Genomic DNA, 135,333 nt, shown 5'->3' on the forward strand with positions numbered 1-135,333 from the left:
TAAGATAATTTTAGAGAGATAGAAGAGAAGAATAAATAATAAAAAGAATATAAGAGATATATATAAAATAATTAAACTATATAGTCTTATACTACTTCCCTAGTTAAAACTACTAAATATATTAAATCTAGAATTTCTAATAATATATTAATCTAGAAGAGGTAAAAGATTATAATAAACTAACTCTATTAATAATATAGCTAATTATTTTACTAAATATAAATAGGGAGTCTCTTATATACTTAGGTATAGCTTTAATCCTTAGGTAAAACTAATAATTACTAAATAGATCTAATAAATATTAATTTAAATACTATTATTATATCTCCTAATTACCTCTAAAAAGAAATATATAAATAGAAGGCTTAGTATTAAACTAACTAAGCTTATCTTAATTATAGATAAAAAAACTATAATATTTAAGCTTATATGGCTCTAAACTAGTTAAAATTTAATAATAAGAAGTAGTTAGGAAATATAAAGGACTATTAAATAAGGAAGTACTAGTTAATTAATTATTAAAGGCTTCTACTATTAAGGAGTATAAAGTATTTAATAATCTTAAATCTCTAAAGAATTATAATAATTCTAATAATAATAGTAATAAAGAGAACTAACTACTATAAAAAAGACTATTTAATAGTATAGAAAACTTAGAACTAAAAGATTATAATTATATTAATACTTATTTAAATACTCTTAGATCTAATATTCTTTACTTCTTTATTATATTTAAAGCCTCTTAGATACTAGTCTATCTCTATATATTATTAATTATAGTTCTAATTATATATTTATATTAAAATATCTAGCTAATTTACTACCTCCTTTATAATTTTAATTTTAAAAAATATCTAAGTAATTATAGATTTATCTATTAAATAGTAGATTTATATATATATTATATTAAGTTTAAATCTTATTTAGGCTAGATAAATAGTACTATATTATTACTCTATAAATTCTTAAAATAGTAGAATATAATATTATCCTAGATTAAGATTAGCTAAAATACTTTAATCCTAATATTAATTAGGTTATAGGATAGATAGTTATAAAAGAGTATAGAATAAAATATACTACTATCTATTCTACTAACCTTAAGAACTAGATTAGGCTAGATTTAGAAGAATCTAATCTAGGAGTATTTATTAATTTTATATCTACTAAATAGCTTTAGTATACTCTTTAAAAAGATTAATAAGAAGCCTAGCTATTTATTTAAGAATTAAAAGAAAGTATAGAGATACTAATAGATCTATAATAGCTAAGTCCCTTACTTATCTAGTATAAAGATATTTAGGGAAGAGCTATACCTAGAAATACTACTAGAATAATTAATATAGGAGATTCTCTACTAATAAATATAAACTCTTATTTATAGTTATCTAAGAAGTTTTTAAAATAAAAATATAATTAAAGAACTTTAAAGAAAGTAGTTATTTATTCTTTAACTAATATATAAGGCTTTTTTCTATTATTATTATCCTAAAGTTAAATAGAAAATAGTAAATATATATTAACTATTACTTACTTAATAAGGTAACTATTAAGAATACCTATCTGCTACTATAAATTTAAGAACTTTTAGTTCAAGTTAAGCTAAATATCTTTTAAAGCTTAATCTCCTCTCTAGATACTAGTAGTATACCTTAATAATATTTTAATCTTTTTAGACTTGGATAAGGAATATTTGAAATATATTTAATAGATACTTAACTAACTCTAGGAATACTAATTATACATATTTATTAAGAGAGAACTAGAATTTTATAATTATATTATTAGTAATAAGTTTATATAACTAATATCTATAAAAATTAAGGATATAAAAATATAATTAAATTAATAAATATTTATAAAGTTTATTAATTCCTAGGACTAGCTATATACTACTAATAATTTATATATAAGTTTATAAAAATTATAGCTCCTCTTTATAAACTTTTAAAGAAATTAAATATTTTACTTTATAAAAAGAAGTTTTAATTTATAGTCTAGAATACTTAATATTAGTAAGTATTTATAATACTTAAGAATATAATAATTTATATACCTATTCTTAAGATTACTAATCCTATATTATTATATTAAATTAAGACTAATACCTCTAAATAGGCTCTTAGTATAGTATTATTATAATAAGATAAGAAAGGATAGTAGTATTCTATAATATTTAATAGATAAAAGCTTAATAATACTAAAAAGAACTATCTTATATATAAAAAAAAACTTCTTATAATTAAGGAAGTACTTTAATAATAGAACTATTATAATAATAATAATAAATCTATAATAATAAGAGTCTTTAATATCTTACTAATATAAAGATATATTTAAAATATCTTATATATTAGATTAAGGAATTTTAAATATATAATCTAGTTATATAATATTATAAGAGAACTAAAGTAATTATCTCTAATATAATAAGTTATTAATCTAACTTTATTAAGGAATGTCTAGTAAATAAAGTATATATACCTATCTTTAGTCTATCTATAATATAATTATAATAGATAACTAGCAAAGAATACCTTTATACTCTACTTAACCTCTCTAAATTAGAATAATATCTATTAATTATTTTATTCTTAAAGKGTAAAAATCTAAATATATTAGATAATATTAAAATAAAAATTAAGATATTAGTACTAAGCTTTTAACTTAAAAGAAAGTATATTAATTATTAGCCTACTAATAGACTATGCTATCTTAATAATTCTATTAAAATATTATACCTTATATTTCTCTTTTAAAAAGACCTTATATCTTAACTATATAATTAATTTAGTTATTTTAGCTATCTAGCTTTACTTAGAGTAATTTATATCTATATCTAGTAGCTAATAATATAGAAAGATATTTAGAATATTATTAAAAACTATCTAAATTATTAAATTATAAAATCTTTAAATTTAAATCTTAAATACAAAGCTATATAATACTTAGTAAAGAAAGGTATCTATTTATTTAAATAATAAAAAATTAATCTTATTAGATATCTTTTAATAACTCTAAATAAGAATTAATAGATGCTTATAGCTATTAACTATATAACTAGTTAGATAATAGCTAAAGTAGTATCTAATACTAAAGATAAAATATTAGTCTATTTTTCTATAAAGATATCTTTATTAATTATAGAGTATTTAAAAAACTACTCTTAAATAATAGTACTAACTTTCTATCTTAAGTTATAGTAATCTATATTAAGATTCTTAAAGTAAAGTATTAAATAGTAACTCTAAATTATTCTAAAACTAATAGTAAAAATAAAAATATAAATAATTTATTAGGAAAGATATTAATAAAATATCTTATAAGTAAACTAATATATTTATAAAATGAATACCTATCTCTAGCTATTTTTATAGTATAAGTATATATCTATATATAGATAAAATTATTACTATTCTACCTTGTTTATAGTATATATCTATTATTATCTAGTTATCTATAACTTAATAGACTAATAGCCTAAGATATTAAAATATAATTATAATATATTAACTATATATAATCTCTAGCTAATAAGAAGTTATTAATATATATAATTAAATAAAATTTAATTTAAAATAGTAATATTAATAAAAGAAGCTCTATTTATATCTAGCTAATAGATCTTTATTTAAAATAAATCCTCTTAGAAGTTCTAAAGTAAATAGTTTAGTCTATATTAAATTAAATAATTATGTCTATTTAGTATATATGCTATTATAGAATCTAATAAATATATAATAAAGAATCTTATTAATAACTAATAATTAGTAGAAGCTAATATTAATAAATAATAAACTAGAGGAATTATAGATATTAGCTATACTAACTTAATAATTATAGAAGATAGAATTATTAATCTATATATCTATTAAATATATAAAGTATTTAAAAAGGTTAATAACCCCTTATTCTTATATAATAAACTTTAAAAGATAAAAGGATTAGGAATCTACTAAATATTTAAGAGTATATTTAAAGTAGATAGAGAAGGATATCTTAATAAATAAGATTTTAAAAATATATTAATAATATACTAATAGAAATTAGCTAATCTATATATTATTAAAAGAAGTTAACTCTAAGAAGTAACTAGGGTAAATTAACTTAACTTCTTTAAATAATAAGCTAAGTAAGGGAATAATATATAATTTATTAAAAAATAATTAAACTTAAAGAGATACTAATAGGAAAGATATAAACTTTAATAAAATTTTTATAGTAGTAATTCTAGCTTATTAAAAGTAATTAAAAAATAATAAATTATCTAATATTAAAAGAATAAGATAGAGAAAAATTATTATCTATTTAGATTAAACTAAAATATTTAAAAATAATTAAATATATAAAGAAACTAGCTAAAGAATATTATAAATAACTTTAGAGAAATACTAGAGCTTACTTAGACTTTTTTAATTCTATTAGTATATATTCTTTATAGTTAACTTATTTAATAAATAGTAATTAATATATATCTACTACTTTACTCCTAGTTTTGGAATAATAATAATAGGAAATTCTTATTTATTTAAAGAGGATTAAACTACTTCCTTCTATAAGAGTTTAATAACTTATTATTATATCTTTTTAAACTTCTCTAGGGACTATAGATAAGTATTAATATTAACTAGTTTTATATTATTTATATTAATCTTATATATAATCTCTCTTTTAGATAGTAGTCCTAGGGAAAGCTCTTTATAAAAGATACTAATAAACTTATTAATTATAGCTTATAATTAAGGATTTATTATATATAAAATATTCCTTCTTATCTATATTAATTTCTTATAAAAAGAATAGCTATACTAGCTACTTCTTCTTTTAGAGTTTATAAATACCTTACTTTATAAATATAAGAAATACTAATACTTCCTTATTAATCTTAATCTTAGATTAGAGGTTGATAGGAAAGACTTTATATTATTAATTCTCATTTTTTAGTATTATTTAATCTATTTACTAGTTAATTAATAGGTTAAACTATTATAATTAATCTCTTTTAAGAATAATATTATACTTATGGGCATTAAGGACCTATAGATAAAATAATATAGGTCTAATTACTAATCTATAAGAGGATTTATATTTAATTATAAATAGCTATATCTTTTAATATAGAGATATAGGCTTATACTACTTATCTTTTTTAGGTAATTTATTTATATTTATTCTAATATTTATTATTTATATTATATTCTCTAAAGTTCTTAATAATCTATACACTAAAAGATATAAGATTATTAATAATTAAGATAGGGTTATATTATACTTATATCTAGTTAGTCTTCTAATACTTATAAGCTTATCTATTAGCTTCTATAAAATAATTATAAGCTTTTTAGCTTCTAAGGGGTCTTACTATATAATAAAAGTAATATTATAGAAGTATTCTCTAATCTTTTTAAGCTACTTATAGGCTATATCTCTAATATATATATTATTATATTCTAGAATTAGTATAATATCTGAAACCTTAAATATTAGCTTAAATATATTTAGTTTAGTAGATAATTATAGTTCTAGTTTATAATTTATAAGAAGTAGTATATTTTTTTATTATTACTAGAGATAATTAGATATTATTTAAATAGCTATTACTTAGGTAAAACTAAGCTTAGATCTATTAATGGAGTAAATCTACCTTAGTAGTAGAAGTCTAATCTATTATAGTAGTATATAGCTATTAGAATATTATTTATTATATAGCTTTCTAAGATAATCCTAGGATTAGAATAGGAGGTTTACTTATTAGTATATTATTATTAGATATAGATTAAGGCTTTATATTACTTTCTAAGATAGTAGATATAGAGATTATATAAATTAGCTAAGAGTAAGATTTATAAAATTCTTAAGAGTCCTTAAATAGGAAAAGATAATTATAAAGAATATAAGTAATATTTTATTTACTATTTTACTCTTAGCTTAATACTTATAATAGATTCTTACTATAGTACTAGATTACTTATTACTTTCTTATCTTTTATTATATAAGAGTTCTATAAGGAGGTGCTATTAATTAGAGAAGAGCTATATAGCCCTCTTATAATATATATAAGATAATCTCTCTAGATAAAAGCTTATAGAAGAACTCTTAAACCTAATATACTACTAGATATTATTTACTTCTTTTAGGATAGTAGTAGGAGCCTTTTATAAGCTAGAGGAGATAGAGAATAGTTATATACTATAACCTACCTTCTTTATAAGCTAGAGCTCTACTCACTACTTATAGATCTATACTATAAATTATTATATATTCTAGATAGTAAGGGATGAATACAAGATATAAATAAGAGGGTAAGGAGGTAGGGAAGTAATGAAGGGATGTAATATATTCCTGCTAGTAGGGAGGAGTCCTTATAACTACTAGCAGGATCACATACTAAATAGTAGATTTATATATATTTTATATTTAGTCTAATCCTATTTAAGCTAGATAAATAGTACTATATTATTACTCTCTAGATTCTTAAAATAATAAAATATAATATTATTTCTAGATTAAGATTAGCTAAAATACTTTAATCCTAATACTAATTAAATTATAAGATAGATAGTTATAAAAAATATAGAATAAAGTATACTATTATCTATTTTATTAATTTTAAAAATTAGATTAAGCTAAGGTTAAAGAATCTAATCTAGAAATATTTATTAATTTTATCTTTATTAAATAGCTTTAGTATACTCTCTAAAAAAAATTAATAAAAAGCCTAGCTATTTATTATTTAAGAATTAAAGAAAACTACTAAATATTAATAAATCTAAAATAATTAAGTTCTTTACTTACCTAGTATAGAGATATATTTAGAGAGGAGTTATACCTAGAAATATCGCTAGAATAATTAATATAATATTATATTAATATAGGAGATTCTTTATTAATAAATATAAATTCTTATCTATAACTAGTTACCTAAGAAGTTTTATAAGATAAAAATATAAGTTAAAGAGTTATTAAAGAAAATAGTATTTATTCTTTAGCTAGTACTTTGGGCTTTTCTATTATAATTATTCTAAAGTTAAATAGAAAATAATAAATATATATTAACTACTATTTACTTAACAAGGTAACTAAAAATAATTATCTATTATTATAAATTTAAGAACTCTTAGATTAAGTAGATTAAGCTAAATATTTATTAAAATTTAATATTCTTTCTAGATATTAGTAGCTATAAATAAATAATTAATTCTAAAGATATCTTTTAATATATTATCTAATAAGTTTAAATTCTTAGTAATACTTTTTAGACTTTATAATATATCTATAATATTCTAAATAATAATAAATAGTATTACATAAGATTTTAACTTTATAGTAGTATATAATAATATCTTAATCTTTTTAGACTTAAATAAAGAATATTAGAAGTATATTTAATAAGTACTTAACTAACTCTAAGAATATTAGTTATATATAAAACTAAGTATATATTTACTAAAAGAGAACTAGAATTTTATAATTATATTATTAGTAATAGATTTATTTAGCTAATATCTATAAAAGTTAGGGTTATAAATATATAACTAAAATTAATAAATATTTATAAAGTTTAATAATTCTTAAGATTAGCTATATATTATTAATGATTTATATATAAGATTATAAGAATTATAACTTCTCTTTATAAACTTTTTAAAGAAATTAGATACTTTACTTTAAAAAAGGAAGTTTTAATTTATAGTCTAGAATACTTAATATAAGTATTTATATTACTTAAGAATATAATAGTTTATATATTTATTTTTAAAATTACTAATCCTTTACTACTATATTAAAATTGACTAAAATATCTAAATAGGCTCTTAGTATAGTATTATTATAATAAGATAAAAAAATAATAAGATCTAATAGTATTTAATAGATAAAAGCTTAATAACACTAAAAAGAACTATCCTACATATAAGAAGGAACTTTTTATAATTAAAGAAGTACTTTAATAATAGTAAATCTATTATAATTATAATAGACTATAAAAGCCTTTAATATCTAATATAAAGATATATTTAGAATATGTTATATATTAGACTAAAGAATTTTTAAATATATAATCTAATTATCTAATATTATAAGAGAACTAAAGTAGTTATTTCTAATATAATAAGTTATTAATCTAATTTTATGAAAGAAGGTCTAGTAAATATAGGAAATATATATATATTAAGTTTATCTCTAATATAATTATAATAGATAATTAGTAAAGAATACCTTTATACTCTATAGACTTAACCTCTCTAAATTAGAATAATATCTATTAATTATTTTATTCTTAAAGGGCAAAAATCTAAATATATTAGATAATACTAAAGTAAAAATTAAGATATTAGTACTAAGCTTTTAAATAAAGTATATTAATTATTAGCCTACTAATAGACTATACTATCTTAATTATTTTACTAAAATATTATATTCTTAAAATTCCTATTTAAAATAACTTTATATCTTAATTTTATAATTAATTTAGTTACTTTAGCTACCCAGCTTTACTTAGAGTAATTTATACTTATACTTAGTAGCTAATAATGATATAAAAAGATATTTAAGATATTACTAAGAACTATCTAAACTATTAAACTATAAAGCCTTTAAGACTACATCTTAAATATATAGCTATATAGTACTTAGTAAAGAGAGATATATATATATTTAAACAATAAAAATTTAATCTTATTAGATATCTTCTAATAAATCCTAACAGTAATTAATAGATTATTATTATTAATTATAACTAGTTAGATAGTAGCTAAGTAGTACCTAATATAAAAAATAAAATATTAGTCTATTTTTTCTATAAAGATTTCTTTATTAATTATAAAGTATTTAAAGAATTACTCTTAGATAATAGTACTAACTAAATACTAGGTATATAATCAATAATAACTACTAGATATTATTACATCTCTTATAGATATTAGTAAAATGATATATATCTATTAATATTATATCCTTCTCTATCTAGATTGAACTTTACCTACAGAGTTCTCAGTAAGTACCTATAGGACTTAGTTAGTATCTATAATAAGATCCTAGATTTAACTACTGCTAAGATATATTAAATTACCTAATCTAGTATTAGACATTATTATTTCTTTATTAACTATCTATAGAAATAACTAAATTATTCCTTACTTTTATTTTAAAATTAGAATAGTGGTAGCTTAGTATATTCTTTATTTTATATATAAGAGGTATAATTAGATTAATTTACTTAATAATATTAATAAGTAAGTTACCTAAGTAATTAATAAATATTAAATAGTATATAAAGAATTATAATAAATATTACTATTTATAATATATATAAATAAATAAATTAATAAAGATAGAAGTAATTAATAAATATAGATAGATAAATAAACCTTTATTACTAGTATTTATTTCTTAGATATAAATATCCCTGACTTTTCTTATTTCATATATAAGAGCTTTATAGATAAGCCTTAATAGAATATTCCCTATCTTATTTATTATTTATTTAGATTAAGTAATTACTATAATCTCTTCTCTTTATAAATTATATTTATCTTATTTAGCTTTTAGGGTATTATTATACTAATTTATTTAATTCTGTTATAATAAATACTATAGATAGATTAGATATAATCTATACTATAAAGATTAAAATTAGTTAATCTCTTATTTATATATAGTAATTTTATATAATTCTTCTAGATCCTATCTATCCTCTTAATTAGTCTATATAGAATGGAGAAGAGATAAAGAAATTAATTAAAACTACTAGTAATTAAGATACTATTAGTCTTTGATAATCTTATAATACGAAAAGTAATCTCTATACCCAATATAAAGATAGCTAAACATATATTTTATCTACTAAGTATACTAATAAATAATAAAGTTATAAATATTATATACTAGTATATATATAAACTATATATTGTATAGAAAGGATTTATAATATAGTTTTTACCTTAGTAAGATAAATAAATAAGGTAGTAAACTAGAAATATATCTCTCTCTTTTTAGTCTTCTAATAGTTACTAATCTATATAGTTTAGTACTATAGTATAGTAGTCTTTAGGCTATTAAAAGTAGAAAATCTATTTATAACTAGCTAATTTCTATTAGTTAAGGTCCTTCTAAGTCTCTTATAATATCTTTAATAACTCTAATAAAAGAGAATAATCTTACTACTAATAAAGTTACTTTATCTAGCCTAAATACTAATTTAAAGTATTAGACTAGAGTAAATTACTAAAATGATTTTGAGAATTTTACTCTAGCTTCTAGTTCCTATTATTAATATTCTACTATTAAAAGGTATAGATAAAAGAAGCTATAATTAATAAATTACTTCTACTATAAAAAAAATTAGAATGCCTCCTATATACTCTATTATTTCTTATTATAAGAGTACTATTACTATAAATAGAAATTATATATCTTTTCCTACCTTTCTTTTCTAATAATTACTAACTATTCTAGTTACTTTAAATAGTAAGCTTATAAATACTAACTATAGTATACTATATCTAATAGATAGTATTTAGGACCCTAATTAGTCTACTAATTTAAAAAATAAACTAGAGGAAAAGTTATTGACTACTTAGAGTTAGAGCTTTATATATTTTCTATAGTACTAAGGTATAATTATTAAGTAGCTATATATATTTTATAAAAAATACCTAAACTTTTTTTAGTCTTATATTATTACTCTATTATATAATAGTTAAACCTTATATAAAGGCTCTTATATAAATTATATATAGATAATGTTAAGGGCTACAGCGGACCATAAAGCCACCATATGCAGCCAACACAGATAGTGCGGATTACTTGACCACATGATCCACTGTAGATATCTCCGCAGGTTGCTGATTATTCCGCAACTCAACGATTAGTTCTCCTGGCTTAGGCAATATACGGTTATCTTGCTCCCTTCACACTGATCTTACCAGTTGACCTCAGACCTTGATGGCCGACCTTACAGATAAATTATAATATAAAGTATTTCTTATATTTTATAGAAGCTACTAGCTAGAATTTAGAGCTTAATAAATAAGTCTTATTAATTAATTATTTATCTTAATCTTTCTAATTATTATAGTATACTGTATTATCTATATTAATAATCTTAGCTTTTTAATAGATTATATCTAGTATTTATATAATCTCTCTAATATCTATAAGAATATTTCTTTTATAAAGGACCTCTTACTTTTCTTTATTTATTTTATATACTTTACTACTACTACTAGAAGTAATATCTCTTTTATATTAATAAAAGTGTTTTACTTTATTCCTCTTAGGTTAACCCTTATAAAGATAACTCTCGGCTCTTTTTATAAAAGTAAAAATAAAGAAGCTATCTATAAAATAGACTTAAGTCTCTTAATATTTACATGTAAGTATTACTATCTTATCTCTTATATACTAACCCTAAGTAAGTAAGTTTATTATATTCTTAATAGAAAGAAGCTATTCTAGCTAGTTGATTATAAATAATATACTAATCTTAATTATCTTAAGACTATTTATAATAACTTTAAAAAGTTTCTTATTATAATTAATATATATCTCTTAGAGCTTAACCCTATTAAAGTTTTTAATAATAACTCTAAAGTTAACTTCTAGAATATATAGCTAGCTATAAAGATAGTAAAGATTATTAATAATAATAAAGATAATAGTAAGGATAAAGTTATAGTCTTTAATAAGGATAATACTAACCCTTATACTATCTTTAAAGATTCTAAATAGATAGTAATAATTTACTATTATTAATATAGATTAATATAGATATTAGTTTTAATCTAATAGTATCTTACTACTCTTAGCTAGTCTTAGCTATTAATAAATAATATAATATATTTACTAGTAGGAATAATTCTAATATAGCTTTTATAATATTTCTAGTAAGTTTATAAATTTAGTTAGTATTATTCTATTACTAAGTAGCTACTTATATATTAATTAATATTTTAAATTACTATTATACTTAAATTCTAAATTATTATATTAAGTTGCTCTTATTAAGCTTCTATAAATATTAGATTTAGATTACTATTAGGCCTTATTATTATAGTTAAAGAGTTAAATATTATAATAGACTTCTATATCCTATATCTTCTAAATTAATATACTACTAGATACTATTATTTGTTATCTTATAGCTAAATAAAGATACTAGTAATTATAGTCTTTAAAATATTAGGCTTAATATAGCTTTTTCTTCCTAGATTAAAATAGTATAGTATAAACATAAAGATAAATTACTATTTTAGCTTTTTAAATATCTCTTTTAGCTTTTTTAGTAAGGAATTTTTCTTCCCTCTTTAGAGATTATTAAGTATATTATTTATTATTTTTAGTAGTATATTCCTTAATTAGATTAGTTAGAGAAGAAATAAATTTTAGAGTAATACTTAGATAAATCTCTAGTAAAAGTTTATAAAGTTAAGAAACTATATTAATAATACTTTATAATATATTCTAAGGTTCTAGTTATTCTATTTCTATTATAATATTAATATATTTTAGTCCTATTTTAATACCTTCTATATTAATATTAAAATATAGGAAATTAATATATACTATATTTAGTATAAAGTCTATATCTATAAAGCCTAGCTAGGACTTTCTAGACTTACTAAATATAGTCTTTCTTAATATTAGAATAAATAATAATATTATTAAGATAAACTATATAATAAATATTTGATTAATGACTTCTAGCCTTTACCTAATTTATATATAATTAGAATATAGCTAGGGTATTTACTAAGCTAAATAATATAATAGTATATTTAAAATATCTATATTTAATATAGAAAATAGTTTTCTAATTATTTATTTTTTTATATTTAGATTTAGGAATAAGTATCTTACAGATCTAGCCTTATATAAATCTTAGCTCTAAATAATTAATCCATTAGCTTACTTATAAGTAGTAGTAGATAATAATTTTTATTATAATTTTATTTATACTATAATAATTAATATAGAATTAAAAGATTATTATTCTTCTTAAAAATAAATAATAGTAAAGTATTTATAGAATTTTTAAATAGCTTTATTTATCTTCTCTATATATATTTTTTAATATAATTCTAAAGGATAAAAAGTTCCTTCTATAATAATAAATTGATATAATAGCTTATAAGGTAGCCAAGTTCCCTCTTTAAGATCTATTATATAATTATATATAGTATTCTTTAGTAAGATACTAGTCTATTATTTACTAAAGATATTTATAAATTCTTTATTCTCTAGAAATAGTATAGAATATATTTAAAAGCTATTTACTATAGCTTATAATTTAATAGTATTTTTTATCTTTATTGATATAGAAACTATATAAAATAATATTATATAAGCCTATAGTTCTTCTATAGCTATAATAATAGATAGATATAAACTTAATATTTAATTCATTTCCTCTATTATAGAACTCTATAGAGTGGTATTAAAAAGTCTTTTCTAGTTAATATCTAATTAATAGCTTATATTTAGTCTATATCTAGAATAAGATTATATTTAACTATATTAACTACTTCTATAGTTAGTAGATTTAAATAATTTTTATAGAAGTAGTAATTTAAGTTCTAGATTTCTTTATCTATATAATACTATTTAATAACTATTAATAGCTTATATTAACTATAGTAAATTTTCTATATTGGTGGGATTCATTCATCATAGTAGGGAACAGAGCTTTCAAATCATGTGAAGGTAGGGGGTAGGCCAGCAGCCACCCTGTATACCTTATTAGTATTAAGGGGTTCCCGTCCCTTAGTAGCTATCTTACATCTTACTAAAGATAATATCAGTCTTATCAGATATTAAGGACAGATAGTTATATTTTAATTTATCCAGGGGTAGGTATATAAATAATATACATAGTAGTATGTAAGTTAGTAACATGTGACACTACCAGCTATGATTGTATATAGTAGTGCTATGATCCACTATAGCCACTAATAGCTCTAGAGGTAGGCACTAGGTAGTATAAATCATGAAAGGACTTATTATAGCCAGTGAGGTAGTACTGTAGTAATACTGCCTGCAATTTACCTTAATCTATATTATGCAGTAACAGAGCCCTTTGCTATATTAGCAACCTACACTCCTACATCTATACAGCAGGTATTTCACTGCTACACTTAATCAGAAAAATCGGAAAAATTATCCAGATAGAATATTTGGATAATGACATAATTTTGCAAACACCATTCTCAAAGGACATAGAATTGAACGACACCACCAGCCAATAAAGACATGATGCCGCGACAAAAGTTCTTTTTCCATTCTAACTCATAAAAAAAGAATCCAGGCATACAGGTAGGTACAAATCAATGTGCCAACAACCAGCATACTGGTGATTCAGACCACTTAAACAGTTTCGAGGACCTGCTCCTTGAACTCTCTCTCGACCTTGTGGCCCTTGTCGTCGGTGGTAGATTCACCGTGCAGATTCAGCAGTGCACCCAGATCGAACTTGGGAGCCTTAAGAAGCTTGACCTTGCGAATGTGGACCTAGATTGCGGTTAGTATCCATCCCGAGTAAGAATAGCAGGGACCACAAACATTCTGCAAAGGATAGATTCCCTGGGTCGCCTTCTCAATCTCACGACCAATGACCTCGGGAATGAGCTTGTGAGTGAGCTGAGCGAGAGAACAGCTGGCTGCCTCCCTCTGCATAATTTCGATCATCTTCTTGCGAATGGCGCGAATTTGAGAAGAACGAGCATATGTGGTCTTCTTGATCTGGTTCGGGCGTCTCTTGGTGAAGGCGATAGCGAAAAGCCGGAGGAGATAATCATCGGTCGTCTTCACGGTGACATTGGCCTCGATCAGCGACTGCCACTTGCGCACGAGGGATCGCAGTTTGTCGGTTGTGAAATCGAGGCCGTGGAAGTTGGTCAAACAGTTCTTGCCCTGAACCTCGTCCACACGAAGCTTAACCTTGCGGAAAGCATGGTCTTCATCGTTCTGCAGGTCAGCGAGCGAGACCTCGAAAATCCGACCCTTCAGGGAGTCATTGGCGTTCTTGAGACCACTGGTGCGGTTGACCAGAGTCTTTCCAACACTATAATCCAGTCAGTATGATTCCCCGTACCATTATATATCGCGGTTTATCCTGCGCCTCGATATCATATGTGCGTAACATACTCTCTGATCTGGAAAGTGGAAGGCGCCTAATACAGATTAGCTGCGGTCGAATTACACCGTCCAAGTCGACATACCTTGACAGAGTATTCGTCCTTCCTGGAGAAAGGATCAACGGTCCTCTTCTTCACGCCCTTCTTGCCCTTGGACAAGCGCTTGTTCCTGTCCCCAGATCAGTACCCGTAAACCACAGTATCCAGACACATGCTAAAAGTGTGCGTAACAATAATAAAAGTGAATTGGCATACTTTCCAACCGCCATAACTGCGACTCAAGTCTATCTTGCGAGTATCAAAGACAGACAGGTATATCACACCACGGGCTCTGGTGGAGGGAGTCGAGTCGAGTAACCGCTTTGTTGCTGGTCGGCGGAATAATAAGTTGAAATTGCAATCCCACAGAAAAGTCCGCTAAGCGAGACGTCGGCCCTACCGATCAGATTACATAATCCGCTCCTGCCCACAACATCATGTGATATTTTCTCTCATTACCTTGTGATCATCTGGAGTGTCTTACATTAGTTAGTTAGTTAACTTAATGGATGCGGATATGTCATCTTACATCCCGTCCACACTGATTTATGTTTAAGAACTTCTTATTTCAACCAGTCCTTTCACTATACTGGCACTGCATAGTTCGCTGTCATGTAAATTTTGCACACACTGGCCTTCTGAACTCAATGAGTCTATGCCTACAACTCTATTATCAACAATATACATATAAGTAATACATTTTTGAAGTGTATATTAACAATATCTGCAGTAATTTTACTCTTTGCCACCCGGAGGATGTAGTCATAAGTCGGTAATTAGATGTAGTCCATCATAAGCCTAGTAATGAGGTCAGTGGGAGAGCGCAAAGCCCATATGTCACCCATATAGAGGTAGTAAAAGTAAGTACCCCGGAGAGCGAGTCCATGCCCCAGTACGGAGTACAGCATGCTCTGGGTACATATCTAGGTATTATTTCACATTCCATAGTCCTCACAATCTAAGCAGATTAGGTAGAGAGTATGTCCCCTAAAATGCAAGAGTAGCCCCACTACGTGTTTCCATATCTCCAGCGGCATACCGCAGAGCGGATGGTCATATGACAAGCTCTCTTGAGTATGAAAATGGAAAGTATAATTATTGCTACCTGCTGGTCAATCACTTCTACATACGTACCGTACCTACTTTCGAGCACATCTTGTTTTCAACACTTCACCGTCTCCTAAGGCTTATAGCCTTCTTCAAAAAGCTGGCTAGAGTGACCAAAAACTACACGGTGCCCCAGTAGCTACATCTAATTGACCACCATTTTCCACATGAGAACAACTCGCGACCTGAATAGGACCTGATAATAAAGCATGGTTGGTGTCGAAAGCTTAGACCTTTGAGCTATTACAACCGGATATTGACTGAAATCAACAGGGGAAACGCAAAAAGTCCAGCCGACAGCCACAGCAACCAAAAAAGGTGATCGCTTTTGACGTGCCCTTCAACACTGACACTGATACTTGAAATAGAAAGAACCACTGCCAACTATATTCGCCTGCTTGTTCTGCAATCATGAAAACTCCGTCATTGTCAAATTAGACAAAAAGCTAGGCCTTGGAAATTTATCCTGTAAAGTATGTGGACAAAGGTTCCAAACAGGAATTAACTGTAAGTATAGTCACACCTAATGCACCGGAGATTTCTATTCACTATTCTACTTACTAGACCTCTCAGCTGCTGTTGATGTATATTCGGATTGGGTGGATGCTTGTGACGCAGTCGCGAAGGATACAGCTAGTAAATACGATGGTGATGATGATATACTTGCTGTCCATTCTCAGGAGCGCTCATTCCCTACTACCAATCGTGATGTCGGAAACAGTGATATATAATGACTGGATAGGTATTTATCTGTTCTCATGATCGACATTGCAGCAGAGGACTTACAAAGTTTATGGAACAGTTATACGAGACCACTTTCAATGACAAGAATAGTCGAGATTCAACGATTTCTTTAGTCGGCCGAGCAGTCGAGACCACTTTGAATTTTCAAAGCACATCTGCAAACTACAACTCTATGTAAGAGCCATGCCGCTGCATGTTCGGACATCCGATTCCGGCTAAGCCACATGGCTACATGGTATAATACCGATCACCAAAATCACCTAAACCTGGGATGATATACCTGTCGGATCGATAAGTTAGTGTTCTATCCATGGGGGGAGAATTCAACCTACTTCTTTTCGTTCAAGCCTTGATCAATGAACGCGGTTACTACTCTAAGTTTTGGAAAGCGTTCTGCGAAATCTGCAACTCCAGAGGGACTCGCAATGAGGTTGAGAAATAGTATTCGATCTTCGGGCACACCCTTGGCCTTCAGGATTTCGACAGCAAGCGTCGCAGAGCCTCCTACGAGTCATCAACATGGGTAATTTCAACCACACCGGAAATTCAGGACATGACGCACCAGTCGCGAACATCGGATCAAGGAGTAGCACCCAACGGTTGGCGATATCAAGGGGGAGCTTTTCGTAGAAGAGTTTCGGCTTGCAGGTTTCTTCATCTCTTTGAATCAAAATTTTCCCAATTCGAACCGACCGACAACAATCCCTAAGACCCTGTTCCATTGCTTCCCCGGCCCTCATTATTGAAACTCCGCATATTTTCCCTTCAAATCTGACCCCGAGGTATTCACGACCCACAGGAGTTGTAACGGATCGCTCGACGACTGGTAGATGATTCAATCCCTCTTCCACCAAGAGTCGGATAATTCTGTTGGAGTAAAAGATGAAATCGGCACGGCTTGTATTTTTATCCCTGATCATACTGCAATTGGTCAGAAGGTACGCTTCTCCATATGGTTGAGTTCAATGCTCATCAATATCAGTTAGGGCACAGCGTCTGTATTGAGTATCCCTCTTACGTCAGAAGCGCAATTAGTTGTGGAGTTTGTGGCAGCACATGGACATTCTCATAAGATATGTCTTTGGACACTGTTGCTGTAGGCTTCTCGCCTTCAGGCCTATAAATTGGGCCAACACCTTGTGCAGGCGAAGGCGCAGCATTCATTCCAGTGCTTGTCATGGTTTTGTCCTCGACGTAGTTAGACAGCTGGACAGAGTTTTGAGAAATAGGGGAGGGCTCGGGTGATTTGACAACTCGTCAATTAGAATAATGATAAAAGTACAGAACAGACTGCCTTACGAGTACCCTCTCTAGAGAGGTAAGGTACTAATAGTGTTTTGAAGCAGCAAAGGCGGAGCACTGTGTAAATTGGTACTAAGAAAGATGAGGGGAAAGAGAAAAGCTTAGTGCCACATACCTGTACCACAAGGTACCTTACAAATACCTTAGGTTACAACCCAATCCACTTTAGTCTAGGTAGATCGGGCCCAGTTCTGTTATTTCTATTTCAGTCATGATTGGAATTCCCCTCTATTTATACTACTTTTAAGGCATCAGCAACAGAATTCGTAAGTATTACAATAAGGAAAATACCTAATAATAAGGTACATTAGCAATACCATCGGCTCATACACAACTCTGCCTACAAAGGCCTCATGTTACTACGTTAATTTACCTTGCCACCCAACGGATACCTAACTACTACCTAGGTAAGGTAGGCAATAAGGTAACTGTAAGGTACGCTACCTTTACTAAGTACCTTACCGTAGTAGCCAACCTTTTAAGTTCTTAGGTATCTAATTATTCCACCATCATCACTCAACTGTAAGTATAGAAATACTTACCCTTTGACGGTCACTTTATAGCCTACCTGTCCTTCGCACCTTCTTCTCCAGTATCCTCTCCGGGTTCTTCTCTCATTCAACATGAAGGAAGACATTGAACGGCGTACCGACATTGTCAGATTTGCCACAGCCAGACATAGAAAGGGTAATCATGCGACGCCGAAAGTTCAAAATGAGTGTAATGAATCGCCAAAATCTTCAAACTCTACGAGTGAAGCATCAGAGATGCAGTCTCCAGGAACAAAACACGAGCATTTCCCATCTAAGGATGACCCCCCTGTTCTTGACCCGGTTGATAAGATGCTACGTCGCTTCCAAGGCCAGAGTGGGAAAGGACACCGTTCTCCTCAAAACAAACGCAGGAAGCTTGACGTTCCTCTGAAAACACAACAAGGTCGGGACCAAGATGTTTCGCATCAGCTGCATAATCCTGTTTCTCGGATGGCACCAAGAGACAAGAGAGATCGTAGCGCAGTCACAGACTTGGGTTACGCCGACGGAAAAGGCTTTGTCCATCAGAATGAACTCAAGCTACAAATTGGTGGCCAGGATCTTCAGCAAGCGACATCTGACGGTAGTTCGGGGAGAAACGAAGTATCTACCACAGTGCCTTATCTGCAGTCAATCCGTATGAAGCGGACGATATCTAAGAACAAAACACACTCAATCGCCACAGAGTTTGCTACCTCAAGCTCTCAATACCAATCTAATTCGAAGCCAGAGACCAGAACCCAAACAACCGCACGAAGGCGATTAGTGGATTCACTTGGTCCCCTGGAGCCGACAGTCGAGGATGCGGTGCGAGCATCCGGAGCCAACGATGACACAGAAGTCGACCTGCTTCCCCGTCACAGCCCTTGTAGAGACTCTTTATTAAACTCTCGGCCCAAACCGAGTTCTCGACCCGTTAAGATGGCGACTGAAAGCCCGATCAAGGGAACTGCTGAAACATCTGGCCCAGTCTCATCCAGAGTGGGAGGCTGTAGGGTCACTTACGCGCGCCAGCGGTCTTTCTTGGATGACACGTCTATCGTTGACAATCGCCGTTCTTCCGAAATCCCTGCGTCAACAACGAGCGGCCTTGTTCAAGGGCACCGAAAATATGGACCCGAGATTCTCTCCAGTCATTCGTCGCATCTTGCTGACGGAGAATCAAGCGATAGCGGTCCTGTTCGTGGGATTCACGAGCTTAGGCAAGCTGGAGACAACTCCCGCTTTCGAAACGCGATTGAACTGATATTCGAAGACATTGAGGATGCATACAATACCACTTCGGGTAGATGCAGTAGTTTTGTCCAGCTATGTGAAAAGCTACTTGACCGTCAGTTTGTCCGACGCTTTCTTGAACATGGCTTTCACGAGCGACTCGTTGGCTGCATAGATCATCGCCTTGATGTGGTATCTGCATCGTTCGCCCTCTGCGCATGTGGATTGATCAATTCATGCGACACGTTATCTCACATCTCTTTAGTCAGCCACTGGTCAAATGTGCTGGTTCTATCTCCTGTGCTACTGCCCGTAGGACGTGATCTTTTGTCTCTATCGCAACTACCAACTGCTGGGTTATCAAGATCGGTACAAATGTCCATCAAGCACATCTTACCTCGTTTATCTTCAACCATCAGTGGAGACGAGCCGACTTTCAGAATATCGCCTCAATTCGTGGCTCTTAGTAGCATCCAGTCTTGCCTAGTAAGTTTGAACAATAAGGGCGGCAGCATTGAACCTATTTCGGCGACTCTGTCAGATCAACTTGTCAAATTGTTAATGCCAGAAAGAGACGAGACTATCAAATTTCCTGTATCGCGGGAAAGGTTCAGGACACTGGCTTTGATTTTCTCGATACTGGAGTCTTACGCGATCGTCAACGCAGCAGACCACGATCAAAACTATCCGTCTCTGAGTTCACTTTCTCGGCTCCACGAAATTCTCAATCTGAGCCAGTGCAACCAGGGTAGACTACTTCGCATGTACTATATTCGAGCAATATTGAACCTCACCAATAACGACCCGGATCTTTGTAACGAATATGCAACGCCAGAGCTGGTGAAGGGATTGGTCAACATCGTTATGTCAGAGATTGGCGACGCATCCGACGATGTTTCTACAGGGGAGGACAACTCCTTGAACACATTAGTATTAGTCTTGGGGGTCCTTATCAATATGACAGAGAAAAGCGAGTCGGCGAGGGCTCTTTTCCTTCGCCTGACTCTTGATTCGACACCTTTAATCCAATCGCTTTTGGAACGATTTTACGAAAGGGTGAATTCGGTCAGTGAGGTAGGAAAAAGAAGCAAACAGCATGTCGCTTTCAAATTTGTTCTTCTGATAACAATATTCATAGGCACATACAGCTCCTACAGTTCATCGCCAAGTTGCTGTCGGATATCTATCTATCCTACTGCTCACGCTTTGTTTCAGCGACGAGGCAATCGCCCAGGTGAGGAGGTCACTCGACAACAGAGGACTTACCGTAGTTTTATCAACCGCAGGTGAGTTTTTGCAATACTATCGGAAGATTGATTCGGATTTAAATCCATCCGAGTTACGAAAAAGCCGAAACTCTGGACTCGTGGCGAGATTAGAACATATCATACAGCAGATTCAGCTGCGTGAAAGCACTCTCTTGTAAGTTGTGGATAGGCGCAATGGATGGAAATAGCCACATCTTTTTGGGATTCGCATCTGTACGATAGCTATTAGAGCGCGAATATTATGCTGAATGTAAACATCGTTTCCCTGCCAGCACAGATGATCATGTAATGATGGAGGGAAAGGACGCTGCAAACGGGGCTCTAAGCTGATGTAGGTTTGATCGGTGATCCGTGATCGGATGTCGTTTGATATGTTTGTATGTTCCGCGGTCTCTGAGCGACCTTGGTATGCATCTACGTAGTTGAGGATGCTTGAAGGTGATTTGCCACCTGGGAACATGCACCTTATATAACTAGGTAGACCCGGAGAAAACAGCAGACTTCTTGGTGTCTCGATTATTGTAATTTAATTACTACACTTTCTTTCAGATTGTTCATGTTCTCAGGGCACAGTGCTTATTTCCCCCAGTCTGGCTAGTCAGCGTGATCATTAGACCCAACTTTGCAAAGCTGGGGCACTTTTCCTTGCTCATTCCCAGGTGATTCCAATCAAAGCGACGGAGGGGAGGTCAAGAAAACCACAAAAGGCAGGAAAATATGCCTGCTGCGCCGAAACAGAGGAAGATTGCCATTGTTGGTAGTCGGTCCGTGGGTACGACTCCGTATACGAGCATGCCACCTGCTTTCCTGTCGTCCTGCTCAGGGATCTCTCATTTTGATCGTATTTCCCGAACTAATTTATCGCGCAGGCAAATCATCTCTTACGGTCCGATTTGTTGAACATCATTTTGTCGAGAGCTATTATCCTACCATTGAGAATACGTTTAGTCGCATCATCAAGTACAACGGTCAGGATTTCGCCACAGAGATCGTTGATACAGCTGGTCAAGTGAGCATACAGGCATGAGCGACTTCAATTAGGCTAACAACTTCATCCCAGGATGAGTACAGCATACTTAATTCTAAGCACTTTATCGGAATACACGGGTATATCATTGTGTACTCTGTAGCGTCCCGCCAGTCCTTTGACATGGTGAGGGTTATACGCGACAAAATTCTGAATCATCTTGTAAGCTTTCTGCAGATTGCCAGCATGTTTCTCTGCTAATCGAAGACCAGGGAGCGGATCACGTTCCTCTCGTGGTTGTTGGAAACAAGAGCGATCTCAAATCGGAACAGCGTCAAGTTTCGCTGGACGAGGGTAGGCAATTGGGCGAAGAGTTTCATTGTGCCTTCACTGAGGCTAGTGCTCGTCTCGACTACAACGTCACAAAAGCCTTTGATTTGATGATTGGCGAGATTGAGAAGTCCCAAAATCCGTCCCAACCAGCAGGCGGCAGCAAGTGCGTACTAATGTAGCGCAACTTGAGGTTTCCTGCATTCCAGTCCATTCTTCATACGGGTCTGCGTCTCAATGAGTGGAAATGTAATGAAATCTTGAGGTTGTGATTCAACCTCAATCCTGATGTCTGCTCGCTCTATGGCCTATCTGTTATATAATCTCACTCTTGTACAAAGGGGGTGGGAAGGCGATGGTCGGACACTGCTGGAGAGAAAGAAGTATGATGACATTCGATGGAGCGGCCCAAAGGCTGAATGAGTTGGACTGTGGAGCTTTTCCAGAATGAGCTCAGACAGGAAGTGCATTCTGATCTAGGAGATACAGTGGCCCTTTCTTTCTATAGTATACAGGTTGTAATCCAATGAGCGATTTACGCCGCTAGCGATTCGTAACATACAGCTTGAGCTCGATACCTAGGGGCTTTGCAGACACCCCATATTCCAAGTTGGGGGAAAGCTGGTGGCAGCCACGGAGTATTTCAATAATTACCACAGGCGAAGGCTCCTGGTTTGTGCCTTGCGGCCCATAGGAACGTAACTTAAGAACGTTAAGTACCTAAAGGGTACCTATGCAGTAGTAGTAACGTAACTTTAGAAAACCTGAACTTACCTAGGTAGCAATCTGATAAATTAGGTAAATACAGGTACATAATAATATGACTCAATGCTCCTAATTACATAATTATCCACAATACCTTACCTTATTTTATTGACTTTCCCCCCTCCTTATGCACGGATGACTACTCAATACCTCAAGCGAAACGATCCCCTCAATTTCTCAATCTCAACCCCTCCAAACCTAATTACATGACACACGGTTCGACTGTGTCAAAGCCTTCCCACATTTGTCTTTCATCTGTCTTTTGAATTTCTTCATATATTAAGTCCTTCTGGTGGATTATTCTTCTTAGCCCTCCTTCATAGAATTACGATGCTTGACCTTGCCGATTTTGTCACCGACCGCGGTGGAAATCCGAATAAGATCAAGGAGAGCCAGCGGAAGCGCTTCGCACCAGAAAATGTGGTCGATGAAGTGATTACTCTCTATGAGGAAGCTCGTCGAGGTATACATGTTTCCCCAGAGTGCGCTGCCCAATAGTAGAACGAATTTGTTCTGACTCATAGCAGCGCGTTACGAAGTCATGCAAATAGGATCAGAGCTCAATGCGCTCCAAAAAGAAATCGGAAAGCGAAAGAAGGTCTGTTGCTAAGCAGTTTGAGGCAACCTTACTGTCTATACTGCCCCTCAAACCTACTCCATACGTTTGCTTAATTATCTTCTGTCAATTATTCGTTTCTAACGCTTAGAGCGGGGTAGAATAAAGAGGATGCGGGTGACTTGATGGAACAGAAGGCCACTCTGGAAAAACGGAAAAGGGAGGCTGAAGAGCATGCCTCTGAACTGGAAAGCAGGAGAGATCGTAAGATTCGGACAATTGGGAACTACGTTCATGAGTCAGTGCCTGTGAGCAATAATGAGGTGGGTTACTCTTCAACGTCTTGATACTAGTGTCGGAAACTCATATACGAAGGATGACAATGTGGTGGTCAGGACGTGGGCCCCGGAAAACATGGTGGTAGAGAAGCGCAATTGTCTTTCTCATCACGAAGTCCTTACCCGCCTTGATGGGTACGATTCGGAGCGTGGTGTGAAAATTGTTGGCCACCGTGGATATTGCTTGACAGGCTATGGCCTGTTCCTAAACCTGGCTCTTATCAACTATGGTCTTGAATTTCTTTGGCGGAAAGGGTACAAACCGAACCAGCCTCCTCAATTCATGCTCAAAGACTTGATGGCGAAGACTGCGCAACTCGAACAGTTTGATGAAGAGCTGTACAAGGTGACTGAGAGCGATGACAAGTCTACTGATAAGTATCTCATAGCCACCTCTGAACAACCGCTGTCTGCCCTGCACGACGGAGAATGGATCCAGGACAAAGATCTTCCAATCAAGTGAGCAACTCAGCGTTTGACACTGTGTTCATTGCTAAGTATGACAAAGATATGCCGGGTACAGTACATGCTACCGAAAGGAGGCCGGTGCTCATGGAAAAGATGCCTGGGGTATTTTCCGCGTCCATCAGTTTGAGAAGGTAACTTCTGACAAGCCTGTCATCGTTCGTCTGGTTGCTTGCTCATACGTCCCTAGGTTGAACAATTCGTTCTTACCAAGCCTGAAAACTCATGGCAAGTTTTTGAAGAGATGATGGCTACGTCAGAAGAGTTTTATCAGTCGCTTGGCCTTCCTTATCAGGTCGTCGCTATCGTTTCAGGCGCCTTGAACAATGCCGCGTCGAAGAAATACGACCTCGAGGCCTGGTTCCCGTTCCAGGGCGAATACAAGGAATTAGTTTCTTGTTCCAACTGCACCGATTACCAAGCGCGAGCTCTGGAAATACGCTACGGCACAAAGAAAGCCACTGATGTCAAGAAATCCTATGTCCACGCGCTCAATGCTACGCTATGTGCTACAGAGCGTACGCTTTGTTGCATCCTGGAGAACTATCAAACCGATGATGTATGTGCCAAAACGAACTATCTCATGTAGCATTGATTCGCTAACGAAGTATAGGGATTCAATGTGCCCGAGCCTCTGAGAAAATATATCCCCGGCGCTCCCGAATTCTTGCCGTACACCAAGGATCTTCCTAAAGATACGACATCCCATAAATCCAAAAGCAGACAGGACGCTAAAACTGCAGCTGGCACCGGGGAAGCTACCAAGAAGCTAGAGGACCTTCGGGTCTAAATGGGTGCGATTGAGTGATACTTTCTTCCTGTGGAACCAACTCTGCTGATGTGTGATTGCTCCCTGACCTCAGGCATTCATCCATCGGGAAACGAATATTCCCCATTTTAACCCCAAGAATTACCGTGTCATCCGGTACTTATCTTAGATACATTACTATCCAATATATGGACTCTAAAATAAATTGGCGGTGCCATGAAGTATCCTGCATATTTACATGTTAGTTAGGGCTTGTTATCCCTGAGAAAGTGGTGCGTTATCGTAGGCAAGCCGAAGTGGAGCTTCCAGAGCCTCCCACATGTCTCCGATAGGAGGGTTAAGCACGAGAGCCCCGCCGACCTCAATGACTCAGATCGCTGAGATGTCGTGATTTACAATCGGTGTCCGATTCCGGCGACCCTGTTATTATATCGTTCCTGATATTTTTCAAACATTGAATTCACTGTGAAATCTTCCCTCTCTAGCTTCAATTGCTTAATACAGATCTATCTTCACTATATTGCTTGCTTTTCCACTGCTTTCGCTCGGTTATTCTGAAAATGACGACATCTGCTCGAGACATAAATATACGCCGAGACCTCAATGTCTCTCAGAATGCGAACCTTTCCACCTCCCCAACGGCGTCCTTTCAGTCTGCACCATCGAGTCACGGAGGGTCTGCATTTGCAGGCCGCACGATTCCTTTACCCAATGCAAAGCATTTGAAACCTTTCGCTACAGAGGACATCAAGGTTTTACTCTTGGAGAACGTGAATCAAACTGGCCGCGATATCCTTACAGGACAAGGCTATCAAGTCGAGTTCCTCAAATCCTCACTCCCGGAGGATCAATTAATAGAGAAGATACGGTTGGTTTGGAGGAATCTTTGTGGCTTGCTCTGAGCTGACTGTCTATACCCCCTGGAATCAGTGACGTGCATGTGATTGGCATCCGGTCGAAGACAAAGCTCACATCCCGCGTCCTCAAGGAAGCTCGCAATCTAATTGTCATTGGGTGTTTCTGTATTGGGACTAACCAGGTTGACCTTCAATACGCGGCCGAGCATGGCATTGCAGTGTTCAACTCTCCCTTCAGCAACTCTCGAAGTGTAGCCGAATTGGTCATAGCTGAGATTATTGCTCTTGCCCGTCAGCTAGGTGACCGCTCCATGGAGATGCATGGCGGTACTTGGAATAAAGTAAGCGCTAAATGCTGGGAAATTCGTGGGAAGACCTTGGGTAGGCCTGTGCTGTTTGAAGTTTGGAGTCGAGACTTATTCTCTTGGTAGGAATCATCGGCTATGGTCATATTGGTGCCCAATTGTCTGTTTTGGCCGAGGCAATGGGCATGTCGGTCATCTTCTACGACGTCTTGAATTTGATGGCGCTGGGAACTGCCCAGCAAGTGCCAACGCTGGAAGCCCTTTTGTCCAAATCTGACTTTGTTACGTGCCATGTCCCTGAACTACCAGAAACGAAGGACATGATAAGTTCACAACAATTCGAACAAATGAAGCTTGGGGCTTATTTGATTAATGCTTCCAGAGGGAGTGTTGTGGATATTCCCGCCCTCATTCACGCAATGCGTTCTGGTAAGATTGCGGGAGCTGCCCTCGATGTCTACCCGAACGAGCCTGCCGGAAATGGTGACTATTTCAACGATGATCTTAACACTTGGGCCTCGGATCTCCGTGGTCTCAAGAACGTGATCTTGACCCCACACATCGGAGGTAGCACCGAGGAAGCGCAGAGTGCCATAGGCGTCGAGGTAGGACAAGCATTAGTACGATACGTCAACGAAGGAACAACTCTCGGTGCCGTCAATCTCCCTGAAGTTACTCTTCGTTCACTTACAATGGACGAACCCAACCATGCCCGGGTAGGTTGAAGCATAATTTCAGTTACAACATGGTTCGCAGCTGCTGAATTGTCATTAGGTCATCTACATTCATCACAACGTCCCTGGAGTTCTGCGCAAAGGTTTGACTCGATCAACTGTTTTCTGAGGTATTTGACGTTCTAATGTTTGACATAGTGAACGAGATTCTCGGGGACCATAATGTTGATAAACAAATGACTGATAGTAGAGGCGATGTATGTGACGATACCTCAATCGGCAGTTCAAATATTGCAATGCTAAATTTGTCCAGGTGGCCTATCTTATGGCCGATATCAGTAACGTTGACAATGCCACGATCAAGGAATTATATGAAAGACTAGAAAGCTTGTCTTGTATGTGTGACCCTCTGAGAATTTAAGGGATACGTGGCTGACATCTGTGCTTAATCTAGCCCGGATCATGACCAGAATATTGTACTAGGCTCTTGCACAGCCCAAAAAATATTCACCCAACTTCGGAATCCTGCAGGACTCCAAGTCCAGACTATGTGTATTGAGGAGGATACATTCCATGGTTGAACAGTGCCAGTCTTGTGTGCTCAAGAGGACAAAACAGTAAATAGAGAGGGAAATAGAGAGGGAAAAATGGGGAGAATTTGAACATCGCTGGAATCAACGAATATAGTCTAGTTTAAATTCTTTTGTTGGCATTTCGTCTACAGTTGGCCTGCCCTAACGTGACCATGCATTCATTCCACCCCAAGTTCACACGTACGCTGGTGTGCGAATAGAGCAAATCTTGTTCCAGAAGACCTCAATGCATTACTCACCTTCTGCAGTTGTATTTGTACGTTCTGGCTCTCCTCAGATATCATGCGAAGAAGGTATATATACCATACCTTCCATGAGCCGACAAATGCATTCCTTGCCGGTACTGGTAAGGCACAAACTTAGTACCAAAGGAGACCCGCCAATTGGAACCGCAGCTGCCTGGATTTTATTAAGTCATAGACGCAGGAGAAGTATAAACGTTGAATCATCCGGTCACCAAGAGCCTCACAAAGTTCAATTGGCAAAGCGTTTCTGCATCTGTTTCTCACAAGGACGAGCTTATCATCGTCGGTATAATGCTCGATCTTCTGCTCGAGCCGCTCGAAAGTCAGGACTCCGGCTTCGTCTTCTTGAAGCATATCGGTCCCAAGAATGACCCTGTTTATGCCCCTCATTAGACTGTTCGAGTTCCAGATCACGCCGATCGACAGTGGAACTCGAGTTATTGCCTTTCCTTTCTCGAGAATGTTCACTAGTGTCACTGTAAGTCGGGACGTACGAATCCAGTTTCCCGTCAGGCCGTCCTCCAAAGTGACTGCGTTGACCTCTCTCACGTGTCACCCTATTTGAACGACCCATGGTCCATGATTGACGAGCAGACGCAGGAGGCTTAGGAGGCAAGCCGCCATCTTTTGAACCCAACAAGAAGCCTGGAACCGACTCCCCCGCGTTTAAAGACCCTTGCGATACAGCATTCCGGCTTTCAAAAGGGCGCTTTGTAGGATGGTTTTGATTCCCATGTGCTGGGAGCCGGCCAACGCGAGCAGCACCAGGAATACGACTATTTCTGTTGTCTGTTGCTGGTCTGGTCCCGGAATTAGTTGCCCAGCCACTGTTTGGACCCATACCCACAGAGCCCCCTGCAGGTGCCGGGGGAATGGCGCCTCGTTGCCCACGGAAGCGTCTCCTATCAAATTCATGTGAGTCTTCAAAACTAGGGAGCTCACCAGGGCGGGCAGGGAATGGCGGGCTGGAAAAGTAGGGATGGTTTAATGCATCAATAGCATTGATTCTTTTCCGCCAGTCAAGCTTAAGAAGCTCTTCGAGCAGGGATATGGCCATAGGACTCTGACTGTGATCCGAATCAGATGGCTTTTCATTTAACGTTCAGGACATGTGCTGTTGGATTCTAAGTTCATAGGAAGGCAAGGCCATACTCTTTGAATACCTCACGTAGACTGCCTGGTTTATACCCAAAGCTTTTCACGCCTTCGCAGCCAGGTAGAGTACTCCAACCGGGCATGTTTTCTTCAGTTGGTGTTCCAACAAGATTGAATATCAGCTGGGCTTGGTTGAGATCACTGCTTCCAGCAAGAATCGGTTTCCCCTTGAACATTTCGCCGAAAACGCAACTACAATGGTTAGTAAGAACAAGAGGCGGGAGCAAGAGAACAGAAGATTTACCCAACACCCCACATATCGATAGCTGTTGTGTAACGTCGAAGTTGAAGAAGAAGTTCCGGGGGGCGGTACCACCGTGTAACAACTAACGTGGTATAGTCTCTTTTAGCTTCCCCTCCACCCTTTCCGGGCTGAGGTGGAGGCTCATCATATGGCCGAGCTAAGCCGAAATCTGCAATCTGAAGTACGCCGTTGTTGCTTATCAACAAGTTGGCAGCTATAATGGGTCAGCACAGGAATTGCCGTTCTCTGCGTCTTGCATGGGTTTTGATTGACCTTTCATATCGCGATGTAGGATGCGGTTCTGTAGCTCATAAATTAGAAAGCTCTCCGGGAATACGGTAAAGGGGAAGGAATACACCGTGTAGGTATTTAAGTCCTTCAAGAAGCTGAAGCATATAGCATTTTATTTGAGGTTCGGTGAAATTCACTGCTGGGTTCTCCAACAGCCCCGAAAGATCATGCTCCATATAAGGAGTCACCATGTACATGCTTGGTTTTTTGCGTCCATCCCCTGTACCAAATTAGTTTCTCTCCTTTCTTGGAAAAATCAATGGCAAAACCTTTGCTTCGTTCCACAGCCATCTCCTTCAACTGTAGGATGTTGCGGTGCGATAACATCTTCAGCAGTTTAATTTCACGAAGGGCCGTGATAGGAAACTGGTATAGATTCTATCAGCCTCTGGTAATGTTGTCCATGATCGAATGACCTGACACCATCCTTCTCATTGTGCATGAGGATCTTCTTTAGTGCAACTATAGACCCATCTTTCTTCGAACGTGCCTTGTAAACCTCCCTATTAGCAATCAGTATTTTGACAAGAGTATTGCAAATCATGCATTACGATACTGACCCAAAGGTACCTTCTCCCAGCTTGCCCAAGAACTCAAAATCACGGATGCTGGTACAACCCCGGAATCTCGGATTGCCATGGCCATCCCTTTCGAGAGATGCGATAGCCATTTTCATTAAGAATCTGGCTCTTCAAGTGAAGAATAACCTGCGCGATAGAAATTACACGAGGCTGAATGTCCGTGCTCCAATGGTGACCCACTAACACTGTAAGCCATTGGGATATTGTTTGGAGGGAATGGGAAGAGTACCTACCTTGGGAACCTTGGGACAGACGAGCCAGTCATATGATGTAGGGAAGTATCATACTATTTTCGACTGGTTGAAGAGATAAGGAGGTGCAGCTGAGAAGCTAAGGTACGTATCAGCCTAAGACAGTCGATCTTTAATGATTTCAATGTTTTGATACATACGAAGTATTAATAAATCTTTCAGAATTTCAAGTTTAAGGCTTTACTATTAGCCCCATAAATAATATGCATGTACCATACACTATCGCTTAGGAAACCAATGTTACAGTCACAAGCACGTTAAATAGAGCGATGCCCACCTTTGCATAAATTAGTTGGTCGAGGTCACGTGGATTCAACGTGACCCTGGAATCTGGACTTGCCCTTGACCATCTCTGAACAGTTCTCATGTCTTTGCACTTATATTGCTTTCGCAAGTCTTGAAAGAAGCTTCTGGACGTGTCTGTTTGAGCAAGTATTTTCACTGGCCTAGACTTCAGATAATATTCTAATTGAACTTGCTAGCACCAAGATGGCTGCGAACCATCCTATCCACATTCATCCGGCGCGGCCGCTTTATCGCTTCACAGCAACTGCCTTAGGTGCCAGCATGTGGTTCTTTGTACGAGCTTTCTAACTCCTATTTCTATATGAAGGAGCATGCTGACTTAATGGTTTCACCACCTCTCAGCTCATGTACCGTGCGAAGAAGGATGGCCCCGCTTTGTTGGGTTGGAAGCATCCTTGGGACCATTGATGACCGTTAAATATGAGAATCAACACTATGTTCGCCATGTACAACCCATTTCAAGCATTTTTCGAGCGGGGAATGAGCGGCGAGGTTGAGGATCTTCACACACAGTGCCGTCAAATCGCTCCATAGCATTACCGTTAATATCCAATGCTATGTATGTATCCACAACCAAGGCTCATGTTTGCATTTCATCGAGCAGCACTTTATATTGACGGCGCTGCTTACGGTTTCCCGGGCGTAGCCGTGTTTTCAAATGACCAATTGCCCGGGAGAGTATGGGGAAGAACTTGCGTTCGGTGACCAACGAAAGTAGAAATGTGCTGATAGCGAGTGCAAAAAGCCAAAATGCGAAACCTCTGGATATAGATGTCAGCTGCATAGTTTCGATGATCCACTCCGGTGGATCGAAGAGCATGTAGCTTGACACGATTAAGTCAACGACAATTGTAACGATCAGGGGTTCTGTTGATTTAGTCAGTTCTAATCCGAACACTTAAGGATCTAACACTCACTGTTCGCACTCATTGGCATCCGAAATGGTGGTCCCACGCTCAGAACGATGCTCGTGAATATATATTGGAAGATTGAGATCAAAAATAGAGCCGTATTTTCGGAGTTCTCTATATTGCTATTGTCCAAGTCTATTTTTGGAGGCTGAAACCTGTGAATGGTTAAAAATGAGGCTTCCGGTGGAGATTCATATGCATGCTAACATACCATGGTTGCGATTGGATAGTCTTGAACGCCATGTATTGAGTAAAGATGCATATGGATATCTGACCAAGCAGGGGAGTTAACACTTTCCGTGACACAAGGTTTGCAGTTGGTCGCTTGCGGGAAAGCACAGGATATGGGCCAGTCCAGCCCACTTCAACCGTTAGCTTTGGAATCGACATAGTATTGAAGATGGGTTAGAATGCTTACTAAAAATTGCAATCGGCAAAATGAGCGCCAGGTCAATGAACAGAAACTGGAACTATTAGCGAGATTGGCCTGAGAAGTATCTACTATACTCACCTGAAAATCGCCAAGATTMGACGCTGACGTGTATAGAAAGCTGACGCTCGAGAATTGAATTGCGGAGTACAAACTCATGTACTTAAAGCAACAGAAGCTGGTAACCAAAGCAGCGCGGCCTTCCCTGTTGCTGGCTTAGCAGATGATCTACTCCAAATGAGAAATGGGTAGGCACTGACTTGATCAGTTGTGGAACGCAGGATATATCAAACTGACGACTGGTAAAAGGCGCAGCAACGGATGCTTCGGCATCAGAGAGGGATATACCGACATCTGCGGCTTTCAATGCACCACAGTCATTAGCACCGTCCCCGCAGAATCCACAACAATAATCCAGGGACTGTAGTCTTTCGACAAGCTCATGCTTCTCATCAGGCGACATCCTGGCGAACACGTTTCCTCGAACTAGCATCTGCGGCAGTGTTAGATGGAAAACGGCAAAAGGGAAGCAGAGAAGACTATGAATCTCGGTTGAATGCTCACTCTTTTCAAAACAACATCGCTGCCAAAATCCACGACCCATCTGAAGACGTCTCCACTGATTGCAAGTGTATACTTATTAATGTTGCACGCGATTGCGGGCACGGAAAGATCCACATTTGTCGGAGTCAACGATGGCTAAATTCCATCAGCGTACGATCAATTCAAGAGCAGGCGAAGTCAAATACCAATAGAGTGCTCGGGTCAAGCTTCAGCGCCGGATCATCAACACATTCCCAGACCAGAGATGCTCCAATATCGTTATGACGACCTATTCTGGTCAACAATTTGCTACAAACTAACTGCGGTAGACTCACCTTCCGCAAATCTTGGTATGAAACACTGTTCGTCCGCTCGGATCATGCCACACTCTCGGGCCACACTGACAGCCGTAAGTATATTATCGCCCGTGCACATGACATTTCGTATGCCTGCATTACTGAGCTCTGCTATTGTCCCAGTAGTGTTGGACTTTAGTTTATTTTCAAATATAATGAATCCGATGAATTCGAGGTCGCGTTCAACGAGTTCGCGAGTCAATTTCTGGGCTCTCATCCAGCTGAGTTTTGGTTCGTATCTCGCGGCGCACGCAATGACACGGTAACCTTTGTGCGTGTAGTAGCTCAACAATTCATCGAAATCGGGTGGCACTGCACAACGTCGTCAGTTCCTTCAGCTCGATGTAAACATTTCATATGGTGGTCGACTCACAACTATCAGGGACGCAAATTGTCTTCAGACTTTCAGGTGCGCCTTTGACGAAAAAGCTTGCTCCGCCATCTCCAAACTGTCTTACGACGACACTCGCACGGCGTAGTTCCGAGACGAACTCAAAATTCCTAAGAACTCCGAGTTCTATTGGTACCTAAAGCGTGCCATTGTTTGAATCAGTGATGTGCTGCGCGTCCTAATAGGATTTTCCATGGAGGAAGCACGCTTACAGTTTGACTGGCCCCTATTTGACCACTCAAATCGGTTATCTGATTAGGTGGCCTCGCAATGGGTGGCATGATTGTTTCGTACTTAGGACCGTGGGGTTCTATAGATTCGCTTCCGTTCTCCTGGTAGGACCAACCAGTGAATTGGAACATCTTCACATCGAGAGGATCTCCCATTAGCTCGCCATCTACTACTCTGAGAGAGTGGCATGTTGCCATAGCGTGGACAATATTTTTGTGTGGCTGAGAGCCGACAGTAGCTCCGACAGCAGATGAAGATGTGGAGGCCAGAGAAGCCAAATCAGCCTTTAGATCGGTGAATCTGTTTTGTTCTAGTGAGCGCACATTTATAACATATATCAAGTGGTGCAGACCTCAAATCCTGAGTCACAGTTCGCACACCGAGCACATCCAGACCGTCCTCTGTGAGAGTCCCAGTCTTATCGAAACAGACTATATCAAGCTTGCCTGCAACGTTGACCCTGCAGTTTCTCAGTGAAAAAAATATCATAACGGATAGAGAATTGTTTCAAACCTTTGCGGGCTGATACAAAATATCTTGTGACCCTTGAGTCGTGAAAGAGCTAGATTGGTGCCGATTGTCAGAGTAGCTGGTAATGCTGGCGGCACAACGATAGTGATTAGATCAAGTGCCCTAACAATGATTAAATGCCAGGAAAGCTGCGCAATGTTAGCTTAACACTTGTATCATTTCTTGTGTCAGACTTACACCTAAGCGGACGAAATTGACAAATGATGCTATAAAACCAAAAGCGGCAATTACACCCATCACTGTGATGTAACGAAATGAATCTTTGTAGAACTTGAACCCCGAGGGTTTGGGAAAAAGCATTGAACGGACTAAGGCACCTTTGGTTGTCGAAAAACCAGTCCTGACAACCACTGCTAACGCAATGGCTTCACCGTCATCGACGCTATGTGGCCGCCGTGCCCGAATGACCTTTGTTCCACTGAAAAGAAAGTGCTTGGCAACATTCGGGTGGACAGACGGAGTACTAAGGTTAAGGTACTTCAACGCGTCGTCTGTCAACGGGATCTTTGATACAGGAACAGACTCTCCTTATCTAAAGTCAGTCTCCAGTCACACAACAGAATTACAGAGGTGATTGTTTCACAGACCTGTCAGCATACTCTCATTCACGATACAATCTCCAGATAACAAGATGCAGTCGCAGGGAACTTGATTCAAAGATGGATCCGAGAATTCAAAGACATCACCCGGGACCAATTCTCGAGAAGGGACAGTCCTCCCTGGTAGTCCAATATCAACTTCCGCTTCCAAACCCCGACGCAGAAAAATTATTACTTACAGAAGCCATTCCTAAGCACGCGGGTATCGCACTCAAAGAGTGAGATTTCCCTCAACCTTTTCATCGTCTGCATCGAGCTTAGTTATTTGGGCAATCCGTCTTCGAAAACGACCACCACATACCGTTTGAGTTTCAAGAATGGTTGCGCAGATACTGAACACCGAAATGAGGAAAATGCAAACGGCATAGTAATAGTATTCATCCAGCGACCATAGGATAAGACTCGCAATTTGGAATATGTAGAACGGGTGAAACGCCTTCTTTTGTGAGACTTTGGACTTGACGATACGTAATCAAAAGCATGACTCTTACTTCATCAATCAGAAGTTGAAAAACGGACTTCTGCTGTATGTCAATGACATTCGCTCCGAAAATTTGCGCACGGCTATCGTGATCATCTGCATCCAACCCGATTCGCATTCGTTTGATATTCGTCCACAATGGATCTTTCCAGCCACTGATCAAGCTAAATTTGTCCTCGACAGGGTGGTAGAAGAAGCGGAGACAGCGATAATCAATATATCTCAGGTATGAGACAGTTGAATCGTTATCTTCGTCCTGGGCACAACTTTCAGAGTCTGCAAAGACAGTGGAAAGCACACGTCCGTAAGGTATGCTCAACACTTCGCATATGCTGAATTGATTCCATTGATCCTGCACATATTCAGCGAAGACCTTATACAGTGATAAACGGGGACAACCGACCTCCACTGCGACCCACTGACATAATCGAAGGGGCGTCGGCTTTCCGATTAGGCGGACTCTCCATCTTGGCAACCAACGTAGAAGAATATACGCAAAGCCCAAAGTAAAAATGCATAGCAAAGAATATAGCGCCAAGCCCGTGGAGCTCGTTGAAAATCCAGCGATGACAATGGTCAAGTCCTCCGATACGATGTAAACTTTTTGGGTGAGCCTGCTGTCAAATGTGCGCTCTCCAGTCCAGAAAGTCGATGACGGGCGCCGCGAAAGGAGAGGGTCCTCTGCTGAGGGTCTTGAGTAAGACAGGCGTTTTGACCTGCGAGAAGATATAATGGACTCATCTGCCTCGCTAGCCTCACCCATCGATAATTCATCAGATTCATTTTCAGCGTCGATTACTTCTTCGCGAGGCCACTCAATGAACCCGTCTTCTTCTTGAAAATAAGTAAAGCTGACGGTCGAGTCCTTCCGGCCGCGGCGATGGGCAAACGAGACAACACTTGAAGGGATACTCTCTGATATCGGCCCGTCAAAGACCTGTCAAGTCACAGTTAATCCATACTTCAGAGAGATGCACGGTTACGCATAATTAACGTACCTCGTTCCGAGCCATCTCGACATCCGACACAATACTATAGCTGATGGTGTGTTAACAGCACGCAGCAGAGACACGAAGTATCGTCAACATACCTGCTCCTCATGGAGTCACGTCGATGACTAGCTCCAGGAGCACCCTCAACTGATGAGGTCTCGGGCACTGACTGAGTAGAGTCATCTGCACTGGGGCGCATTGTGCTGGCGAGTGCTTCCCTCAATCAATTATGCTCTCCGGCCAACTCACAAGTTAGACATCAATTTTTAACCGACGTCATCAGATGGGAAGGCTGAGTATTTCTAAAGAAGATAGATAAAGCGATTTCTCAGTCCACCAAGAGCTACTAGTTCTGTTATATATGCCTCTCTTTTCCGTGAGCTAAATAATCTGCTTTCCGAAGATAATGCCTGGAGGGTCCCTCTATCAGCACGTGATTAGTTTCATTAATTTGATTATCTATTATCTAGCTTCCTACAGAGCTATAATGATGATCCATCATACCTTATGAATAGTCTTGAGATGTATAAGAAGATTAACAATCTTATGTATAATCAGCTCCCATATATATATCTAATCTATAGGTTACTGCGTGTCCCATGAATGTTGAAGGATGTAAATATTTCATGAATTACCCTAACAGCCAATACACCTAGGCTCTACCTATCTACCTTTGAGTGTTTTGTGATATATGCTAATAAACAATGTGGTTTTGATCATTATTACATTGATGTCTCATAAACTAAGGTTCTTAGTGTGCCGTGAGTGATGTCCCCTCTCGTTACGGAAGAAACAATGCTATTTCTCTGTTTTCAGCGTAGACATTAAGCATACTAAGCTAGCGATAGCAGTCACCAACTAGCTCATGAGGCATGTAATAAACTCTGGAGCCTGGCAGCAAAGAGTATTACTTATTGGAGGCGTATTAGGGAGGTAAGCTATGGCATACATTAACCAAGAGGGTAGGGAGTAACAACCATGCATGTATGGACTGCGTATCGACCGTTTCCACTTAGTACCAGGTACAGAAGTTAAACAGTGTCAGAACTTGCTTCCACACATATCTTTCCATCCATAAGTATCAAAAAGGGTCTATCGAATCAGGCAAACATGGTGCTCAGTCAAGGATGAACCAACATAGTAAGCAATCGTGATAATGACTTGTATATTTTATTATTGTTGGGAGCCGACTACCTGGAGGTTCTCAACACTACTGGTCCCGCCAAGCCCCTCGGCCCAAGGGCGCTAACGATCCCACCAAGCCAGTTTATTCCAGACCTCCCAAAAGCGAAGCGTATCAAATTCTTCCTCAACCCTTGACAAACCTCTTCCGCAACAACCCCTCAATCAACGCTGATTTCCCTAATTTGACAACATTTCGCGATGTCTGAGCCTATTAGGAACAAGAAGGCGGACTTTCCGGTCGCACCGTAAGTGAAGCCGTCCTCGTTGCTCTCTGATTTCCATGCATCATGCTTTGTCGACCATCTTTTTGGCCTCCTGTCTCGTCCTGCTAACTTTTGATCGAACGACAGGACGCCGCAAAACACGCCGGCTAACAATGCACCTATCTCTTCTCATGCTCAGCAACCCGGTGTTGCAAGCATCAAAGAAGGTAAATAATTCATTCCATGTAAAGCGGTAGCGTGCTTTTTTAACATATATGTCAAGAGTCACTCGATCACGCTACGGCTGCTTCTCTTTTTGCTAGGAATCCTGGGCTTGTGTCCATGATTCAAGGTAAACTTGGATCGCTTGTCGGGCGCTCATCAGGCTACATCGAGTCTCTCCCTGCCCCGGTCCGTCGGCGTGTTGCTGGCTTGAAGGGTATTCAGAAGGAGCATGCCAAGCTCGAGGCTCAGTTTCAGGAGGAGGTCCTCGAGCTTGAAAAGAAGTACTTTGCCAAATTTACACCACTCTATCAGAGACGTGCCACGATCGTCAACGGGGCTGCAGAACCGACCGATGACGAAGTCGATGCCGGCAAGGAGGAGGATGAAGAAGAAGAAGAAGAAGAGGTAGATGTCAAGGCCGAAGATGAGCGCAAGCAGGATGACGAGAAAGACGTCACAACATCTGGAATCCCTGAATTCTGGCTTTCCGCCATGAAGAACCAGATCTCTCTTGCAGAAATGATCACTGATCGGGATGAGGAGGCTCTCAAACATCTAACCGATGTTCGCATGGAATATCTTGATCGTCCCGGTTTCCGACTCATATTCGAATTCGCGGAGAACGAGTTTTTCAGCAACAAGACTATTTCAAAAACTTATTACTACAAGGAAGAGAGTGGCTATGGTGGTGATTTCATCTATGATCATGCGGAGGGTTGCAAGATCGATTGGAAGGCTGACAAGGATCTTACTGTTCGCGTGGAGAGTAAAAAGCAACGCAACAAGAGTACGTTGATCTGGATTTGTTCAGTCGGAAAACTAACGTGCTTCAGACACCAAACAAACCCGAGTCGTTAAGGTCACCGTGCCTACCGAATCTTTCTTCAATTTCTTCTCTCCCCCACAACCACCGACTGACGATGATGACACCATCGCCACCGATATTGAAGAACGCCTCGAACTTGACTATCAGCTTGGCGAGGACATCAAAGAGAAGCTTATCCCACGCGCAATCGATTGGTTTACCGGCGAGGCTCTTCAATTCGAGGAGTTGGGTGACGACATGGATGCGGACGAGTTTGACGATGAAGACGATGAAGACGACGAGGAGGACGAGGACGACGATGATGATGACCGGAGATCCGATCGCGATGTTGACGATGAATCCGAGGAAGAGGTAAGGTTTTTGTCTCTCTCTATACCTCCAAATCTACTCTGCCTTTACACGTTTCTTCACAACGATGACAGGGTCGCCTCAGTCTTAATTTGTCATTTCATTGAATATAATCTTTCTGGAGTGGTCACTGACATGCGAATAGGATGGCACCTCTAAGCCTAAGAAGGAAGCAGCAGAGTGTAAACAAAGCTGAGTATTGCCGAAGTCATTTAGGGGATTAAATATATGGGCCATGTTGCAACCTATACTCTTGGTCCTAGCATTCACTTCTCACTTCGCACCGCTGTGAATGGGATCCTGGCTTCGAAATTGCACCTACGTCTTGTCTTTCTATCTGACCGTATTCGTCGTCAAAGTCCAGGTTTCTGATACGTGTGTTATTCATACGGCAAGGGCTTTATACTCCCCGTATCTAATGTTCTCCTTTTTACTTTTGTTCCTACATCCGACTTTTCGATGCTGTTCCCCTTCCTTTCTTTCCCTGTTTATCCTCTAAAATATTTGCGGCGTGAGGAGTACGATATTGTCAACCATGTTTAATGATTATCGAGCAATTGTCAGTTGCGAGGGCAGACGTTCATAGCAAATGGTAGATTCAAAATTCGGACAGGAAGCAGTATGGGGATCTTTGCGAATAGTACCGACGGTTCAATACTGACTTGTTGGTTGAAGTCAAATCCAGAGACCTTGAAGACCACTCTTTGACTGATTTCTGTTCTTTTAGACGTCAAATCCTTCGTTATAATGACAGTTGGATTTGACTACAGATTTTGGTAGATGTGTGAAGAGTAAGTTTTGAAAGACGGATTTATTTGTACCTAGTAGTTATAACGTTATTCCTACCTTTGCGAGGATGATCTATTAGTACATGTTGGCGTTTAAAATGTGGAATGGAAAATGGTCCTGACTCCTGACAAGTGGCGCAGCTTTCCAAGCTCCTCAGGGCTCAGGGGTTGTGGCTCAACAATAACAGCCAGCTGTTCCACCACATCACCTCAGTAGGCTTTCTTTTTGGATGAATACGTTTTCTTTCCTTTTTCTTTCTTTCTTTTTTCTGTGAGCAAAGCAACAAGGCTGTGGTAGCTGTTTGCAAGCTATAATCCTTCATTTGGCGATCTCATTCCCAGACAGCTCGTTTCTCACTAGATGCTTCTACCAGAGCTTTGTATAATCGCCGCCTCATAGCCCACCTATCTAACTCCATACTATACCTTTCATTCCCAGAGCACCAATCCAAGAGGGGATACGACTTCTGATACGACTTCAATGGCACACAACTACGAGGTTGGGACGCGGGCCTGGCAGCCCGACCCGACAGAGGGATGGATTGCATCCGAGGTCAAGGAGAAAGTGGTCGATGGAGACAAAGTGCAACTGGTCTTTCTGTTGGAAAATGGAGAGGTATTTCGCGGACTGTGTACCATTTGCGTCGCATTTTGATATCAACGTGGCTAACAATTTCGTCGCGGGAGAAGACGAAAACGCTCGAGACTACACAGGCCGAGTTGCAAATGGACAATAACCCGAAATTACCGCCTTTAATGAATCCTGCGATGCTGGAAGCCAGCGAAGATCTCACTAATCTTTCCCATTTGAACGAACCTGCTGGTGCGCTTTTTCGTCTGTAGCCTAGTCAACTTTGTTGCTGATTGCTCCGAAGTTCTGCAGGCTATAAAACTTCGTTACGCGCAGAAAGAGATATATACATACAGCGGCATAGTTCTTATTGCAACGAACCCCTTCGCTAGGGTTGACTCGCTCTATGTACCACAAATGGTACAGGTGTACGCCGGAAAGCACCGTGCTTCACAAGCACCCCATTTGTTCGCCATCGCGGAGGAGGCGTTTGCGTAAGCCACCACTATTGCCATTGTTCGACTTCTACTTACATGCGTTACTTAGTGACATGCTACGAGATGGAAAAAACCAAACGATTGTGGTGTCTGGCGAATCCGGTGCTGGAAAGACGGTGAGCGCAAAATACATCATGCGGTATTTTGCGACTCGTGAATCCTCAGACCAACCCGGAAAGTATACAACAAGTCGGGCGGATGCAATCAGTGAAACCGAAGAGCAGATTTTGGCCACAAATCCGGTCATGGAAGCTTTCGGTAATGCTAAAACCACAAGAAATGACAATTCATCACGATTCGGGAAGTATATCGAGATCATGTTTGACGATAGGAACAACATCATTGGGGCTAAGATTAGGACATATCTGTTAGAGCGTTCTCGGCTGGTGTTCCAGCCCCTCAAGGAACGCAACTATCACATCTTCTATCAACTCGTGGCTGGAGCAACCGACCAGGAAAAAGAAGATCTCGGTCTCACCTCGGTTGAAGATTTCGATTATCTCAATCAAGGTGGGACTCCTACCATAGAAGGTGTTGACGATAAGTCCGAATTCAATGCGACGAGGAAGTCCTTGAGCACGATTGGGGTGCCGGAGAGAACGCAAGCAGAGATATTCGGCATTCTGGCTGCTCTGTTACATCTTGGCAATGTCAAAATCACTGCCACGCGGACTGATTCTACTTTGTCCCCATCGGAGCCTTCCCTGGTTCGGGCATGCGACATGCTTGGTATCGATGTCAATGAGTTTGCCAAGTGGATAGTGAAGAAGCAGCTAATCACCAGGGGAGAGAAGATCACCTCCAATCTCACACAACAACAAGCAACAGTCGTGAAAGACTCAGTCGCGAAATTCATCTATTCCAGTTTGTTCGATTGGCTGGTTGATAAGATAAATCGCCGCTTAGCTAGTGACGAGGTCTTAAGCAGCTACCAATCATTCATCGGCGTCTTGGATATCTATGGTTTTGAACACTTCGCAAAGAACTCGTTTGAACAATTTTGCATCAATTACGCCAATGAGAAATTGCAGCAAGAATTTAACCAGCACGTTTTCAAGCTTGAGCAAGAGGAATATGTGCGCGAAAAGATTGATTGGACATTCATTGAATTCTCCGACAACCAGCCGTGCATTGATCTTATCGAGGCCAAGCTTGGCATATTGTCTCTTTTGGACGAAGAATCGCGGTTGCCGATGGGCTCAGATGAGCAATTCGTGACCAAGCTGCATCATAACTTCGCGGCCGATAAGCAGAAGTTCTACAAAAAGCCCCGATTCGGCAAATCAGCGTTCACCATTTGTCACTATGCGGTTGACGTGACTTATGAGTCTGATGGCTTCATAGAGAAGAATAGGGATACTGTGCCAGACGAGCATATGGACGTCCTTCGCAATTCTTCAAATGAGTTCGTGAAAGAAATATTAGACACTGCTGCTGCTGTTCGGGAGAAAGATTCGGCATCGATTTCCTCCAAACCAGTTGCAGCTCCAGGACGCAGAATCGGAGTCGCTGTCAACAGAAAGCCTACGCTTGGGGGAATTTTCAAGTCATCGCTCATTGAGCTCATGAATACCATCAATTCTACCGATGTGCACTACATACGGTGCATAAAGCCTAACGAGGCAAAAGAGCCTTGGAAATTCGAAGGGCCAATGGTCTTAAGTCAACTCAGAGCCTGTGGTGTCCTTGAGACCGTCCGCATCAGTACTGCTGGGTATCCCACTCGTTGGACGTATGAGGAATTTGCCATCCGTTATTACATGCTTTGTCATTCGTCTCAATGGACTTCAGAAATCAAGGAAATGTGCCATGCGATTTTACAGAAAGCGCTTGGGGACGCGAGCCATCAGAAACAAGATAAATACCAACTGGGCTTAACCAAGATATTTTTCCGAGCAGGTATGCTTGCGTTCCTGGAGAATCTCCGTACATCCAGATTGAACGAATGCGCAATCATGATACAAAAAAATCTGCGGTGCAAATATTATAGGCGTCGATACCTCGAAGCCCGCTCCTCTATCCTTACCACGCAAGCTCTGATCAGAGGTTTCTTGGCAAGACAGCGTGCGGCAGAAGTGCGTCAAATCAAAGCTGCCACCACTATCCAGAGAATTTGGCGTGGTCAAAAGGAAAGAAAATTCTACAATSAAGTTCGCGGCAATTTCATTCTGTTCCAATCAGTGGCTAAGGGCTTCCTCTGCCGACGCAATATCATGGACACTATACATGGCAACGCGGCAAAGATCATACAGCGCGCATTTCGATCCTGGCGACAAAGACGTGCATGGCAGCAATATCGTCATAAGGTAATCATTGTCCAAAACTTATGGAGAGGAAAGCAGGCCAGGACGCAGTATAAAAAACTTCGAGAGGAAGCGAGAGACCTGAAGCAAATCTCTTACAAACTCGAAAATAAGGTGGTGGAGCTGACTCAGTATCTCGAGTCACTGAAGCGCGAAAACAAATCGTTGAACTCGCAGTTGGAGAATTATGAGACGCAGTTGAAATCATGGAGAAGTCGTCACAACGCTTTAGAAAATCGCACCAGGGAGCTTCAGGCCGAGGCTAACCAAGCTGGGATTACTGCTGCCCGATTGGCCGCCATGGAGGATGAAATGAGCAAATTGCAGCAGAGTTACGCTGAGGCACAAACGATCATCAAGCGCCTGCAAGAAGAAGAGAAGGTCTCGCGGGAGTCAATTCGGTCCGCTAATCTGGAGTTGGATCGGCTCAGACAACTGAACAGTGAAGCGGAGAATGACCGGGCTTCTCTTCGCCAACAAGTTGCGGAGCTTGAAGAGCAGCTAGAGCTCGCTAAACGAAACATTCCTTTGAACGGGCTTAACGGAGATGCGCAGAACAGCGGTTCTACGCAGCCACCTGCCGGCGGCTTGATAAACTTGGTTTCTTCAAAGAAGTCAAAGCCTAAGCGACGGAGTGCCGGGGCCGAGAAAATAGACACTGATCGCTTCAGCGGTGCGTACAATCCCCGGCCTGTGACTATGGCAATCCCGAGTTCGACGTTTGGTCGTCAGAACTTTTCTGGGCATACTTTTTCACCTGGACTTGACACTGTTGAGGTAGAGCTCGAGAATTTACTGTCTGAGGAAGATGAGCTCAATGAGGAAGTCACAATGGGATTGATTCGCAACTTGAAAATCCCACTGCCCAGCTCGACACCCCCGCCAACCGAGAAGGAAGTCCTATTTCCTGCATATTTGATCAATCTTGTCACGTCAGAGATGTGGAACAATGGTTTTGTGAAGGAGTCCGAGCGTTTCTTAGCCAACGTGATGCAGTCAATTCAGCAAGAAGTCATGCAGCATGATGGTGATGACGCCATTAATCCGGGTGCTTTCTGGCTCTCTAACGTGCACGAAATGCTTTCATTTGTCTTTCTGGCAGAGGACTGGTACGAGGCTCAAAAGACGGATAATTACGAATACGACCGCCTCCTGGAGATCGTGAAGCATGATTTAGAAAGCTTGGAGTTCAATATCTATCACACGTGGATGAAGGTGTTGAAGAAGAAACTGTATAAGATGATTGTCCCCGCGATCATCGAATCTCAGTCCCTTCCTGGGTTCGTCACCAGTGAGACCAATCGGTTCCTGGGGAAACTTCTTCCGTCAAACAACAATCCAGCGTACAGCATGGATAATCTCCTCAGCCTTCTGAACAATGTCTACAAGGCAATGAAAGCTTTCTACTTGGAAGATTCTATCATTATTCAAACCGTAACAGAGCTGCTTCGCCTTGTCGGTGTCACCGCTTTCAACGATCTCCTGATGCGGAGGAATTTTTTGTCTTGGAAGCGTGGCCTTCAAATCAATTACAACATAACTCGGATTGAGGAGTGGTGCAAGAGTCATGATATGCCTGAAGGAACATTGCAGCTAGAGCATTTGATGGTAAGCTGGTTTCCAAGAGACGGTAATGATTTTCACTGATATATCTTTTCGTTTCTCAGCAAGCAACGAAGCTCCTTCAGCTCAAGAAAGCTACTCTCAACGACATCGAGATAATCCAAGATATCTGTTGGATGTAAGGCGGACGTTCGCAGCACTTTTAAAATGAAGGCTAATTGGTCGATTCTCTAGGCTGTCTCCAAACCAGATCCAGAAGCTTCTGAATCAATATCTTGTCGCTGACTACGAACAGCCCATCAATGGCGAGATCATGAAAGCCGTAGCCTCCCGTGTCACAGAAAAGAGCGACGTACTCCTCCTTACCCCCGTTGACATGGAAGACAGTGGCCCGTATGAAATCGCCGAGCCCCGTGTCATCACAGCCTTAGAGACATACACACCATCATGTGAGTGATTCAAAGAAATGGCGCCCAGAATACTAATAATATCCAGGGCTCCAAACACCGCGTTTGAAACGTCTCGCAGAAATAGTATCGGCACAGGCAATGGCTCAGCAAGAGAGGCTCGAAATATCTGACACTGCCGAGATGCCAAGCGATTAAAGTCGTCTACCAGTGCCATTGTCAATATTCGTGGCCATTGTCACAAGCTCAACTCACAAACTTACAGCGCGGTCCTACCATAGATTTTGCAACCGCAACTATTAGAAAAACTTGGGAATGCTCTTGGCTTCGCTTCACTCTTCGACTTAACCTTATTTTCTGAATCTTGTATGTAAACTAGCATGTTTCGACGCATAAAGTTCGGACACTTGGTACAAATCCTGGGAACAACAACGGCCAAACAGCCTGGCATTACGGAAAAAAGATAAGAATGGACTCATGCGCCTCTGCGACAAGATACTCACGTGGACGATGAATTCCTTTCCTGTGAGAGTGTGATTCTGCTTCTACTTCGGTGTCTGTTGCTACGTGCTACTATTTGATCGGGGTTGTTCTTGGAGACAATAAGCTCTTATCAGCAAGACATCAAGAGCCATGTCTATTATTGCGTCTTTGAGACATACGGTTTAGATTGTTATACTTATTCGCTCATGTCGAGTCTGTATACGGCCCAGTTTCATGTTTGATAATGCCTGAGTGATATCGTCCTTTATGGAGGCAGTCATTGCCCAATAGTGAATCACCAATCCCATTAGTAACTGAGGTATTTACTGTAAGGTACAGGCGGTACCCTATTCATCCCTTCCTTCTCGCGAGCTAAGTGGCAACAAACCTTCACTCACCTTTGTCTCAATGGACTTTGCCCCTGCAGCACCAGAGCCATGATTACCACGGCGAAGCTAAACTTCATTACTGGTAACAAAAACAAATTGGCTGAAGTGAGAGCGATACTGGGAAATGTGGTTGAGATTGACAGCCAAGCAATCGAGGTACCCGAGATACAGGGATCCATTGAAGAAATCGCGAAAGAAAAGGCTAGGCGTGCAGCAGAACAGGTAGGGACTGGATTGCAGTAATGTGATTTCGTATGATGGTCTCTGAATTTTCATTTTGACGCTTTATGGAAGATAGGCGGCCCTGTCTTGACGGAGGATACAGCGCTTGGATTCCGCGCTCTGAAAGGACTTCCAGGCGCGTATATGTAAAGATGCCTTCGAGTCGCATTGTAACTTTGGAACTGCGGAACTGATCAGGCAATATAGCAAACATTTTTTGAGCGCACTGGGACACGACGGTCTCAACAAGATGCTTGACTCTTTCGAGGACCGAAGTGCAGAAGCCGTTTGCACATTTGCTTTTTGTCGTGGTCCTGGAGAAGAACCAATACTTTTCCAGGGAAGGACAGAGGTAAACGGGCACTCGCGTCTATATGGTGTTCTATAAATCTAATTCGGACATCAGGGTATTATTGTCAGGCCGAGAGGCCCATTGAACTTCGGTGAGTAGATTCAGTCATGATCTTTATTCTCTGCATTAATTATTCCAGGCTGGGATCCGATATTTGAACATAATGGGATGACATATGCTGAGATGGACAAGGAGGAAAAGGTACGACATCTAAATGTCTCACAATTGCTCGCTCAACCTTTGCGGAGGAAGACAGGAACGGAAATACCGTTTCCCCTTTCTCCCTGTCAGGCCTGATTATTTTTATTTGTCTTCGCGGACTGTTCAAGCATCTTGCGCTGATTTGTTGGGATAGAATCGAGTTTCTCACAGGTACAAGGCTCTCGTCAAGCTAAAGCAGTGGCTCGAAGAAGGGCACCTCTACCTTGATAGTGCAGGTACGAGGACCTGAAAGGTTTGGAGGAAAAGCCATTAGGTTTGCCCAGGTCCGGCTTCACTCTGTGTTTTCCACTCGGCTTTCTTTCCAGGATGCTATCCAGGCTGAAATCCTCGCACAGTTGCTCTCTACATCATCGTCCTCCTCACTATTGAGCTCCACAACTATCTGTTCGTCAAAAGCTTCGCGCGCTTCCTCTGACAAGACGCCGAATATTTCAGAATCTAAGTTTTCCTGCAATTTGGCCTCTTTGTATTTTCTAGAAGAAGAGCGATCGTGTTAGGGCGGGTTTAGGGAAAGGATAAAGAGCAGTTATGGAAGAAGCAGCATGCACGTACCTCGCAGAAAGACGGTCATATAAAATGGAAGTCGACGGGCATCGCAAGACCACGACGAGATCTATCCATGATTTGGGAAACAATTCGCATGCATGCCAATCAATCAAGTAGCCGCCCTGAAGCACCTCATCTTCAATCGCGTCCAGTAACTATACTGTCACATCAGTCTACGTGCGTGAGTTCGGGATGAGCCTGAAACGTAGGCAAGATCCTCGTAGGTGTTGTGCCTTCAATACGGATATCGAAAAGTTAACGACGTACTTTGTCCTCGTCAACGATCCAGGTCTCCAAATCCTGGTCATAGCTTTCGAAGCAACCTCGATCTTTGGCGACCTGGTTTATGGATAGGTGTCGCAAGCCGACCTCCTGCGCTAATTTCTCGCAATGAACAGTTTTCCCTACACCAGGGGTGCCTGTAATGATCACATTCGGGGATCTTCGCATAGTGGCCCCAGCAAAAGTGCCAACCGCTCGAGAGTGATGAATGAGTCGTGTCTGATACCATGCAATGGAATCGAGGGGTTCGGGGAATTTTTCAGCGGGGCGGGCCGTGCTTTGGGCCTCAGGCATGAATTCGCAACCAGTAAAAGCAAATTCCAATCACGGGTACAGTAAGGTAATGCGTAAAAATGCAGAAGCTTCATTAGACTCTCTAAACTCCTGATAGCAAATTCTACGAAATAGTCAATATTGATGATTAATATTGTTTGTATGCCATAAGAACTCTGTTGGAAAGGGTCACTTGGCATATGATGAAATAGTCGTGTGGAAAATACTCGCCCTGCTTTTCTATCTGTCCATTAAAAGGTGGTACAATGAGAAAGACCTGCTAATGTGAAAACGGGCCCTCTTACTCCGTATATGCTGAAATAGCATCATTCGAGCCCGTACCATAGGATGCACTTTGGAATTTAGTTATGATAATCCCTCCTTCGCACCACACCGAGTGAAGAAAACGCCAATGAGACGGGTGTGTTCAAATTGAAGGCAACGACTAAGAAACGCGCAGTCTGGCGAAGTCAGAGTAGTCAACAACAAGACAAGCTTACCGAACTTACTTGAGAAGCTCAAACACCTTGTATTTCTGCAAATAGGTAGTACCGCGCCGATATGCTTTTAGGACCTTCGTTGGATCGAGAGATGCGATTGTTCTTGGTCCGCTGAGACGTCTCACTGCAAGAGGGATTTTGAACATTGGGTCGAAGACGAGCAGATTCGCACCTCCGTCTCCTCGGACTTCGAAGCCAACGATGGTCAAAGAGTGACCTGTGATGTGTCAGTCGCCAATATTGATTTTCAACATTGATAACACAGTACCATGGTGTTGTAGATATATCGGGGGTAAGTTGGTCAAAAAGACTTTGTCATCTCCATCCAAGGAGCATGCGCACCGAAAATAGGCGGCGACAGCCGCGTACAAGGCGTCGTGGGCACGCATTTCTCTGGTTTCTCCGATGCTACTTGCTTCGCAGCTGCTAAAGGTCAGCATTTTGTGGCTCCGTAGCGTCTGAGGGGAGCCTGGTCTTACTCAATCCCCAGACTCAGAAATAAAGCCTGTGCCTGTAGGAATGAGCATTCTGTCAATTATCACATTTTAGCATTCTGACTTTACCTCTGGTGTGCCAATGTACTTCCTGGTGCCGCGAATTCCCCCAGTCTCAGCTCTTCCTACGCTGTTGAATCCCATATCCCATGCACGTTCGATCATATCTTGTAGCTGCAGAATAGTCGGTAGTGTCTCAGTGAAATGCTCATGACCGGAGATATGAGATTCTTGAATGTACGAGATGAGCATCTGGATATTCCTGTAACCGCAGAAACCGCCTTCCCTTGGCATCTTGGAAATTTGACGGACCTTCGGACTGCAGAAAAAAGCTCGCTGAACAGACTTATCCTGTTCGCATAGCTGGGAGAGCAGTGAGATCACATTGCTGGCCTCATTATCACTTGTCTCTAGTTTTGAGAGCTTGCCATTTGGGCCGATGATGTTGGACTGAGTTTTCTTTGCGCCCTGTTCTAGTAGTCTCCGAAGCCATGCCGGCATTCGTTTCTCATGGGCGTATGGTCCCAGTTCTGCACGCTGTGCCCCAGTTAGCGCGGTATCAAAAGCACTTCCAACCCGGGTATAGTACTCCAAGTCTTTTCACACTTCCAGGAAGTGACACATTGGCTAGCAGAGGGCTTGTCACCTCGTTTTCCGTTGAGGATGGACCAGGCCCCTGCCTTCGACCCCGGGGTTGGAGTGAAACGTTGCAAGTATCTCCGAGGGCCTCGCCATCGCCCGTTCGACCTTTTGAGCGTGTAAGACCGGGGTCCTGGACCTTGCTCACCGTCACGGGGCGTTTTGGATAGATTGACGGCGCATCGTCAACTGCCATCCCTTCTGCGGCATGCATATCAAGATGATACGGGATTTCAGCAGATAGTAGGATCTCACCACAGCCGTGTTGACATCTGATGTACACCTTTTCATCCCCTGGGATTCGTGGTTGTAGGTATCTGGGAGATGGTTGATCTTCATCCCCGTTTTCTCCAGAGGGGGGCTCAGTTTGTCCGCCACCTTCAGGATGACAGTATTCAACATGCTGCGCAACAAAAGTATCATCAGGATCAGAGAAAGGACAGAATGGACAGGTTGGGTGATGAACGTCGTCGTGACCCATTATTGTAGGCACGGGAGTCAGGCTACTTGCTATGAAAAGCAGCGGCGGGATCGTATCCTTTTGTATACTTTCTCGGAGCGGTTAGTCTGCTCTCTGTCTGGGGAGGGACAATGGAAAGGGACAATGTTTTCCTGGGGATGGAGCACTTCGGCAGTGGAAGCGATATATATTATTCCATCCTACTGGTGAGCACGGGTGCCTGATCGAGTTCTTAGGTACCTACACTGTCGGAAAGCTACTAATTAAAAGAGGCAAGTAAGACAAACCTGGCTATGCTCTCATATTAGTAGCAGGAAACGCTATATCTCCGTTCCTGGGACATAGAGATCTGGACAGATACTTAGACCACCTCAAGGTCTAATTTAGGCGATGACCGAGTTACAGATAATAAAAATAATAACGATCTCACGAGTAATAATTGGGATCGATAGTAAAATTAGACAATGATAATGGATATACTACATTATGCTCCGTTTATTATTATTCTTATTCCATTCCTCTTCTTATTTTCTTCTATATAGGTAAAAATCTTTCTTTCTTTTTTCATTTTCATTTCGTTTATTATTTTATTTTTTCATTATTTTCTTTCCTCTCGGGGGATGAATCATCAGCAAAAAAAAAAAGAAAAAGAAAGAAAAAGCTCCGGAGTAAATCACTACTCCGTATGTGCTCCGCTTTCGCAACCCCGCCAGTCCATATAAAAAGGTGTCCCTGCTCCCCGCGCCGATTACAGGACCACTATCATACACGTTGAATTCTTGCATTTGCAAGACAGCTAGTCTTGTCATACTTGATCTAGCAGTATGGGAGACCAAGTACAATCCGACTCGAGTCCCTATACTCTGTCAATTACCAATGACAGTTCAAACTGGGTAGTACAAAAATTTGGGGGCACCAGTGTCGGAAAGTTTGCACTGAATATCATTGATCATGTTGTGCTGTAAGTCCTCATATATCAGTCCTAAAATATGAGCAAGTTTTCTAATTGTATTCCTGCTGTTATTTTCACCAAGGCCAAGTCTCAGAGAAAACAAAGTCGCCGTGGTATGTTCCGCAAGAAGCAGCTCAACTAAAGCTGAAGGTACCACGAACCGGTGAGTCATACCAGTTGATCTGAAATTCTTTCTGCGCGAAAATTCGATCGCCATGTCCTTCACTCTTTCACTGTCCTTCATCTATCACTCATTTACTCATTGGCAACCGTTAAATAGTCTCCTGCGAGCAGCCCGTGATGCCGAAAACGCCCAGTCGCACGAGTACGTTTCCTTGGTGGAGGCAGTTCGGCTCGAACACGTCCAGGTCGTCGAGGTTCAGATACAATCTGAAACCCTCAGGACTCAGTTAATTTCAGAGATTAATGGCGAGTGCGAAAGAGTCCTGAAGGTTCTAGAGGCGGCTCAAACGCTCGGGGAGATAAGTGCGCGTTGTGTGGACAAAGTCATCAGTACAGGAGAGAAACTTAGCTGCCGACTGATGGCTGCCTTCCTACAAGACCGTGGCGTAGATTCGCAGTATGTGGATCTAGCGGAAGTGATTGATTTCCCTATCGGGAGTCAAGGTCTCGACCAGGACTTTTATAACAATCTTGCTACTGTTCTCGGCAGAAAGCTCAGGGATTGCGAAGGAAGAGTGCCGGTGGTCACTGGCTTCTTCGGGACTGTGCCGGGGGGTCTTCTTGATCAAATTGGCCGTGGTTATACGGATCTCTGCGCTGCACTCGTTGCAGTCGGAGTCCGTGCCAAAGAACTACAGGTGTGGAAGGAGGTTGACGGGATATTCACCGCTGATCCTCGCAAAGTCCCGACCGCGCGTCTGCTGCCAGCCATCACACCCGCTGAGGCAGCTGAGTTGACGTTTTATGGCTCCGAAGTAATCCATCCTTTCACCATGGAGCAAGTCATCCGCGCTAGGATTCCCATTCGTATAAAGAACGTTATGAATCCAAAGGGTGATGGGACCGTGATATTCCCCGACTCGACATACGAACTTGAAAGAACAACCCCAGGCCATGATCCAAGGCTTTTCCGTACACGAAGCCCCAGTCTCATGCAGCGGCCGAAGCGACCGACAGCTGTCACAATCAAACATAAAATACTCGTCATCAACGTGCATTCAAACAAACGTTCGCTTTCCCATGGCTTTTTTGCTGGGATATTCTCTGTTCTTGACCGCTGGAGACTCTCGATTGATTTGATATCTACAAGTGAGGTCCATGTGTCAATGGCCCTTCACTCAGAGATGCCTCTCCTCAATGGAGTTGGTAGAGATGAGTATCAGATCATCGACGAAGATCTGAAAGGCGCCTTGAATGACTTGCAGAAGTATGGTACAGTCGATATTATCCCAGAGATGGCTATTCTCAGCCTGGTTGGGAAGCAAATGAAGAACATGATTGGAGTTGCGGGGCGCATGTTTACCACACTCGGTGAGAATAATGTTAATATCGAAATGATATCACAGGGTAAGTGCCCTTATTTGGTACTACGGGATTAGTCTTCATTTGAAGCCTAAGACTAATTGCATGCATCATACTTCAGGTGCGAGCGAAATAAACATCTCATGTGTCATCGAAGAAAGGGACGCAGACCGTGCTCTCAATATCATTCATACCAGCATGTTTACTTTCCTGGACTGACGACATATTTTCTTCGCCTAGCCCTCCTTTCCCAGAGTCAGTGTTGCAGGATCTTCTAGTACTCCGAGAGAGCGACTCTCAGCTCTCTGAGAGGCTGAAAAGTCAAACTAATGGTTTCATGATAATACGGAAAAAGCAACCCGAACATGTCTATATTTATTTACGCGTTCGGATTGGTATTCCATGCTTTGTTACTGGAGTTGGTGTTAATATGCCTCGGTCGCCAATGTTGCCTTATCATTCTCCTGCTTGGGGATACTCCATGTTTCAGTGTAGCTCTTCCCTCTTCACACTGCCTTGTCCTTGCATGCAGCGTTTATTGCTCTTCAATTTCCTTTGTTCCTTTTCCTGTTAAGATCACTGTATTTGCTTTTTGCAGATAGATGGGTTTGTGCTCTTTTATGACTGTTTAAAAATGAGTATTCATGACTGTATATAGATTAAGAGAGGAGCATCAATAGATCTGATCTCTGGGTGCTTTCTTCAGTAACCAGAGTCTTATGGGCCGAACTGGACCACATATCTATACAGACTTGCACTTTGTACTGTCTGTATACATTGTTGGTTCACATGCACCAGTTCAATTGACAGCTTCTTGTTCGCTATAATTGGGCGGTGATAGTAGCTAGAGCGCAAGCGCACTGTAAGGTTCGAGTCGCGGGGAGGGTCTCTGAATACCTAGGTAATATGATTTATACATTTACTTCGAACTTCGTAGAGTACTTATGCAACAATGCGATCTCGCCTGGGTTGGGTGACAGAGCCTAGTGGGGTAGTAGTGGTCAAAAAGAGGCTTGCTCTTTGGTGGTGAGTCAACCTTCTCCAATTCTTTCGAACAAACCCCAGCTAACTCAATGTGAGTATGGCCAGCCTTCGATAATCACTAGGTAGTTTTGACTTATTAATGCTGGCAACCCTCTGAACCACTATACGTATCAAGCACACCTTTTCTCTCTCTTACACACACACACACACACACACACACACACACACACACACACATATACACACACACACATATACACACACACACACACACACACACATATATATACACACACACATATATATATGTATATTTAAGGCTGGCCTAAAGGCACATTACCATACATATATGGATAATGTTATATCAGTCAGTGCATGGCATCACATCATATAGTTAATAGTCTATAAAGTTTAATAAAATAGTACCTTTGTGTGATCTATATGTTGGTACCCCATCCTTACTTTCAGGATATCAGTTTACCTACAAGTGGCACATCTTATAATGCTATATAATAGTACCGTGTACCTCTAGCATGCCTATTATTAACGTATCCATTGCTTGTATATTATTCCTATCGCGCACCACAGTGAAGTTTGCAGAAGGTCATTTCAAGGATAGATATGATTAATTTATACACTAAATGACCCGATATGCAAGTTCCCATGGAAAAGGGGCAGTCTGTTTTACTTGATTATAGAAGATGGAGCTGACATTATTCAAAATGAAAATGCAATTAGTATTACAATGAATTACTTTATACTGAGCTACATAATACACCTCGAGACCACTCTAGAATCCAGGTAGAACAATTTGCCTGCACCCAACCCCGTACCCTCGGGCCCCAGCCCTTTCCGCCCCTTTCCCTTAGTTAATATTGATGGAGCCCATGCTCTACTATTGGCTAATCAACAATGTCATGCCTAGTCCCTAGGTAGTATCTAGCATCTAGCTACAATCTACTTCACAATACCGTAGGTCCACAATGGCTGGAACGGTGGAGGCGGATTCTTCATGTAGATATTAAGGTTACAAGGTAGAGTTCACTAGACTACTGCGCGGATACGGAGTAGTTCTAGGTACCTAAAGCAGTCGAGAAGTAGGTAGGGTCTGGATATAGAATGTTACCAATTGGAGTCTTACCTCCGAACCCTGGAAACTGTACGGAGTACGTTGTTGCGTACTCTGTGGACAGGAGGAGCGAGGTAGGAATTTGAACGGCTTTTACTGATGAGGAGGGAACAAAGGAGTCACAACCGAAAGGGAGGGAAAGGAGGGTAGAGGCAGGATTTCGGGCGCAAGGGGGCGGCGAGTGTGAAGTTGGATTCAGATTCTAAAGGCAAGGTACAAGTAGGTAGGTTGTAAACTCCATAGCATAACGAAGTGTAGATACTAGTAGTACCAGTGCCGGTACCAGGAGCAGCAATTAAGGTCATAAGTAGAATGTATATCCCAAAGTGACCTGGAAAGTCACAGAAGTGAAACCCCCCGTGCCTTGTTGTACCTACCTAGAACATATTTTAAACTACTTAGCTAGGCACATATATGTATCTACATGAGGGGTGCACATCATCATCTTACAGTAAAATGATAATAAATTGTGCCATCATATGATACAAAGTATTGGGCACTTAAGTAGGTAGCAAGATACCAAGCTGCTGTCCTACCTAGTATTCTGTAACTGTTGCTCTGTTCAAGAGTCAAGGATATAAGAGAACGCCTGCTCTGGCTTCTGTTTCTGCCATCCATTTAGGGAGGCCTGACGCGTGACGCGGACGCGTCATACCATACCATACCACCCCGCGGGTTCCGCGACAGTCAACATCCCAGAGGTGATGCACATATCCTTCTTCCATTCCACAGTCGACTAATTATAACAAGGGAATAGTCAACCATCTTCATTCACGCCCCACCTTTCCTGGGCTGGACACAGTCCTGCCAGTTAACCACCAGACAGGGATCTGATATAGAGTCGAGCCCCGTCTTCCCGAAGGTCTCTCCTCCCCCTGCCAACCTGTATCTGTTTCTCTTCCCTCGCTTGAATTGTCTTCAGGTCCCAAGAAACGCCTTAAACCACCTCTTACTTGATTAGACGTGCTCAAGAGATTTCCCTACTCGCTACAACACCTCACGAAGCCTTCTTTCAAACCCTTGTGGTTCGATGCCAATTTGTCTTGGGCCGCGCTCTCAATGAGTCCTTGTTAGCGCCTTGGAGCCCAACTCACCGATTCTCCTCTTTCACGACCTGATTCTACCAGTTGAACTTCTCTTCTGCTATCATCATTCTATTTACCCTAGGCGTTGATACCTGATTCTGGTTGATTACATGCGCCAGCCACTGTCTTTGAAATTCTAGTTTGACGAGGTGCTTCGCGTCCTCATCTCAGAAACACTTGTCTGCTATCAGACCTTTGAGAGTGCGCGCATTGCAACTGGCGATAGTCTTCTTCTCATTGTGATCAGAATTTTCTACTCCACGAACGCGGGTGCAGTTCCCTATTGCCAGTCAATCACTGGAGATGGATCCCACGCGTTCCGGGCCCTTTGTGCCGCCACTTTCAGAACTGGCTGCGGAGCACGACACAAAGGCTTTCCAATCCCACTCTCAGAATCTTAGTCCATCATGTTCATCGTCGCTACCCTTACAGCCTCCCGAGAATGTTCCCGCCGGTCAAGAATGCATACTTGATCCGCCACTATCCAGCGCTCATAGACCGTCTCCTAGGAAGACGCCTCGTGGGCTGAAGACGTCGCTTTCCGGCCGTCGCGAACTGGGCTTCATTCCCATAACAGCTCCCGCTCCGCCGAAGTTCACGACAGACTCGCCAGCTAAGAGGACTCCAAGTATTACATATCCATACACTACCTCTTCGTCTTCGGCAATGCCACAATCTGCCCTATTCACGACCTTTCCCAGCGTCAATCATGGAAAACAGTCCTCCAAGGAGAAGCGACAACTGGCTGAATCTTGTAATGACAACTTCGCCGATTTCCCTGAACCGTCTTTTGCATCGAAGCCTCCGAAGAGGACCCTCATGGATGCTGCCCCATTGAAGGAACGAACGGTCAAGAAGCAGAAGCGCGAAGATGTCGATGTTACGCGACTTCCGAGTCCGCAAGAGATGACCCCCATTGAAGACGATGGCACAAAGCCTCCTTACAGCTATGCGACCTTGATAGGAATGTCTATTTTACGCGCGCCTAACCGACGTTTGACTTTGGCTCAAATATACAAATGGATCTCAGATACGTTTTCTTATTACAAACACAGTGATCCCGGGTGGCAGAATAGCATTCGTCATAACCTCAGTCTGAACAAAGCTTTTATTAAGCAGGAACGGCCGAAGGATGACCCGGGCAAGGGAAATTACTGGGCCATTGAACCCGGAATGGAAGCCCAATTTCTTAAGGATAAGCCTTTGCGTCGCGCAACCATGTCAAGTCTTCCTCTTCCTGTTACCTCCCAGAGAGAGCCTGCTCACACGCAAAGCTCCGGTACGACAACATGGGCCATTCCCCCACCTAACCACACCTTAGTACCGAAGAGCTCCAAGAATGTGGATCTTTCTTCTGATGCCACGATACCCGCCTCAGACCCTGCTCTTCAGGACGACATGAGTGACGAGGGTGTTAATGCTGCTACGTCCCAAGCGCCTCTGCGCTCTTCTCCACCCCAACCAATACGTTCGTCACCTCCTATCCCCCCCCCTGGGTTTATTCGCCAGGGAACACCTCCAACGCCTTCTCATCCCACATCTTCCGCCGTTGTTCCTCACTCTCGCAAACGAGAATCGACCACGATGAATGACAGCGGATACTTCTCTTCCCTGGAGTCTTCAGCAATGCGTCCAAAGAAGACAGGGCATATTTTAACGTCGGACCTGGATATTGACCCTCCTCGTATTAAACGTGGCCGAGCAGAAGAGGAGATTGCTCGAATTCGAAGCTCTTCCCATGATATCAGCCCAAGACGTCCCGGAATGCTCAAAGATACTGGTGTAGCGATCGGCTCTTCGCCGGTTCGCGGTGAGTATGTCAGCATGCTGCCGCCTCCTCTAACGCCGGTGATAAAGTTCAAGAAGCCAGCTAAGCCCCCGCCGTCTGTGTCTCCCAACACAAACCTTCGGAATCACCGCAAGAAAATCCAACAAATGGTCAATTCTCCCTTGAAACATCTGGGGCTGACAGATGAAGACCTCCCGTGGAGTCCTGCTTTCAGAATCCAAGACGAAACATACACCCCAAGCGACCATCTTCATGCGACTTTCGATGTCTTTGCGGAATCTGCAGAGGAAGGAATCTCGACACTAGCATATGGCTCGCCAGAGAAACGGTCCGCGAAACGTGCTCGAATAGATACCGAAAACCAGACTGGTACTGTCCTTGCTGATATCACTTCTGTGAGTGTCAATAGCAAAACAGGCATGCAGGCTTTGCCGTCTGCCAAGTCTAAGGGTCCTTTGTTCCCCGAATCACCGTCGAAAATGCCTGAACATGGGCGTTTTGGCGATGCCACCCACGACGACTTTTTCTCATTTCATCTCTTCGACGAAAGCCCCGTGGAAGTAGACGGAGTCGACCTTCTGCAAGGCTTTCAGAAGATTGGAAGTTCGAGCAAGGACGAATCTGCGAGATCCAAATCGCACACTTCAAGACCTCAGCTGAACATCAGAAGTAATACTGCTTTGTTCTGAGGCACTTCGAAAACCCCTCGATTGAGAGGACAGACGAAGGATTATGAATTCTGTTTCACGATACCCAATTTACGAGCTGTTGTTGTAAATTCACGAGCGACTTAGTCGGCACACTTCATGATCGTTGAAGGGGAATTACGAAGGTCAATACTTTGGAGTTCTCATTCAGTTATTTAGGTCTGGGTCGTTCTCTTTTTGTCTGGTTACTTACTGAACTTTCCTGGAGTTTTGGGTTAAGGCGTGGTCTGGTGTCGATCTGAATTCCCACTGAACTGTGACGACCCTTTGATGACCTTTATGACTATATTTGTTAGATGTACATGAAACAATTGTTGATGATTTTAGCTTTTCCTTCTATTTTCAATTTTTCTTACTGGCGCTTAGTTTTGGAGTCATTAAGGATTATTTGATATTCACGTCTGCAATTGAAGGGTTTTATAATGGAATCTCTCTTAGAATAAAGAAATCAAAAGGGTTCGGGGAATTCTTGCCTGAATTCGTGAAATCATGAGAGTTATCATATGAGGGGGTATCATGTCATGTGCTTAGGAAAGAAAGGCTTGTGGGAAGAGTAGTCTGAAGACTAGAGCTAGACAAAACACCCGAGGTCTAGCAGAGGCAAAAAAAGGGGTGTCCACAAGTAAGAAGGGAGAGATCAATCAGCCGAAGGAGATATCAACCAACGCAGTAACCACAGAACCAGCCTTGGTGATGCTGGATGCCCTCATGTCTTGAGTCCTCCACGCGAATGGCAGCGGAAATAAGTATCAGTCACTGCTTGCGCAGCCTCGACAACCACAACTGACGCACTGAATCATCTGATCCTCCTTCAACTGGGCTTTCGGCACCCGGCAGATACACGTCGCATTAAAATTTGTCTCTTTCGTCTGAATGCAGCGGAGACAACAAAGCTATACAATCAACATGTCGACAGTTAGCATATCACTTGTCTTCCACTGTTATTCTGGAAGGCCGATAGATATGGCTCCAGACGGGAACATATGAGAAGCTCTGATTAGGAGCTCTGACAATACCTTTTCGTAGCCTTGTTTCTTCCATTTGGCGATGAGGTTGGCGTCCGCATAATTGTTCTTGAGAAGCCATTCATACAACTGCTTTGATATCGCCTCTTTCTCATAATAAAGGTCGTATATGTATCTTGAGCCTACGAAGCAGTCAGCTGATAGCCATCGGTAGCGCTACATCAAGAAAGCTCACGCTGATGACTTATTTGGAAAATCGGCCATAACATCTCATGTTTCTTCTTTCCATCGTGTGGCGCGTTTTCCGCATCTTTCATTTTATTGCTGAACTCCAGCAAAGTGTCCTCTATATCATCGAAGCCTGCAGGTGGTGGTTTACGATTGCGCGAGGTTCGTATCGGAGGCATACTTTTGACGACGATCTTCTAGCGAGATCCAGAGAGGTAGTGCCCAGAAAAATGAGGATGGGATTTCCAAAAGTCTATGATTTTATGAGCAGTCTGGCTTTATTTGCCTTAGCTTTCCAGAAGACCCGGGGGGCTATTGTTCCTGAAGGTAGATAAAGCAAGAAATGGTACCTCTCTAGGCAATGGAAAAATGATATGCTGTTATTTCTGCCGCCACACACCGCTCACAATTTACATCTTCAAATTGCAAATGAGTAGGTACTGCTGTTTGCTTGTAGTATTAATACTCCATACACATTTCCATCTGCGTCTCAACTCCGTGATCGTTGTCGTCTGAGACATCATCTGCAACCAGCCCAAAAGTTTCATATACAATAATCTTTCTTCCCCACTATCTCTTGTAGAGAAAATGGATCCTCAGACTCAAAATGATATCGCCAAGCTCAGCGATGCCGACAGAAAAGAACTGACACAATTTCTCGAAAACGAGGCTCAGCGATCCAATATTCAGCAGAGTAAGTGATCTCTTGAGCTACATTCGTCATGATAATCTTTCTCGCTCGCATTGGGGGGGGCTCAATTTTACCGTCATACCTCCGGAGTAATATTTGGCTCTCTGAATATCTTTACTGACTCGGTGTCTGGGCAGCGGTTCACCATCTCGCCGATGTCTGCTGGAAGAAATGCATCACTGGAAAGATTTCTTCAGGCCGTCTGGGTCAGGGAGAGGAGAGCTGCGCACAAAACTGTGTCGAACGATGGATGGACACGAACTTCGCCGTCCTCAAGCACCTGGAAACTCTTCGAGGGCAATGATTTAATCAGGATTATAATGAGGAAGTGCATTCCACACAAGTCATGGCAACATGTGTTTATCGCTATGTAACGATGCGAGGCAAACCCGGATCGCCTGCGCGAAATGGAAACTTGAATCATGTATTATAAGTCAGGAAATATGAACTCTCAGTCTTGTTTCGAATCGTCTACTCATGCTGCTTGCGCAGCCTTAGATCTACCTCGTAACGAGTCCAGGCTTGTAAGCTCAATCCGACAGTCTCGAGGACGACTGCTCGACCTACTTAACCTTGTAAGATCAGATCTACGCAAAATAAAGGTCTGGTGAAATCATGCATTCAAGTAATTCTTTTTTCAATTGATCATTCAGCCCTCATTGCAGCACTCGCGGCAAGCTTTTATGACTGGTATTTATGAACCACCACGCAAAACAACAAAATTCGCCCAGACCCAAAGGAAACCGTTATCTAGACAATGGCAAGCTTGGTGGCAGCAATGTCCAGAGCATCCACATCAGGGGTTAGCCGAGCGAAGGCCTTCTTCGATCCATCGGGTCTATGGAAAAATTAGAATAGCGGCCTCCAGCAGAATCATTGAAACCACGAAAACCAGTGTCCATACCTGACGAGGGTGTTGACCTTGACAGTGTCGACATCGTACAGCTTCTTGAGGGCCAGCTTGATCTGTCTCTTGTTCGCCTTGACGTCCACAATGAAAACCAGGGTGTTGTGCTCCTCAATCTTCTTCATGGCACTCTCAGTGTTGAGAGGGTAAAGGACAACCTTATGGGCATCGAGACGGGGCTCATGAGGGATCGACTTGCGAGGGTACTTGGGCGACCGAGAGAGCTGAAGGGTCTTGGGACGGTGGAAGGTGGTGGAAGTGCGGATCTTGCGAGACTTGTGCGCCTGATTGAATCAAAAGAACCTTTAGTACAGAAAATGAAACATAGGCTTCGCGGACGGATCATTTCAACATACGCCTGCACCCTTCAAGACTGCCTTGGCAGCAGCGCCAGCCCTGTCGCTGGGCTTGGTCTTGCCTGTTCAATTCAAGAAGCTGTCAGTTTCACTGGTGATAGACCCGGAACCAAATATCTTGACACGATTGAAGATTTTGCCAACACAGTCCAAATCGCTGAGAGCGAACGACAAGAAATCAGAGCAAAATCGTTGCGCGGTCGTGACATGTTGCTCTCGCTGATTCGAGAATGTATAAATTGACTGGACATTGGTGCGGTGATTTGGCGATTCTCATTCTTATTCATGTCCACAAACTCGGGCTCAAACCATCGACACGTCTGCAATTTCAAGGAAACTATGAACTCGCTCAGATTCAACCTACCTTGCTTGTTTTCCACCTTAGGGGCCATGGCTGTCGTCCGGCGCTGTCGTGTTGATTGTCGCAGTGTCGAGAGTCAAAATGTTTCGAGAGTATTCGCTTAGCGAAAACCCTACGAGTGACTGTGTGCGTCACCTGACCTTCCCCCTCGCTGAGAGCATTCGATCTCTTGGCGCTGACTGAACCCGATCCGCTTTCTCCGTCTAAATTCGGCTAGGCCAAAAAGTAGTGTTAAGATTTAGGACATAATAATAATTAGTGTATTATTTTGTTATCTAAGTAAGACTTGGACCATCAAGCAGAAATTCAGAACATCTCAGGCCCAGAATGTGGACATCACGTACATCCGGAAAGTGACAATATTCTTTCTTCCTTTCTTCGATCCTACTTTTCAAGAGATTCGCTCAGGTCGCCTCAGCCTCGGGCGACCGCAATTGTTTCCGTAGCTTCAAAATACAATGGCTGCAGTCAAAAAGCGTTTAAGGAAGCCAAGACTGCTCTCTCACACGCGCCCGCCAACAGTTAGAACGAAAAATCCAAAACTCTCAGCAAAAGCGACCCGGAATCTCATTCGATCCCATCATCGTCTTTTGAAATCTCGAGCCCAGGCATTAAAAGCAGGCGACGAGGACCTAGTCCGGGAGATCGATGGGCGGATCCAAGCAAATGGTGGCCTGGAGAGCTATCAACTTGCCAGCAAATTGGGACAATCGTTGGAACGTGGCGGCGACTCGAGTAAAGTCCTCGTGGATTGGATCGCTCCGAGCTTAGCTCAGTTGAAGGATTCGCCTTATAAGCTACGAATGCTTGAAGTTGGGGCTCTAAGTACGGAAAATGCATGTTCTAAAAACCAGTACCTTGATGTCACGAGGATTGATCTGAATGCTCAGGAGCCAGGCATCTTGAAACAGGATTTCATGGAGAGGCCTCTTCCCCGCGCTGATGATGATCGGTTCCACATCATCAGTCTGTCTTTGGTGCTTAACTACGTTCCGAATGCAACAGGGAGAGGAGATATGTTGAAGCGTTGTGTAGAGTTTCTAACAGAGACACCCCTGGCTGGCTCCTCCATCACCATTCGACCTAGCCTGTTTCTGGTCTTGCCGTTGGCTTGCGTCAAAAACTCGCGGTACCTGACACCGAGTAGGTTGCAAGAAATATTGTCGAGTATGGGATTCACATTGGCAAAGAATAAAGAGACGTCGAAATTGATATTCCAGCTCTGGGAGCATGACGGACGTGGCAAGCCTCGGCAGTTCAAAAAGGAGATTTTAAATCCTGGGAAGACGCGAAACAATTTTGCTATCAATGTTCAATAAGAAAAGATGCCACGGCAAGGGAAACGAAGGCTATTAGAACGGGCTCAATTCGCAAAAATCATGCCTTCTGGCAAGAAAGCCCAGGCAGTTCCAATGATCGCCATGACGGATGACGTGATAAGGAGAAACCAGTCCAGTATGCGTTCACCCATCCCGATCTCCTTACCAAAAATTTTCAGGTAGAATGCGAGAGGCAGTATGATGCAAATTGTGAAACATAACGCGGATCCCATCAAGGCCATGATTTTGTCGAAGGATGGGAATACGATAGCCATCACAACAATTACAACCACCACAAAGATGCGTATGGTGACTTGGAGTGATCGGCGAAGTGTTTCTGTCAGCCCTTCATGACGATCAGACATCGTGTTGTGGCGCGGTTCGAGTCCACAAAGAACTTCAACAGTGGCGACTAGAGGCCGGCAGCTAAATTTCATCAGTTCCTTGTCTTGGGGCGCCGAGAAGCTAGCCATGAGGTTCACTCACTTCAAGGGCACTTTGGTGATAGGAATGATTGCAATCAGTACTATCACACAGATGGACAGGGCCTGGGGATATTCAGTCGTCAACAGCACGTTGGCTGTGATTTCATCTAAGACACCATCGCCGAACATCAACCATCCCACGATAGCCATTGCGCAATCCAATGAATACTGATGATTATGTTAGCGCTCGACACGCCGGCGGCGTGCGGCAATACATACTGTGAATATATATGTCGCCCAAAGGCTCTTGCCGTACTTATGGGGATGCCTCATGTCACGATAGATACACGGGAAGCACGAGTGTGCTCCCCAAGGGGCTGAATTGAGAATAAGTCAAGTCAGCGTACGAGATTCGGACAAAGGAACTGGTAGACTCACACATAATAAGACCAAAACTGAGCGGAAGAGTAGCCCAGTTGTCAGGGAACATTGTGGTTCTGGCCGGTTGACGAAGGGAGCCCGGGCTATCTGGTTTGACCAAGCCGTCAATGAATATGATGCTGACAACTGTAGATATTTAGTCCATCGTGCGAGCACCATTCAGAGGCAGGAATAACACACTGGAAGTACAAGACAGGATGCCTAGTATACTCGTGACACTTAGTAGCCGCAAGGGAACGAAGTTGAGCGGCATAAGCATAAACCCGCAAATTATTTTCCATTCAAGGATGCTCAGACCGGGTATCAGAGCATTAAGACTGTCGGCGAAAAGCACAACTAGGGCGACGCAAGCCCCTACCAGCTCCAGACAGAACAAAAGACTCGTCACAATCCGTGCATGGTGCCCAAAGCTGATGTAGGCTACATCTGCATATGTCACAAGGCTTCGGTCAACGTCTAAGCATTTAGCCAGGATCTTGGCAGTGTATGAAGTCGTCACAGCAGCGAAGAGGAGGAACGATAACCCCAGGAGCCACCCAGCGTATTTCATTGCCAGGGGCAACGACAACAGACCGACTCCAATCAAGACATTGACGGAATTGAAAACCGTCTGCGGCACAGTAGATTGGCCAACAATGACACTCTCTCGTGTTCCATCATCGTGCTGAATTTGTTTGATAAGGAGAGGCTCACCATCGGGAACTACAGTTGCGTTGCGATGTGCCACTTGTTCCCTGTGAAATTGTATTGCGTTTCTTCGAGTCGCTTCACTGACCCTGGATGAGATCGTACCGTAAGATGTCCCCAGGCTCCTGTCCAATGATGAGCTAAGGATGGCGGTATTTGGAAACCCCATTTTTGAGTGATCAGTATTACCTCCGTCTCCTTCCTCGTCACCATGCAGCAACGGCCGTGTATAATCAGCCTCCTGCCTGGCTGATAAAGAGCTTCGCGATGCAAGATCCTCATTCCATCCCGAAGTCCATTCTTCATCCGGTCTAGCTGCCGCGAACGAGGAACGTCGAGGGAGAACTTCGGGGAAACAAGCGGCTCGTTGCCATGAGCGAGCAAAATGATCAATGCTGTTGGGGCCGCCCGCAAATCTGAAGCGCGCAGAGAACGAAGACGACCTAGACAAAGACGTTAATTGGGAAACGTTCTATGAGCGAAATTGATCATGATATGGGTCACCTTTGTCTCTGCAAATTGTAGTCATTGATCGGACGGCCATCGTAGCTCGTTGAGCTGGCTTGGCTGTAGACATCGGAATCAAAAATCCTCCCTTCATATGACTGCTGGTCATTGCCGCACAAGTCTCCGTGGTTCTCCGCGGTCGACAATGGTTGCTCCTGCATTGCTCCTTTTTGCTTTCTCTTTTCTACTGTATCCCGTCGGGCAGAGTTTCTCCCACAAAATATTGGTGGTGGACCGTCGAGGAAGTTGTAGATACGGATAGAACCGAATCAACAAGGTATTAGCCGTCTTGGTCGTCCTGACTATAGATGTGCAAATCGTGGATTGCTGACAGCTTGAAGATTGTATCGAATGTACCGACAAGGGCATATATATAACGAGGAGACAGCAACATTAGACGAATATGCATTGTAGTGGTCTAGATAAAAGCTACTCCGTAGAGCAGGCTTGGTGAAGTGGGGTCTACTATCAGTAAGTACCTTACTTATGCTGGCAGATAAGGAGCCACCGCATAGCATGACCTAAAAATTAATCATCATAGAATCAGATAATACAATGGACAGGGACTGGAATTGAATATTGATAAAAGACAGCAAAGCATGAAAACGAGGGTGAAAACCAGAAGATCACAGGGATTGATCATGGAGAATCCTTAACAGAGCGAATCTTGAGCTCTGGTATTATGGAATTCAAAGAGCAACAAAGAATTATCAGAGCCACAAGAACAATTACTCGAGGAAAATCCAGTCCCCTAAACCACCCGTCCTCAAAAGGCCTTTTGTGCATACCTACATATTTTTGCTTTCATGAAGTGCTCCGTACATCAACATAGATAATATCATTAATGCACATTATTGGTACAACGCGCTCGCAGTGCCTCAAAGGTTTGGCTTATGTCATCCAGGAAAAACAGGCGACCGACCCATTCGTCGTATTATTATTGTCGGTTCCCTGCCACCCCACGGTGCCTGATGAAATTTGCTCCAACACCCCGCTGGACCTGGACGGCAAATTGACCAGCTTTAAGGTATGTGACTTGATTGCTCCTCTCAGTCTCTTTTTACTTTTTTTTTTTTCTTGTCTCGTCTGATTACGAATTCGTCCTTAAAAAAATTAAGAGGCGAATTCCTTCCTGCTTCTCTACTTTCTAACGCTAATAATAATCTTTGCCAGCATCAGACTGTCAAATTGTGAACCCTAGTTCTGCCTCTGGTCGCCAATTACCGTCGCCTCGCCCAACATGAGCGCGGCTCAGCCGAACGAAGCTGAGAAGAACATCGAAATATGGAAGGTGAAGAAGCTTATCAAGCGCCTTGAGGCCGCTAGGGGAAATGGAACCTCGATGATTTCTCTTATCATTCGTGAGGCTCTTCACATCCGCCCTTTTGCTCGATGCGTCGCTAACGTGAATCCTCAGCCCCCAAAGATCAAGTCTCACGAGCGGCAAAGATGTTAGCTGAAGAATTTGTATGTCGAATTCCATGGGGTCCATATTTATGTCTAACTGCCCGCTGACGGATGTGGTAGGGTACCGCTTCCAACATTAAATCTCGCGTCAACCGCCTCTCCGTCCTTTCAGCCATCACTTCTACGCAGCAACGTCTTAAGCTGTACAACAAGGTTCCTCCAAATGGCCTGGTGATCTACTGTGGTGAAATCATCACGTCAGAAGGGAAAGAACGAAAGATCAACATTGACTTCGAGCCATTCAAGCCTATCAATACCTCGCTCTATCTTTGTGACAACAAGTTCCATACAGAAGCTTTGAGTGAGCTCCTTGAGTCGGATCAGAAGTTTGGCTTCATTGTCATGGATGGAAACGGCGCCCTCTTCGGCACACTGAGCGGAAATACCCGAGAAGTCATTCAGAAGCTAAGCGTTGATTTGCCCAAGAAACACGGTCGTGGTGGTCAGTCCGCGTTGCGTTTCGCCCGTCTACGTGAGGAAAAACGTCATAACTATGTGCGCAAGATTGCCGAACTGGCTGTCCAAAACTTCATCACGAACGACAAAGTGAACGTTGCGGGCCTGATTTTAGCAGGTTCTGCTGATTTCAAGAATGACCTCAACCAGTCAGATATGTTCGATCAGCGTTTGCAAGCGAAGGTCATCAAAGTCGTGGATGTCTCTTACGGCGGAGAAAATGGTTTCAACCAAGCCATTGAACTCTCCTCGGAGACTTTGAGCAATGTCAAGTTTGTCCAGGAGAAGAAGCTGATTGGCCAGTACTTCCAGGAAATCAGTCAAGATACTGGAAAGGTCTGCTATGGTATTGATGACACTTTGAAGGCGTTGGAACTCGGTGCCGCGGAAACTCTCATCGTTTACGAGAACCTCGACGTGACTCGATATGTTCTCAAGACGTCAACTGGCTCCGAAGTCATCGTCCATGCCACCAAAGCTCAAGAAGAGAACCGAGCGTTGTTCACCGATAAAGAGACTGGCACTGAGATGGAAGTTGTTGAGCAAACTTCCTTCCTCGAGTGGCTTGCGGAGAATTACAAAGATTTTGGTGCTACGCTGGAGTTTGTTTCAGATAAATCCAGTGAAGGAAACCAGTTTGTGAAGGGGTTTGGTGGGATTGGAGCACTCTTGCGGTACAAGGTCAACTTCGAACAGCTTGCCGATCTTGATGACGAAGATGAATTTTACGACGGTACGTCTTGAACCCTGAAGAAAACTATCACGCATGCTAACACAGGGCATCTGTGCAGATTGACGGTTCAGCGGCCTCGCAGAGAGCGAGGATGAACGGCCAGAAGTTCCCAATATGGATCTTTTGACGGCTCGCCCTGTTGTTCGTGAAGGCGGCTTTCATGGTGAACCCGTGGGTACCTTGGCATGTACCGCCCTGTGGTCTGGACAAAACTCTATAAAGCTGCTCAGAGGTTTGTCTATAATCCATTTCCGACATACACTTTGGTCCAGGAATCGGGTCTGACAACCGCGCATCAGGGCCATCCAAGCTCCGTAAAATGGTCACTGAGGCTACCTAGTTTTCTCTAGGTCGGCTGGAAGTGTACTTTGTTGAAGAATGGTGGATCTGTTGTGCAGAACCCAGCCGTTCACAAAACATGGTCGAGCTTAAGAACTAAGCTGGCGAGATTGAGATTGTTCTTTTCTGGCACAGTTTACTGGGTCGAAATTCCTTCCATTTACGCTCGTTATTTCTGCGTTCTCTATGTGACCAACGGCAACTAGCAAGCACCTCGGTATTTGCCAGACTGGCTCTGTTCGCGATGAAACACGAATGTCTTCCTCTTAAGAAAGTTGCTGTTCCGTATATAGAAAATCATATCTGTGCTTTCCAGGGATGTCAGATGAGATAGCATGTACCATGTATCAAACGCTGCTAGTTGAAAGCTGGTCTTTCCAAGTGCCAAGATGCCTGCAGCCCTCAGTAACCTGCCGCATCTTATCCAGAATCGTAGTAACCCTCTGGCTATTCTGGTCCGTCGGAAATTGTTGGCATTCGACAAAGAACACATATTGCCAAGCCCTTCTCTGACTCGGTCGCGTGTTGATGCTGGTAAGATTCATACCAAAGTCCTTGAATATCAACAGAGCGTCTGCCAACGCCCCTGGAAAATCCTGACGGATTCTGAACGAGATCAGAGTCTTTTCCGCAGACGGTGTGAGCTGGGGTTTCAATTCGACCGAGGGTGCCTTCACAGCGTCAAATGGAAGCCGGGCTGTACGCTCTGACTTTGTGTTCCTCAGAACGAGGAATCGCGTTGTATTGTCGGCCTTGTCCTCGATATTTTCCGAGAGTACGTCTAGGCTGTGGTAGTCAGCAGCGAATCGGCTAGCTATGGCACCACTGTGTTCTTCTGTCTCAAGTGAGACCATCTCAGCAGCTTTTGAGGTTGAAGAAACGTCCTGCCTTTCGATGCCTTTTAAGAATTTCGCCAGGAAATTCTCACATTGACCCCATGCCTGGGGATGTGTATAGAGCTTTGTTATTGACCTTATATCCGGTTGCGACAGGCCCTTTCGAACCAGCAGGCAGTGGTGAACTGTCAAATAATGCTCTCCGCATACATTCACATCTTTGTAGAGCCCATATTGATCTGCTAAAAGATCAAGATTCTGGACAACTGATCCGTTGGTCGAATTCTCGACAGGGATGATGGCATAGTCTGCTTCGCCCTGCTGAACTGCGGCGAAAGCATCCGCAAACGATAGGCGGGGTGACAACTCAGCCAAAGGTCCAAAGCACTCAACGGCAGCCTGTATCTCCACATTAATGGTGTTCAAAGTTTATGATGAGCTCACCGTTCCTGACCTGATGGGAAAAGGATGCTGCAGGGCCAAGAAAAGCCACTCTGATCGGCTCCATGAAACCCTGAGACTAGGTGGTCTCCTCCTTAGACTCTCTGGAACAGTTAAGGAGGGGTTTTCCAACTTTGTCAGTCAAGCCCCCGCACTGCGGGAACTGTTTTTGAGCTCCGGCATTTCTGACGTGGGAGTTAACTCCTAGCTGTGGACGAGTCCGTCAGAACAAACAAAACAAACAGAAGCTGCACGGTCGCTGCAAAGGGCTCCAGTCATCTATGCTTACTGTTGGACTGCTCACATGAATCTGGCATGACTAGATGAAAGCAAATACAACCGGCCTCCCATTCCCATTGGGACGGCTATACACAAGCACCAAAATGCAAACTTACTCCACATTCTCTGGAAGCTTGCGCCAGGGATTGATAGCACGACGACTTCCCTTTATATATGACTATCTTCATCCCCAACCGTCTCATCTCTTGAACCTGACTTTGATGGATATCATTCCACACCTGCAGCACACAGGTTACAAGCATACGACCCTCCCCTCAATTAAGCGACCGCCACCCCTGATGCCAGGGCATCATTTAGTCTACTTTCCTCCTCAAGTCACTCTATCTCAAATACTCCCTGACGGTACTGATACTTTGCATTTCCCGGGACAGCCATTTATCAGGCGTCTTTGGGCTGGTGGAAGGGTCAGATTCCCATTGATGTACAGTCCTTCCCTTGATGGCAGTCGGGCTGTCTGCATTGAAACAATTCGGGACGTAATAGTCAAAGGCCAACAAGGGGAGGAAAAGCTTTTGGTCGATATAGAGAGACGTATTGGTACGGTCAAGGAAGACGAGGCGGAGGAGAGTATCAGAGGACGTTTATGGAGTGACGACGCAAATGAAGACAGGGAGTCATCAGTTATCGAAAATAGAAGTCTAGTTTTTATGCGCCAAAAGACCACACAGCAAATCGAAACAGATAAAAGGGACTTTGAAAAGGTTCGCAGGAAAATTCTGGGTAACTGAGACCAAACCAAGTTTCGCTTTCGAGGACGTACTGACTGTCATTTCTTTGACTAAAGCTCCGTCAGACGCCGAATTTCGCCATAAGATCAAACCGACCAAGGATTTATTATTTCGATTTTCAGCACTCACATTCAATGCACACTCCATTCACCTTGACACATCTTATACCCGGAACGTTGAAGGCTACCCAACCCTCCTTGTTCACGGCCCACTGACTCTCACATTGCTCCTCACGGTTTTGCAGAGCTACTTAGGGGAGTCTAACCGCGCAATCAGTGAGATAGAATATAGAAATCTGTGTCCTTTATACGTTGACGAGGACTTAACCATCTGCGGTAAGCCCAGGTTCGACAAGGGAAGCGGAGCTTGGGATGTTTGGATCGAAGGAAACAATGGTGGTCTGGCTGTCAGAGGCACTGTGAAGACAAACAAGTGTGAAATTTCGCGGTGATAGAATTGACAATTAACAATGACCACATTGTGCTTGTATCCCTAATGGCAATGAAAGTGAAGCTTGTAAACTTCCGGTGCAATAACGGAACTAAGTACCATGCGAGCTACCAATGGACCGCTCTTCGACGAGAGCTTCTATCATTTGATCCAAAACTTGAAACTTACCGAATGTCCTCGCCCCCATTCACTAGCACGGTTCGTGATGAGCATTCGATGCGAAGTCATTAGCCTCGAAATATTGGGTTTGTATACTGACCTTGTCGCTCGTGCGTTAGTGCTTAGAGAGAAAAACAAAGAGAAAGAAAGACTATGTTCGTGTCAAGAATATAGACGAAGAAAGGGTTGGTCCCTACCAGGCCATATTGACTTAAATTCACTCACAGGCGTCTTAGACAAACTACAGTTTGGGATTAAATAGCTGGGGCACTGCTCATCAAGCACAGCTCTTTATTCCGTCTGACGAAGCCCTGCTGAAAGCATCAACCACGACGTTTAGGGTACTAGTCCTATGTAAAGAGAGACAGAAGGTAGAAAAGCTAATATTTTGTCTGATGATCATGGAGTTCTGCTCTGTACGTGAGGTCATGGTAAGGGTGCTGTAAGTCATGGATTTGCACGTGACCATACGAGGTACAGCCGCTGTTGTTGGAGGCTTGGAGCTGATTTTTACTCGCTCTCAAGGTACTAATAAAGTGGGTCAGTTTGTCTAACGGAACGGAAAAACATTATCAAGCAGGAGCTAGTTGCACACATTTTATTCCTCGGGAGAAAAATCTCCTCCTCTTACCTTTTGATACACCTTCTCAATGACATTAAGTTGCAATTTTTTGCCGCCATTGTGTGATATGTAAACTGTGATTCTTCTAACAACGCAGTCAGGCAGTGGGAGCCAATTTACAGCCCTACTCACTAGCATGGATCGTTTCTGGTCTGCTCCTCCTGTCACGAGGTACACCTCTGCCGCCTTGAAGTCATTATGTTGAGGGATCTTGTCTAACTTTGGATGACAGGACGCTTACTGCTTTGACATTTGCTCAATCAGCTCTGGTTTATGGTGGCCTGCTGAGCGGCTATTATGTTGTGTTTATTCCGCGGCTGATTTTCAGGCTTCCGCCTCAGTTATGGAGATTGTTTTCACCTTTCCTTCTGACAGGATCGGGTCTTTCCTTCATATTCGATCTTTACTTTAGTACGACTTCATGTCGGACTGGTCCTTAGCCCACGCTAACCTGCCATTAGTGTATACCTATGGCAGCGCACTTGAGACAAGCTCACCCCGTTTCAGTTCACCTGGTGACTTCTTCACCTACGTTTTATTCGTAGCCTTTGTTATCATGGTAAGTCTAGAGGACAAGCATCGGATGGGTCATCATCCAATGAAAAGACCACACTTTCTCAACTTTTCCTCGTCTCTGCAAACCTTCTCTTTGAACCTAGCATAGTCACCTCGCGTTATCTGCCCGCCCAGTCTCAACTAGCTGAAGCGGTTCCTGGAAGCGAGGAAGATCACCCCTACATCCCATACAGCGCCTCTCTCATTGATCCTATAGGGCTGTATGCGTTGTGGGTATGGTGGGAAGACCACTGAGATAGCCAGCGTGATTAAATAGTATCACGTTGGTGGTTATGGTGCCCTACATTCCATATACTCTTCTATTTGTAATGTCAATCATGAATTGTTATACTTTCCTGAACCTGTTCCAATTTCTACCTTTGAAGTAGCCTTGATCGAGTGCACAATGCTGATGAATCGAAGGTCACCGCAGGTTACTTCTTAAGTGGCGTAATCTTCACCTCGGGTGAGCCTAACCTGGCGAATCGTGTTTCACCCATGCTAACTCGTGACAGCTCTGATCCTAGCATTCGTGTATACCTTTGCACAGGACAATCGGGGGAAAAGAGCAACCTTTATTATCATCCAGATACCCATCGAATACTTACCCTGGGCGATGCTCGTGCTCACTCTGGTCATGGCCGGGTGGCCCGCTGCATTGAGCGAGGGCATGGGAATCATCGCTGCCCACTTGTATGATTTCCTCACACGTCTTTACCCGACCTTTGGTGGAGGAAGAAACTACCTCACCACACCGGCTTTTGTAAGGAGATTTTTCGCCGCCTACGCCCCTAGAGGCGAATACCGGACCTATGGAACAGCCTATCGGCCAGCGAGCCAAAACCCCCCTTCCTCATCAAGTGGCTGGGCTTCATCCTTTCAGGGCTCATGGGGTGGAAGAGGGCCGGGGCGGAGACTTGGCGGTAGCTAATTTGCCAGGAAACAGATCTTAGAGTCCGAGGCTCTACTGTTTTCTTTCTTCTTTTTCTTTGGCGATGCTGTCGATACTGCATAATACTGTGGCAGGCAGCTTCCTTATTTTAACAAGTATCACCTCCGCTTCATCCTTGAGATCGAGAAGTGTCGTTTCATTCATAAGCCAGTACATCATGACGTTCACAACACAGAAAAGTTATAAAATGTAGACGCAGGACCCCGGCAGTCTCTTGTATAAGCGAGAGTAGTCTTTGACGGTGTTAGCTATCCGTGCACCGCACTGCACCGCACCGCAGAGACTTACGCAAAAGATAGGTACAAAATATGATGAATATGGATTACTTTCACAGAAAGTCACGGGACTATCAGCCAGATTCTGAGCTTCCCGACGCTAACCTCTTTGGTAGTTAAATCTTTTGCCGCACTTCAAAATTTCCCAAAGTTTCTTTTCTCACTAGCGCCAGAGCAAAACCTTGGTGGAGTCAGTGCAATTTTTCCTGCGCTTCTCACCAAAACGCGCCCTCACCTGGTGACATTGAACTCTTGAAGCCAAGTTTCAAGATGGCAGTTTCAGTGGCTAAGGAAGAGATGGACTACACCATCAAGCCTGAGGCTGGTGCCTCCAACATCTCCACGGAAGAGTGGCCCTTGCTGCTAAAGAATTATGACAAGCGTACGTGAATACTTGATCAAATTCATGACCCTTCGCTGCAGGCTGGTAGGGTTATGTTGTGTAAAGTAACTTGAACTGATTTTATCCTAGTCATGGTGAGAACCGGCCATTTCACACCAATTCCCGCTGGTTGCTCGCCTCTCAAGCGTGACCTGAAGTCCTACATCAGTTCAGGTGTGATCAACCTCGACAAGCCTTCCAATCCATCTAGTCACGAGGTTGTCGCTTGGATGAAGAGAATCTTGAGGTAAATTGTAACCTTTCTGCGCTGATATTCGAAACCAGATGCTAAGACCATGGCGTGTTTTGCAGGGCGGAGAAGACTGGTCACAGTGGAACTCTTGACCCTAAGGTCACTGGTTGCTTGATCGTCTGTATTGACCGTGCCACCCGCTTGGTAAAGTCCCAACAAGGTGCCGGAAAAGAGTACGTCTGCGTCATTCGTCTCCATGACAAGATTCCCGGTGGTGAGGCGCAGTTCAAGAGAGCCCTTGAGACCTTGACTGGCGCTCTCTTCCAGCGTCCTCCTCTGATCTCTGCTGTCAAGCGTCAGCTTCGTATCAGAACCATCCACGAAAGCAAACTCTACGAGTTCGACAACGATAGACACCTTGGCGTGTTCTGGGTCAGCTGCGAGGCTGGAACTTATATTCGAACTCTTTGCGTTCACTTGGGTCTTTTGCTTGGTGTCGGTGCTCACATGCAGGAACTTCGGCGTGTACGAAGTGGAGCTATGGACGAGAACAATGGCCTCGTGACTCTTCATGACGTCCTAGATGCGCAGTGGATGTACGATAACCAGCGGGACGAGTCTTACCTGCGCAGGGTCATCCGACCTCTCGAGTCTCTTCTCACAACCTACAAGCGTATTGTCGTTAAAGACAGCGCCGTCAATGCTGTGTGCTATGGCGCAAAGCTCATGATTCCTGGTCTCCTGCGCTTTGGTAAGTTCTGTTTACTCTTGGCGATGCCAATTTCCACCTGGTTGCTGACCGAGGTCCAGAGGCTGGCATTGATGTCAACGAAGAAGTTGTTCTCATGACTACAAAGGGTGAAGCCATCGCCATCGGTATCGCTCAAATGTCTACTGTTGAACTTTCGACCTGCGACCATGGAGTCGTAGCTAAGGTCAAACGTTGCATCATGGAGCGTGATCTCTACCCTCGCAGATGGGGTCTGGGCCCTGTAGCTCTGGAGAAGAAAAAGCTCAAGTCAGCTGGAAAACTGGACGTAAGTTGCTGGATTTTGCCTTCCAACATAGGTTCTTGTGGTTTTTGTACGCTGACGAGTCCTCAAGAAATATGGCCGAGCAAATGAGGAAACCCCCGCCAAATGGAAGACCGAATACAAGGATTACAGCGCCCCCGAAGAAGCTTCCGCTCAGGCAGCACCTGAATCGACAGCCAAAGAAGACGTGGCTGCTGCTCCGACTACCGAACAGAACGAGGCGCCATCTTCACCCCAGTCCAAGATGGATGTCGATGAAACCAAGGAAGAGAAGAAACGCAAGAGGCATGAGGGCGAAACACCAGAGGAACGTGCCGAGCGCAAGCGCAAGAAGAAGGAGAAGAAGGAAAAGAAGGAGCGGAGGAAATCCAAGCAGGAGAAGGAGGACAGTGATGACAGCGACTAGACAATATTACTGGGACCTTATTACCTTGCTCGGATACCGGGCTTCCATGGTTGGAAGACTTCGTTGCTGCTGTGTATTTGCTTCCCGAACTGTCATACGGGCACGCTGTCTGTACCTTATTTTGTTTCTTATTTATCGGAGTCTTGGGTTGAAAAGGGAACCAATGTTAATCTTTCTTGTCTCATTTACAACGACTGCTCTCATGTCAGCAACATAGAAAGAGACTTCACTGGATCTCTCGTTCGTATGACTATTCGGAAATTGTAACATGGTTCAACCGACGTGACTATCCAGGCAGCGGCTATGATTGAGGTATTCCTGGATTACCAGTGTACCGCTATCACAAACTTGTATCACTTATCTCCTCTTACTGGCGTTCGACAAATGCGTTTATCTAGGTTGATTGTTGGAAGGGCCTTTCAGTGTCGTGACTCGTGACCTTCTCCGCACCAAATCCGACAAGCCGATTATTTCCCCGCCGCCCGTCCCACCTGCTACATAGATGCCATCCTATATGCTGCGTCGCAACGTCTTTCTCTCTCTCTGTTATCTCACCCCAAATCATCGGCATATTCTCTATCCACACGACCTGCCTCCTTTCGTGAAAGAAGTATCGAATACCACCAGGTGCAGGCCATCCGGACATCTTCATGGCTGCAGAGCTCACGTCAACGAAGCTCAATGCGGAGAATCATCTGCTCCTGGTAATTCCCACCACTGTCCCTGCCTATACCGCTGTACTGATGTCGGCATCTTGTGGTCGTATAGGATCAGCCTCTTCTACGATTACCTCACGAGCTTGCGCGGAGAAACTTCAAATCTGTTCAGCGACTTGTCGAGAGGGAAAGGGAATATGTCATTCCCGCACTCGAAGAGGCCGCCAATGTCTCCCTGTCGAATGGTCACACCCCGGATCAAACTCTCGCGGCTCTCGACTCTATGTTGGCTCGCATGCAAAACCTGAAACGGAAAATGGAAAGTATCCAGCAAGAGGAGAAGAAAATCCAAAACCAGTCACGAAAACGTATACAGCACCTGGAGCATCTGCACCAAATTCCTAGCTTGGCGGATGTCAAATATGACCAGTGGTCCAGGATCAGGCTGGATAGACTGGTGGTTGATCACATGCTGCGTTCAGGTTACACTGAGAGTGCTCAGCAGTTGGCCCAGGAGAAGGGAATTGAAGACCTAGTTGATCTGGATGTCTTTGTTCAGTGCCAAAGGATTGCTCAGAGCTTGCGCCGTGGGGAAACAAAGGACGCTTTGCAGTGGTGTAATGAGAACAAAGCGGCGTTGAAGAAGAGCCAGGTATGTGGAGTACACATGAACATAGCCGTATCTCGAATCCAGTCTCATTCACTAACAAACTAGACACAGTTCAATCTGGAGTTTGAGTTACGCCTGCAGCAGTATATCGAAATGATCAGGACAGGGGATAGAGGGAAGCTCATGGACGCTATGGCACATGCTAAACGATATCTTACTCCGTATACCGAAACGCAATCAAAAGAAATCCATCGAGCAGCAGGACTACTCGCCTTCCCTCAGGACACTAAGGCTGAACCGTACAAGGTACACCCGCCTAATCTTCGTCTTCAAATCAGCCCGTTGTGCCTAAAAAATATCCAGCTAACGGGTTTTTAGTCGATGTACTCATTCGACCGGTGGAATCACCTGTCTGACCTCTTCATCCGCACTCATCATGAACTCCTATCGTTGCCTTCAAACCCATTATTACATATTGCATTGTCTGCTGGCTTATCAGCCCTCAAGACTCCATCCTGCCATTCGGCATATACCTCCTCGAGCTCCAACTCTTTATCTACCGCGACATCCGTATGTCCCATATGCTCGACTGAGCTGAATGAACTTGCGCGTAATATGCCGTACGCCCATCATGCTAAGAGCTATGTTGAAAGTGACCCGATTGTCTTGCCAAATGGTAGAATTTACGGTCAGCAGCGGTTACTAGAAATGAGCAAGAAACTTGGCTGTGTCGAAACAGGCAAGGTGAAAGATCCCACCACCGGCGAGATCTTCGACGAGAGTGAGATGAAAAAGGTTTACATTATGTAGTTGTGGAGGTATCCAGGATGTCGAGGTTGCCGCATGTTTTCATATTCTCTCCTGATTTGTGTATTATTATCAGAAGGCACTGGAGAGGCGAAGAATGAGAACAAAATTCTCAACAGCCTAGTCGCTATCGTCACTATCGGACGAGTCCCTTGACCTTTTCTTATTCTTTCCCTTCTTGTCCAACCTAGCAGCCTGTGGATTCTTCGGCGGGGCAACTTGATCTTCTTGCCTGACCTCAAAGACATACATTCTCGCCTCACGGTCTTCTCCCCTCCACCCCCCTCTTCCCCCATGCTTTCCTTCGATCTCGCCGACGGTTCGAGCGTGGGAGTATCCCTGGTAAGAGCTCCACGGAAATCTAAAACTCGTGACCACCCGCAAACCAGCGTGCCGTGCAAGATCCTTGATATTCCATAGGGTGTAAGGCTCGCCTTCAAACATGGTCACTAAAATTTGTCCTGGGTCGGTCCTGTATCTGACTCGCCGTCCATGGGCGGGAATATCCTGATCATCCTGCTCGCCCGAGTCTGACTCACTGTCTTCACTTGAGCTCCAGGTGCCATCCCCCTCGCCTTCATCATCGCCGTTCAAGTCTTGCGGACGGGCCGACAACAGTGGCACGCATGCCTTGAAAAAGGCGACAAGTAATTCCTGGTTTGAGCGAACCTGTCGATTCACGTCCGTTGATAGGCCACCGACGTGTGGGAAGTTGAAACATATGATGTCCCAAGGACCGCCTGTAGTGGTTGCTGGCTCGATCTTCTGCCTGTTTTCCTGCCAAGCAGGACGTTTGCGCTCGCGACGTGAAAAGCCTCTGCGGACATCCTTCCCACCTCCGGCGGAAGATCCGAGTTTTCGCGCATCAACTGCGAAGAGTACGTTTGGACCGCAAGGCTTGCAGTCTTGCTTTTTTTCAGACTGCTCTTCGCCTTTCTTCTTTTCTTGCGTGCTTTCCTTCTCTGTCTCGGATCCATGAGGATCATTCTGTTTTTCCTTATTAGAGAACGAGCTAAGAAGATCCTCGACATGCTGTTTAGCTTGTGGATATTTGCTGTATAGCACCTCTTCTGAGTCGTAGCATGTGGCCAGGATATTCCTGCAACGGTGGTGCACTGCTAGAGAGCGAGCAAATGAGAAATCTCCTAGTAAACATTTCATCATCAGACTATTTGAAATCCAGAAACTCCGGTACCTGAAGCGCAAGACACCAGGGCTCAGCCGAGCCAGCATTTGTACACGAAAGGAAAAGCAACGAATAACTTCAGGTCGCGTCAATGTCAATACAGATCGCTAGTATGCCATAACTTTAACAAAGCCAACAGGATGAGTGGCCTCGCATATTAACACATGCGGAAACATCGACGCTCGCCTGACTCTGTAGGGACAAGCACATGAGACAGAGGGAAATAGGGAGAACACCACTGACTGAAGGGCTCTGGACGCTCCACGTATTCGAGAAAGAAAATCATCATATGAAGACGTAAATCTTGAAAAGCAGTAGCCAAGTATGAAGAAGAGGAAGCGCTCACCCTCACCGACAAGTAGGATACGATCTCTCCGTCCGAATGGGACAATAGGCCGTCGATGTTGGGCCGGATTCTTTTTCTTCTGCTCCGCTGTACCATAGGTGCTAATGCCACTCTTCTGGGTCTTGGATGTCGAAGATGGCGGCGAGGACGTAGATAATCTCGAAAACATGTGCATTTTCCGGGGTCCTCTGAAGCCAGGCCCATCACCGCGCTGGGGTCCTTTGGCTCGGGCTTTTTTCGATCTGGGCATGTCTCTAAGATATAAACCCGAGTCCTTCAAGTCCTGTCGTCTTCAGGATGGATCTAAACAAAGATAGAATTGAGAACTGGAACGGTTCTCTGACTAACTGGATAACTGGCCCCTCTAGCGACTACTTCCCCATTAAGGTAGGACTTATGCCCGCAAAAAAGGAAAGAAGAAATATTAGTTCCAACCCTGCGCGCGGGCCAATCCATTCCTCGAGACCAACGGATTTCTTGCATTAATTCATCAGGTACGAAACAGAGAATTAACTGACCTGCACATTTCGTAGGTTACAGTTTTGTTATATCCTAGATTGATGTCTATTCGTATTTTTAACTCCCTAGCAATTTCGACAAAGAACGGACCATGCAATCCAAACCCGCTCTATAACCATATTAAAAAGAAGTACAAGGGTTGTTATATACATCACACTGTAAAATAAAAGGAAAATCCACTGTCTTCAACATCTAATCTCTCTGCAGTCTCAACGTCGCGAAAAATGGCATGCATATGAGCAGGTACTATCAATTAAGACGGGGAGGGTGAAATGAAAGCCGTGACCAAAACTTCGTGATTTGGAACAAAAATCTCAACAGAAAGAGGAGACCTTCCCATCAAACCGAATACGATGAGGGCAAGGCGACGTACCTAGGAAGCACATCGATCCACAAAGGCCAAAAGCAACAACGAATTGACCGGAATGCGGACAACTACGTCTGAAGGGGAGTATAGGTACATATCACGTTGATGTTAGGGGCGAGACCGCACTCTTTTCGGGGAGCTGATTCGATCTGATAACAAGGGCGTCCGGCGTCCATGATAAGGCGCACGTCGACTGCTCGCTAAACCGTGCCTTCATGGTGGTGTGATTCAGGAGCGCAGAGAGTCTCTCATGCTCTGGCTGCTAGCACTGACGGGGGGGTTCGACATTGGCAGCACACCAGTCTTTGGCTTGGCACTTTGCTTGATCTTGGCAACGGCGTAAACAATTCCACTGACGAAACCGACAACAATGGCAGAAACGCTGGGGAAAGTGACGGGGGCATCGAAGAAGATCAAGCCGGACAGTGCGATGGGCAACTTGTTCAGAGCGCCGACCATGGAATAGGTTGTCGACGAGGTCACACGGACACACCAAGCGGAGGTATAGGAGATGAACACGGACGAGAGACCCGAGAGAATCATTGCAAATAAGATGCCGCTGCGATCGGCCGGGGGAAAATTGCGCGCGATGTTTGCCGACGACCAGTCCTCCATCAAGAAGGTGAGAACCAGAAGCACAGGGATTGACAGAAGATTGTTGTAGAACATGGCTAAATGAGGTAGAAGGTTAGGCGCGAGCTCCAAGGTTTTGTGGCACAGACATAAGAAGCAAGAAGGGACATACTGTCAAAATCCTTGAAGTTAGTCAGCTTGATTCGCTTGCGCATTCCCAGGACGTAGGACGAAGTGCAGAGACAGTTGATCAACATCCAGATATAACCAGCATTGAGAGTCGACACCTTGGCAGTAGCGTCTCCACTACTTTCAACTGCATGCTTGATATCGGCCCACGCGGCGATGATGGAACTGAGGACCATGAGTCCAAAGGAGAAGAGGGTCATGCCTGTCACCGAACCGCCAAACCAAAGCACCTCTCCGTAGGCGATCAAGATGATGGTCAGATTCTTGAAGATAGTGTACACAGGGATCGACAAATATTGCAGTGCCTTGGAGCCCGTGTAGATCATGCCAATCAGAAGCAGAGTGATGGGAAACCCTGGCGAGAAAGGAGACTTGTCAGATTGCTTTGCTTGACGATACCCACCGACGAAAATGGGATGCTTACACTTCTTGGCCTCATCCGAATTGAAGTCGCGATATGTAATCAGATTGCTAGTCTTGCATGTTTGAATCGCCACAATACAGACAATAGACTGGAGTGAAACGACGTGGTCAGCTCAAGCTTGGTGACATCTCCGGCAAAACCTGACCAACTTACCTGTACGCAAAGGAGGAAGAAATTGAGATTGAAATCCGTGCCGGAAAGGACATATTTGTTCATGACAGTCATCAAAATAGACGAACCGCAATAAGACAGCACAGGCAGGATGGGATTGTTGGCAAGCTGCGCAGCTGGAGGACCTCTGGGTTGAACAGCAGGGGGGGGCGCCTCGAAATTCTTATTGCCGTGATCTAACTTATCCATCTCGACGGTATACTCATTCGTTTTCTTGTCGTCCGCCATGGTGTGAGACTGAGAATCGATTCGAAGAGCGAGGGAACAAGAAGGAAATATCCAGACGAAATGGGAGGAACGAAGGGGAGAATGCTTCAGTGGCACAAACAATTGCCGATGAGTCGGATCCGTGAGGGAAAAAAGGTAAGATGGACACAAAATGAATGTGAAGAAGCAATGAATGATAAGACAATATATTATATAGGGAAAAAGAGCCTTGCTTCCTTGTTCACTTCCTTATGTTCCTCCTATATGAATGAGGTATGTAAGGAAAGGGGGGTTGGTGGGAAATAAGCAGAAGTTCTGATAAGATGAGAATGGTGCATGGAAGAATTATAGTTAATGAATCTTATGTTATTATTGAGACTACAGAGGTATCTGTTGCTATTTTTTACTATTATGAATTAATGAAGAAAACCTCTGCCTGACGATCCAGGCCGCCGCCCCGGAAGCGGCACCCAGGACAAGGTACCTTGGATACGTACAGGTAATGTACCTGATAATTACATACAACACGAATTACAGAGTGTCCAATACCTAAGATAGGTACCTTAACCATCATTGATATACAAAGACCTTAACCTTGGATAGAAGTACTGGAGCACTCTTGAGATTGCTGACAAGGTGCATGTTCCACCACTGATGGACGAGGTTAATTTCGATGATAGGGTTTAAGGTGAAGTTTTATGTTGAGATTTTTCTCTTATCTGGGCAGTAGAGCTCGACCTCCGTATTGATCGTTATGGTTTTATCTCCGCTGTGTCTTTTTAACTTTACAATGACAATTGTCTGCTTTTATCAACCCACCCCTTTGGGTTCCTAAGACCTTTCGAACTATGAATTCATCTGTCTCCTGAGCGTCTTCTTCTAGAACGTCATTTGACTAATAGGTTTAGAGAACAGACCTGCCAGCGCCATGAATCAGGATTCAGACCAGAAGCACCACCCCGCTCGAGATCTAGACGATGATAATGACGACGATTCCCTGCTCGAAGCCCTCGAGAACGAAGATGACTCTGTCTACCGTGCGCATCGCATCGAACAACTCAATGCCGAGTTTTCTGCCCTCAAAACCAACCGATCCTTTCTCCGCGGTCCAGCAACCACTCTCGTTGAAGAAGGCCTCTACCCTACTCTGGAAGACGATCAAGCCGTGCTAGACTTCTCAACGCGGACCCATCGTTGTGTCATCCATTTTGCCCATCCGGATTTCGCCCGCTGCGGGGTCATGGATGAGCATATCCGGGCGTTGGCAACACGGCACCATGAGGTGCGCTTCGCGCGCGTCGATGTGCGCAATACCCCCTTTGTGGTGGACAAACTGAGCATACGTGTCCTTCCTTGTGTAATTGGGTTCAAGGACGGAATTGGTGTCGAGCGTGTGGTGGGATTCGAAGGCCTTGGAGCCGGGGGGCGGGACGGGGCTGACAGCTTTAATATCGCGACTCTAGAAAAGCGCCTACTTTGGAAAGGGATTCTGGCGCAGACGAAGTTCAAAAATAGCGAGGATGATTCTGATATATCTGAGGGTGGCAGTGGCGACGAAGGGTCCAGCAGAAGACGGCCAGGTACTGGGCGACGGACTATTCGAAGCGGAAGTGGACGACACCATGGAGGCGATAATGACGATGACGACGACTGGGACTGAGATGGCAGTATTCGTCGTTAAGCTCTTTTCCGCAACGGCATGACCAAGTTGTCCTGTCTCACCCATGGAGAACAGCCATAGCTGTGGTTTGCAAACCATAGTCTGGTGTGCAAATGAGCAAATGATCATAAACATCTCAAGTGTCCAAGGCATCGTGCAATTAGACTAATACTGCCAACCATAAGCATGTTTGGGTGCCTTGTATAGTGAGACTCAAGGGGAAAATGAAAAAAATGGTGTCTTCCCCGCCCTCAGGCAATGAGAAGTCAGGGTTTTGCCATGTCAAACACATAATTGAAGACAGCAAGGCCGGAAAGGCCATTAAGAAGCATATGAAACTTCTTTCTTTTACGACCACGCGTGAAGAGAATTGCACTTAAGGAAAGAGTAGGAGGACACTCCAATCACGAGAGACAAGCGGAAGGTCAATTGGCTAATATTGAACCTAAACTGCATAATCATTGAGTGGTAAAGTTACAGGCAATGTGGCTCAAGGCAAATGAGAAACAAGACCATCTTCGGAAAAAGGAAATCGAATGCTCCATGAAAGTATGGAAATGCCGTATGAATAACAGAAATAACAAGGGAAATTTATACAAGTGGTTCAAACCAGTCACACCACGTCTACCTACTCGCTAGAGGAAGCTGTTATTCTTCAACAAGTAAAGTGCACGAGAGAAAGGAAATAGAAAGCAGCCGCGTAGAGTTGACACAATGGTGCTCGTAAGAGAAAGAAGGGAAAAGCTCAGGAAAGCAGGCTTAGATGGCTATGTTCTTCATTTCCCCCAAGACCTCAGCTTCCGAGACCGCGGTTGTCCCTTGGTTAGACTCACGTCTCTGCACCTTTTCTGGTTTGGGTGACTTCTGCTCGTCATTCTTGTCCGTGAGGTCCTGATTTTCCTTCCCAGAGATTTGGGGTGTAACAACCTCCATCAGATCATCGGTTTCAGGTTCCTTTCTATTTCCCTTGGAAGCATCCTCGGGCATCTCAACTTCAGCGCTTGTAATCACGGGACTCGTTGCTTCTTCTGTGACTCGAGCTAGAGGACTCGAAACGCCGAACTGCGTCTTAGGGCTCTGAGTAGAACCGCGGTTGGGAAACCGGTGAGGAGACCGGCCTCTTTCTTCACTAGGTGTTGGGCTTCCATACGGAGATTCTTTCCCGGGCCGGCTGTTCGTGTTGAGTCCCAGTCCATTTGGCGCCTTGCGTCGAGGGGCTCTTCTGCCATATTTCTGGTCTGTCCTCCAACGCAGAATCTCCAAATACGGCGGCTCAACATTCTGACCCTTAAATTCCAACAATTTAAGCTCATTCGTCTCCTCATCTACGTTGACTTTACCACTGCAAATATCATCCGCGACCACAGCAAGGAAAGCAGCCCAAGAGCGAGCGACAACGTATTTGCAGTCGTAGTCACGACCGAAAATGATGACCTGACCCCATTTCCCAGCGGGGCCAGGGGCCAAGTCTATGGCAATATTGTTTCCACCCCAATCACGAGCAAGAGGGATCCAGGCAGGGTGCGCGTATGCCTTCTGTACAGCGCCTGGAGGCTGTGAGTCCTGGCGGTCCAGAAGGTCCTGTCTCCAGAGAGGATTCGGGCCTTGCGGAGGAGGCGCCGCAGAGGAAGAGCTTGCTGTGGCTTTCGGCGGAGGATTCATCATGCTGGAGTTGCTCAGAAACTCTTCATTGACGGTTCTCCAGTTCTTCCATTCTTGAACGATTTCCTCGCAGTCTAGAAGCATACATCCGAAGATAACGCCTGTGGGGAGGCCAGGGCGCTCCTGACCGTCGTGGATCATGAGGGACTCCCGCACCTCCAACGGCAGGCTGCAATCCAATTCATGCTCCAACTCATTTATATCGTTTTGAGTGCACCCCTCGCAAAGATTATCGTGTAGCTCTTCGTAATTATTCTCTAGCCATCGCTCAATTTTCCGCCATGAATGGGCCACCGGGGGCGGAGGCGGAGCTCCGTCATGGAAGCTTTGCATCTGAATCTCCGGGACACTATCTGCGCCACGTTCAGTTGATCGCCGCTTCTGGGAAGAAAGCGACCTCAATCCGGGGGAATAGGGACGGTTAGGAGAACCAACTCCGGTAGGGGAACCAGTCCACCCGTTAGAGTTGGAACTTGTAGACCCTTTCGGTTGATCATCCTCAAATGTATCAGTCAGATCCGGTCGAGACTCAATGGCGCTCGTCGCAATAGATGTGAGGGGCTCATGGCGGCTTTGACTCAAAGGTACATGTCTTCCGGTCCGATACGGGGAGTCGTGGGACGCATGTCGATCATAGGAGGTCATCGTATGCCAAAAGGAGCGCCATGCTGAACCGAAGCTGCTCGAATAAGATCAGACAATTCGCTCACTCTCTTTGACTTCGGACGTATTATGTAGAAATGAGGAAGGGATATCTTCCTTTCTCGATTCCTGAGGGAATTTCAGAGAAGTGCGAAGTAGGACTTACGCGTTCGACATCTTGGGAACTTCCACAGCACTAAGACCAACCCGAGGCGAACAAAATCCAGAAAGTTTGGGATACTCAAGTGTACCGAATGTGGGTCATTTATTACTGACTGTTGGAGGTCAGATAGGAGAGAGGTGATTTGGGACGGAGATGACAGAGAAGAAAGGGCGAAACGACCAAGGACTTTTCCCCCCCTCGAGCAAGGGGAAGCGGAGGGGATGCGGTAGAAGGCGCTTGATCCTTTAACTTTCCTGATGAAATAGGGACGGATAGGATGGGAAGTATGGAGTGGTATGGGCTGTGTGGATGATAAGGAGAAGGGAATATCAACAAGAAGGAGGAACCAGAAGGAAGTATATGGATTCCAGGCKAAGAGAGGTGATGCTGATGATTAGTACGGAGTAGTCGATCGACCTTTATGGACTTGGACAATTGAAGACAAGCCAGAACGCAGAAAGCGGTAGGTATCCTTCACCCAGAAGCAGACGAACCCATGCGTGCGCCAACAGTTATTTTCAAAGCCCAATAACAGAGGTAGCGATTTTAACGATCTGAACAGGAGATATGTAGATATTATTATCGCTAGGAGATAGGCAACATCTAGTCTCCCAATCTCTCAGTAATTATGGTTGTGCGGAGAAACACCGCGGTGAGTACGTATCCATAAGTTTTCCTCCGCCGTTTTCAACACTTGTTCGTCTCTTGGATCATTTGTATGTCTACTTTTTCTGCTCTTTAATCCCTCTTTGGGACCCAGGTTTAGCGCGTTCATGTGTGCGTATTTGGACTGCGGATATTTGGACGAGCCGATCATCCATGATTCGATCATTCATTCGCCTTCAGCCCCTGGGACTTGTGGAAACTCTCATTTCCTGTTAGGTAGAGTTGACTGACCCATATACATAACTAATGGTTAACTACTAATATAGGGAGTAGAATGATAGGTTCATAGAGAATTTAAAGGTTGGTTAGTTACGCACTATGCACAGGACTGACACAAATAATCTAGATAATCCGTATGCCACTGGCAACAAACAGCCGAAAACGTCGACTGACGCCATTCTGGATGGACCTGCATTCTCCTACTCCCAACGCCTTCCGCTAATAGAACAGTTAGATCAACACTCTCAATTGCGGCGATAAATATCGGGATCTTGTGGTTATTTACGCCGGCTGGAGATGGCGTAGGAAATAGGACGTGAACTGTCAAGAGTTTAAGACCCGCATCTCTTGATCCATTGTAGTCTAACCTAAGTTACAGAGAACCGTTTCTTAAGCCGGTGGCGTTTTAGCGAAATAATCATCGACAGGCAATTTTAAATGTGAAGAGATTTTGCTATCTATGCAGCAGATAGACGCTCATCACTTGTTCACTTCATCCTTGCCTCTCTATGATCCCTGGCGGCTGACTCGGACACTTGATTGACCCTTTGATGAATCTTCAAACATTCCCTACTAGGATATTGAGTATTCACCATAGCTTGGAGTCGTAAGATCTGTCTATCAACATGAATCTAACTCAGCGTCTTCGAGGCAGCGAATAAAATACCAAGCCAGTGGACCCATGAAACTCACCAGTGGCATCTATTATTAGGTGACCTCGCCGGGGGACGAATGGCACTCTACCTTCGGTATGTAGGCTACTTACGGTATGGAACTTCTACAAGGGGGCTTCCATACAGGTTCTGGACTCGGTCAACCTCACGCTATACGTACCTACAGGTAGGTAGGTACCTTATTCTTATGATGTCCTTACTCCGTATTACTGTTACAATCGGATTACACCGAGCCTCTAGACAAGCTAGCTACACAAGATCAGAACTCCCTGAAGAATACGTAGCGGGCATTGTAAACGATATAACCCTCCTTGACTTGATCCTGGATCCCCTCTTTTCAAACCACCCCTGTACCTACTATGTAGCGCTGTATTAGCGGTAAGTCTGCTCTATACATACAAATAATGACCACCAGAATCACAAGCCACAGGGCCAGAGCGGGTGCTGGGAAGGACGTGCATGGCTGAGCATGCATCTCCCAGACAAAGATTGAATTCCTTTGAAAAACTGCGTATAGTGACCGACATGGCAGAAGAGTCTCGAAGCCATCAAGCTTAAATAGCCCAACGACTGAGAACACACAAAACAGAATATGAGCTAGAAATCATGATAGCCGAGTCAAATAACCGACTTGTGACCCCACAATCTGCCATTCTAGAATCGAATTCGAAGCAAATGCCGAAAGCTTCTCACAGCCAGTCTAACCAGAAATGACAGAAGTAAAGAGAAGAAGTCGTAGATCCAAAGGGCAAGGGAACAAAGAGACTGTGAGACCGCATGGCGCCAGCTGCACACGTTAGAGAGACCAAAGGGCAAACGGATTCATGAAATCAAGGCAGAGATAGACCGTCCCAAACAAGGTACCTCGGAAAACTCTCAAAGGCAACCGGACTCCAGGTTCGATGCAATAGAGGGTATATAGACGCCCCACGAAAGGACCCATAAACCCTGCCATTCAAGACAGCAATAGCTGATACAAAAAGAAAAGGTTGCAGAGATAACTCCATTAGACCCCATAACGAGAAAGCACATCAGCGGAAGTTAGGCATTGAAAAGAGAACATAAAAAAATTAAGAGAGAAGACTGAGAAAAGGAGGGAACAAGAACAAGCAATAGTGAGAATTCAAATAGAACGCAGCACGCAAAGGCACGCTACAGTCCCCGCTGGAATCAATATCGTTCATCACGTGTTCAATGGATCAATCATGAAAACAAAGAAAGACTTCTCCCGGTTCCATCGTGCAGTAGTATCCTCTTAAACTCGACGTCTTAAAAACTCGAGCGCCAAATCCAACATCTAACGGAGAAGCCCGAGCCAAACTTCAACGTCAAGCGAACGAGCTCTGAATACCGTTCGAAGGAAAGCTGGGATTAGCATCGAGTTTCAGAATTCTCCTCAAATCATCTTCCATCTTCTTTGTATCAAGAGGAGGAGTGGAAGTGTCCGCTGGTATTGCCCCAGACTTGAAGGACTGGTGATGTGGTGTAGCGTAACAGGGTGGCTGCTGCGCATGGGGTTGAGAGAATTTCGATGACCCATAGGTCTCAAACGGCGAAGAGCTTGCCCCACCCGAGGCGCTTATCGGGTTCATTGGATTCGGTTGGGAGATTCCTGTCTTCAGTCTCGAACTCTGAGGTTGTTGGACACTGCTGKAATAATAGAAAGGGGATTGTAGCCCACTCTCGAAAGATAACCGGTTCTGTTCAGCTGGCATGTCCCTGAGAAGGGTCGCTGGCGGACCCGAACTAGTCCTCATGGGGGTCGCGTAATGAGGTACGTTAGGGCTGAGATTTGGTCGCGTAGTGTGACCAATGGGTTGATTATGGTTTAGGATAGACGCGGTTGAGGGCCTCTGGGGTCGTGGATTCAGCAACAGATCCTTGAGAGCTTCAGTCTTCGCTCTTCGTTCCTCCTCGGGGAGCTCCGGTGTCGGAGAAGAGGGGGAGCTAGAAGATCGCAACGCGTTCATGCGATCTTTGTAGGACGTGGCGAAAGAAGGCCCAATTTGAGAGTTCCGTAAGCCTGAATTTTCCATCTCTGAAGGAAAAATACCCGAGGAGGCTCTGTTTTTACCGTTGGATATCTGGTGATGTTGAACTTTAGAATCTGTCTGCGGAGACCGAGTACCAATATTGGCTTCGGGACTCCGCTGAAGCTGAGAGTTTCTGGCTTCAACAGCAGCTTTGAATAAAAAGTCAAGAGGTGTGGACTGCGACCTTTCCGAGTGAGGTTGAAAACGTGGCCGCGGCTTTGACGGTGTAGTGTCCAGGTCGAGACCAGCTTCAAGATGGTCCCCATCAATTTCCTGTCCAGGGTCCGATTCTGGCACAGACTTCGAGAAAAAGCTCGGAATTGGGAGCGCTGAAGGAGCAGGCGACGCATGGAATGTCGGGCCTGCATAATGAGGGCTGTCTTTGACTTGGGGAGTACTGCTGGTCGGGTGCGAGGATGTGTGTCGGTGTCCGTTGTTGTGCGCCGGTGAGGGTTTAGGGGCGTCGCGTGGCTTTCTGTTTGAGCGGGGATTCTTTCTCTTAGAAGGATTATGAAGATTAATAGATGTATCGGTAACTGTTTCTCCAGGACTGGAGTTCCTCGGTGGCGATGATGGAGGGGTAGTGAGCAAAGCCAGCTTCTGGTTAGAAGGGGTTGCTGTTTTCTTCGAATTGCGCCGGCTGCTCCGAGATCCCTTGGGCGTCGGAGGAGTAGGAGATGTACTCGACATTGCGAATAGATGGCTTAATAAATAGGCAGCCTTCGGAGATTCGAGGAAGAACTTGAAGGGGAACTGATCAATAAACTGCGAAGTCACGGATAAGAATAACAGCAATGACGGACAAAGCCGAGTCACCGTGATACTGCCCAGCAGCCGATAACAGATACTTCAACGCTAGAAAAATCACAGCAAGAGATGACGATTTCAGAAGGTCCAGAGGAATACAATGGCCAAAGCTGTCCAGTCAAGGAAAAGAGGGTAAGCCGAGCACAAAGTCAAGAAGGATGGTCTATAATCGAGCGAGTTTAGAGAGTTGCAATGGAAGTGACAGGTCGAAACACTTGAGCAGGCGCTGGATCTAGATAGGTGAACGCAAGGAGAGAATGGAGACAGGGTAGAGACGCATGTTTGAAGCTGTAGACATTTGAAGTTGGAGTAAACTGGCAACTGAACGAAACGAACCCTGGGAAGGGCGGGAAGAAGTCGGCTGGGGAGAGTCAGGGAACTCTAAGTGGGGATCTGCGATGACTAACCGTGCCCAAGCAAACATTAAGTGTGGGCAGACTATGGAGTACTCTACGCCACTTCGGCCTCAGTTTTGGTTCCTGCAAACACAATCAAACAAGGCAGTTTCATCTATTGTGAGGCTTTCAAGACAGCCGCTCTATCTCTTATCATCACAGGCGCGACTTTGCAAGATCGCGTCTTCTCTTTATCGTGCTACAGCAAGTGGTATGTACCCAACTCCTTTGAGGACCTCTTATCAGTTCTATTCCTAGTATACCGCCAGAAAACTTACGTCAGTACCTAGTCTTCACCACAACGTCCGATAATACCCTGCCATCGCTCCCAACTACGTAATTCGAGATTATTGGCCCCTCCTTTAACCCTTTCACAAAACTGCAGTGAGCCCCTGGCATCCCCCAGAACGTCTCTCCAGGTAGCTAGGGTAAGGAAGGTATATCACGATGGCGGATGTGGAGATGAAGGAGGCAACCGCCGGGGCCTCAGCCAAGGGCAAAGGCGTGTCGAAGGGTTCAGAAGGGGCTAGTGACAGCAAGAAGAAGTTCGAGGTCAAAAAGGTACGGCTGAATCGATGCATACTCGTCATTTCTGAGAAAAGGTTGGTCTAACACAAAATTGATGCAGTGGAATGCCGTCGCTTTATGGGCCTGGGATATCGTCGTCGACAACTGTGCTATCTGCCGCAATCACATTATGGATTTATGTATGTCATTCACACCTTTATTTTTGTTTGATGGATACTCATCCGCTTTGCGCAGGTATTGAGTGTCAGGCGAATCAAGGTTCATCAACAACTGAGGAGTGCACAGTAGCCTGGGGAATTTGCAACGTAGGTTTCGCTTAGCGACTGCTTTTCTTCATCTGGGGCTAACAAACGCTTTGCCTCTCAGCATGCATTCCACTTCCACTGCATATCTCGCTGGCTCAAAACCCGGCAGGTTTGTCCGTTGGATAACCGAGACTGGGAATTCCAGAAGTACGGCAGGTAATTTAAAGATACGGGGATTTACGCAATTCTCAGTTTGTGATTGCTCCTTTTGATCTTGCATAACCTAGAATACGGAACTTTATCGATCGTTCTGGGATTTCATTTGACATGGGAAAGGACAGTTCGACGGCGGGGAGCGAACCGGGTTGAATGGCGTTCACAGCTTTTCATCGAACGCTGCTTGGCCAGAGGCTTTGATGTGCACATTCAAACTCATCACGATCGCAAAGATAATATTGGTTTCATATGGTACTCGATTGGTCAGTCAACGAGATTATTAGGAGATTATGCAACTTTGACACCGTCAATCATGATGCCTGGGCCGCCCGCACCCCCTGTCGTGGGAACAAGCCATTTCTCAGGATGCTTGTTGTACATAGGCCAAGGAGGGATAACAGCCAATGCCGTCACTAATGTACCCGCCAAACCAGTCCAGAGCGTTAAATGTATATCTTCGTAGATGTATCCGATGAGAAAGGCAGCGACCTTTAGGAACGAGGAGAGCTTGTAAGTGAATGAACACATGTGAACAAGGGGATGTACGGAGAGGGCGGATATATTGATCTTGAATCGGTACTTACTCCTGAAATGATCAAAAGAGCTGTAGAAAGCAGCTCGGCAATGCGCTGGCCGTGGAAATCCTAAGTCACCATCAAGTTGCCAGATTAGCTTCTAACCAGTGGCTAAACAAGACTAATCAAAGACGAGTGCGTCCAGGAGGTAACAAACAATCTGGCCTTCGAAAGCATCCTGTATGGGCGCAAGAATATCATCCATAACGAAGATACTTGCAAGTAACAACTATTGCCTGATTGTCCAATACTCAATATCAGTTTCTGGCTGGGGATGAAGCTCCAATAACGGTAGGTAGTTGATGATCGCCCGCAAGGCGGAGCGGATCAAGCCTGGCCCGCCTTGGGGTTGGCCTGACCTGACCGCCTTTGAATAGGTACAGCTAAGGCGGTAACGTCCGAGAGACATAGATAGGTGCTCTGTCAACTTATCATTATTATAATTTTTTATTTTTTTTTTTTATTTTATATATATATATATATATAAAAAATCACTTGTAGATGCCAAGGCAGGATACCCGACAATCAATTTCGAGAGTACTAAAAATTCTCATTGTGATGAGACCTGAGCTGGGGTAGGTATACCCTCCTGGGCCCTGATATTGGCCAGCCCATGATGCATGTAATGAGTCGAGCGACGCCGCACAAGGGCAGAAAGTTAGCCCAGCTTAGACATCAGCACTGTCGAAAATAATATACATGTCGAACATGGAATATCTCAAAGAGAAATATGCCGCCAGTTGTCTAGTAAACTCCTCTCTTGCTACTTTTGTCGTGGATATTTTGAATATCGAGGCCTCAATGATGTACTGTGGCGCCCTCTTGGGCAGGCTCCAGCAATTTCCACTGGCAGGAGATTTTGTTGGAAGCAAAGTGGGACATAATGCGGTCTGCAATTTCTTCGAATCTGTCGGTGGCTAGAGCCAAAATGGTAGGCCCCGCGCCCGATAGACAAATTCCAAGCAGGCCCGGCTGGGTAGATGGGTTCATGGACTGAAGAATCTCCGTCAAGCCTGGGATAAGTGTCTTCCGGTATGGCTGATGGACCTTGTCCTGCATGGCCAGATAGATCATATCTGGGTCCGGGGGAGAACTGCCCAGTGCAGCGGGAAGCAATGCAGCACGTTGTAAATTGAAAACCTAGCGAAGACGACGCGAATTAGACCGATGAGATGCGCATCGCCAACGATTCGTCGTGAGGATGGTTGAGAAGGGTGGGACTTACGACGTCTGCTCTCGTGTACGTGGTAGGTAGGACGTTTCGTGCATTGGCAGTGGGCACCACAAAGTCCGGGATAATCGCGATGGCCTTGATTTCCTTGGCCCATTCGAACTTTCGATAATGGCCGATGCCCAGAKGAGGCTCGGGGGGCCTCCTGCCAGTATCAATGCCACCTGCAGGGGCAGGGAGAACCTCACTGAGCGGGATTTCTTTGCGAGCTACATCCTCAGGCTTCAGCTCATTCAAATAGGTACCGACGAAGCCTCCAAAGAGTGAGGCAGCGACATTGTCCGGATGCCTCTCTAAGGAAGAAAGATAACCATCAGTAACAAGGTCAAATATGATATGTCTGATGTGCAACTCAAGCCATATTCAACCCATTTGGGCAACAAAGCCAGTTTTACCTACCAATCATCAAGCAATAATCCAGTAGCCTGTCCTTGCTCAACCCGAGACGGCCTACTTCATTTCCCAACATCACGCCAGCAACCACCGCTGTGCCTGACGAACCAAGACCTCGACCCAGAGGAATGGGATTTACAATATGGACTCGGGTCTCAACGGGGAATGCCCTTTGGTCATGGCATCTAAGTACGTACAGAGCTACACGGGTGATCAGGTTAACCTCCGGGTCCAGGCTAATCTTCTCAGTACTCTTGCTCTGATCCTCATACGTAATCACACAATTCAAAGGGTGCTCGGACGATGATTTGGAAGAATCAATGGAGACATGGAGTTCGAGATGAAGCGACAATGCTAGGCCGATGACATCGAACCCAGGGCCGATATTGGCCGATGAACAGGGAGTTCTGATAATAAAGGAGGAGACAGACATCGCAGTATCAGGGACGTCAAATATGGCCAGATCAACAGTCTGATTGGAAAGGCATGAAAAGGAGAATAGAAGTGTGAAAAGGGAGATAATTGGATTAAATGAACGATTTGGCTGAGATCTCTGTAGTAGTAGATACTGAGTAATTATAGTTGAACCTACAGTGACTCTTTCAGTTCTTGGCACACACCACAGAGGTAAAAATCAAATTACTAAGCGGACTGCATCTATTCCCATCGTGGGCTCGGCGCGTTTCGTACGATCCATCCAAAAAAAAGAACCAGCCGACGTCGGGGCTGGATGGGAGGCTACTTAGTACCTCTCTATAGCCTACAGTATTATCATCATTGGGCTGCAAAACAAAGCATGTTAATAGCAGAAAGCGCATTATATGCTTGTTACTTCTTTCAGTATGAGTGCATGGTCATAATGATAATGACTATAGAGTTGGAATGATGAATCAAGCTATTCAATATTTTCTGGTGATTATTATTCATTGTGATGTTATGCATTACGCTGCATGTCATACCTTACCTATCTACCTCACCTAGACAGTACGGTCTTTACATGGATATCAGAAATGCAGCGACCCTGCCTGCTAAACCAGTAGTTAATGTTTTATTGCTCCTGCTAAGGGGATATCTTTCAGATATTCAGCCCTATGACACAATGATAGTGGTATTTTGTAGATATATGAAGGAGTAATTATCGCACAGTAGAGAGGTAAATCTAGCAATTATACTAAGTGTAATACTAGAATGAATAAGAAGGGCTGCTGCTCGCCACCATATTAATTTATTATCTAATTGGGAGCGTCAAAGATATCTTAAATTTCTCTATTTCTATTTTTCCATGTGTATCGGTACAACTTAGCTGTGATTCTAGATTTGCCTCCGAGTACTTGATTTTGGCATAGCCTATCTATGCCATTCTACACAGAACCTAGGGGAGTAGTATGGAAAATTTCCCTAGTGGTAAAGTAGGGACGGGAGTATGTCCCTCAAAGGTAGGCGGTTTGACAGGTGGTCTTCATACCTAGATACGCTGTAGGGAGAGAGGTAAATGGCTGTAGGAACGGAGTGACGGCTGCTTATTTCTAGGAGGTTTATTTTATTACTATTACTCAGTGCCTACCTCTACTTAATCATTATCAAGGGTGAAGGCAATTGGAAGCTTTTGTGTAAAGAAAAAGAGTAAATGCTGCTCAATGTTGAGTACCAATCTAGCACTATTCCTTAAGCAACTGAACTGTCTTGCATCCAGTGGATAACTAGAAAAGGTAAGCTACCCGCCTTTATGGCTCCATACGCTCAGTTTTTTTGCCCCTCTTTTTCCTTTTTTTTTTTTTTTCCTCCTTTCTAATGTATCGGTGACTAGTGTGGTTACCTTTCCTTAAAAACCATCGTCTAGGTCTTCTTGTCTTTCCACCTCGAGTACTACTCATTTCAACCCACCTGGGTGTACACCCTTTTCAACTATTTGTCTTATAGGATTACAGTATCCTATTTATTTATTGCATTCGGTTGGATTCTTTGATTCTGTCTCTGTGTGCAGATCGGTGGTTCAGCCGTTTAGCATCTCTTGTTGGTGTAGACTGAATTTATCGGTTTTTAATTCCCTTGGGAAAAGCCCTCCGCATCACACGCCTCTGCTCATCAACCCGTCGCTGGGTTTGAGAAATCTTGCATCGTCGACTCTTTTTGATTTGCACATCTATCGCTTTTACTTGATTGCTAATTTTTGTTCTTGATTGGCTCTCTGTTGACTTACGAGCTATATTTCTCTCTTGTTCCAGCGGGATTCTTGCATTAACGTCATCGACAAGAGGATCTGCGGTGTATCTCGACAAACCTCTTTAGAGAGCCCACTTGTCGACACAACACCCCTATTATCGCAATCCTGGAGCGACAAGGCTCCTATCCTCATTACACAGTCAAGTTGGCGGGGACTCGCTGCAACCGGACCTCTCTCCTCCACCCTCTTTTGGGCCCCAAGTTCAGGGTCTTCTGCGGGGGCGACACCAGACCCCCATAACTAGGCTTACATAGCAAACTTTCAATTTTGGCACAAACAAGTACATCGGTAATGCCAGGCCCTCTAGAGGGGTCTGGCTAATGGATGGAGGAGCACTATTTTCCGGAGTGCCTTCATAGTCTGTCGTCTTTCCTCGCTTGAACGTCAAGAAACGAATCAGCACCCTCACGAAGTTCTCGCACCTGCGCTTTTCCTAACGTCATCGGTCGATCAACTCTTAACAACTGTGCTTGCGACGACGTCGAATCAGCAACAATGTCTGAATCGCCGAAGTCCGAGAAGTACATGTGTCTGACTCGGTTCAGCACGCCAGTCCCTGAATTAGATGATCATCGATTTCAACTCGATTCTCCACCCCGTATTGAAGCTACCGCTGATATTTCTCCGAGTCGGCAAAACACTGCTCAGCATGCCTACCCTCTAGAGACGCCTCAGCGTCCCGATTTGCTCTCAATTCAAGATGCGCTTCGGGAAGCGGGGTCGCTTTCCCGGGATTTCGAGCAAGCTATAATGGATGATGATCGATCAGGCAAAGATGTTAATGCGCTGGGCCGTCGTTTCTCCGTTGACCCAACCAGTAATGTCCGCCATGGCCGTACGTGGAGCCGAACCCACCAGGAACTTGCGAATATGTCACGAGAATCATCTCCATCAGCTAGGTCATCGTCGCCTCCGAATTCGGTTGAAGCCTTCGCAGACCCCCGCCGCCGTGAGCGTGCGAATACACTGGAGAGCCATGCGGCTCCAGATCTTGAGGCCATTCTGCAGCGCACAGTGTCCGGCGGTACTCATCCCCGCCGCCCGACCTTTAGTAACGCAAGTGCTATTAGACCGCAGCCAGGTGATATCCAGCTAGAAGCGAGTGACGAGACTTGCGTGCCGACTTATGAGCAACCTGGCAGGATCCCTGTGATCGACTACGAGGAATTGGAGGAATTTGTGGCTCTGAGCCGGCAAATGAAGCCCTCGACTACTCGGCGTAAGCAGAGTCTAAGCTCTCAAAGTCGGGGACCTCGCATTTTCTATGATCTGCGCCCAGGATTTCGGAAGGCTGATGTTGAAGGCGAGAAGCGTTCTTCGAGTGCTGATCGCTCTTCGTCGGACCTCATGGACGCGGATCTGAAGACAACCGATATGGTCTATGCGAGCGTCGTGGACGAAAAGGACATAGTGGAAAAGCTTCAGAATGAGAACGAGCCGACCCGCTTCGGATTTTTCTCATCCGAGTCCCAGAGCACTGTGCATGCGGCCGAGCTAGGGGACCTTGTGCTCCCTGGTGATACTTTCAGGGATCTCTTTCAACTTGGCCCGGAGGGAGGTGTGTGGTGGCTGGACGTACTCAATCCGACGGAGGAAGAAGTTGCCGCACTCTCGCGGGCCTTTTCCATCCATCCACTGACTACGGAAGATATCTTGACTCAAGAAGCCCGTGAAAAGGTTGAGCTTTTCAAGCAATATTACTTTGTCTGCTTCCGGACATTCTATCAGCTCGACAAGACAGACGAACGCTTCATGGAGCCCGTCAACTTCTACATGGTTGTTTTCCGCGATGGTGTTCTCTCATTCTCATTCACCGAGAATCCACACGCGGCAAATGTCAGAAAGAGAATTGGGAAGCTCCGTGATTATGTCTCCCTCAGTAGTGATTGGATCTGTTATGCCATGATGTAAGTCGCAAGGGCATGATTCCCGAATGAAACCATCTGTTCTAACGTCGGCACAGTGACGACATCGTTGATAGTTTTGGGCCTGTCATCCGAGAGATTGAGATCGAATCTGAGGCAATTGAGGACCTCGTTTTCATCGCGCGCGTCGACGACTTTGAATCCTTCTTACCACGGATCGGTGGCCTCCGTAAGAAGGTTATGAGCTTGATGCGCCTTCTAGGTGGCAAAGCAGATGTCATTCGCGGTTTCTCCAAGCGTTGCAACGAGCAGTACTCCGTCACGCCGCGTGGGGACATTGGCCTGTACTTAGGTGACATCCAAGATCACGTGGTGACCATGATGTCAAATTTGGCCCATTTCGAGAAGATGCTCAGCCGCTCCCATGCCAACTATCTTGCGCAGCTCAATGTCACTAACCTGGTGCTGGGTAATCATGTCAATAAAGTTCTGAGCAAGGTGACGCTGATCGCCACCATGTTGGTCCCGATGAATCTGATCTGTGGTCTGTTCGGAATGAATGTCCGAGTTCCTGGTGAAGGGGAGGATGGCCTGGGATGGTTCTTCGGCATTGTGGGGGTCATTGCTGCTATTATCGTTCTCAGTGGTATAGCTGCTCGGTATTACAAGCTTGTTTAGAGCTGCGTGTATAGTTTTTGTTGCGGTTTATGTGTCCTATAATAACAAAGTATATACGGTTTTCGCTTATAATGCATTGGACTACCTATCTTTTCTTGAACTAGTTGTTAATATCTACTACTTTAATTAAAAGTGCCCTCCGGCTGCGCACGTTGGTCTTTGCATGACAGGAGATGATACGATCATATGGAGACTTGCGACTGAAGAAGTAGAGTGAGTGGCTGTGCCGTTTTTGTGGCGCAGATGCCTTCAAAGTCCTGAACTATCAATAGAGGAATGCCGCTTGTCTACTCCGTAGATCAGAATCGATTGAGACTGAGCCGGGTTTCTCTAGCTTCGACAACTCTCGCGACGAACTTCCCCGCGAAACATTTTCATAGCATTGCTTCGCGCAGGTGTCCCGCCATGAGAGAAAAGCTGTTGCCTTATCTCTGGTTGATTCTGTAATTTTCGAGCCAGAGGTGGATATTGTTCTTCGGAGCTCACTCCATTGATGCAACTATCCAAGCGGACTGATTTTTCATCTATGCATTACCTTTCAGCTGCATATTTCGGCGCCTTAATATTATACTCCCCTATCTTTCTCTTCGGGCCGTGCCTTGCTCTTGACCCGCCCTCGGATTCCGCCTTTGTGATCTCCAGCAACGATACGAATGTAATTCTACACGACATCGCACAACAATTCACACTCCCCCATGGATCATACAGTGGACTTGAGGTTCAGGATATCGTGAGCGAAAATGGTGAGACTCGAGGTCTCGACCTCGTTCGGAGGATTCCACCTGGCGTATCATCTCTGGGGAACAATCAGTTCAAGACCAGCGATATCAAGCTTGGAGAGACTCAATGGTGGTATTTTCCCAAGGAGTCCGTAAACGGCAAGAAATCTAACGCCACATCCGGGCTCCCCGAGGGTATCTCTGTTGACGGAACAAGCGAGCAAACTGTCAGTTCGGACGAACTTCGGAAGCGCGACGGAGACATCGTGAAGCGCTCGACCTCCGTATATCTTTCTCTGACGATGTGCTCAAAGCCCGAGATCAACAATACCAATGGCACTATTCCAGACTCTGTCCCATCATTACCAGAATTGAATTTATACGTTTCTACCTCAGAGTCACTCCAAAAACCGGGCCCAGGACAAGATACCTCAAAGCAGAAAGTGTTCACGGCCGATGAGGGCTATGTGGGAGCTTCTGTGCAGGTAGACGGGGATGTGTTCATTGGGATCGCAGTGCAGAATTCGACGGCGTACTCGGGGAGCTACACATATGAGGTTGCTGCCTCAATCGACGCTTACTTTCACAGCATTGTGGACGAGCCATTCTTACATTTTGTTGACTCGGACATCCATGCTGCACTCTTGACAACAGACAATTTGACCCTTTCCGAAGAGGGGAGCGAGAATTATCAGCAGTGGATGAATCTCACACCGCCGTTCACAATGTTTGCTCATAATGTGAATGATACGGCAATCTCAGGTCTTCAACGGTCATACTGTGCTCTTGAACGATTAGCCCAGATTGGAAAAGGTGACCACGGGGTTGAAGGTAGTATGACGAACCGTGGTCTGGGCAAGAAACCTAAGGAGCAGTTCTACATCACCGGTCTCAACCGGACTTCCAATTACTCTGGAATTCTCGCAATGGATGGAAACTCCACCAACTCAGGGAACGGGATCGTTGGCGGAGGAGGGAGGGTCTGGAAACCTATGTACTTTACAACCAAGTCAGGTGAGCAAGCCAGTAGTCTGTAACTCTCTTTCGTATCGAACGAAGGTGCTAACCTGGACCAGATGACAATTGTGCCGTCCTTTTCAACCTGACATTCTGCTCCGAAGTTGCGTACGCAGTCCCATCAAACCCTGATCTTGGGATCGCACAACTTGGTTCGAAATACGACCAATATGCCGAGTCTCTGTACAGAAACTTTTCCTATTCCCTGGATCAAATCCAATGCAACACGACCAACGAAACCAGCTTCTCTTTGGCTGTGGGTTGCAACGACTGTGCGGATGCTTACAAGCAATGGCTCTGTGCGGTGACTATCCCTCGTTGCGCTGACTTCTCCAACAACGGTTTGTTTCTCCAGGTCCGAAACGCGGGCCAACAATTCATCAACGGCAGCTCTCTCAGTCCCACCGATCCCAGGCGCAGGGATCCTGCGCAGAACAAGTCGCGCAATTCCATGATAGACGATCAGATCCGCCCGGGTCCTTACAAGGAGATCTTACCGTGCCAGGACATCTGCTACAGCTTGGTGAAGCGCTGTCCCGCCGCCCTTAAGTTCAGTTGTCCTCAGGATAAGTGGCTCAATTCTGCCTACGGCCAGCGCGGTTCGAGCAGCGAGATCACCTGCAGCTATCCCGGGGCAGCGTATGACTTGAACGCTGGATGGACCCTCCGCGAGCCTCTGGGATGGCTCTTACTTGCAATGGGGAGCTTTTGGTTATCTTTCTGGGCTCTCAGGTTGGACGCTTAAATGCACACTATTTTCCAAGGATTCTTCCCATTGGAGCGAAATCGCGGTGCTGAATAATCATGTCTTTGATCCTGGTTTCGATGATACCCTCCCTGGCTTTAGATCTATTGTTTGCTACCTATTCTTGAAAGTTTACCATTGCATAGCTAGTTGAATTGCATTTTCTGCATGATTTCATGGACTTTAGCTACCAAGAAAATTAGCACAAACCGTGACATGGCTGCAATTGGGCATCGCCCCGTCCGCATGAGTGCATAGCAACCTGTCGGGGAATGTGACCTTGTTATATCATGATCAAGAGAATGGCATCTGCCTTGTGAGATTTAGAATAACTGAATAACTGCCTCGCAATGCAACCCACCAGCAACGCCAAACATCCCAATCATCCGGAGAAAAATCTATCAACCATAAAGTAATGGCCCAAGGGAACACATAAGACAGATCTTGCCGGCTCGTAGGAAAAGGTCACCAATCATTTAGCTCTCCTGGGAGTCGGGGTCCACATATTCTTCAGACTTGAGGAGCTTGCTGCCGGTCGAGGTGTGCTTCCAACCCGTTGCAGTAGATTCTGCGCCGCAGGAGTCAAAGCCTTGCCCTGTCCGCTGGATGCAGCAGCCGCAGGGGTACGTAGCCCAAAATCCAACCGAGGGCTGCTCGCGAAACGAGGCGTTACGGGCGTTCTAACCTCGCGCGCCGCCTTCTCGGCGCGTTTCGTTCTTGCTACCCGGTCGACCATGCGGTGGTGCAGATCTTCGCGTTTGCGGTTCTCCCTGATCGAGAACGGGTTGGGGGCAGAGTCGCTCGCCCCGAGCAGGCGAAGATCGTCACCTGACAAGGATGTCGACTCTGAGGTTTCCGCGGCAGCATGGTCGTAGTCCAGTTCGGGCTCGTCCTCGTCGACAAAAGCATATCCGTTAACCCGTGGCGTCTCCCCCGCGGCGTATCCCGCTTCGGATTCGGTGAGTCGGGGCCGGCCAGCAATGGCATCTTTGATGGCAGATATCGATGGCGAGGGAGGGATGTCGTTGCCCTCAGCCGCAGAAGAACCGTGCCTAACACTCGGCTCTGGCAGCCTGGTATTCTCGTGCACCACTCGCTTAGGCCCCGCGCGCGAAGCCGCTTCAGCTCTTTGTGAAATCGTCTCCTGTGTATCCTCTATCGAAGACGGCATGAACATGAGCGAGTTCTCCGGTCTGGACTTCCACGTATCCGGTTTTGCGGGCCGGGCGTCCAAATCCGTCTTGATCGCTAGCTGTCGCTCAGTACTGCCCCCCTGTGCTGCGATGCGTTTCGCTTCCCGTTGTCGATGGGCAATCTGCCGAGCCGTAGGAATCTTGTTTTCACTCCACAGCCAGGCATACTTCTCCTGACGCTTGGCATTCTGCTTGTCCAGCAGTCTATTGAACGACTCGTTGTCCTCGCTGGTGTATTTGGCTTGAAAAGCCATGAGCCCCAGATTGGTGATATCTGGGATATCTTTTTGAGCAGTCTCAGGCATTGTAGTAATCGTCGTTGAGATCACCGACCTCGGCGTATCACCTTGCCAGCCGGTTGGGGTGTCGTCCAGTCGTTCTGTACCATGGAGCCGGGGAACGCTGCGAGCTCTGCCGGGAGTCTTCAACAAATCCGTGAGTTTCTTTTTCGAACTCGAAATCCACTCTTTGTTCTTCGATTCTAGTGCGTCTAGGTACTCCTGCTTCACTTGCTCCTCCAGCAGTCCGGGAAAGTAGTCACGAGCAATAATCTCCGATAAGGCATTCGTGTAGACATCTTCGTCCAGAACCGTGGCTGGCCGTTTAATCCGCTTCGGTGGAGGAGGAGGGGGCATAAGGCTTTGCTCATTTTGACGTTTGGTCAACGCTTGCGACGGAGTGGAGGACATATTGAACGACTTCGAAGGGTGGGCTGCCAGGGCTGAAAGTCAAGAAAAAGAGCCTGTTCAGATGAGCAATTGTCCAAATGAGAGCCGCATGCTGATAATCAGTGACCACATGATTTCCTTGTGCGTCCTTCCTGCCTTCCTTCCCCTCTTCCTTTCTTCCAGGCTTTCTTTCTGCCTTTCTCTCAAGAAGTGGAGATAAGGATCGCGGAAGTGGCGCCTGGCGGACGACGTCACGTTATCTGGGTTGATAGTTCCACTACCAGCTACGGAGTACAGTTTTGTACCTATCCGATATCTTCAACGGAGAGCAACTTTTCTGTACAGAACAATGAGATGCACCCGCCAGCATCGCTGATAATACTTAGAATTCATTCTTCTTTTGCTTCTCGCCAAAATTAAACACGGAAATCAGGCCAATCCATGCCTCTCTATGTGTACAGAGCTGTGTCCAAGATTCAACAAGAGACGTCATCGGGACCCAAAAAAAAAATTCCAGCCAGAAGATCACAACAACAAGGAAAAGAAAGCAAAAAGAAAAGTCAGAAGGCAGGAATGAACGTGATCTGACTTGCAAAGTACCCTATCCCATCCACTGCATTTTCCGAACCGCCCATGCCAGATAAACACCCAACAGACATCTCTTCGTTTTGTCCCCCAAAACAGCCGCTGAGAAATGCAAATCGAATCTAAATCACTGACGCAGAGAACACCGAGAGTGCAAGGTTGAACGAAGGTATGCAGATAAATCAACAAAATTCAAGATATATGAAGGTTTAACCCTCAGCAGGATGCTAGCAACAAGAAAAAGAGAATCGTCAAGTCGTGGAAGTGGTCTATGGAGCGATTGGTCGGTTTGAAAGGAGTAAAAAGGAAGCACAAAAGATTGAATGGGTGAAACAAGAGAGCGAAGTGACAGCACGCTTCTGTCAAGGTCGATTCATGCTTTTGGAGCAAAAGGCGCTGATAGCGAATTGCTTGTAACAGTTTCAATTCGCTGCAGGAGTAGGGAAAAGGGAGTATGATGTTCTGCCTTTTCGTCGATTGGGACTTTTCACAGGGATTGGGGGAAGTGGTGCTGAAGCATTACTCCTAGTAGTCCTAACGGTCCGTGGGGCCTCTACCTCAGATGTTGATTTGGCTCTATCGTGAACCAAACCGCTTGTCCGCGCCGGGTCCACAGGCCCGGGGCTGGAGTTATTTTCACCTCGCGACATGATCTGCGTCTCAATCTCTCGTGCCAGACTCTTGGTCTGCCGGTGGTGGCAAGAAACCTCCGTACGGCCTGCCGACAATGGCGCTGTATAACCCGACTGCTCTGTGGAGGGCAAGTGCTCCATGGATGGCAGTTCCCGGCTGCTCGCCAGGCTATGCACCAGCTCTGGGACGCTGCCCGTCGAGACAGAGGAACGATGTTTGCGCGCAATCGACGCGGCACGGGAAAGTATCAGGCTCTCCTGCGAGTTGCACTTGCTGATGGGAGAAAAGCTGCTTCGGGGAGACACCGGATGGTCCATAGCGTGAATTAGTCCCTGTGAGCAAAAGGAGAAATGCCGGTCAGATTCCGCATCAGCCGCCAAGTACTCCTCGTACAGGGTGTCATGCATCATCTGTTTTCCGATAGCAGAGGGGAAGATTGATGAATTGACAGGCTGGAAATAATCTCCGCCCTTAGAGACGGTTTCACTCTCATACTCTGCGCTGGACGGGGTCACAGCTACTTGGGAGCTGAGTAACGAACGGGCCGGGCTGGGATTCAATTCCGGACTGGGTAAACGCGACGTGCTGAGGCGTACAGGGTGACGAAGCTCGACGTGCTTGCCTTCGTTTGCCGGCCCCGCACAAGCTGCTCTTGGGTCATCATCGTTATCAGCCGCACGAGCCTCATCCAGCGAATTACCTGACCAGTCAAAGTCAAACGTCGACTCCGCCGCATGCTCGTAGCAATAATCGATGTCAGCATCCCAAGATTCATAGATGGTTTCATAAGCGGGTTTGCGGCGAGCGGACGAACGCCTGCGAATTGGCCCTCCAACCATTTGGTCGCCAGCATCCTGGAACAGACGATACTGTGGAAGAGTAGGAGAGCCGAGTGCCTCGGAAAACTTTCTGGAGAGCTCCTCAGCAACGCAGATGGATAGTTGAGACTTGTGATGCTGAACAGACGGTATTGGCACCTCGGCCGACGGGTCTATCTGAGATGAAGATAGAGGCATTGCTGTGTCGGCATTCGCCTCGCGGCTATGATGCCAATGAATGATGCCCTGTCCCTCCGGTACTTCTTCTAACACAGGCTTGAGGTTAGGAAGAGAGACGGTGGAGGTCTCAGCGTCTATTCTTTCGGTGTTCGCGTCTGTAGTGACAGTATGTTCTGGTTGAAACGAAAATATTCCTTCAACTCTAAACTGGGGCAGAGAAGAGCACTGTTCCACGTCGTCTGTATTGCCATACACGTGCTCAGGGTATGTGGGCTGAGAGGACAGACCCAGAATCTCATCAATGGCGTGTGGTGCGGGCTCAGACAAGTCTGGCGAAGCTGTCAGTTGAGGGGAAATCGTGCTCGGTGGCGGAGTGGTGGAGCCGGCCCTGGGATATCTTGGCACAGGCCGAGAGAAGTTCTCAAAGACGCGCGATTCTCTTCTGGCCCTATAATCTTGCTGTTTCGGACTGATTGAAAATGAAACGCTTGGAGAAGCTGGTGGGCTTGTCGGAGTTGGAGAAGTTCGATGCTCTGCAATAGCTGCTCCGCCATTTGTGAGATCTTCTGATGAGAAGCCTCGAAAATGGAGATCGTCTGCCCGGATGCCCTTGAGTCCCGTCATCGGTCTCTGAGAGGCACGGATGGCAGAAAATTCGGTGACGATATCATTTTCTCTGGCTTTATCCAGCGCCTGGAATTGGGACGGATTCGTATGGGTCAGATGGTGGAAATCAAAGGGATTGGAAATGAGGCTCTTCAAATGTTCATCTGTATACCAATGTTACCGAGGGAGTCAATTTGAAGTCTCTTTCTCTCTAGCGAATATTACCCTTGGGTTTCTTGGTTGGGGGGGGGGTGGGCTTTTTGTTTTTTTTTTTTTGGGGGGGGGGGGGGGGGGGGGGGGGGGAGAGACTTACGGGCATTATTTTGTCGCGTCTTGTGGTGGCGACTGAAGATCTCTGAGACCTCGAAACGGGACTTCTCGCGCTCTACTTCATCCTCCTCGTCAAGAGTGGCGGCGATATTGAACTTGCTTCCCTGACGGCGCAGAATACGGCTTCCCCGTGAAAGGAGCGATTTGGTCATACTCTCGTGCCTCTCATGCCTGTCTGACCGAATACCTGCTGAGGAGCTGGCTCGGTCTTCACTGGAGTAGGGCAGTGAAGCAGCCTCAGCAGAGGTCATAGAGGAAGCGGGCGAGCGGCGGGACGATGTGGTGGAGGTTGAGGTATTGCTCCTGGATCGACCACTGAAGACCGACAGGCGTTTGGGACTGTGAGCATGAGCGGTTGATCTCGAACGGATGTGGACCGTATAGTCCGGAGGATCATTGGAAGCTCTGGTGGATGGCCGGTCTGAGAGGTCCGCCTCTTCTTGCCTTGCAAGCATGCTGGAAAAGTGAGATAGATGGATCCCGATAACAAGACGGTCTTTTGTGCAGGTGGACTGCAACGAGACGATGGTTGCGATCAATAAAGTGTGGATGCAAAGCCAGGCAGTTCATCAAACGAGCATTCAGGCGGGAAGATGCCGTTCTGTCGTTGATCTTGGAAAGGGATCAATTCGCCTTAAAGTCGAGGATGGGTTCTGAGCGATTCAAGATCGACCAGAGCATATAAAGCAGATCTTTGTTGGGAGGCTAGGGACTTCAAGTGAGCCATTGACTCGTGCGAGACTGGAGAGAGAGAGAGAGAGGAGGGGGGAACTGTGATTGTTTCCCCTTGTGTTTTAGAAATGTATCGGGTTCAGGAGACAAGTGAGTGGCATGGAACTCTAACACGAAGTATAAAGGGGGATCTTGGAACAAGAATTGGACTAAAGACCAGCAAACAGAGCAAGCAGCTTTGAGTGAATGAATGACAGAATGAGAGAGATTGTGGCCAAATGAGCGGTTCACTGATCGATCATCAAGAGGAGCAGTGTGTCGGAGGACAAGGATGGCTTTCAGCCCACAAAAAAGAAGACCCAAATGAATTGGAATAATAATGATTGATGGTGGAGTAAGAGATGGAGAAAGATGGACCAAAAAATCTCAGAATTGAGGGTCCAGAACGGCAAGCAAAAAAATAGCAGCAGTGGAGGATGATGATAACGATAGGAGGAGCAGGAGCAGGACCCAGCAGTAAGATAGATCATATAACAACACTACTTGCCATCTAGACACTCCGTAGATACTCCATAAACAAATAAGATGGAATCAACGGAGAGGAATACGGCGTAGCAGAGACGAAGATGATGGTGACGATCATAAGAGACGTAACGACGCGAACGCTCCTACTATGACCAGGTGGGCTAGTACGGAGTGGTAGTTACAACCACTAAAGTACCTAACTTACCTGGTACCCTAACCGAAGCAGTGTAAAGCGTAAACAATAATGTAAAATAGAGTCGTTTGGGTCTAGAGGGGAAGGGACGAGAAAGGATTAGATTAAATGATCGAGTCCATTTGACGATACTCCGTAGACTACAGGCTGGAGTCCGGGGAGATTCACGGAGGACAAGAACACTAAAAAATAAGGAGTTTAGACTGTGATTTATATATATATATATATGTAATCGTCAATTTATTATTTATTATTATTATCACGATCGTTTAGTAGATAGCATAATAGGTGGCTAGATACCTTGAATTAGGGACGTACTTCGCAGTTACCACCCGCTGTAAGGTACCTAGCTTCCCTGCTTCTTACGGAGGAGGCTGGCTTAACTTGACTCCTATTTTGCTTTTGATACAGAGTAAGACTGGATAAATGACGATAGGCCAACTGCCACGTTCTTACCGTTGAACAGGCGCAGTAGAAAGGAAAGGGGTAGGGGGAAAATTTTTTAAAATAAACAACAGGAAGAAAAAGCAAAACCATCAGCCATGGGAATAATATTGAATTTCCAGAAGGCAGAGCGAAAATGGGAAAGGAGGGCACGAGGGAGGAGCCCACTTGGGATGAAAAGCAAAAGCCAAAAAGCACCCGTTCCTTCCCTTCCGTTACCACCCTCTCCAAAAAATGAGATGATTCCCCTGCAGCTAGCTGGTTAGCCTGGTTTAGGTCTAGTTCATGTACACTCTACACTGTTATAGTTCATTTACAGCCTCATGCCTCAGTATAATTTCAGATTTATCCATGGGTGACACCTACAGAGAGGTACCTGACACATTTAGAGTACGGATACATACAGCAGCAATACCTCCATCCATGGATATCTGCGTTACTCTGTGGAGCGACCTGCAACTGCCTAGGTACGGTTCGTTACCCTATCCCTGTACCTACCTAGCTAGAAATTGGTAGTTGGGCATTGGTGGTACTTCAACCAGATACATACTAGTTACTGTAGTTATTTTGTATCTCGGTAGGTACAGGATATTGGCTCAACCGATCTCGAGGGAAATCCCATTATCCTCCTTGTCAACACATTGTAGCAGTCTCGATGCAAGGACAACTCAAGACAGCGGGTGTCCGCCAGGTGAGTCTGTGCGGGAGTCCTAGATCCAGAGTACTATCTAGGAATTACCATGGGATGAGGGAAGATCCCACCTGTTTTCTGTTCACTACGAAGCCTGCAAATGGTGAGATCCTTCTTATGCACGGATATTCTCAAGGTCCGCAACGTTTTGTCGTCGGGGCGGCGTGTGCCGTGTGTGCTGATCGCATCGCGATTTGGATATTGAACGGCTTCTCAAAGCGGCTGGTGTGTCCGATGATCTCTTTGAGGCTTTGCAGAATCCGTTACTTCGTAAAGGAGACAAAATCGTGGAAGGAAAAAAATATGACAGGAGACAGACGAACCATGGCACAAAAGAAGAGGCGGCGAGCCCGTCTACAGAGTGGGATACTTCATCAAGGGGCCGAAGGCTGGCCTGTGTACTACTCCATACAATACACACCAGGGAGGCTAGAAATGTACGTGAAGTCTCAGAGCAGTCTCCAGGGATATACTACAGTGCACCAAGTACCTAAGTACATATCTAGAACCATTTATGTCGGCGGGAGATGCTGCTATGGAGTATCTACACTGTGCTTGACGTAATCCCATACTTTCACAGAGTACGCATGTTATATCTTCCTCTGATGTATCGCGCGACCCGGTGGAGTTTTGGCTTTTTTCATTGCTTATTTTTTGGGGGGGGGGCGGGTTTCGAGAAGAACGAGGCCCACCTCGTAGAGAAAACGGAAAATGAAAGAGGCAGACGACTGACATCCGGCCAAAGTCTGGGAGATCGACAAGCCTCAAGGAGTGAATTGAGAAGGAGGAGACGATGAACGAAACAAGCAATACTCGGTGATTAGGTACTCCGTAGATAGTTACTCTTGAGTCTGGGGTGACAAACATCCAACATGAAAGCAGGCCATAATAATGAACTCGACAAGCAACGAAGCTCATTGTTATGCCTGCGGAGCCATTGTTTCGGATTTGCCCATGTTCCATACCTAGATGAGCTCCGAACAAGGGAGCGAAGCACATTAACAATTGACAAGAGCAGGGCAACAGATGGCACCTGCCTAATCTAGGGGCGGCTGCAATACTCCGTACCATGGTGCCTGAGGCCACAAATGCATAATTATACTAGTACAATACCTGTACCTGACGTTGGGAGGGGAAATCTACCCACGTACAGGTAGTGTGCTTGTCACTGGTAGTGGTCAGACAACCAACCTTTTATCAATTATCAATCGCTTGAGTCTTGAGATTCTCAAGTACGGAATTAATACTGAGCGTTTCTGTTGTGAATAATTAATATAAGGAAGCCAGTGCTGCGCCTCCATGGGACGTCAACACTCTCATGATCCAAGCACAGAACGATCTCGCAACCTTTCGTTCCGCTCCAGTCGATTGGAGATGGGATGCGGCGGATTATGGACTGTCTTGACTGCTGTTGGACTTATTTAGGCTGAGACTGGTTCACTTCGAGAGACCTTACATTAAAAGACCCCACGAGACTTGAGGGCGTCTGTGCTTGTCCAATTATTCTCGACTTTTATGGTTGGTGAATCCAATTCTGAGAGGAATTCCTATCACTAGGTTGTAGTTATTATTACGTGACTTGACCCAGTTTGGACAAGACTGGAGGGAAGGAGTTAGTGACAGACGGGACAGGCACAGAACAAAGTGGGCATTTCAGCCGTTCACAGCTCAGACAAGAGAGAACGGAGCGGGCCAAACTCTTAAGGCGTTTTAGTGCCGCACTAGTCATGCAACTATTTTAGTATTTACGGTCAAACCATTAGCGGCCGATTGGGTGCAGGTTTACGGAGTAAGCCCTAAAGAGTTAATTTAGAACCCTAGGTAAGGTAAGGTCGATAACAAGTGCGAAAGATCGAGCCAGACACTTGAGATCGATGTAGCAAACCATGTATCATGCGATAGAGGCAGGGGTAGAAGGAAACCTCCAGGGACGTGTCAGATGTCAATATGTTACCAAAGACGTCAACGCGTTCTTGCATTTGTCTACTCCGTAAATGCCAGAACATAGGTAACTAACTATGGATGTGATTCGTCTGGAAGGCCCCGGCTCCAGAAGATAACGGTTCACTCTCACTAGTTGATGGAGTAACGGAATGATAGAGCGAATTGTGGTACGTACCACACAGCTATGATCCAAGGGACTGATTGTTATTGTGACTATCCTAATGAAACCTCTTGGATTCTAGAATCCGGACAGAATTGTTTAATGAAAATGCGAGTACCCTTGTCAAGTTGTGTGGTCAGAAGGGAAATAGAGACCGACCACGTAGTGTACCGAGGACAGTTGAGGTTGGGACTTGGGACTACATACCCCGGACTCGCCAGCCACATATGTAACTATTGGATGCGCTCTTCCGTCCGACAAGGGACTATCCACTAGTGTCATGATTATTATCGCTCCTAGAAAGTAACACGTTGCGATTCCTGTAACTGTAAGCGAGATCGCATCTGGAAACATCCCGAGTATCGAAGTTTTAACCGAGTTCGAGGGTATCAGGTATTATTATGAGCCCTATTCGGCATCTTCTATTCTCTTGTTGAGATAGTTAGACCTCGGATGGATTCAGATATCAGGCAGACAGGATTCTGCATTGAAACGTAAGGCATGTGTGTGTGTCGCACCTACAAGAGGATGGATCATAGATGGATGCAGTTTGCCCACTCTAGGTGTCTAGATCAGAGATGTTTCTATTCATGTCTCATTTTGCTTGCCTAGATACTCGTCGAGTCAGAAGTCAGTCGTAGGATCAGTCTAACAATCCCTCTAAAGTACTGAGTAGGAGAGCACTTTCACCTGTCATGTCTTATGATCGTCAAGTGTCAGTCTGTCAGAGCCTGGCTCAAAACTAATATTGATAAGTAGATAGTCCCACATCTTAGGAAACTGGGACAGCCTGGCATTGGCAACAATAAAGATAACCCACAGTCCCACAAAAATTCCAATCCTCTCATTGCGAACTGTATGCCGCTGAATCGCGTCATTTCATCGCACAGACGCAACTAACCACTGTAGCAAATACCAAACAAGAATCTAAGGAGTATTCATACTCGGATCCATCGAGTACTCAATGAAAAATCACGGGTGGATTGATATGTTTGCTCATCATCCACATCGCCCCATTATTCCGCTTCTTCCTCGACATGTCTACCTTTACTCTTCTTTTCTCTTCCACCATTTTCGGCCGTTGGCTTCCTTACCTGCACAACGGTGGATACATTCAGCGTGGTAATTATTGTAGGCCAATGACCAGATCCTAAGATAGATATCCTGGTGAATTGAATCCACTGTGCTGGACTCATGGCTGACGCACGGCAATAAATCTCTCAGCAAAAAGGGTCATACCGCTGATTAAGCTAGTAACATAGAACACAATACATTACCAACACTAGTTCAAACAGATCCAGCTTGAAATTAATAAGACAGGGATGTAGTCMAACATGCATGCATGGTGTATGTATGCATCCTGGGTACCTACAGGACGAAAGGGCCATGGAGAGTCAATGCGGGAGAGACACCTGCAGTGCTCGCACATGATGATTTTCCAGGATTGCCTTACGTACACTACCTAGGTTGATTCCTTGATATGCCTCTGGCTGTTAGAATCCAGCTCACAGTGGTTTGTTTGGCCTTTACTTGATTATGCTGATTACAGCGTACCTCACAACGGAGGTAGATGGTGGTGCGCAAAGCACGAAAGTACCCTACCTATGTAGATAACCAAAATCAGCTGATCCGAACGAACCCGTTACTCTGGTTCAAATGTTCCAAAACCATCTGGATAAGGGCTCCGATCCTCGATCAAGTCCCTGTCTGTACCGGGTTAGCTGTGTAATTTTGTAAGGATAGCACCTGGCCACTGCTAGGACGAACGTGGATCAAGCCGCCAACTGGCTTGCAGTCCTCACGTGCGAGACTATCTCTCTGGGCCTGCTACACTGCGTATCTGCATGCTGCCTCACCACTGTCTCAAACGATAAACTTTTGCCCCTGGAACAAAAATCAGACCAAGACCCATGTTTCACTTGTTCGTCTCCTGAAGATCGTTTTGTCTAGAATCTATCGATTCAGCAAGTCTCAATGAAAGTCTATCGTTCGTCCCACTTCTCCAACTATCCTGCTTTGAGTATATATGACGACTGGGTGGACTCCCGGCTTCCTCGATTCGTCTTTTGCCTGCCCGTTTATTATTCTTAGAAACTAGACGACCACTAAAGTAGGCGACGATCATGATGTTGCTACTGCGTACAGAAATAACAATAACAGTAACATACCAGCGATCATCATCTACACTCTTCGTCATCTTCCTTTTTTTTACTGCGCAGAGACCAAACATAACAAGATAACAGAGGAGCGGTCGACGGAGGCCGCCGCGCTCAGCTGCTCCCGAACTATTTTTACGTTGGATAGATAGATGCTGACTGCTAAACATCCGTTGTTCTTGTCATCCCTTCATCAGGCTGAAGCAGATCTCGCAGCTAGTGTACATACATCGCGTAAAGCTATCAACAAAATACCCCGTTTCCGCCTTTCACCCTGTCGCCTTTCGTCCTGAACGCCAATTGATATCATAATCAATGAGATAAACGAACGAGCAACGAGAAACTATATGAAAAATATGCTTCAAATCTAAAACTACATGTAGTGTCCGTAGCCTTCCAATAAAGGGCTGATTACTCCTCCTCGTCCTCCTTCATCTCCAGATCCTCCCCCCGGGGGCTTTCGTTGAACAACCCATCATCGTCGTCGTCTTCGTGGTTCTCATGCACCGGGCCTGGTGATGCGGCTCCTCGCTCTTCTTCCTCATCCTCATCATCTTCGTCCGCGATCCTACGGGTCACCTTGGCTCGACGCCGCTGCACCACATCCTCAGCATCATCGGCTCCGGTGTCCCGCATCTCTTGATCCGAATCACCCGCAGCAGCCTCGTGCACCTCATCCTCCACGTCCGAATCTTCCACAATCTCGCTGCTTTTGTACTTGCTCTGCGCCTTGCCGCCGGACCGACGCTCCAGCCGTCTGCGCTTCTTGGGCGCCGCCTCTGCCTCGCTGCCGGGCTCCCCGCTGACTGCCCGGCGAGGCGTCTCCCCGTCGCTGATGAAATCGTCTTCCGCCCTCTTCTTCTTGCGCTTCGACGATGTCTTCTTTCTCCGCCTCACTTTGTCGCCGGTTTCCGAATCCATCGTCATCTCCGCCTCCTCACGCGCCCGCTCCTCTTCTGCCCGCTGCTCGGCCAGTCGCTGGGCTTCCTCAATCATCCGCTGCCGCTCTTCCGCAAGCTTCTTCTTCCGTTCCTGCTCGGCTTCCTGCGCCTTCCGCACCTCTTCCTCCCGCTTGCGGATCTCCGCCTCTCGAGCCTCGCGCGCCTGCTGCAGCTTCGCCGCGTTCTTCTCTTCGTATTCCTTCTGGCTTTGGAGCGCACGTTCCAACTGCTTGATGATCGTCTTGCCCATGTTGGCGCGCTGCTCCAGTGCTCCGGCAGGGTACGGTGGGTTCTTCATCTTGGCAATGCGTCCGAAGGTCTCAATAGCTTGGTGAAGCCCCTCAGCGGCTTCCTCAACGTCCTGAACCGTCTTCTGCGTCTCTGGTAGGCTGTACGCCAGCGAGGCAATCTGGTTTTGCACGAATGCAACATTGAACTCGAGGTGAGCCTGTGCGGGCGCTACGGCGTGGGCTCGTTTGGCATAGTCCAGCGCCGTCTTCATGGCGGACATGTTAATTTCTTGCTTGCCTTTGAGCAGCCAGACTCGTCCGAGGCACGCCAGAATCTGTGCATCGCGAGCACGATCTTTCGACAGCGCTGCCTCGTAGTGCTCAATCGACCGAGAGTATTGGCGGAGTTCGGCATAGACATGGCCCAGATTCAGGTAGACGCTGGGGTCCTTTAGGGTATCTCGCACCTTGGAGAAAATATGCACGGCACCAGCATGGTCTTTCTTATCGTCCACGAGCGCAATAGCAATACCTTGCGCTGCATAGGCATTCTTGGGGTCTAGCTGCAGCGCTTTGTCGAAGAATTCGACGGCCCTCTCGTACATCTTCCGGCGTTTCTCCTTATCCTGGTCGGTATCGCGCCGCATATCCCGCGCTGTCGCCAGGTGAACATTGCCCATCCCGGTCAAAGAGTAGCGGTCATGCTTGTCAAAGTACTGCAGGGTATGTTTGTAATGTCGCTGCTCGTGGTCCTCAGCGAGGTTCGCCGCCCGCTTCTTGGACTTGCTCAGGTACCACCCGAAGAGAGCGCGGACCTCGAGATTCGTCGAGTCGGCCTCGTAAAGTTTGGCCATCTTCTTCGGTCCTTCATCTGTAGGGCTCTGTCGAAGAGCAATATACGTGAGTCTCGCATTGGCTTCTGTGTAGTCGGCATGGCGTGCAAGCAGGCCTTCGTAAACTTTTTTGGCCTCGTCTTGCATGTTGGAGGCTTCGTAGGCTCGACCCAGATTGTAGCTAATGGTCGTTATAAGAGCATCTGTGTCAAGCTGCGCCTCCTTCTCCTGTGATCGAACACAGGCATTTAAAGCTGCCTGAAATAGCGTTCTCGCTTGTTCCACCTTGTCAGCCTGGTACATAAAGCAGCCCATATTATTAAGAAGCTGAGGAGGAAGGTTTGTTCTGAGGATGGCTTTGACTTCTTCCTCGTCCTCAATACCCTCCGGACGCTCTTCTTCGGCGATCTCGGCCAGTTGCATTTCTTCCAGCTGACTAAGGCATTGCATGCTCTTCTCCGGCGCAATCTGCTCATAGAGGCGAGACAGGTACACCAAGACTGATTCATCAGGGGAGACCTTCTTGGCTTCTTCCTTCCACAGGCTACGGACCGATTCGAGCAGGCTGATGGCCTTCTTAGCTTCCGCCGACTTGTCCTCCTTGCTACCGCTGGATTGAGCAGCAAAGACCTCCTCGGCATGAAGAGCCCCAAGTAAGATCATACATTCGGGATTCTTGGTTTGCTGAATAATTCTCTCCAACCGGAATTTGGCGTCGTCGTAGTTCCGATTGGATACCTGCATCTGCACCCCACCGAACTTTGCAGGAAGATACCCTTTGTCGCCGCCACCTCGCGCTTGATCGGAGCGGCTGTAGTACTCCGCAGCGCGAGCAAGATCACCTTCATAGTGAGCTTTGCGTCCCAGGAGATACCAGCCGTCACTGGCAATCGCCATTACATCAGTGTGCTCGATGGCTTTCCGCGCCAGAGTCTCGACTGTAGAGTAGGATTTTCTCAATAGGAAATAGCTGCCAAAGAGTGCACATGTCATGGGGTATTCCTTATCCAATTTGAAGGCTTTCTGCGTGTACTGAGTCATGGCCACTTTGTACAACGAGCCAAAGGCAGGATCTGTCGTCGCGTGTCGCGAACTGTCATAGAGGTAATAAACGGCAAGTAGGATGTTGGCAACCTTGGAGTCGGGATTCTGTAAGAGAGAAAGAAGAATTTCATCAGCAATGCTCTGCAAATCTCACAGTAGCGTTTCGTAACTCACGACTGCCAGCGCTCGCTCCCAAGCAACCTTCGCCTGATCCTTGAAGCCCAATTGCCATAAGCAACACCCGATACCGATTCGAGGATCTGKGTCTGTCAAACCAGGCATCTTCATCAGAACCTTCTGATATCCCTCCAGCGCCTCCGCATACCTGCCCAGCAAGTACTGCGCTCTGGCACGTCCCAGGATCGCCATCACATTCCGGCCTCCAAACGCCTTTGACGATTCTTCGAAGCACTTGAGCGCCTGTCGCAGCGACTCCACTCTCTCGGATGTATCAACTGATCCCGGTCGAACCGGTCTTGGTGGGTGCAAGGAAGCCCGCAAAAGGCACAGAACGCCTCGGGCGAGAAACAGAGGAGGGAAAGCCGGGTTCAATCGCGACGCCTCGTTCAGCGTTGACGTGGCGAGCTGGAGGTAATAGTCCTTGGTCTTGGCTTCTGTATACAGTTCCCCTTCCGAAGCAACTCGGGGGGCCTGTCTGCTCTTCAGCATCAACAGCCAGCAGACCCAGCCCAACAGACCAAGCTTCTCTTTGGCTGCCCCATGACCGACCGAAGCCAGACCTTTATTCAAAATGTCGATCGCATGATCAAGCTGCTTCTGCTTGGCATACGCCAGCGCGATAATTACCCAGAAATTCTTCGCAGCTTTCTCGTTCTCCAGGAGGGTACATAGTTCTGTTGGGTCGTCTGGTAGGCCTTCCAAACTGACTTCAACTTCGCTATCAAGGGTGGACGCGGGAATATCAATCGCAGAGGGTATGTCAGAAAAGCGAAGATTGACCAGAGAGCTGGCCGTTGGGAATGAGTTGCCATTGGCGTAGCCGTTTTCTAACGACGCCATGACGCTTTCCTAGGATGGAGAGAATATGTGCTGTCCTTTCTCGATGTCTCCGGGATGATACGGTAGGAGGAAACACGGAGAGATGCGACTGTTCGGTTTTGAGCTGAGATGGAAGTTCGTGGCAAAGCTCAAGTCATGATCATTTTAGGCGAGAGAAAATCTATTAAATGTTTCGGGTGAAACAGAGAAAGATTAAGAGGTTCCTTGCTGAACCCGAATAAGCAACCAGCTCTTGTGTTGTAGCTTTGAAGACCATAGAGACAGATCTGCGGCTCTTGATCTTTGTTGCTGTTCGGGCGGAATAAATCTACATTGGAGCCTGAGGCATCTTCAAGTGGCTGGAATCTATCCGAAGTGGCTAGTGCATCAGGTAGCACCGCCACGTTTAATCAACCTCGGTGATACCACATCCAAACGACGGTGCTTGCTGGATGGTGATATTGAATGAAACCAGATTGATCATCGGCGTCATTTTCAATATCGATTTTCCCCAAACACTTGGTCGCTTGTAAGAGATGTGCATTGGATGCTGGGCCATACCTCAACAGGTATGTGTCCTGACATCAAGTACAACCATAGTATATTCCTCCCATGCCGCTGTAAACTCCCCGCAATATTTTTCATCAATAATATGATCTCGTTTCGTTCTGTCATCTCATGCTCATAAGGATATTAGCAATAAAGTTATTGATAATCTAGCACCACCCAGAAGGCTCGAGGTTATTCTAGTCCCATAGCCCAAAAACCTTGGGCAATCTGCAAAGAAACGCCATGCCTGTTAGTACCATGAAAATCCGCGCAAGCTCCGTCCAGTGATGTAGCCGGACATGCGTTTCCACAAAGCCCTTAGAGGCAGCCTCTCTCTGTAAATCGGACACATCTCCAGCGTCAACGCTGCCAGCCAGGGAAGTTGGGAACCTCCCAGTTTCAAAGAATTCGTCAAGTAGCTCATCCTTTTCCGTCCAGCGCGCCCTGAGCCAGTTATCAAATTCCTCTTGGTCATCCAAAGGAATATCGGACATAGCGAATCGTCTCCAGTACATGTTGACGGAGGTCGGAGGCCTTCCCTGCAAATATGTGGATCGGAGAGTAAAGTACTTGTCGGGATAGTTGCCCTTCCTTGCAGTTGGGAAAAAAAGAGATGTTAGTCAATCGATGTGCAGTGGGCACGGAAACCTCTTTGAAAACTTACGGTGGCCCTTCGTACGCAACGGTGCAGTCATATACCCAATCGATAGTTCCCTTCAGCTGCTGTAGGCAGAATAAGAGACCGGTCGACCGAGGAAGGAGCTCATGTTTCAGGGGCGGTAGGCCCTGCTTTCGGCCGTATTCGTCGCTCCGTCGTTTCGTATTTGGGGACAGGTTGGTACCTTCTGGGAAAATCAGGAGCCACATGGGGTCATATTGCGGGGATTTTGATTTGGAACCGGACATATGGGTCTTGAGTTTTTCCAAACGATGTTGTAGTCGAGGTTTGTCGGACAACCATTTACGGGCCATGAAAATGAAACCGTAGAATGTCATACCCTGCCCGATGATTGGAATATACTTAAGTGATTCCTTGAGAATGATGAAGATGCGGCCATGCATTTGGTTCGTGTAAGCAATCCACCAAAGATAGATCCAGTCGGTGTAAACCTGATGATTGGCAATCAAGACTAGACGCTCGGGAAACTCGGTCTTGAGTCGTCCATCCTTACACAGGTGAATCTGACCTCGCACGCTCTCGTCCCCACTGACGCGCACATATGTTGGACAACCCCATTGTGTCAGGGCTGTTATAACCAAGCCAAAGGATTGTTTTGTCAGAGCCATGTAACTGTAATAATAGTGCTTGTTTATGAAATAAAGAGGAGACCCGATCAACTGGGTCGCGAAAATAATGACACAGCAGCAATTGAACCATGTTGCAAGTAACAAGGAACGAAGGAGTTGCATAGGAATGCCGTGCTTGAGGCGCGGCTCGGTGTCTTCGAAGCCTTGAGGCTTTTCAACAACGTTCACGCCGTTCACGCCAAGTGCCGGCTTCCGCCGACGAAGCTCTGAAGAGTCCATAGCGAGCAGGTAATCCTCGTGAAGCTGTAAGAACTTCCGTAGTCGAATTGGAACGATCGAGATGAAGTCTGGGAAATTGAAGACGGTGAACTCGCCCTCGCCCTCGTACGAAGCACACGAGCAAATCAACGCACTACGGAATTAGGTATAAACAGGCAGTGTCTCGCGCTGCCCTAAAGCTGTGTGGGCGACACGAAACGTCGCAAAGGGAGAACTGGGCGAGTAATGAAGATGAGAAGGAATATCAAGCCATCCTTCGAGCAGTGGAAAAGAAAAGAGAGGAAGACACCGGAATCGAACAACAAATAATCACAATAATCATGCGTGCACCACGGTTGTTGGTGGGCACAGGCAAGCGAATAATGGCTGAAGTGATCTTGTGATTGACTGGCGGGTAGAACAAACTTACTTTACCTAGGCAATGAAGCACCACCCTGGCACAGCGTGAGTGACGTATCTTGGCCTAGGATTAGGCAAAGGCGGTCAGCGTGATGGTAGATAGTTCGTGGTCACTTTTCGTTGTCTATAACCTCCCTAATGATGCTATTTATCGTTATCTTAATTTCTCTTGATAGCTACACGATATTTGCTTCGTCTGTGTTAGAGAGCAATGAGGGAGCTGCTGTAAGCTCGAGAATGTCCTTGAAATAAAAGAAATACTTCAAACATTCTTGACGGCGTGACTCACGAAGACCGGGTCAGAAAATGGACAGGAACAACCCGTAATGTGAGTCGATGCATCATGGATGAAGATGGAGGAGGAATCTCGAATTGCAATAGCTTGTGACTTGGGCTAATGAATAACTGTGCGAGCCAGTGCTTTTATAATGCAAATGGCTATGATTCAATTTCGACCCGCCAGATTGGGATTCGGGCGACGCATTCTGTTCACAAGAGGTTTCTCGGCTTCTTCGTATCTGCAAGAGATCAGAGATATCCGAACCCTACCGCGACGTATCATACCCAAATATGAAGGTGCGCGCCACTTCGTACCGTTGGTTCGGGCATGCTGGGTGAAGATCGCTGACCTCTGCCAGAATCTCGAGAAGGCGATCTGCTTACGCTTCGGTGGCCAGAGCCTCCGAGGAATATTCTCGTTGTCAAGAAAGATTGTGCCCCAGCGGTGACGGAATCGCTGGCTGAATTTGCTGCGTATGGAACTCTAGAAGAATAATGTATCCTGGGAAGAGCCTTTACTAACACAATTTCTGGAGAGTTTAGACACACAAGGTCGACCTATCCATCAATTGCCATCATTCTAGAACGAAAGACTGCCGAGGAAATTCACTCTTCGCTTCCTTTCCCGGTCTACTCAACATCTCCAGATAATGACCCATCCGCACTACATGACAAAGTGGACATGACGGTCACCCTTGGGGGAGATGGGACGATCCTACGAGCGTCTTCCCTGTTCGCCGCGTGCCTTAATGTACCTCCCATGTTGTCATTCAGTATGGGAACACTGGGGTTTCTAAGCGAATGGAAATTTGCCGAATACAAGCGCGCTTTTCGTGAAGTATTTATGTCTGGGGCGGGTGTCGGAGACCGGGCACCGATCCTAGAGGACCAGATGGAAGATGGATCAGGGCCAACGGGGTGGTCTTCGGTGCGTGGGAAATCAATGGGTTCGTCCCGGGGAGCTCGAATCTTGATGCGGAACCGTCTAAAGGTCGGGCTCTTCACAGTTGATGGCAAACCAATTCAAGTACATGGAAACACCCCTGTCGCACAGGATCATCTGGGTACCCAGGGTGTGTATGTCATGAATGAAGTGCTTCTTCATCGCGGCAAGGAGCCGCATCTGGCTGTGGTTGATGTATACGTCGGAGGCCGGTTCCTGACGGAAGCAGTGGCAGACGGGATGATTATCTCAACGCCTACTGGCAGTACGGCATACAGCTTAAGCAGTGGCGGGAGCATTGTCCATCCCCTGGTACCGGCGGTGCTTTTGACGCCTATTTGTGCCCGGAGCCTCAGCTTCCGGCCTCTTGTTCTGCCCTCGAGCACGCCAATCACGCTTCGACTGAGTGAGAAAAATCGGGGGCGGGAGCTAGAGGTCAGCATTGACGGGGTCAATTTGGGGCAGGGGATGACGGTGGGCACGGAAGCTCGCGTGTGGAATGAGGAGATGCGGCAGGGCAAGAATGAGTGGCATGGCGGCGTGCCATGCGTGATGCGGAAGGTCACAGGCGCTGAAGCGCATGATGGCTGGGTGGGAGGACTGAATGGACTGCTAAAGTTCAATCATCCGTTTGGAGAGGAGCACTGATCTATACTCCGTATATATATCCTTCGCTGTTCATCTCCAGTGGGTATGAGTAGACATGTACGGAGTAGGCATCTTCTCGGGTCAAACGGACGGAATCCAATGGGTTTTGGTAATTTCTTGATCCATCATAAATGAACTCATAATCGTTGTTTATCGGACATCCAAATTCTGCCCAGCTTGAGTCAGTTGCAACAGCGGAGTGGGCCGATCCATGAATATTAATGCGACTCTCTGGATACTCCTGATTATGACCCGTGGGTCCGGGACTCGGCTCGACTTTGGGCACGGTTTACGGCGTAGTCTAGGGTAGTTTCGCACTGGAACCGGAAGAGAGTTCGAGACTTTCGGTGGAGTCCTCCGTACTCTAGGACTGGATACTAAACGTTCGTACGGAGTAGACTCATGATTACCTTACTCACTTATCTGGAACATTGCATCTAGGGGTGAGGATCCTGTCAATCCATTATCATTGCTACAATGCTGAAGATCAACTGTGAGCAGTATCTAGAAAGAGCAGAACAATAAAACATTCTAGAAACAAGTTCTCTGCTGCAGTATGAGTCTAGTGCCAAATAAACTGACTATGACTGGTTTCATTCAGTTAATCCAATTCAACCATTAAACTAACAACAAAAGGAATGGAAATAATAATGTTACCACTGGAAATAATGATGGACTGGTGATATAAAGAAGGTACTACCACCCCTCTTGTACCCATTATAATATAATAATGAGTTCTTGCAACATATTATAATGGGAGCAAAAGGTCCCTACTATTATTACTAGAATGGCTCAGATGTTAAGTTTCCGCACCTTGTCGAGCCTCAAGCAGCCAGTGTCCCGCCCTCGTGGAGTTGACCAGGAGTTTATCTCGAATCAATCCATCTAAACCTCGATTTCCACTCTATCCATAAGGAGACAATGGTAATTATTTCAGATAGTCTTGGAGATATCTAGCGTTGACGAACATTACTTATACTGAGTAGTTGCTGTTACAGCCAGAGGAGGAGTAGCAACAATGGGAGGTACCTGGATGTTGAACCATGGCAGCCTCGCTCCGATACAAGCATTCTAGAAGCCAGCGAAAATCAGTAGATTGTTGACATGTTGATTCTTGGTTCGTTACTCCTAACTAGATCGATATTGTTGCAAGATGAAACTTCACTACTAGATACTACTCCTACTTCCAACGTCTGACTACTTAGCAGCTGAGTATAAATCCCTTCCTATCAATATTATTAACACCTCCTTGTTCCTGTCTTCCCCACTCTCTCTCTTCTTCCTCCCTGTCACTCTCCTTCTCCCTCTCTCTCTCTCACACACACTTACTCCCTCGTCTCCTTCTTTTCCTCCCCACCAGTGAAGTATCTTCTGAAACTTTTTTTCCCCTATTCTCTTCGCCGTCGCTGTGAGATTATACGGTCTCTAATTCATAGCTCCTCTTGTTACCAAGCCTTCAAACACCTTGCAAAATTGCAATACTAGTCCCAGCCTTGGCTCACTAAGCCCTCACCGCGTCCCCGTCCCCAGATTTAAGCGGCACTCCCACTTGGAGCTTCCTCGCCCACGCGAGGGCTCTGCTGGTCAGAGGTGGAAAGGGAACAAGGTAAGATTGTCTCCGAAGCCAACAGTGGCAATTTCTCGCATACTCCTATTTCAGACAATCCTCGCTGGCTCCTCTGTCTGTCCTCCAACCCCTGTGCGGCTCTCTTTGCTGAAGGATCACCGCCCCTGGACGAGTTTCTCGAAGTGGGGGTTCATTCCACCCTTTTTTGGCAGAATCGCTCGGGTCTTGTATGCGGGCAATACTGGTGTGGCTGCGTCTTGCTCACATCACTTGTTCTGCTGTTTCTAGGGAAGCATTGTAGCGTCTGTTCCCGTTGCGTGTTGATTTCCCTCCTCTCGCCCTTTTGGTCAACGGGAACCCCTGAGGCTACTTTACCCCCCCTCCTTAGGGTTTCCGCATTTCTATTGTCCTTCACAGCATCTCGTCAACTGCAATGTAGGTTGAGCGCGTCTTTATCTGACCATGCAGTGCATACCTTTTTTGGGATCTGATTGGTCTCAATTCCAGAAATTTAACTGACCTCTGTCGCAGTATGTATTCCGCCGACCAATTCATGAACCCCGGGCCCGCTCCGCGACCCCCTACCGACCGTCCAAAACTCACACTCCCTTCGAATCCCTCCGGCGTGGCCACTTCATTCAGTCAAATGAGTCTCAATTCTCCAAGTACTCCTGGATCTGCCAACCTGTCACTATTTCCTAACACCAGCAGTCCGGCCCTCTCACAGACCAAGACAAACCAGTCCGGCCAGGGGGGCGTTGCCGTCGTGAAAGAGGGCTATGTCCGCTGCAAAGAAGACAAGTTTTTGGCTACTTGGAATCAGAGATACCTCATTCTGCGCGAGTTCCGTCTCGATTTCCTGAAGAATGAGACCGGGAAGGTGGTCCTCTCCATCCCGCTCAACACTGTCACCAGCGTGTCGCGTTCCGAGGACACTCGGATGGCTTTTGAGATCATTCGTTTGGCCAATGCGAAGGATGCCGCTTCCAAGACCGCCTTGATCACTCGCGACGTGCCCACCAAAACCATTACCTGCGAAGTCAAGAGTGACGATGAAATTTATGACTGGATTGACAAAATTTACGAGCGTTGCCCTGGCATGGGAGGTGTGAGCAACCCGACAAATTTCAGCCACCGTGTCCATGTCGGCTTTGATCCGCAAACCGGCGCTTTTGTGGGCTTACCCCCCGAGTGGGAGAAGCTGCTGACAGCGTCGGCCATCACCAAGGAAGACTACAAGAAGAACCCCCAGGCGGTGATTGAGGTCCTAGAGTTCTACTCCGATATCAAGATGCGCGAACAGAACCCGCAGTACTACGCTGGTTTGGCCGGTCCTCCGTCCAGTCAGCAGTCGAAGCCCTACAGCAACAACTCGGTGGGCAGCTCCATTGCTCCCCCGAGGCCGCCGCCGCCAGGCCCTGCTCAGCGTTTGGACAACGGACACTCCCAAACGAGTCGCTCGGCAAATTCGTCACCTTCGCAGAGGGCGGAGTCTGATCGTGCTTTGGACCAGCAGCAGCAGCTCGAGAGAATGAAGGAGATGGCAGAACAGGAGCGCCGACGTGTCGAAGACGAGACCCGCCGGGCTCGTCAACGCGAAGATGAACAGAACAGACTTGATCAAGAAGCGTACAACGCCTCTATCCCTAAGGGTCGTGTTCCCCTGGCCAAGCAGGAGCTTGGCGGCTATGGCGGCGACTCCTCCATGGCCGATCGCTACAAGCCAAGCCGTCCCGCACCGCAAGCCCCTGGCTCGACTCGTCAAGATCCTTCTCGTCAATTGACTGCTCAGCGCCCAGCACCCCCTCCTCCCACTACGTCCAGCAATGGCAGCGCAAAGAATTCTCCCAACGCTCGTTACGCTCCAAATGATCCACGTTCTCAGGCCGCTCGCGCCCAAAGCAATGGCACCAAAGCGGCGCAGGGCCCCCCTCCATCCAAGCTTCCCGCGCCTGTGCAAGCTGTGAAACCACTGAATATTGCGAACAAGCAGACGACCCAAAAAGGCAATGTTCCGGACAGTGTTCGTCAGGCCGAGGCTGCACTGACCAAGAAGGCTGAACCACGCCACAAGGAGGTCCGCATGTCGGCAATGTCTGAAAATGAAGTCATGGATCGACTGAGGTCCGTAGTCTCCAAGGATAATCCGAACGAGTCATACAGCAAGCAACGAAAAATCGGGCAAGGAGCGTCAGGTTCGGTGTATGTCGCGCGTGTTAAGGAGCACGCGGTCTCCCCTGTCGCACGGGAGCTCTACCGGCAATATGGCCCACGGTGTCAGGTTGCTATCAAACAGATGGACCTGCGCAGCCAGCCCCGCAAAGAGCTCATCGTCAATGAGATTATCGTTATGAAGGACAGCCAGCATGCGAACATCGTCAACTTCCTTGATTCATTCTTGCAGGAACAGAGTAACGAGCTGTGGGTTGTGATGGAGTTCATGGAGGGAGGCGCCCTCACGGATGTCATCGACAACAACCCTGTTATTCAGGAAGATCAAATTGCGACAATCTGCGCGGAGGTAGGTTTTCATGACTTACAGTGCACAAAGATTTGCACCGAGTTGTTGCGATGCTGACTGTTACCCAGACTTGCAAGGGTCTGGCCCACCTTCATGGACAGAACATCATCCATCGTGATATCAAGAGTGATAACGTCCTTCTGGATCGCGCCGGTCATGTCAAAATTAGTAAGTCTGCTTCTCGGAACACTGGATCTTGCCTAGACTAACTGACTGGACTCTTCAAGCTGATTTCGGTTTCTGCGCCAAACTTACCGAATCAAAAAGCAAGCGTGCAACAATGGTCGGTACTCCTTACTGGATGGCACCGGAGGTCGTCAAGCAAAAGGAGTACGGACCCAAAGTTGACTGTTGGTCATTGGGAATCATGGCCATTGAAATGATTGAGTCCGAGCCCCCTTATTTGAACGAGGAACCACTGAAGGCGTTGTACCTGATCGCCACGAACGGAACTCCTCGCTTAAAGAAGCCTGAAAAGCTGAGTAGGGAGCTCAAATCCTTCCTCAGTGTCTGCCTATGTGTCGATGTCAACAGCCGTGCTACTGCCGACGAACTCTTGGACCATGACTTTCTCAAGACAGGCTGCAGTCTGGCAAGTCTAGCCGAACTTCTTCGTTGGAAGAAGAACAGCGGACAGTGACTGGCTCTTCGCGCAATCCATTGTGTCAGCTTGACTCGCGCTGGCACGTGTAAAGCATTCGCGCTTCTTGTTTTCGCTTTACAATTTACCCGTTAGATCTTGTCTTGCGCACATATGGGTCGCATTTACACGCTCCGGCTTGGTTCTGATACTCCCTTACGACCTGCATTGCTCATCAGAGTAAACGTGTGATATCCGAGCTGCAGAGCTTCATTTTTTTCATTGCAGGCCTGGCGTATTACTCGGCGTTCTCGTTTGGTATTCGTCTTCAAAGCCATCCGTCCTCCTTTCTACTCCGTTGGGTTGCATGTCGTCTCGTTGATCTCGCTGTATTGGCTTAACTTGAGTAAGTTTTACAGTTAACCATGCCGCCAGCCTCTTGTACGACGCAGCGTGAATGTTGGTCTCTTCCAATGTTGACGAAAGGAAAACAGCGTAGGGAAACGTTCTTTCGTCCGCCAGCTGATGGATCAGTGGTGTGAGAGAAGAGCAAAATAATGAGGGAAGAGAAAAAATGAATTGGGATTAGGACACATTGGTTGTTTGAGACGCTGGCTACGGATGCTCTTTGTTGCGCATGTGTATTTCACTACATGCATGTTTCTATGCTTCTGATCCATGAGTGATGATGAAAATTTCTGTTAATATCAAGCGAGTTCTCTCAGGGAGTAAGAAGTCCATATATGGATGTAGTATGCGTTTCAAAGTAACGAGTGTCGCATCCCACCAAGACACATGTGGGAGAATTTCCAGGGTGAAGGCAAGACTGAAATTGGTACTGCTCGATTTCTACAGCTATTTGTGTGCGTTAGAATTCAACCATCCAAATGGTCTATAGACATTAGTAGTCATGTGTCAAACTCGAACGTTTCATAATATACGTGATATCACAGCTCATGATCTTGCGCCATGCCAAATACGATCATCAATCCCTTGATCTTCATCCACACTAAGAAAGAAGCTTAGCTTGCACTTGACTTCCCAGAAAGGCAGAACATTCGCCGAACAATACACCTTGGAGGATCGTCTCCCCTTCTTCGAGAGCCCAGTATCCAGCATCGATCAAGCGTTGCTTCCAGGCAGAACGCTCGTCCTCGTTGAGGTCATCCCAGGATCGGGATGGCTGCTCTTCTGCCTCTTCAGGAGATGACGAGGACGAGCGGGAGGAGTGGGCATCGGAGCTCTCGATGTAGATGTTGTTGGACTCAGGAAGACAGCGGACCAAGACGGAGTTAGCTGGGGTTGTTGCGTCAGCGTCCGGGGCTGCATCGGCGTCGTTACCGCCGACGGCTTGACGGGCATGAAGGATATCTCGGAGAGTCTGCTTCGGGGAATCGGTGAGGGCAGAGAGCGCGGATGCGGTTGGGAGTGGGTGAGGTGGTAGGGGGTGGTACGGGCGCGCAATGGCCGCGCGGATATCCGGGGGCAGCCACTCGGAGGCCCCGAGGTACGGGCGCATGAGGCCTCTGATCTCCGTGAAGGCCTGGAGGAGGACACAGACGGTGATAATGGAGAGCAGGGCCGCAAAGCCGCTGGCGAAGTTGGTCCAAACCTCCGATTCGCCGGGCATGACCAGGACGTACCGCGGGGTGCGGCTGGAGGGCGGCGATGGGGCAAGCGGGAAGGTGTGCACGACAACCGTATTGCCCATACTGATCGAGGCCAGCTTGACATATTGAGGAGGGGTCTCTGGCGTGACGGGGTGCGTTGGGGGGATGAAGTTTGAAAAACAGATCTTGGTCATCGAGAACGGGTGGACGTCTCGTAGGGTTGTATACGGCCGGAGTTTGCCATGGCCCTTTCTTGGACTGAACTCAACTGTCAAGACTTCGATAGACTGGTCGCTACCAGACACCGCAATAATGGTCTGCTGTTGGCCGTCTGGGTTCGTTCCTAAACCGCAAGTGTCCAGACCTAGCCCGATCTTGATTGACTTGCGCAGCTTCTTGCGCCTTACAATGAACCCGGAAGGCTTATCTTTCGAAGGACGCAAATTTAGAATCAAAAGCTCGCAACCGTTTCGGTTTGGTGCATTCTGAAGGAGCAACAGCGTTGTGTAGGAGAGGAAGCGCAGTGCTCGAAATTTAGGCCTTGACCTCGGCCCCTTTTCGGGCAGAGGTGTGCTGTACACGCACTGCACGTCTGGAGAGGTGTTTGACCTTGTCTGTGATGATATTTCACAAATAAAAACGTCATTCCCGTTGGTGTAGGCCACTTTGTACTTCCCATCGTCCTCCAGATCGATAATGTCCACGTCCTCAGCTTCCTCCTCGCCGTTCAGGCGAATCCTCCCAATGACATCAGCCTCGGTCGGCGTGGGAGTGACTTTGAAAAATACAATTTCCCCCGAAGGAGCCAGCCCCGTCGCAATGGCAGCTACTCGGGGAGCGTCTGCATCTTTCCATGGGGATAGTCGCAATATCCTCTGATAGGTATCGGCGCCGGCCTTGGATTCCCTGGACTCCTTTGTCCGAAACAATGACACGCGCGCTAGTGCTGTAGTCTTTCCTGGAGTGGGATTCTCTTTGAGTGTCTCTGCTTCTTCTCTGGAAGTGCTCGCCGATCTTCTTTTTCGCGGGGGATAGTCGATCTGGAAGGATCTCAGATGTTGATTGTTGTTTCTCTTCTGCTCGGCCACGGAGCTGTTGATACCGGCCAGAGCAATGACCGACCCATCGCTCGCATTTGCAGCGGCTAGTGAAGTAACCGAGTCCTCGTCGCGCGAGAGTTCGATATCGACTACCTCCGAGATTTCGCTGCGTTTTGAAGTGTCCAAGAGCGCCTGTGTTCCACGCCGGCTCTCAAAGTTAGCGCAATGCTTCGGGGTTCAAGGAATCAACGCCACGGTCCGTGAGGATCGCATGACTCTAGCAGTGGAGTATAGAGAGAACTTGCGATTTTATTTCCAACACCACTACGTCCTTCACCTCCACCGCCTCCAACGAGCAAAAAGCCATGGTTGCGCGGATCAAAATCGGCCGCGAAGAGCGGACAAGACAGAGTCAACTTGGCCGAGGGAATAGTTGGTGCCATAGTGAAAGGACGGAGTGGCCGCCCGGCTATGTGAGTAAAAAAGACACCAACTACAGCTGTGAACTGTGAAGAAGCAAAATGAAAATAGCGATGGAGGTGAGGTGAACTGAAGGGGAGAGAGAGCCCTCTGTGTAAGTTGGCCAGCTGGAGTGCCGCAATGACGAGGTGTTGGTTCACTTTCTGCCCCGGATTCTTGGCAAAATATCAGGGGACTACGAAGACGACCATACGAGTATCTATCCTGGGCTCAGTATTTTTAATTGAACTACGAAGCTCATCGAGTGTCTTGAATATTGACATTGCAAGTGAGATGCTGGTATTTATTCATCATGTTATCTTGTTGAATTCCCCTCTACATGGACAACGTCTCCACGGGGTCTAATCAACCTCCTGGCCAGTAAATTCAGGAAGTTCCTTGCGAATGTCTTCCCATGTCTTCTCACCATCCACCAGGGACCTGATCGCCTGCAGAATCTCATACTCACTGGCACGCACCTGCTTGGTTGTGTCACGGTCACGCAAAGTGAAAGTGTTGTCCTTCACCGACTGGAAGTCAACCGTGATCCCGAAAGGTGTGCCCAGTTCGTCATTACGCGCGTAGCGCTTACCGATACTGGCGGAGGAGTCGTCGACGCGATTGGAGATCCCCATGCGTCGCAACTTGGTCATCAGCTGCTGCAGAAGGGGGCGGAAGGATGCGTGCGTCGAGAGAGGAACTATCAGAACCTTGGTGGGAGCGATCACAGGGGGGAAGGAGAGAACCTAGATGCAAGATTAGCATAGTGTCAAACGCACTTCCAGGGTGTCGCGATACGTACACCGCGGGCTTCATCTTCTTCACGAGCCCAGTAAACATGCTCAATCATGCTGTACAGGATCCTACCAATGCCAAACGAAGGCTCAATAACATTGGGTGTGTACTCGCGAACGTTCTCCACGCGGGTGCGCTTCTCGATCTTGACAATGTCCTGGTCGAGCTCCACCTTACCAGAGCCAACACCGTCCACATCCACCTCGATCTTGCCATTCTTCTCCAGATCGATGGCCAACTTCTCACGGAGCTCCTGAGAGAGGGACTCGACGGCAGCCGCGACGGCCTTGCCATCCTTCTTGAAACGAGGTCCGAACTTCTTCTTGTCCAAATCAACCTGCCACTCCTCGACCTTCAAAGGCTCGGCCCGGGGCTCGCGGACTACAAGAGGTGCACCGGTCTTGTTCTTGTGCACTGTCAAGTCGTAGGCACTCCGATCAGCGCAGCCAACACATTCAATCCATCCGTAGCTGGTCAGCAATTCCGCATCCCAGCAATCAGCGGCGTAGTGAGCCATCTCGTTAGCCATGTGCTGACGGAAGCGGAGCTTGTTCGGGTCCACGCCGAGCTTGAGAAGGAACAGCTGGATACGGGCAATGAAGTATCCAAGTGTCTCATTGTCGACCATGCCGGTCTCAACCGCCTTACCGATGGTCATCTTCTCAGTCTTCGTGCTTCCAGAGAGCTGAACGTTACGGTTGAGGAAAGACATTTCAATATCTTTAACTTCCTCGAAGCGGCGATGCTTTTTGCCACCCTCGGGGTCCACGTAATGTTCAATCTCGGCCATGAGGAACTCACGCACGCGCAACAGACCCGCGCGAGGCGAAATCTCGTTACGGAAAGACTTGCCGATGGAGGCGGATGCGAAAGGCATGGATTGTTGATTGAACTCCAGCAGCTTCTGGAAGTTCAGGAACTGACCCTGAGCGGTTTCAGGCCGCAGGTAACCCGGCATGTTGCTGCTAGGGCCAATTGAGGTCTGGAACATGAGGTTGAAAGCGACGGGAGGAAGGAGGTTGCCATCGGTCGTCGGGTTTCTGATGTCGTGTTTGGCGATGATCTCTTCCAATTGAGGACCATCAAAGTTGTCAATCTGCGCCAGAATCTCCTCGTATTCCTTGACGAGGGCATCATCAAGCTTGACGGCCTTTGCGTCCTTTGCCTTCTTCTTCTTCTTTGCTTCCTTTTCCTCGTCCACGACCACCTTTTGACCACGCGCCTCTTTGTCGCCCTTCAAGCGAGCCTCGAGAACTTCCTCTACCAAGTGATCCGCACGGAAGATTTCTCCAGTCTTGGGGTCCTTGCACATCCAATCGGCGAACTTGTCGACGTGTCCGCTGGTCTTCAGAATCTCATGCGGAGTGAGCATGGTGCAGTCCACTTCCAGCATGTCTTCCTCCAGCACGAAATGCTTGCGCCACAGGTCAACAATGTTGTTCAGCAGGGCGGTACCGGGGGGACCGTAGTCGTAAAGACCGGAAACACCACCGTAKATCTCGAAAGAGGGGGTGTAGAAAAGCCGGCGCCGGAGCATTGAGTCCAAGACCGCGCGGTCAACGACCTTGCCGGTCTTTGTGTTTACCGTCGCCATCGTGAGCTGATTCTTCTTGGAAGCCTGGACAGCCTTGAGCGCGGCGGTGGTGTGGAAAAAGTTTCTGGCGGGGCTACAGAGAGTAATTTGGCGGGGAAGAAAGAGTCGAAGAAAGGGCAATTGAGTCATCCACCACGTGAGTCGACCCCCAGAACCAACGAACCTGAGGAACCGACAGTAATGAAAGACAGGGGGAAAGGGTAAACAGAAATGAAACGAATGTGAGTCAGAAGAATCGAATTTCTCCTTTTTTCCCTTGATTTTCTTCTTATTTTTTCTCGGTTTCCAAGGGTCGAATCACGTTGCCGCAATAGGCAATTTTGGGCTATTTGGTCGAAAGTCCGCCGGCGAAACATTTGTCCGTCAAAATTATTCTGATTATTTGCTTCTCTTCCGCATCGGAACTGGCATAGCAACATCTACGAGGTTGGGCTGTTTCTCATTTCGGGTTCAAGATGGGTTCCAAAAAGTCGCAATCGAAGCCTCCCCCGAGCGCTGCTCTGGATTTTAAGCCCGCGAACAAATTAAGGCGTCAAATGCTTCATGTCAAGCGCAAGCGGGCCAAGGACTCTGAGCGACGAGCAGAACGTTTTGGAAGAAAAAAGGAAGAAGCCAAAAACCCGAAATTGAAAGAGGAGCGTCTCAAACGGAATATTCCGCTGACTCTGGATCGGAAACGTGTCTGGGATGAGGCCGATAGTGACGTTGAAGATGCGCTGGGCGTCAGTGTTGATGTCGAGCGCATAAAGCGACAGAAGAAAGAGGAGGAGGACGAACTTAATCGACCATTGGAAGATAGTGAGTCGGGGTCGGATGAATCCGAGGATGATGTCGACAGTATGCTAGCCACCAGCGACGAGGAAGAGGACGGCGACGAAGAAGGCGGAGATGGGAAGGCTAAGAAGGCTGATACTCGGGGACGTAAAAAGTCCTCCCTTCCATCTGCTACAGAACGAGCAACCAGTCCGAGCCAGTCGACTCGGAGTGCGAACCTCAACCTAGCGCCAGAGGCTCTCGCCGCTAAATTTCCGACATTGTTTACTTCAGAGCCTCCTCCGACACCCAAGATCCTCATCACCACCTCGCTCAACTCTACCCTCCATGACGAGGCCAAATCCCTTACCAATCTGTTTCCTAACAGCGTTTATATCCGTCGTACAGCCCATCGCTACTCCCACAAGTTCTCCATCCGAGAAATTGCTTCCTTCGCATCGAATCGGAACTATACCGCCGTCGTGGTTCTCCAGGAGGATCAGAAACGACCCTCCGGTCTGACGATTGTCCACCTACCTCACGGACCCACTTTTCATTTCACTATCAGCAGATGGATAGAAGGCAAAAAGCTTCCGGGACATGGAAATGCCACCGAGCACTGGCCGGAACTGATCCTCAACAACTTCCGTACTCCTCTGGGTCTCCTTACAGCCCATCTCTTTCGGACTATGTTCCCACCACAACCGGACCTGGAAGGACGTCAAGTCGTCACGATTCACAACCAAAGAGACTATCTATTTCTCCGGCGTCATCGTTATGTGTTCCGCGAGAAGCGCGAGACCGAGAAGAGTGTCGTTGGCACAGACGGCAAGGAGATTAAGGGCGTGGAAGGCATTCGCGCCGGTCTCCAAGAGCTTGGCCCTGCGATCAACTTCAAGCTGCGGCGAGTTGACAAGGGAATCCAACGTGCTAGCGGACAGGAGTGGGAGTGGAAGGGAGGCATGGAGAAACAGCGTACCAAGTTCCAGCTGTAGCATGCTCTCATTCGGTTTTATACCTTTGTTACGTGTCTGGTTGCATTATTGGGTTTGCATGGAGTTCAGCTCTCAAAAATGGGTTTTGGATGGCCTTTTTCATGTGCGCGTATAGTCCCTTCTTGATTGTCCAGATGCCTGTACCCTCTCTTCAGATAATGTACTGGCGAACCATTATTCTGTCAAAGCGGCTTTTCGGCCAAAGGTGGCATCTCACCTACTCTCGAATGCGCGTATACGCGACTAATCTATACATAAAGAGCTCAGATACACACACACTACAATCAGTAATCCGCATGTGGGAATTCGAGAGCGATTTGAGTCAACCACCGTAGGTCGACCGAGTCAAACAGTCGCCTGAACAATGTTTCCTTGACGAAGAATAGGATCCATTGATCTTTTCTATGACTATCGACACCAACCGTGAGACGTTCATGAATTCAAAATCCTTCCACGGGTGTATCTCTCTATTTTGAGGACCCCACAGTCATAATGGCGATCTCCCGCTCCACAGGAAAATCTTCTTTCATGTCCAATAACCTGTAAAGAACATACGCATTTGAGCTCCTGGTTCCCTCATTGAGCTACCTGATTTGGTCCTCTTTTGAGCTATATATTTACAAAAATCATCCTTCAATTATTGCTCCCCACCTGATCTTCTGGAAGAAAGCCTACAGAACTTAGCATCTTCCTGCGAACCTGCAAAATCAATATTCTGAAGCCTTCACAAACGCCAATAGCCACACCACACCACTACCATTATCGCATGAACCCGTCTCTCCAGCTTCGCAATGGCAGCCGAAGGCCCAGTTCTCAAAACCCCGCGCCGGTTCCTGTTCATCGCCTCACTAGGCAATATGCGTCCGTACCGTCAAACGCGGCACAGCGCCGGGCATATCCTCCTCGATGCACTTGTTCCCCTCCTCCCCACACGAGTCCCTCTGGTATCCTCCAGACAGCCATCAGCCGGTCCCATCTTCTACAAAACATGGTACAGCCCGTCGTACATGAATGAATCCGGGCCAAAGTTGGTCCGACAGCTCAGTAGCTGGTTATCCACAACAGAATCCGAGGTATTAGGGCGAGTAGTCCGCCAAGGGGCCGTCGCTTTGCCGGTACACTTCGGCGATGCGTCTGCAGCCAATGCCGAATGGCAACTTCGGGGCGTTGACCCCCGCTCGCTGAAGAGTCTCCGACCGACGTTGGTAATCTTGCATGATGAACTCGAAGCACCGTTGGGCAAGGTGAGGGTGAAAAGGGGCGGGCCTGAGAAAGCAAGTCTGCGCGGTCATCGTGGTCTGATCAGTGTCATGGAGAGTCTGCGCGGCAAGGGTCTGTATCCACCGCGGACAGGACAGGCGGCGCAAGGAGCAAATGCTGGTCTGTCCATTCTACGTGTAGGCGTGGGCATTGGCCGTCCTTCGACGCGAACCCGAAATGATGTTGCGGACTATGTCCTGACTGAAATGAACGCCTCCGAACTGGCTGCAGTCCGTGCAGCTGCGGCCTCAGTCTTGGACATTCTGGCAGATGAGCTCTATCGAGAATCTAACGATGACTGATGTTTTCATCAACTCAGAAATATGCATGGCGGAGTCCCCCCTCTGTGCAGTACGATATTACGATTCCTAGACAGATACCCATCTTGTGCGCACCTTGCCCGTTCGAGAATCGCATTCGATTCCAGGGCGTTCCCATTGTGGAGAGCCTTGACTAACAAATTCACAATTCTGAAAATAGAGCCAATCAACCGGAGCAAACACAGAATACCATCGCACGGGATTGACTGGTAAATATAGTTTATACTAATTTTGCATAGCCCAGCAGGTGGGATAGAAGAGTAAGAATATCCATGAAAATAGAGACGCAGGTGCGAACAGGCCTGCAAAGCGCAAAAATGGCAGCGAGTATGAAGAGGAAAGACAAAGACGGACCGCTGATATAACGTATCATACGGTTCCCGCTATACTCAGGTCCCGGATCTCTTGCAGAACTTCTTCTACCCTGTTATCCAAGTCGCCGCGGGCGTATTGGTCTCTTGTCTCGGCGTCGAGATATTGCTGCACCTGAGCCATGCGCGAATACGCTTCGGCGCAAAAACGTAGTTGAATCTTGACCAAGGCTTCGAAACTGGGGTCCAAGTACGGCACCCGTAGATCGATGAGTTGTGGAAGTTCTGTGAACAGCTGCTCGTTA

The 135,333-nt window shown here is 45.2% G+C and overlaps 45 protein-coding genes across 45 annotated transcripts in view; 22 read left to right on the forward strand and 23 right to left on the reverse strand.

The window, feature by feature from the left end:
* Window positions 1–14,362: 14,362 nt before the first annotated feature.
* Window positions 14,363–15,401, reverse strand: rps1 (40S ribosomal protein eS1; the record flags this gene model as incomplete). Its single annotated transcript, XM_043300250.1, has 5 exons — window positions 14,363–14,506; window positions 14,558–15,059; window positions 15,143–15,168; window positions 15,217–15,301; window positions 15,388–15,401. The coding sequence occupies 5 exons, from the start codon at window positions 15,399–15,401 to the stop codon at window positions 14,363–14,365; spliced, it is 771 nt and encodes a 256-aa protein (XP_043156185.1).
* A 1,849-nt stretch (window positions 15,402–17,250) lies between these two features.
* On the reverse strand, window positions 17,251–18,201 carry Asppvi_004296 (uracil phosphoribosyltransferase; the record flags this gene model as incomplete). The annotated part of the gene is made up of 4 exons (XM_043300251.1): window positions 17,251–17,302; window positions 17,355–17,526; window positions 17,585–17,943; window positions 18,041–18,201. 4 exons carry the CDS (start codon window positions 18,199–18,201, stop codon window positions 17,251–17,253), a joined length of 744 nt encoding a protein of 247 aa, XP_043156186.1.
* A 746-nt stretch (window positions 18,202–18,947) lies between these two features.
* Asppvi_004297 (uncharacterized protein) lies at window positions 18,948–22,819 on the forward strand (the record flags this gene model as incomplete). The annotated part of the gene is made up of 6 exons (XM_043300252.1): window positions 18,948–21,146; window positions 21,211–21,306; window positions 22,079–22,112; window positions 22,210–22,349; window positions 22,401–22,529; window positions 22,580–22,819. 6 exons carry the CDS (start codon window positions 18,948–18,950, stop codon window positions 22,817–22,819), a joined length of 2,838 nt encoding a protein of 945 aa, XP_043156187.1.
* A 913-nt stretch (window positions 22,820–23,732) lies between these two features.
* On the forward strand, window positions 23,733–25,551 carry Asppvi_004298 (serine--tRNA ligase SES1; the record flags this gene model as incomplete). The annotated part of the gene is made up of 7 exons (XM_043300253.1): window positions 23,733–23,865; window positions 23,930–24,000; window positions 24,120–24,281; window positions 24,334–24,755; window positions 24,805–24,895; window positions 24,952–25,320; window positions 25,375–25,551. 7 exons carry the CDS (start codon window positions 23,733–23,735, stop codon window positions 25,549–25,551), a joined length of 1,425 nt encoding a protein of 474 aa, XP_043156188.1.
* Window positions 25,552–26,090: 539 nt separating this feature from the next.
* Asppvi_004299 (D-3-phosphoglycerate dehydrogenase) lies at window positions 26,091–27,849 on the forward strand (the record flags this gene model as incomplete). Its single annotated transcript, XM_043300254.1, has 7 exons — window positions 26,091–26,398; window positions 26,461–26,768; window positions 26,819–27,408; window positions 27,467–27,509; window positions 27,565–27,623; window positions 27,680–27,761; window positions 27,821–27,849. The coding sequence occupies 7 exons, from the start codon at window positions 26,091–26,093 to the stop codon at window positions 27,847–27,849; spliced, it is 1,419 nt and encodes a 472-aa protein (XP_043156189.1).
* Window positions 27,850–28,481: 632 nt separating this feature from the next.
* Window positions 28,482–30,564, reverse strand: Asppvi_004300 (CDC2/CDK family serine/threonine-protein kinase; the record flags this gene model as incomplete). The annotated part of the gene is made up of 8 exons (XM_043300255.1): window positions 28,482–29,271; window positions 29,357–29,551; window positions 29,604–29,817; window positions 29,877–29,904; window positions 29,960–30,114; window positions 30,164–30,260; window positions 30,316–30,397; window positions 30,455–30,564. 8 exons carry the CDS (start codon window positions 30,562–30,564, stop codon window positions 28,482–28,484), a joined length of 1,671 nt encoding a protein of 556 aa, XP_043156190.1.
* A 1,048-nt stretch (window positions 30,565–31,612) lies between these two features.
* On the reverse strand, window positions 31,613–36,696 carry Asppvi_004301 (putative P-type ATPase; the record flags this gene model as incomplete). The annotated part of the gene is made up of 21 exons (XM_043300256.1): window positions 31,613–31,899; window positions 31,950–32,098; window positions 32,155–32,305; window positions 32,362–32,407; window positions 32,455–32,578; window positions 32,634–32,866; window positions 32,938–33,072; window positions 33,123–33,205; window positions 33,252–33,584; window positions 33,646–33,799; window positions 33,876–34,194; window positions 34,247–34,354; window positions 34,408–34,553; window positions 34,603–34,952; window positions 35,013–35,144; window positions 35,204–35,270; window positions 35,326–35,460; window positions 35,516–35,857; window positions 35,909–36,442; window positions 36,504–36,543; window positions 36,596–36,696. The coding sequence occupies 21 exons, from the start codon at window positions 36,694–36,696 to the stop codon at window positions 31,613–31,615; spliced, it is 3,969 nt and encodes a 1,322-aa protein (XP_043156191.1).
* Window positions 36,697–37,880: 1,184 nt separating this feature from the next.
* On the forward strand, window positions 37,881–39,480 carry nap1 (histone chaperone NAP1; the record flags this gene model as incomplete). Its single annotated transcript, XM_043300257.1, has 5 exons — window positions 37,881–37,927; window positions 38,033–38,112; window positions 38,169–38,897; window positions 38,944–39,287; window positions 39,430–39,480. 5 exons carry the CDS (start codon window positions 37,881–37,883, stop codon window positions 39,478–39,480), a joined length of 1,251 nt encoding a protein of 416 aa, XP_043156192.1.
* A 1,073-nt stretch (window positions 39,481–40,553) lies between these two features.
* Window positions 40,554–45,611, forward strand: Asppvi_004303 (type V myosin; the record flags this gene model as incomplete). Its single annotated transcript, XM_043300258.1, has 7 exons — window positions 40,554–40,688; window positions 40,763–40,895; window positions 40,948–41,137; window positions 41,190–45,051; window positions 45,111–45,184; window positions 45,241–45,455; window positions 45,502–45,611. 7 exons carry the CDS (start codon window positions 40,554–40,556, stop codon window positions 45,609–45,611), a joined length of 4,719 nt encoding a protein of 1,572 aa, XP_043156193.1.
* Window positions 45,612–46,333: 722 nt separating this feature from the next.
* Window positions 46,334–47,310, forward strand: Asppvi_004304 (non-canonical purine NTP pyrophosphatase; the record flags this gene model as incomplete). The annotated part of the gene is made up of 6 exons (XM_043300259.1): window positions 46,334–46,507; window positions 46,580–46,653; window positions 46,715–46,859; window positions 46,914–46,950; window positions 46,999–47,060; window positions 47,215–47,310. 6 exons carry the CDS (start codon window positions 46,334–46,336, stop codon window positions 47,308–47,310), a joined length of 588 nt encoding a protein of 195 aa, XP_043156194.1.
* Window positions 47,311–47,352: 42 nt separating this feature from the next.
* Asppvi_004305 (nucleoside triphosphates FAP7) lies at window positions 47,353–48,203 on the reverse strand (the record flags this gene model as incomplete). Its single annotated transcript, XM_043300260.1, has 3 exons — window positions 47,353–47,554; window positions 47,634–47,782; window positions 47,895–48,203. The coding sequence occupies 3 exons, from the start codon at window positions 48,201–48,203 to the stop codon at window positions 47,353–47,355; spliced, it is 660 nt and encodes a 219-aa protein (XP_043156195.1).
* A 424-nt stretch (window positions 48,204–48,627) lies between these two features.
* On the reverse strand, window positions 48,628–50,296 carry Asppvi_004306 (C78 family peptidase; the record flags this gene model as incomplete). Its single annotated transcript, XM_043300261.1, has 7 exons — window positions 48,628–48,643; window positions 48,692–48,717; window positions 48,808–48,899; window positions 48,951–49,105; window positions 49,162–49,193; window positions 49,246–49,713; window positions 49,766–50,296. 7 exons carry the CDS (start codon window positions 50,294–50,296, stop codon window positions 48,628–48,630), a joined length of 1,320 nt encoding a protein of 439 aa, XP_043156196.1.
* Window positions 50,297–51,099: 803 nt separating this feature from the next.
* Asppvi_004307 (aspartate kinase) lies at window positions 51,100–52,931 on the forward strand (the record flags this gene model as incomplete). The annotated part of the gene is made up of 4 exons (XM_043300262.1): window positions 51,100–51,236; window positions 51,310–51,390; window positions 51,508–52,757; window positions 52,834–52,931. The coding sequence occupies 4 exons, from the start codon at window positions 51,100–51,102 to the stop codon at window positions 52,929–52,931; spliced, it is 1,566 nt and encodes a 521-aa protein (XP_043156197.1).
* A 3,282-nt stretch (window positions 52,932–56,213) lies between these two features.
* Window positions 56,214–58,388, forward strand: Asppvi_004308 (forkhead box transcription factor; the record flags this gene model as incomplete). Its single annotated transcript, XM_043300263.1, has 1 exon — window positions 56,214–58,388. One exon carries the CDS (start codon window positions 56,214–56,216, stop codon window positions 58,386–58,388), a length of 2,175 nt encoding a protein of 724 aa, XP_043156198.1.
* Window positions 58,389–59,155: 767 nt separating this feature from the next.
* On the reverse strand, window positions 59,156–59,778 carry Asppvi_004309 (BUD31 family protein; the record flags this gene model as incomplete). Its single annotated transcript, XM_043300264.1, has 3 exons — window positions 59,156–59,299; window positions 59,423–59,553; window positions 59,607–59,778. 3 exons carry the CDS (start codon window positions 59,776–59,778, stop codon window positions 59,156–59,158), a joined length of 447 nt encoding a protein of 148 aa, XP_043156199.1.
* Window positions 59,779–60,187: 409 nt separating this feature from the next.
* Window positions 60,188–60,594, forward strand: Asppvi_004310 (Tim10/DDP family zinc finger protein; the record flags this gene model as incomplete). Its single annotated transcript, XM_043300265.1, has 2 exons — window positions 60,188–60,293; window positions 60,488–60,594. The coding sequence occupies 2 exons, from the start codon at window positions 60,188–60,190 to the stop codon at window positions 60,592–60,594; spliced, it is 213 nt and encodes a 70-aa protein (XP_043156200.1).
* A 446-nt stretch (window positions 60,595–61,040) lies between these two features.
* Window positions 61,041–61,945, reverse strand: Asppvi_004311 (60S ribosomal protein uL23; the record flags this gene model as incomplete). The annotated part of the gene is made up of 4 exons (XM_043300266.1): window positions 61,041–61,128; window positions 61,195–61,481; window positions 61,554–61,615; window positions 61,918–61,945. The coding sequence occupies 4 exons, from the start codon at window positions 61,943–61,945 to the stop codon at window positions 61,041–61,043; spliced, it is 465 nt and encodes a 154-aa protein (XP_043156201.1).
* Window positions 61,946–62,372: 427 nt separating this feature from the next.
* Window positions 62,373–63,233, forward strand: Asppvi_004312 (25S rRNA (adenine2142-N1)-methyltransferase; the record flags this gene model as incomplete). Its single annotated transcript, XM_043300267.1, has 1 exon — window positions 62,373–63,233. One exon carries the CDS (start codon window positions 62,373–62,375, stop codon window positions 63,231–63,233), a length of 861 nt encoding a protein of 286 aa, XP_043156202.1.
* A 44-nt stretch (window positions 63,234–63,277) lies between these two features.
* Window positions 63,278–65,454, reverse strand: Asppvi_004313 (putative transporter; the record flags this gene model as incomplete). The annotated part of the gene is made up of 6 exons (XM_043300268.1): window positions 63,278–63,659; window positions 63,720–63,886; window positions 63,938–63,986; window positions 64,066–64,225; window positions 64,280–65,229; window positions 65,291–65,454. The coding sequence occupies 6 exons, from the start codon at window positions 65,452–65,454 to the stop codon at window positions 63,278–63,280; spliced, it is 1,872 nt and encodes a 623-aa protein (XP_043156203.1).
* Window positions 65,455–66,533: 1,079 nt separating this feature from the next.
* Window positions 66,534–68,289, forward strand: Asppvi_004314 (translation termination factor eRF1; the record flags this gene model as incomplete). Its single annotated transcript, XM_043300269.1, has 5 exons — window positions 66,534–66,654; window positions 66,711–66,760; window positions 66,821–67,949; window positions 68,032–68,181; window positions 68,249–68,289. 5 exons carry the CDS (start codon window positions 66,534–66,536, stop codon window positions 68,287–68,289), a joined length of 1,491 nt encoding a protein of 496 aa, XP_043156204.1.
* A 346-nt stretch (window positions 68,290–68,635) lies between these two features.
* Window positions 68,636–69,632, reverse strand: Asppvi_004315 (prephenate dehydratase PHA2; the record flags this gene model as incomplete). Its single annotated transcript, XM_043300270.1, has 2 exons — window positions 68,636–69,523; window positions 69,579–69,632. 2 exons carry the CDS (start codon window positions 69,630–69,632, stop codon window positions 68,636–68,638), a joined length of 942 nt encoding a protein of 313 aa, XP_043156205.1.
* Window positions 69,633–71,960: 2,328 nt separating this feature from the next.
* On the forward strand, window positions 71,961–73,310 carry Asppvi_004316 (uncharacterized protein; the record flags this gene model as incomplete). Its single annotated transcript, XM_043300271.1, has 5 exons — window positions 71,961–71,995; window positions 72,057–72,235; window positions 72,286–72,383; window positions 72,803–72,845; window positions 72,895–73,310. 5 exons carry the CDS (start codon window positions 71,961–71,963, stop codon window positions 73,308–73,310), a joined length of 771 nt encoding a protein of 256 aa, XP_043156206.1.
* Window positions 73,311–73,876: 566 nt separating this feature from the next.
* cbf5 (pseudouridine synthase CBF5) lies at window positions 73,877–75,621 on the forward strand (the record flags this gene model as incomplete). The annotated part of the gene is made up of 5 exons (XM_043300272.1): window positions 73,877–73,988; window positions 74,079–74,235; window positions 74,301–74,932; window positions 74,992–75,218; window positions 75,286–75,621. The coding sequence occupies 5 exons, from the start codon at window positions 73,877–73,879 to the stop codon at window positions 75,619–75,621; spliced, it is 1,464 nt and encodes a 487-aa protein (XP_043156207.1).
* A 650-nt stretch (window positions 75,622–76,271) lies between these two features.
* On the forward strand, window positions 76,272–77,697 carry Asppvi_004318 (FYV10 family protein; the record flags this gene model as incomplete). Its single annotated transcript, XM_043300273.1, has 4 exons — window positions 76,272–76,325; window positions 76,390–76,929; window positions 76,999–77,193; window positions 77,266–77,697. 4 exons carry the CDS (start codon window positions 76,272–76,274, stop codon window positions 77,695–77,697), a joined length of 1,221 nt encoding a protein of 406 aa, XP_043156208.1.
* A 117-nt stretch (window positions 77,698–77,814) lies between these two features.
* On the reverse strand, window positions 77,815–79,476 carry Asppvi_004319 (25S rRNA (uracil2634-N3)-methyltransferase; the record flags this gene model as incomplete). The annotated part of the gene is made up of 2 exons (XM_043300274.1): window positions 77,815–78,839; window positions 79,227–79,476. The coding sequence occupies 2 exons, from the start codon at window positions 79,474–79,476 to the stop codon at window positions 77,815–77,817; spliced, it is 1,275 nt and encodes a 424-aa protein (XP_043156209.1).
* Window positions 79,477–80,340: 864 nt separating this feature from the next.
* Window positions 80,341–81,697, reverse strand: gmtA (GDP-mannose transporter; the record flags this gene model as incomplete). Its single annotated transcript, XM_043300275.1, has 4 exons — window positions 80,341–80,783; window positions 80,858–81,229; window positions 81,299–81,386; window positions 81,452–81,697. The coding sequence occupies 4 exons, from the start codon at window positions 81,695–81,697 to the stop codon at window positions 80,341–80,343; spliced, it is 1,149 nt and encodes a 382-aa protein (XP_043156210.1).
* Window positions 81,698–82,604: 907 nt separating this feature from the next.
* On the forward strand, window positions 82,605–83,336 carry Asppvi_004321 (thioredoxin domain-containing protein; the record flags this gene model as incomplete). Its single annotated transcript, XM_043300276.1, has 1 exon — window positions 82,605–83,336. One exon carries the CDS (start codon window positions 82,605–82,607, stop codon window positions 83,334–83,336), a length of 732 nt encoding a protein of 243 aa, XP_043156211.1.
* Window positions 83,337–84,095: 759 nt separating this feature from the next.
* Asppvi_004322 (SMI1/KNR4 family protein) lies at window positions 84,096–85,817 on the reverse strand (the record flags this gene model as incomplete). The annotated part of the gene is made up of 2 exons (XM_043300277.1): window positions 84,096–85,677; window positions 85,807–85,817. The coding sequence occupies 2 exons, from the start codon at window positions 85,815–85,817 to the stop codon at window positions 84,096–84,098; spliced, it is 1,593 nt and encodes a 530-aa protein (XP_043156212.1).
* Window positions 85,818–88,690: 2,873 nt separating this feature from the next.
* Asppvi_004323 (proline-rich nuclear receptor coactivator motif-containing protein) lies at window positions 88,691–90,085 on the reverse strand (the record flags this gene model as incomplete). The annotated part of the gene is made up of 1 exon (XM_043300278.1): window positions 88,691–90,085. One exon carries the CDS (start codon window positions 90,083–90,085, stop codon window positions 88,691–88,693), a length of 1,395 nt encoding a protein of 464 aa, XP_043156213.1.
* A 959-nt stretch (window positions 90,086–91,044) lies between these two features.
* Asppvi_004324 (SCF ubiquitin ligase complex subunit HRT1) lies at window positions 91,045–91,590 on the forward strand (the record flags this gene model as incomplete). Its single annotated transcript, XM_043300279.1, has 4 exons — window positions 91,045–91,158; window positions 91,226–91,304; window positions 91,360–91,430; window positions 91,492–91,590. The coding sequence occupies 4 exons, from the start codon at window positions 91,045–91,047 to the stop codon at window positions 91,588–91,590; spliced, it is 363 nt and encodes a 120-aa protein (XP_043156214.1).
* Window positions 91,591–91,874: 284 nt separating this feature from the next.
* Window positions 91,875–92,366, reverse strand: Asppvi_004325 (signal peptidase complex subunit 1; the record flags this gene model as incomplete). Its single annotated transcript, XM_043300280.1, has 3 exons — window positions 91,875–92,075; window positions 92,171–92,230; window positions 92,319–92,366. 3 exons carry the CDS (start codon window positions 92,364–92,366, stop codon window positions 91,875–91,877), a joined length of 309 nt encoding a protein of 102 aa, XP_043156215.1.
* Window positions 92,367–92,959: 593 nt separating this feature from the next.
* Asppvi_004326 (homoserine kinase) lies at window positions 92,960–94,218 on the reverse strand (the record flags this gene model as incomplete). The annotated part of the gene is made up of 3 exons (XM_043300281.1): window positions 92,960–93,301; window positions 93,387–93,685; window positions 93,792–94,218. 3 exons carry the CDS (start codon window positions 94,216–94,218, stop codon window positions 92,960–92,962), a joined length of 1,068 nt encoding a protein of 355 aa, XP_043156216.1.
* Window positions 94,219–96,504: 2,286 nt separating this feature from the next.
* On the forward strand, window positions 96,505–98,552 carry Asppvi_004327 (magnesium transporter CorA family protein; the record flags this gene model as incomplete). Its single annotated transcript, XM_043300282.1, has 2 exons — window positions 96,505–97,916; window positions 97,973–98,552. 2 exons carry the CDS (start codon window positions 96,505–96,507, stop codon window positions 98,550–98,552), a joined length of 1,992 nt encoding a protein of 663 aa, XP_043156217.1.
* Window positions 98,553–99,078: 526 nt separating this feature from the next.
* On the forward strand, window positions 99,079–101,033 carry Asppvi_004328 (MID1 family protein; the record flags this gene model as incomplete). The annotated part of the gene is made up of 2 exons (XM_043300283.1): window positions 99,079–100,285; window positions 100,348–101,033. 2 exons carry the CDS (start codon window positions 99,079–99,081, stop codon window positions 101,031–101,033), a joined length of 1,893 nt encoding a protein of 630 aa, XP_043156218.1.
* Window positions 101,034–101,505: 472 nt separating this feature from the next.
* On the reverse strand, window positions 101,506–102,915 carry Asppvi_004329 (splicing factor ESS-2 family protein; the record flags this gene model as incomplete). The annotated part of the gene is made up of 1 exon (XM_043300284.1): window positions 101,506–102,915. The coding sequence occupies one exon, from the start codon at window positions 102,913–102,915 to the stop codon at window positions 101,506–101,508; it is 1,410 nt and encodes a 469-aa protein (XP_043156219.1).
* Window positions 102,916–103,901: 986 nt separating this feature from the next.
* Asppvi_004330 (uncharacterized protein) lies at window positions 103,902–106,501 on the reverse strand (the record flags this gene model as incomplete). The annotated part of the gene is made up of 2 exons (XM_043300285.1): window positions 103,902–105,880; window positions 106,030–106,501. 2 exons carry the CDS (start codon window positions 106,499–106,501, stop codon window positions 103,902–103,904), a joined length of 2,451 nt encoding a protein of 816 aa, XP_043156220.1.
* A 6,741-nt stretch (window positions 106,502–113,242) lies between these two features.
* On the reverse strand, window positions 113,243–116,899 carry Asppvi_004331 (putative RNA polymerase II transcription elongation factor (Ctr9); the record flags this gene model as incomplete). The annotated part of the gene is made up of 2 exons (XM_043300286.1): window positions 113,243–115,984; window positions 116,054–116,899. The coding sequence occupies 2 exons, from the start codon at window positions 116,897–116,899 to the stop codon at window positions 113,243–113,245; spliced, it is 3,588 nt and encodes a 1,195-aa protein (XP_043156221.1).
* A 725-nt stretch (window positions 116,900–117,624) lies between these two features.
* Asppvi_004332 (lysophospholipid acyltransferase family protein) lies at window positions 117,625–118,954 on the reverse strand (the record flags this gene model as incomplete). The annotated part of the gene is made up of 2 exons (XM_043300287.1): window positions 117,625–118,018; window positions 118,092–118,954. 2 exons carry the CDS (start codon window positions 118,952–118,954, stop codon window positions 117,625–117,627), a joined length of 1,257 nt encoding a protein of 418 aa, XP_043156222.1.
* Window positions 118,955–119,787: 833 nt separating this feature from the next.
* On the forward strand, window positions 119,788–121,223 carry Asppvi_004333 (NADH kinase POS5; the record flags this gene model as incomplete). The annotated part of the gene is made up of 3 exons (XM_043300288.1): window positions 119,788–119,929; window positions 119,992–120,106; window positions 120,176–121,223. 3 exons carry the CDS (start codon window positions 119,788–119,790, stop codon window positions 121,221–121,223), a joined length of 1,305 nt encoding a protein of 434 aa, XP_043156223.1.
* Window positions 121,224–123,322: 2,099 nt separating this feature from the next.
* Window positions 123,323–125,951, forward strand: Asppvi_004334 (serine/threonine protein kinase CLA4; the record flags this gene model as incomplete). Its single annotated transcript, XM_043300289.1, has 3 exons — window positions 123,323–125,311; window positions 125,380–125,479; window positions 125,539–125,951. 3 exons carry the CDS (start codon window positions 123,323–123,325, stop codon window positions 125,949–125,951), a joined length of 2,502 nt encoding a protein of 833 aa, XP_043156224.1.
* Window positions 125,952–126,900: 949 nt separating this feature from the next.
* Window positions 126,901–128,984, reverse strand: Asppvi_004335 (uncharacterized protein; the record flags this gene model as incomplete). Its single annotated transcript, XM_043300290.1, has 2 exons — window positions 126,901–128,733; window positions 128,862–128,984. 2 exons carry the CDS (start codon window positions 128,982–128,984, stop codon window positions 126,901–126,903), a joined length of 1,956 nt encoding a protein of 651 aa, XP_043156225.1.
* Window positions 128,985–129,362: 378 nt separating this feature from the next.
* Window positions 129,363–131,518, reverse strand: Asppvi_004336 (glycine--tRNA ligase; the record flags this gene model as incomplete). Its single annotated transcript, XM_043300291.1, has 2 exons — window positions 129,363–129,746; window positions 129,803–131,518. The coding sequence occupies 2 exons, from the start codon at window positions 131,516–131,518 to the stop codon at window positions 129,363–129,365; spliced, it is 2,100 nt and encodes a 699-aa protein (XP_043156226.1).
* A 326-nt stretch (window positions 131,519–131,844) lies between these two features.
* On the forward strand, window positions 131,845–133,137 carry Asppvi_004337 (rRNA-binding ribosome biosynthesis protein RPF1; the record flags this gene model as incomplete). Its single annotated transcript, XM_043300292.1, has 1 exon — window positions 131,845–133,137. The coding sequence occupies one exon, from the start codon at window positions 131,845–131,847 to the stop codon at window positions 133,135–133,137; it is 1,293 nt and encodes a 430-aa protein (XP_043156227.1).
* A 791-nt stretch (window positions 133,138–133,928) lies between these two features.
* Window positions 133,929–134,699, forward strand: Asppvi_004338 (aminoacyl-tRNA hydrolase; the record flags this gene model as incomplete). Its single annotated transcript, XM_043300293.1, has 1 exon — window positions 133,929–134,699. The coding sequence occupies one exon, from the start codon at window positions 133,929–133,931 to the stop codon at window positions 134,697–134,699; it is 771 nt and encodes a 256-aa protein (XP_043156228.1).
* A 387-nt stretch (window positions 134,700–135,086) lies between these two features.
* Window positions 135,087–135,333, reverse strand: part of Asppvi_004339 (amphiphysin-like protein RVS161) — a gene marked incomplete at both ends in the record, with an annotated part of 1,153 nt that continues 906 nt past the window's right edge. Inside the window, one exon of the mRNA XM_043300294.1 lies at window positions 135,087–135,333. This exon is cut by the window's right edge and continues 207 nt beyond it. Within this exon, the coding sequence (XP_043156229.1) occupies window positions 135,087–135,333 (247 nt within the window).

This window comes from Aspergillus pseudoviridinutans (assembly GCF_018340605.1).
Source record: "Aspergillus pseudoviridinutans IFM 55266 DNA, scaffold_3, whole genome shotgun sequence".
NCBI lineage: Eukaryota > Fungi > Ascomycota > Eurotiomycetes > Eurotiales > Aspergillaceae > Aspergillus > Aspergillus pseudoviridinutans.